This window comes from Castanea sativa, chromosome 3 (genome assembly GCF_040712315.1).
Source record: "Castanea sativa cultivar Marrone di Chiusa Pesio chromosome 3, ASM4071231v1".
Taxonomy (NCBI): Eukaryota; Viridiplantae; Streptophyta; class Magnoliopsida; order Fagales; family Fagaceae; genus Castanea; species Castanea sativa.
The window spans coordinates 18,881,604-18,992,162 of NC_134015.1; the positions used below are offsets into that span (position 1 = coordinate 18,881,604).

The following is a 110,559-nucleotide window of genomic DNA, read 5'->3' on the forward strand; positions in this document are numbered from 1 at the left end:
GGGTATAAACAGTGGCTTATATTTATTTGATAACTACTTTTTCCCTCCCAAAAGTTAGTTTCCAAGAAACACAAGAAATCCTGTGGGTAGAACCCAATAAACTTGGTTGTATCTTAGGGACAAGTTTGTATAAACCCTTTAGCAACTTGCGTATGGGGACAAATATTGTTGAAGGATAACATTTAATTGTGCCTCCAAGTCAATCACTAATTTCTATTTACTTGATGTGTTCATTTTGTTCTTTCATTATTACTCCTTGATTTGAAAAATCCCCAATAGGAAGTACGTATTAGCTTGAAGTAAACAAAGCAGAGGGTAAAAATGGAGTTGCCACTTAGTTTAGGTTCGAGAACCAAATTAGGCCTCTTGGGCCACTTACTTACATGCATAGGTTTGCATACCAAATTATGTGTCCGGAGCTTGGGTATAGCTTGGGAAAGTGCTAGGCAACTAAGACCGCCCGGCTTGTGGACCGGCCTCCATTATGTGTTGCTAGACTATATTTAATTAAAGAGTTTTTTAAAAGAGCCATAATCCTTAATCTAAACATGCATCATGCACTTAAATAAAATAACACACACAACATGTTAAAGATCACATCGCAACATATAAGGAAACAAATTAAACAGATTATATTAAACATGGAAAGTTGACAACTAAGGATGGGTTTGGATTGTGCGCATTTCAGCCCCCCTTTTTTTTTTTGCTAGATGCGCACCTGTCACTGTTCATTGGCCATGAACAATGATTTTAGGCCAATAAACAGTAATTTTAGGCGTGAACAGTGTTTTTTACATATTAAAAAATTATTTTGCTACAGTGTTTTTCAATTTCAGTTTTCAGCTGTATCCAAACGGACCCTAAATAAAACACACAAGGAAAAAAAATCAAATAAAACAAACATGGCAAGATTGACCAAAAAAATATGGAAAGCAAATAAACATGATTAATTAACCTAAAACAAAGTCAAATAGAATCATACGGCAACTATCGGCATGTGAAAAATGATTAATTAAAAGAAACAGGAAATTCTGCCCAAATCTGGGTTCGAAGGGTGTATGCATACTTAACCATGCATATGCATGTTCGAAAACATGCATGCATATACTCGAGTATGCGTATGCATAGTTCTCGTGGGAGATTTTAATGAATTAATATCGAATGTGGAAAAATGGTCAGTAAGCCCATTTTACATAATAGACATTAAGATATTATTTGAATGAAATTTATATTTTGGGTTTTTAGTGGACCAAAATTCCCTTGATGTGTTTTTGTATTTTTCTCTTCAAATAATAATAATAAGAATTTTCACTGATTTTTGGATGATCTTGTCACAAATGTTTAGTTTGGGTTGGGTATGAACTAAAACTAAGATTCAAAAGTGGGTTGTGAATAATTTGGTGATGGGACTTTGAGCTTGAAGGAGGTTGTAGTGATTCTAAGACCTTGTTTGGATAGTCCAAAAACTGAGTCATAGTGGCAAAATGGTAAAAAAATCAAATTTGTGGAACTCATTCTCTTGACTTGTCACTATCAAGTAACAGTGTCATACCACTTTTTTTTATCTTTTCCTTTTCCTTTTTCTTTCTTTCTTTCTTCTAATACTGAGTTCCACCGGCTTCCTTTTTTTTTTTTTTTTTCTTTCTTTCTTTCTTCCTTATACCCACTCCACCACCAACAATATTTTTTTCTTCTTCTTCTTCATTCTTTCTTTTTCTTTCTTTCTTCTTCTACTGAGTTCCATTGGCTTCCTCTTTCTTTTTTCTTTCTTTTTTTTTTTTTTTTTTGCTTTTTCTCTACTTCTTCTTTCTTTCTTCTTCATACCCACTCCACCACCAACAACAACATTTTTTTCTTCTTCTTCTTCATTCTTTCTTTTTCTTTCTTTCTTCATCAGACCCACTCCACCACCAACGGGTTTTTTTATTCTCCTCTTCTTCCTAGTTTTGTCTTTCTTTCTTTTCTTCTTTTTCTTTCTTTCTTTCTTCTTCAAACCCACTCACCATGTTCATCCACGCATAAATATATACCCAGAAACAGAAACTCACTCCTCATTTTTCGTGATTTTGGTCTTCGATATATGGATTCTTCGGTTTGGATTTGGGTTTTCTGTATTTGTGGGTTTGGGTTGGCAATTTTGGATCACCGATCTGAAGATTTTATGTTGGTGTGTTTGGGTTTTCTGTGTTTGTAGTTGTGGTTTGAAGCTTGGGTTGTGATGGAGGTGGGTTTGTGTGGTTGGTGGTGGTATTGATGATTGAAAATTTTTTCTTTTTGTGGGTGTAGCTGATGGTTGGATTTTCTTTTGGTTGAGATTTTATTTTATTTTTTTGTTTTGAGGTCGTTGGTGGTGTTGACAGTGGTGGGTTCTGAGTTTGCCATTGATGGTGGTGATGGACTTAGGAGAATATGAAAGAGGGGAAAAATTGACGCTGGTAGCATCCATAAGAGCTACTGCATCAGTTCTTCTAAAAGATTCCGTTTATTTTACAAAAAAAAAAAAACCTACTTTTTTCTATTTTACACCATTATTTTTACAAAATACTCACATCAGTTTATCTATTATACACTATATTTTATATAAATAACATTTTTTTGAGTTGAAGAGAGAGAGAGAGTAAGTGGAAGAGAGAATGTAAGGGAACAAAAATAATACTAAAATAATGTATAGAAGAGCTACAGTAACCGTGCATCTATGCACGGTTACTATAGCACTTGTGCATTTATGCACAATTTTACATTCACTGATGTGGGTTTTTTTTTTGTCAAAATGTGTAAAATAAACTACTTTTTGTATTTTACAAGAGCTAATGTGGTTGCTCTAACCCCTGTGTAGTGTCAGTGGGGTAAGTTCCACCATTTTGGCAAAAAGTGAACTTAAAAGTTGAGATATGTGATTGAGTTTTGTAACCAAACAACAATTTTGGAATTTTTAAGTAATAGTGGAGTTTGGGTTATGAGTGATGAGATTTGAGTTAGAGTTATGAGTTATGAGTATTGAGTTATGAAAACTCAGTCATGTCTAAATCAAATGGGCCCTAAATCTCTTGTTTAATTTGAGTGTTAGCAATTGAGATGTTTGGTTTTGTTTGGATGGCAAGAGAATAAAATTATATTCCTTTTTCATTTTTTTGGTTTTTTTTAGCTTCTTGATTTTTTAATGTTTTTTAATTGACTTTACATTACTTGTTTGGCGTGACATGATTTGATCGGTTCATCTAGCATACATAATCTGCTTATATGTTCCTTAATGAAGGCGTGGACAGAAGGTTCCCGTTTCCCAATCAAAAAATTGGTAAGATTAGGGAACTAAATTAAAAAATTTTAAAACTTTAGGGGCAAAATAAATATGAATCCAAACTTTATGGTATGTAATTTACAATTTTATATAATAACAAAAATCTATATACATTTTAGGATCATGGAAGAACTCAATGGGTGGCATGGTGCATGGAGATTGAGTCTCCAAAGGGATTTTTTTTTTTTTTTGACACTGATCAGATTGATAATCCATATACAAGATGTTTTTTTTAATTTTTTTATTGTTAATTAGCAGACTCTTTATATTGGAGAACCTTTGATTGTTCTCAACCCTGAAATTGGTGGGGTAAAACTTGGTAGTAGTGCGTAGATCTGAAAAAGGATCTGTAATCTTCCTGTCACCTTAATGTTTGCAGATTGCAGCATGATAACATTGATAGTCTGTACCAACTACACATTGGTACTCTTCCTCCCCCCTACTAAAGGAGATATTTCATTGTCGTATTGTTTTTATGCTGTTCTCCAGGAATCAACTACACATTGATACTCATGGTCTCTGTTTAACATTATACTAGCATTCCAGATACATAACAATGCCCCACCCCCAGAAAAAAGTACTTTAAGAACTGTAGTCCACCAACATATGAGTTATTGCATTATGAGCCTTTCTTATTGTAATACCTGTGTTCATGATGCCATTTCTTCAATCAAAGAAATAGAGTCTATCTTTGTAACAATAAATTTTGTGGTCCGATCACATATTAAAAGAAAAAGAAGGAAAAAAAAAAATGGTTCTGTGCTGGTGCTTGACTTTTTTTAAGTATTCCATTAATGATCCTATTGTTTAAGAGTTTTTATCTAATGACTTTCATTCAAACGGGCACTTTGGCTTCATCGCCGCTTCCTTTCCTTGTGTTGGATGAAGCAATTTGCAACCAATCTCCATGATGTATGCTGCCATTCTGAGCTAAAGATCAGCACAATTAACAGCTTCAATTCCTTTATTGATAATGAGTTGCATCTCCTCAACTCTTGCTCAACTGTTCCTAATAATGACTTTGAGGATTTCCAAGCGCAAGCCACATATTCTGCCACTTACATATTATGGCTGACAAAGGTAAATCATCTTTTGTATTTTTAATTTTCCATTTTGTTGGCTGGATGCTTAGATTTTCGTTATGTGCATTAGCAAATCCTGGAGTTTTGGTTTGAATTCCAAGAGAAGCTTACAATAGGAAATCTAAAGACTATGCTAAGCAAGGTGTGCCGAGAAAGGTCATTCCTTTGGGATTCTTTAATAGATTAGATGGAAACGCCTGACCAATTTGTGAAGGAATAAACGTTATCTTTAACACTGTCCGATATTTCTCATCTTTTTTTTTCTTTAATATTTTTACCTTTTTTTTTTCTCCACTCTCTTGTTGATTCATGTAGCGATGATATTAACAATGAATATAATTTGGTTTTCAATTTATACTTTAATATGGTATAGACTATGTGAATATGTTATGAACGCTTTCCGTATATTTATTTTGTGTTATAAAAATATATTATAGAATTAATTTTTATCCTAAAATGGTACATTGAAATAAATCGATATCACAATATTTCGTTTGAATAGACAAACTAAAACGATCATTAGAATAGAGTTGATAACTTTGGTTTTCTCATGCTTGACAATGACTAAATTACTAAAAGTAAACTAAAAAATTAAGAGAGGAAAATGAACATAAGAGAGAAAACCGAACAAATAAATAAGGTATACTTAAATGTGAGTTGGGTAGCACAACAATTTATCAAGACCTAGTTTCTCTGCAATTAAAATGGTGGCTATCAAATAGCATATCCAATATATGCGGTTGAATGGGGTGACGGGATCACAAATGGTGAGATCAACAGCAAGAGGGATGTTGCAGTGGTTCTAGTACGACTCTCTCTCTCTCTCTCAAAACTGACCTAAGTTTCTCTCTCTTCTTTCCATTGGATTTAAATTATTGATTTTGGTATTTTAAGTTTTATGTGTGCTTTTTGTTAGTATATTAATGGGAGAATAATTGATGTATTAATTTGGCACATGGAAAGCTCATAGAGTAAATTGAACAAAATAAAAGCTTTTCAGAGTGTAATGACCACCACCTTAAAGTTCAAGGGAGGTATAAGCATTTTTCCCACAATTTTGTACTCAACCTTTTACACAACATTCAACTTTCGCTAGCAAGCCTTTTTGCAAGTAATTTGTTTGTTAATGAAGCAATCATTGATGACATGCGACTTTGTTGTGTTTAGTAAAATCTATTGTAATTGATTAAGTTGAACAAATATTCTGCTAGAGTCAAAAGTTGTAAGTGTTCGCAAATTTGAGTTAAAACATATTTTGATGTAATTCAATCCTTAGTTTTTAGTGTTTAAATTAGTATTGAAAAACTATATTCAAGACACAAGAAAACTACTCAAGATCATGAAAGCTTTACTGCGTTGACTCCATGTGATCGATCAAGCTTTAATGAAGCTTGATTCATACTTGACATAACTCGACCGATCAAGTTGTGGGGTTTCGGAAACTGAATTTTCAGTTGTAGCCCATGATGACTTGACCCACTTGGGACCTGTGCACTAGGGGCCTATTTGGTTTGAGCAAAAATTAGGTGTATTTTGTATTCATTTTCAGTTTTTTGTATAACCTATCGCAAAAAAAATTGTGTGACTTTGTATTTGTATTCAGTTTTCATTTTTAATATCCCAAAAAATAAGATTTGAATATAAAAACTGAATACAATTTTTTGGTGTATTCATTTTCTTGAAAATGAATATGGTGACATTTTCGTAAAAAAATCAAATCTATGGGTCCCACTATCACTGACTTGTCACATCAAAGAACTCTCTCTCTCTCTCTCTCTCTCTCTCTTTCTATTTGTTGGTGGTTTTCATAAATAAAAAAAAAGTGCAGGGGAAGACAAAGCAGAAAATGGTACCAAAAAAAAAAAAGAAGATGGAAACAAAAATGAGTACAGAAAATGAATACAGCTTCAACACAAACCAAATAGGCCTAAGATTCCCAAGAGTATAAAAAGCTTAATTTTAGAAGTGAGAGGACATATAGATCAGGTTGATGCCAAAAGAAAATTCAAAATCATATTGCTACTAATGTTCCCTTGGATTATTTTTTTATTTTTTATTTTCCTTATCACTGACTTGTCACATCAAAGAACTCTCTCTCTCTCTCTCTCTCTCTCTCTTTGTTGGTGGTTTTCATAAATAAAAAAAAAGTGAAGGGGAAGACAAAGCAGAAAATGGTACCAAAAAAAAAAAAAACAAAGATGGAAACAAAAATGAGTACAGAAAATGAATACAGCTTCAACACAAACCAAACAGGCCCTAAGATTCCCAAGAGTATAAAAAGCTTAATTTTAGAAGTGAGAGGACACATAGATCAGGTTGATGCCAAAAGAAAATTCAAAATCATATTGCTACTAATGTTCCCTCGGATTATTTTTTTATTTTTTTATTTTCCTTAACCACTCAGGAATTCATTTGGATTGAGGAATTCCTATAGATAGCAATCCACCTTCCTTTGGATTGCGGAATTCCATTAGATAGCAATCCATGCTGATAGATCTGCGATGAGAAATGTTTTGTAGCAAAGGAATAATTTACAAATCCAGAAGGTATTATGGTAAGCTACACATGTAACCAGTGAGTCTTGAACTCTTGAATTTACTCTAACAAGGAGAGTAAGTACCATTTGTGCCAGAGCTCATTTGCAAGCTCTTTTTTATGATCTTTACCTCTTTATATTTTTGGTCAAACATTGATAATATCACAAGGAGGCATGGCATTCAATATATGTCACCTGCAAACTATCTTACCTGAAAAATAAAGAAAAAAAATTGTTGGGACATCGGAAGTTCTAAAACCTTCACGTTTTGTTTAAATTGAATAATTCAGAGATTAGTAAAATATATATCAAGCAAGCGATCAGACATGAAAGAATACACCAAATTTTATGCGAAAAAGCCTCTAGTGTAGAGTGAAAAACCATGGGACAAATCCAATTAATTCACTTTAATAAAATAAAGATTACAACACTTAAGATAATGCCTACAACTTTAGTTCTCAACAAATCTGGAAAAATATAAGAATTCTAAATCACTGGGAATAAATATAACGTCACCACAAAAAACCAGAACATGATCAAGTACTTACCTCACTATCATTTATCACTATATAATACAATATGCAAGCTCTACCACCACTATGAAAACCACCATGAAAAGGCGAATGCTGTAGACAGTTTCAAAGGTGTCACTAAAACCTCCTGTTGTCCTTATTATGGTGCTAAATAAATTGTCAGTTATTTGCACAACTATTTCCCTCTTAAGCAAATGCGGTTACCCATATGGACCATAGTTTTGAGCTCAACCTGCAATAATAAACAAGTCGAAGGAATAAGAGGATAAAACAGATGGCATAAGAAAATTTTGTCATGATTTGCAGGTAAGATTATGTTGTAGTACTAAACATACACTCTAGTGTAACTTCTAGGATCACTACCTCCAAAAAAAATAGCTCAGAGTCTGTTGGCTACAAAGTGTATCGCATTACCCATTTTCTTCTATAGATTTTGTAATAGAAAAAAATGAAAGCCAATTTCCATTTTCACTACATTTCATTCTGTTTTTTCTAGAAAGTATGCAATGCTCCAATTCATAATTAATCTCTTAAGAAAATAATCAAATTAAGATGACAACCCAGTTTTAAGGAACTTTCTTTTCAATAGGTTGAAAATACATAAAGGTAAGCTACAGAGTTTCAGAAGGCTAATTAGACTACAATTTCTGTTTATGCATTGCATTAGATGTAACTAAGCATATTTTCTGACTACGCAAAATTTTCACGTAAGTTTTCAGACTTGTACTATTGCTATGGTTTGGCCTTTATTGCAAATTGCAATTAGTCTGTGTCTAATACTAAAAATTTAAATTGCAAGCATATCTTGAATTTTAGTTTTACAGATTTGCAGAAAAGTAAAGGCAATGACAGATAAACTGTTGTGGTGCATTTTAAAATGGAAATTCAATAACTAATTTAGAGATGAAAGCAAATAAAATAGAGTACATTAATTTGTTTAATGTTCTGTAATTAAGTATATCCTCAAGGAAACAAACTAAACTGTCGAGAAAACTCCCAGAGTGAGACACGATAGAAGTAAAAAAATAAAAGAAAAGAAAAAAACAAAGAAGTCACAAAAAACCAATAAGAAATTGATTCAATACCAAGACTGATTGTTAATCCAACTAATGAACCCAAGACATTTGACATCTTCATATCTAATGGTGATCATTCTATGCACTCCCCCATGCCATGAAACACTTATGCCTCTGAGACAATGAAAAGGCACAATTTACTGACTTAGGAACTTGATAAATAACCCTATAACATTAAGACTAGATGATTAGCAATTATAGGTTCAATCTATGAAGGCTTCTCTCTTTCTTCTTAAAATGAATTATCACTTGTTGATTGAAAACAGGTTTCAAGAATACAAAATTATGGATGTAAGGCTGAGTAAAGGTGTTAGTAAAAAATTAACTAGTTTTCTTTTTCATATGTCACTAACCCAGATGGACTACTAAAGCAAACTAGATTAAAGGTTATTTATATTTAAAAAAGAAAACTAGATTACAGGTTAAGCTTGTTTATAGCATCTTTAAAGTTATAACAGAGCATTTTGTACATTAAGACTTTTGCACTATGGTTAGATTGAATGAGGCCAAATGGGAACAGAAAATTTTGCATTATGTTCCAAATGAATGAGACCAAAACATTCCTATGCCCTTGAGGGTTGGAAAAGTTATTGACTATGGGTTAAACAGCGAATGCAACAGCATCAGAAGAAGAGAAAGAAGAATATTAAGTTACCTTCTTCCTTCTGCTTTTTTTTTATTTTTTATTAACATATTATTGACTAATTTGGATGTGTCCATAACATTAAGACTAGATGATTAGCAATTATAGGTTCAAGATATGAGGGCTTCCCTCTTCTTAAAATGAATTATCACTTGTTGATTGAAAACAGGTTTCAAGAATACAAAGTTATGGATGGAAGGCTGAGTAAAGGTGTTATAAACAATTAACCAGTTTGATTTTAACCAACCCAGATGACTAAAGAAAACTAGATTACAGGTTATTTACATTTATAAAATTTATAATTAAAAAAAAAAACTAGATTACAGATTAAGCTTGTTTGTAGCATCTTTGAAGTTATAACAGAACATTTTGTACATTAAGCCTTTTGCAGGACGGTTAGATTGAATGAGGCCAAATGAGAACAGAAAATTTTGCATTATGTTCCAAATGAATGAGACCAAAACATTCCTATGGCCTTCAGAGTTGGAAATTAAAGTTATTGACTATGGGTTAAACAGCATCAGAAGAAGATAAAGAAGAATATGAAGTTACCTTCTTCCTTCTGTTTGTTTTTGCACATATTAGTGACTAATTTGGATGTGTCCATTTTTTCTTGTCATCCCAAATTGGGCAACTTCCTAAACGGAAAATTATAAATAAAAAAAGGGGGGGGTGGACTTCACAGCCCATGCCCATCCCCTCCACTCCTAGTGCTAAAACCCCACTCTTCCCCCTCTTACATGCAGGAAACTCTTGAATCACAAGGACAAGAAAACTACATGGTTTTGTATTCAATCTCTGAAACCTGTACACTAATCCCTCCCTCTCCCTCCCCCCAAACATAAGGCAACCATGAAAATTAGCAAACCAAATTCCAAACCCTAAAACATAAGGATAGAATTTACGTAAGTTGAAAATTGTACAACTATGTCACCTGTCACCTTCCACCATATAACATGGATTACACAGGAAATGTGCCATTATGCATGTTAGGACTTTTAGTGGATGAACAATTAGATAAAAAAATTATTTGTAACTATTGATCTTAAATTTTATCATTTTCAAGTAATTATGTGGGTTGTTTTTTGTATTGGGATGGTGAGGTGAAGTGCCATAAGTGTTGGAATAGAAGTTGGAAGTGGCAGAATTTCACTCCTACCGAAATTGGCAGCGTCAGGCAAAATGTGATGTGAAATCAAATTTTGAAAAAAGTTGGATAGAGAGTTTGCCTCTCTATTCGCCTCCCTCTAGTACAAGCAAAACTGTGAGAACCTGAGACAATTCTGTTATTTTTTCTCTGGTATTCTAGTCCATATCCTCGCAATATAAGATCCCATTTTCTACAAATTTTGCACACCCAATTCCCATCTGTAGAGCTAGATAGTACCAAAAAACCCTAGATCTTTAACCCTCATCAATCTCTCTACCTTCTCCCTCTCAAATTGTCAAATTTCATGAGAGGAGATTAAGACCATTACACTCATTACTACCTTCAGAGTTTTGGTGTTGATTGGAGCTTGGGAATCATTGGAACAGTCTCAAAATTGCCAAGGAGAATTGGAGATTGAAATTGGAGGCTCAATTGCAGATATGGAGGCTAGTGAGAAGAAAGGATTCAAGGAATCGGTTCCTAGTAGGAGTTGGAGGCTCAAGTACATAGTTAGTTAGTTAGTTACTACTTAGCTTGGAGGGTTTTGTAAGTAATATGTACTACTACCATTCTCATTAGTGGATCGTTTGGTGCTGTGATGCCCCGGAGAGGTTTTTCTGCCTTGTTCTCAGGTTTTCCTCTTCATTAACACTTTGGTGTTTTTGTGGGTTATTGATTTTTTTGTTTATCCATGCATACTTATGTTCATTGCCTAATTATGTAAACAATTGGGCTTAATTCTATATTTGGCATAAGATTGACATTAGCAGTATAAATCTTTGCCTAAATTGTTTGAATTAGATTAGTGCAATTCTCAATACACTTGCTGCAATATGAAATGATAAAGCAGTTTTTTTCTGTGGCCTTTTCTCAAATGTGAATTCATGCGTGAAAATATGCTTCATCACAAAATGTATTTCCCAAGTATTAGGATCTGATGTTTGGTTAAAATGAGGCCAAAAGACAGTTAAATATTTAGCTTGAGGTTATTATGGATGGAGAAAATGATAAGGAAAAGCACATAGATGATTGAGAAGAAATATTGAGATAAACCTTTACATTAGAAGAGTATATAATCGAACTAACAAAGCCAATGTATTTGTAGTTTCTTCTTCTTGCCTGATGGTCACCCCCTGTAATTCACCCTTCCATGTAACGAAACACTTCAAACTCTAAGACAAGAAAAGAGCACATGTCAAGAGCTTAAAAGTAAAGATAAAGAAGTATGTACAGATCCTAGATTGCTTTTCATGTGTCACCAAATCAGATTGACTACTAAAGAAAACCAGCATGCCAGATTAAGCTTTTGCGTTGCATCTTTGAAGTCATAGCACAGCTTTCTACAAAAAGCCCCATGATATGATGTTCGGATTGAATAAGGCCCAAAGCACAAGAAAGATCTTTCATGGATGTCTAGACTGAACAAGAGCAAAATATTTGCTCAAGCACAAAATATGCTTTCTCACATTTCAGAATTTGATGTCTGGTTTAAAATGAGGCCAACAAAGTAAATCTTTAGCATGAGGTTTTTATGGACAGACAAGGCAGTAAGAAAAAACTATCTCTGAACAGAAGATTAAGAAGAATATGTAGATATACCTTTAAAAGAGAAGATAAGAAACAACAAACTTCTAAATTTCTCGTCACATATATTATATATATCACAAATTTATATAATATAACAAAGTTACATTGATGGATATTGCACAATTTTGTGATTAACTTGTTTTTGAGAGATAAGCAGGATAATTAATTAATAATTTATTCTAATATGGAAGAAATTACCTGTGACTGGATCAGACTTCTGCAACACTTAATCAATCCAAGAATGAACTTTAGGGATACAGACACACATAAATCTCTACTTGTAGCTGAAATTTGTGAACCACAAAGATCATTGGCCCTCTTCTTCGTCATCAGACAAGCTATTCTTGGTCAAACTCTTCTTCATCATCGCTGAAATGAAGAAAATGGGCAAGATCCACATAAACATTAAACCATAAATGAAATAACCTAATCAAGTTATTGAGAATTTGATAAATACATCAACCTAGGTTGTTAGTACTTATTTCCCAGTGGGAAATTTTGGCAGAAAATAAGAATATTAATTGATTTTTTTTTTTTGGCAGAATAAAAGGAGGAACTGAGAAGCAGCAGAAAAAGTGACCTTGTCGAATAACTTCTTGACCATCTCTCTGCACTTCAATATAATTAATCCTGATGTTTGGGATGTAGGAAATCTTGGGCCAGTCCACTCCTGTCCCTCTTTGGTAACGTTTGCGGAGAATTGAGCTGCTATTCACCTGAAACTCCTGTAATGAAGTTTTAAAAAGGAAGTCCGGCAGCGACTTCAACTTTGGGCACTGGTGAATTACCAACTTTTGAAGACGGGGCATTATAATAATACAATCTTCTTCTTCTTGCCCTTCAACCCCAATCCATTCTTCCCACTTGTGCAAACACATAAACCGGAGAGTTTTCAAATTTGGGAATATTTTTATCATGCCGTCTTTCTTGTTTTCAAATTTTATTCCCAAAAATTCAACACCCACCTTTTTTAATGGAAAATCGTAACCTATCCCTAAATCTTCAAGGAACTGAAGCATTCCCAGAGGAGGTAAACACTCTAAATTTAGGCCACCTCTCAGAGTAAGCCTTTTCAATTTGGCTAGGGACATTATCCAATTATTAGGGAACATTGTGGTGCCACAGTACCAATGAATTGCTAAATTCTCCAAGCCTGGAGGTGGCTCTAAGGCATTCAGAACTGATACATCAGTCTCCATTCTTCCTCCGTAATTCTCTAAGTTATCTCCAAAAAAATTTAGATCCAAATCACGGAGGCCTATCTTCTTCTTGAGCTCTGCATTCTTGGCCTCACATGCATCTACCACGTTCCCCAATCCATATATTTTAAGAGTTCCTTGAAGGTGGTTTAAATTTTTTAATTCTCCGAGTTCACATCTTTGGTTATCATCCTTGCCACCTACATAGAAACCACTTAATTTTGTAAGAGAACTCAATCTCCCAATCCCTCTTGGAAACTCAAACTGATGGGTCCAATAACCTTCTTCTTTCAAAATAAGATGTTTTAAGTTAATCAGTTTACTCATCCCCTGTGGTAATTTCATGAACCCATCTTCACTACCAACTTTAATCTTCAAAATTTGTAGATTGCATAGATTACAGATATTTTCAGGTAATCCGTCACCATGATAATTACGTATTTTGAGATACCTTAAATGTATCAAATTTTCTATTGCATCCGGAATTTCCTTTAACTTACCATATCGACTACCCAAAGTTAATGTCCGTAAACGTCTAAAATGCTGGAACAACCCGGACAATTTATGATCACTATAACCTACAAAGATGAGGGTGCGTAGAGTTTTTGCGCTATAGATGGACTCAGGAATTTGAGCATTATTTGGAATTTCTAAATACAAATGCCGAGCATTTTGAAGAATTGACCCCGACTCTTCGTAACCATTGATTGTGATGCATTCATTTTTTGCCATGAACTGTGCCAAGTCGTGCACTATATCATGCATTTTGAACCTCATAAAATTGCCAGCATATCCATAATCCCCCAAAACTTGGAGGAGAGAGCGAATGAGTAAAATTTCAAAGTAATCTCTTGCCACGATTCTCTCTTCGTTTGCATTCGACTTAATATAACCTTGTGCCATCCACATAGATATCAAATCCTCTTTAGAAAAGAAATAATCTTTTGGAAAGACTGCACAATATGAGAAACATCGTCTCAATGGTGAGGGCAAATCATAATAACTCATTAACAATGGCCCAAAAAGACCTCTTTCAATGTCTTGCAATTCCCACAATCTACTATAAAAAACCATCTCCCATTGTTCCTTCCGACTCTTGAAGCACATGAGACTCCCTAGAGTTCTTGCAGCAAGGGGCAAGCCTTTGCACTTGTCTGATATTTTCCTACCTATGTCTTCTAATTCCTTACATTGCATAGAATCCCTGTCAGAAAAGGCTATTGTACTAAAAATCGTCCAGCAGTCATCGTCAGACAATTGCCCCAAATTGATCCTTGCTGCACTTCCCATAATGTCTGCAACTCTATTTTTGCGTGTAGTGACTAGAATTCTACTTCCTTGGGCAGCATTTTGGAGTGCAAGTCTGAATGGTTCCCACAACATAGAGTCTTCAGTCCATACATCATCGAAGACAAGAAAAAGCTTCCTTCCCCGAATCAATTCACACATTTTATCCATTAGACTCGGCCATTGAGTAATGTTGGAGTCATCACCTTCAAAAGCTTGAATGATTGCTTTGGCAACCATAAACTTATCGAAAGGATTAGAAACACAAACCCACCCTTTTTTCTCAAAATGGGCCAAATTCAACTCACTGTCATTATATGCTAGTTGGGCAAGAGTAGTTTTTCCAACACCACCCATGCCCACTAAAGAGATGACATGGGGACTTCTTTCTTCTTCACTACCCCTGCCCAATAGAATGCTCACTAGATCACCCTTAACCGTATCACGACCTAGAATGTTTGACACATCTACATGGGAATCAGTTGGTGATCTCACAACTTCTTCGTTGCCACTAGTCAGTACAAACTGGTACATATCCCCCTCTCTGTCAATCTCATCTAACTTTAGCATAACTTCTTTTATCTTAAGAGCAATATCACGACGCTGAAAAACAGTAGAAACTGAGGAATTCAAGTTGGGTAGGGACAATACCTTCCTCCTCTTCGCAGTACTAGTTTCAGCTTCTTCTTTTTTCTCAATATCTGCTTTGATCTTGGCAGTGTTCCACTCATCCAACACGTCGCCCATCTCATAGGATACGTCGTTGAGCCTTTCTAACCAAAGCTTCACAGCTTTCTCCTTCACTTGCCTTTCCTCTGCATCGTCGAGCTTTGCCTGGATTGCTTGGAATTTGAGTTTAAGCTTTTCAACTTCTTCCTCGACATTTACAATGGACGTGACCTCTGAAGCAAAAAGTGAACCAAGCCGGTCCTTGAACTCTGAAGCAATGAGTGAACCAAGCTGGTCAATGATGGTAGAAACAAGAGCCCGAGCCATAATTGGAAATGGAACTCTTTTTGATTTTTGATTTTTTTTGATAATCAAGTAAAGGAACTCTTTTTGACTGATAACACAAACACAAAGAGACTACTGATGAAAGAGCAAATTGTTGATTCTAGAGAAGAGACCCAGTAAATAGATGTAGGCTGCTCCAGTACCAAGACCTGGAAGTGCAATCAAATTAATAGCTTTCGAAACGGTCAAATGAGATATTTTTTAGAAACCAATGTTCTTATTCCACGCAGAGATTAAGTCTAGCCGTCTCTGTTGTCTCAGAGGGCCCACCTTCACATACGTTTGCTTCAAAAAAAATATCTCATTTTATCATTTTAAAACTACTTTACCAAATCATATCATGCCATTTTACAATACAATTATTGCAATGGATTCATTCAATCAAACCACTGGGTTCCGTTATAACCCAAGTTCAAACAGAATGAGTCATCATTCTGATGATGAATCCGAGTTTTCAGGGATTCTAGACATTTATGTTCATCATGCTAGAAACTTTCACAACATATGTATCTATGATAACCAAGATGTCTATGCAAAATTTTCTCTTGCTTATAACCCAGATGAGACTCTCTCAACTAGAATCATTGAAGGCGGTGGTAAAAATCCAGATTTCAATGAGAACTTGAGGTTGAAAATCACCAAAGTTGATGCAGTCCAGACATGTGAAATTTGGATGCTCAGCAGGGCCAGAAACTACCTGGAATGACCAACTTCTGGGATATGCTTTGGTCCCAACGCCCATCTCCATCGTTGCTGCCGCCGCCGCCGCCGCCTTCAAACCGAGAGAGAGGAGTGAGTGAGGCGAGAAAGAGAAGATAGAGAAGAGACAGAGAGGAGAGAGAAGGGAGAAGAGATGAGAAAGAGAGAGACTCAGAGTGAGTAATAAAATAGGATATTTAATTTGAGCACGAATTCTAGATTGCCACGGCAATATTTTGCTTTAAATTCAATAGATTGTACCACACTTAGGGTGTTTGGGTGGTATTTTCAAACATTAATTTTTAGTTTTTAAACAATATTTTATGTATTTTTACGCACTTTTTCGATAACACGTATTTTTAAAAATATTTTTAAGTAATAATTTTTAATTTTTATACACAAATACCAAACGGGCCCTTAATCTCCTAATTTTCTTTTTTTATAAAACCTAAACTTTGAATTTGGTTATTAAAATTAATTAAGTGTAGTTGTACTTATTCTTAAATATGTGATAAAAAAATTTTTTTTTAGAAAGAACACTGTAATTTTATTGATGTTAAACCGAATCAGCTTGAATTACAAAAACAATATGTAATAAGATGATTACGAAATTTAATCTCATTTTTAATTTTAAGCTAAACTACAGTGTTAGTCCTAAAGTTTACCCAATTAGTGTTCTTGGTCCTCAAGTTTTGAAAGAGTACACTTAGTCCTTAAATTTTAAAAAAAAAATATATATTATTGACTCTTTTGTTATTATTTTTTTACTTATGTGTCTAAGAGATATTGATGTGACATTTTTTTTAATGACAGGAATATGCCATAACCATGCCACATCAGTTATTAAAAACTGAATTCCCACGTTAGATTTAGTTTTACTAATTCATTTTATTTATAAAAATTAAACACAAATAAGAAATTTTTTTTTTTTTAATTAAAACATCCAAATCTTCAAAAATCGCTAATCTCATCGTCAACTCTAGACTTCTTCCTCACAGCGGCTCCAATCTTGAACTGCACCCAAATTGGGGATTCGGCTTCATCATCTCCCATAGCTACTTCTTGAAAATACTGAAATTCTCACCTCAACCTCCAGCAAAACACATGCATTTGAGCATTTGACTAGCCCCTCCCCTCTGACTTGTTGATCCGAACTCGAGATTCTAATTATGCATATCCACACAAACCTCTCTCCATTGCTGCCTACTACTACTTGTTTCAAATGAAGAAATCTAGAATCAACGATGAGATTGGGGTTTTTTTAAATATGGTTGTCTTAGTTTTTAGTTTATTTTTTTACCTTTTAAATTCTTTTTTTTATCAATTTTTAAATTCTTATTAATGTTTAGTTTTGTAAAACTAAAATGATTAGTAAAGCTAAACCTTATGGGGCAATTTAGCTTTGAAATAACTGATGTGGCACAACTTTGGCATTTGCCATGCCATTAAAAAAATGCTACATCAATATTTTGTTAAACACATAAGCGAAAAAACTAACTCATGTTAATGGAAGGACTAATAGAACTTATTTTTTCAACTTTAGGGACCAATTGTGCTCATTTGAAATTAAGAAGACCAAAAACACTTAATAAGTAAACTTCAAAGACTAATAGTGTAATTTTGCCTTAATTTTACAATCAGTGAACAGTAGAGTGTATAAGAGCATCTCCAACAGCTTTTCAAAATATTTGTACTGTTTGAAAAATGAACAGTTACATTGACTAAACTCTCTATCCTTTCTCTATCTAATTTAAAACTAACTTATGTTAATGGAAGGACTAATAGAACTTATTTTTTCAACTTTAGTGACCAATTGTGCTCATTTGAAATTTAAAGGACCAAAAGCACTTAATAAGTAAACTTCAAGGACTAACAGTGTAGTTTTGCCTTAATTTTACAATTAGTAAACAGTAGAGTGTCTACAAGCATCTCCAATAGTTTTATCAAATATTTGTACTGTTTGGAGAACGAACAATTACAAGACTCTCTGTTGAGGTACAAATTTTTGGGCCCTAATTTCTTTAGCCCACTCCAAAATACCCACACAAGCCCAAGAATTATTTTGAAGCCCACATAAATATCTCCCACATATTACTTGAATATTCTCCATGTTATTGGACTCCCACAAATATTTCCTACATATATAAGCCCCACAAATTACCTTGGACCCTCTCACAAATACTACCTATTATATTCCACATATTATCCAACTTGGGTTTTCACAAAAATGCACATCACCTTGCTAACAACGTTGGGTCACAAAATTATACTTCCTCCACAAAAAAGCCCGAAATCATTTAACTTGTGGGCAAGACACAAAAAGCCCAACAAACCCTTTTTCTAAGCCCGTTGCTACACGGCACCTTACTAAGCCTGTTGCTACACGGCACCCCTATGCCCGTTGTTACACGGCACCCCTAAGCCCATTGCTACACTGCACTTCTAATCTCGTTGCTACACGGCACCTCTAAGCCCGTTGCTACACGGCACCTTACTAAGTCCGTTGCTACACAGCACCCCTAAACACGTTGCTACATGGTACCTCTAAACCCGTTGCTACACGGCACCTCTAAATCCGTTGCTACACGGCACCTCTAAATCCGTTGCTACACGGTGCCTTATAAAGTCCATTGCTACACGGCGTCTTATAAAGCTCGTTGCTACACGGCGTCTTACAAAACCCGTTGTTACACGGCGCCTCTAAGCCCGTTGCTACACGACGCCTTATAAAGCCTGTTGCTACACGGCGCCTTATAAAGCCCATTGCTACACGGCGCCTTATAAAGCTCGTTGCTACACAACGTCTTACAAAACCCGTTGCTATACGGCGCCCCTAAGTCTATTACTACACGGCACCTCTAAGTCCATTGCTGCACGGCACCTTACAAAGTTTGTTGCTACACGGCACCTCTAAGTCCGTTGCTACACGGAACCTTTACTAAGTCTGTTGCTACACAGCAATATCTTTATAAAATCTCAAACTATTTTACGAAACCCAAATACTAATTTGGAAAACTATTTTACTAAGCCCAAATACTAATTTGGCAAACTATTTCATGAAACCCAAATACTAATTTTGGCAAACTATTTTACAAAACCCAAATACTAATTTGGCAAATTATTTTACAAAAGCCCAAATACTAATTTGACACTATTTTACAAAGCCCAAATACTAATTTGGCAAACTATTTTACAAAAACTCAATATTATTTTGGCAACTATTCCTAAAAACCCAATATCATTTTGGCACTATTTCTAAAAGCCCAATATTATTTTGGCAAGTAGTCCTAAAAGCCCAATATCATTTTGGCAAAAGCTTAATATTATTTTGGCAACTATTCACAAAAGCCCAATATTATTTTGGCAACTAATCATAAAAGCCCACTATTATTTGGCAACTATTTCATCTATTTCCTAAAGCCCAAATATTATTTGGCAACTATTTCATCTATTTCCTAAAGCCCAAATATCATTTGGCAACTATTTCATAAAGCCCAATATTATTTTTGTCAACTACTTCAACTATTTCTAAAAGCCCAAATACTATATTTGGCACATACTTACAAAACCTAAATATTATCTTAACAATTATTTCACATATACCAAATCCCTTACTCATGGAAAATATAAGTATTTATCCTCCAAGAAAATACTTCTCTTGCAAAGTTTATAAAAGCCCATAAGTGTCATCCATGGCAAAATTCTTCATTTTGTAGGAACAATCAGGCCCAAAGCAGCCCAAACGTAAGGCCCAGCTAGACCAGCTCAGCCCATGCTCAAGTTCCAGCAGCTCATGCTCACGTGAGCTAATCAGCCAAAACCCAGCACAGGTCAACAGCTGGAGCCCACTGCTATCAGGTTTCAGCTTGTCCCATCGGGTCAGAACAGGTCACATGTCCATCAGGGATTGAACCCTTCCTCCATAAGCTAAAATATCATCATTTATTATGTGACATAAAGCTGAAATAGACTTGACATAAAGCTGAAAAGACTTGACACAAAGCTGAAAAGACTTGACACAAAGCTGAAGCACTTCAGCCAGCCATCTCCTCTTTCTTCTCCAATCCATTCAGTCAAACATCAAAGGCAGCCATTAAAGCTCCTGAAGCAAGCTCAAATCAACTCATTTTTCATGCTAAAAAATATGTATTTTCTGGTTCATGGACCAAGCACATGAACCCCTAATGGGAAAACTTAGGAAAATGTGGTTTGGAGGGCACCAAGGGGATCCCAGCAGAGTTCCCAGCAAAGGCTCCATGGTTGACACTTGGCTTGGGGTGATGCAACCTGCCTTTGGGAGCTCTGAATCTAGTAAGCAGCACAACCAGGGTCATTAGCTCAATGCATGCTCTAACCCTATCAACCAAGACCAATCAGCATTAATGCTAAGTCAGAATCCTAACTAATATTACCCAAAAACAGCAAGAGTCTTCCAAGAAGTCAAGTTTACCATGCTTAGCTAAAATTCTAAGAACGAATCCCTAAGGATTTTCTAAAGATTTGGGAAGGTTTAGCAAAAGTTATTTGCCAATTGCCTCCTAAATCTCAACTATAAATAGAACCCTCCATTAATGCCTCAAGGGGGGGAAAACAAGAACATACCAAGAAAGATACATCACAAGGAAAAACTCTCACAAAAACCCTTCTGTTTCAGCTTCTCCAAGTTCCAGCAAAATTCTAAGTCACAAAACTCTTAGTTTCAAACATGGAATATGAGTTCCCCCACTCCTAATTAAAAAACACCTCTCATACCTCTACTTAAAAACATACAGCTCCTTCCCAACAGAAAGTTCCAGCAGCCCACTATACACTCTCACGCACTGCCCATGCTACTCACAAATGGCTCTCTCTACTCATCATATATATTATACCAAAGAGCATGCTTTGGCACCATAATGATCTTGCTGCACTAGTTGGGATCTCTTTCTCTCCCTTGATCTCTTTCTCTTCCTTCATCTCACACTAAGCCTTCCTCATTATTCGCTATCATGGAACCCATGATATTTACTTATTCATTTATTATTGATGGTAATGATGTAACTGTTACCATAAAATTTTTCTCTCATATTGTCGTATTAGAAGGTTCTTCTTCAGAGCTAACGGATGATGAGTCCTAAAATATGGACGTTTCTCTCAATCTGTGAAAAACTTTACTGCTGAGTTATTTTCTACAGAAATATTTTTACGGCTGGGTTACTATTTTCTGCAAAAGCACTTTACCGCTGGGTCATTTTCTGCAGAAACACTTTACTGCTGGGCTATTTCATATAGTATGCTTTTTAACCACACTGACGTGTCTGCTGTAGGGATTATTTATGGGCCATTCTTCTAAGTCCAAACCTAGGCCCAATGCATAAAAATATAATGAATTATTTGGATCTTCGCCAATAGCCTTTGGGCCGTGCATCGAGCCCATCGTCGAGTTTCGGTTAGGGCCCCCGACCCAACATAAATCTCATTTGTCGAAAATTAAACCTTTTCGCCCCCGACACTCTCTATCCTTTTTCTATCTCATTTAAATATTTTTTCTTTATTCTTTCTTTAATCTTTGGGTGGTCTTTTTTTTCAATGGATCTTTTGAAGCACTTGAGATAACAATACAGTGAGTTGTTACTGTTTATTGTAATTTGAAATTTATCAAATTTATGCTATTCTTGTACTAGTTTTTTTTTTTTTAATCTATGTGTTTTGAAATTTATCAAATCTATCTTAGTCTTGAAATTTATAAAATTTATGTGATCTAGAATGAATTTAGGTCATTAACTTTTCTCTTAAAAATTCATTAATTTTACCTTTATTGGGATTTTTTTTAAAGAGAATTTTTATTATTATTCATTAATTTATGGGGAAATTACAGTAAACTCACATGTGGTATGACCCGTTTTCACTTTACCTACTCGTGGTTCAAAACTTAACACTTTGCCCACCTAAATTTCAATCAGTTACCCACCTCACCCTCAGACGTTAGAAAAACACCCTTTTATTAAAAATCAAAACATAACACTGATAAAAAACATGAACCATTGAATCTTTTCCTCACGAGCCCTAGAAACACAAAAAACCCCATTCTGCATCTAATATTGAAATCGTGCTGCAAGTATGAACCTAGACGAGCAACGGGTCGTTTGAGAGACTAAAATCCTGGTAAGAAATCTTGGTTGTTTAGGTTTTTAATTTGGGCTTCTGGTTGTTTTATAGTTTTTTAATTAATCAGTCAATGGTCAATGTTACATGTAACAGAATGAGAATATTGGTTGTGTTTGTTGATGTTTATGAAAAATGTGACCACCTGTTGTTTGGATTTGTGTTTGCTTATGGGCATTTTGTCTACCATGGTCATTGTGTCTCATAGTGGACCCAAGTTTCTGTTGGGTTTAAATTTTAGTGTTTGCATGTGCTTATTAGTAAAACAGAAACAAAAGCAGAGCAAAAAATGTGGTTCCTCTGATGTGTGTGTTGCATCCTAAAAGAAAAACAGAAACATGCAAGTGTTAACTCTTTATGCGTTTGTTGTTTACAATTATTTAATTGTTAATTGTGTACGTGTCAAATAGTAATTTGTTATTGCAGATGGATGATGAGGAAGTGAAATTCAAGGTTCATTATGGGGGTACTTTAATGTGGAACCAAAGTTTAGAATACTTTGGTGGGAAAGTTGAAATAGTGTATAGGAATCTTGATAGGCTTAGTTATTTTGAAATAGAAGGTATAAATGAGAAATTGGGGATTGATGAACCGTATAGGGTTCATTATTTAGGTCTTGGGGGCAACTTGGAGTAGACTTGAGGCTCATGGAGGATGATAGAGATGTGGTGTCCATGTGTAAGCTTAATGAGGGAAGGCCAAGAGACACCACCATACTGTATGTGAAGAGAGGTCATGCTCTACTTGCAATTGAAGTTCCTGATGGTGCAAGGGTTGGTGCAGGGGGTGGTGCAGGGGCTGCTACAGGGGGTGCAGGAGCTGGTGTAGGGGTGGTGCAGGAGCTGTTACAGGGGATGATGCTAGTGTGGGGGTAGATGAGGAATTTGATTGTTTGAATGAAAGTCTGGAAGGAGAAGACTTTGCTAATGATATTTTTGGTGAGTCTTCTCCACCTCACACAGTTCCATCTGAGCCTAACATTATTTCAACCACTGATACACCTCAACCAACCACTGACACACCTCATCCAAACACAGATACACCTGGGCCAAGCAATATTCCTCCTCTAAACATAGATTTAGATGAAGAGTGGGCTAAACTAGCTTTAGAGGATGATATTGCAAGTGTAGATGGTTCTGATGATGAGCAAAGGCCTGGCAACCCAGAATTCAATGAGAGGAATGATATGACAAATGTTAAGTTGGTAAAAAGGATGAAGCTTCTAAACTCTAAGGTTTTTAGGAAGGCTTTGAGGGAGTATGTGATTCAGCATCACATTGATATCAAGTGGAAGTTGAATGAGAAGAAGAAATTTATGTACATTGTAAGAACAATTGTGGATGGAGGTGTTATGCCTCAATGGTGACTGGCGAGTGCACATTTGAGATCAAGACACTTAATCCTGAGTGTACCTGCCCCCTAACATTTCAAAATGGGCAAATTACATCATCCTATATGGCAAATAGGTATTTGGAGAATTTTAGTAAAAATCCTAACTGGGAGGTCTCAGGTGTTAAGCGCCATGTGATGCAGCAAATTTCAGTTGATTTAAATCTTAATCAGGTGTATAAATCAAGGAAGGCAACTAGGGGTTTGATTACTGGGAATGAAGAGGCTCAATATGGCCTACTTAGAGATTATGCATAAATAATAAGAAGGACAAATGTGGGAAGCAATGTGATACTGCACATAGAGATGGAAAATGAGAATGCAAAACCCAAGTTTAAAAGGATGTACATTAGATACAATGCTCAAAAAGTTGGCTTTCTAGGTGGTTGTAGACCCTTTGTTGGGCTGGATGGATGCCACTTGAAGGGTAGGTTTGGTGGACAATTATTGTCTGCCACTACCAAGGATGGAAATGACAATATATTCCTAGTGGCCATGGTTGTGATTGAGCAAGAGAATAAAGACAGCTGGATTTGGTTTTTGGAGCAATTTGTAGATGATATTGGCAGGCCAAAGGAGCTTAATCTGGTATTCATCAGTGATAGGCAAAAGGTATTATCATCTAGCTCATGTTCATAACTTCATTACTTGCTTACTTGAATACTTACTTGCATAGTTGCTTACTTGCTGACATTGAATGCTTACTTGCTTACTTGATTGCAGGGCCTTCTACTTGCAATGGAGACTCTATTCCCAACTATGGAGCACAAGTATTATGTGAAGCACATATACAACAACTTCAAGGCTAACCACAAGGGCATGAAGTTGAAGAGTATATTATGGAGGTGTGCTGGCACAACATCAGTCGGGGAATTTGAAAGGGGGATGGATCATCTTAAGAGTTTGGATGAAGAAGTTTAGAAGTATCTTGCTAATATAGAGCCTGCACAGTGAACCAAATCCCACTTTTCTCCAAGAGCTTTAACATATTGTCTGGTAAACAATTTGAGTGAGAGTTTTAACTCTATGATTGTGAAGGCTAAAGACAAGCCAATCTTATCAATGCCGGAGTGGATCAGAGTTAGGCTTATGAGCAAGCTGTATATAAAGAAGATCGACATAAAAAGTATGGTGGCAAGTTGTGTCCAAGCATACAGGATAAGTTAGAGAAGTTAAAATTAGAGTCTAAGAATTTTTGTGCAATGCCATCTAGGAGGTTTGTGTATGAGGTTGACAATGAGAGGGAAAGGCATGTGGTGGACTTGGTAGGGAGGACATGCAGTTGTAGAGTATGGGACTTGACAAGAATCCCCTACAAGCATAGAGTTACAGCCATTTTTTGTGAATCGTGAGAAATCAGAAGACTACACCCATTCATGCTACTACAAGGATACTTTTCTGGAGACATACAAGACACCCATACCTCCCATGCATGTCCAGTCTGAGTGGATCTCAAGTGGCCAACCCAAGCCTGTTGCACCTACTATCTATAAGCCACCAGGTAGGCTACCCATAAAAAGGAGAAGAGATGCTGATGAGCCAAGGAACTCTTATAAGGTGTCTAGAGCAAACAAGCCAGTAAGGTGTGAAATGTGTCAAAAGGAAGGGCACAATGCAAGGGGATGCAAGGCCAATGTCACTAGTGAGACACCATTGGAGAGGAGGAAGAAATTGCAGAAAGAAAAATCTGTAAGTTTTTACACAATTTTTTTATTAAATGCAAAATGCCAATAACTAACACTGTAAACATGCTCATATTTGGTTGCAGGCAAGTGGAAGGCCTTCTACATGCAAACAGGGATCCCAGACCCCATCTTCATCATAGGCCTAATCCTCATTTCATGCTCAATCTGCTCCCTAAGCCCCATCCTCATCTCAACCCTTAACATCATCTCAACCCCCACCAACACATCAGCCTTACACTATGGCCTTATCCAACCAGGCAGCAGGGTCACAGCTACCAGCTCAAACTCCATGGTCACAATAACCAAGTCAATGGTACTCTTCAGACTTCAAGTACACAGTTAGAGGAGCTCCTTGTTTCTCTTCAAGCCAGCCAGCACCACACACCCCTGCAAAAATGTGGGACACTAGAGCACCATCATCACAGGTACTGTAGTTTTATATTTGATGTTTTATTCATAAAACTGTGATACTGGTAGCTAATATGTGATTTCTTGTACTTTGTAGCCTACAAGACCACCTGCTACCAGAGGAGCTGCTTTGAGAGGAAGGGGTAATGCAGCTAAGACACAGATATGTAAAACAAGAGGTAGAAAGGTCAACTGTGGTGGAAGAGGCAGGGGCAGGGGCAGTAAATGACGACTATGTTAAGACACTTTTGTTGCTATGTATTAGGGTTATGTAGTGTTAGGGTTATATGTAATTTGTAGACAATGGCAATGCAAACAATTGTTGATTATATATGTTGTTCAAACATTGTTGGGATTTATTTGTATTTTTGTAAGTTTTGTAAACAAGGGCAGGTGCAACTGTTTTGGTTGTTGTTGTATAAAATGCCCTATATTTACTGGTGATTCAATGCCACCTTAAATATGTATACAATTTCCCAACTTAATGGTAGGTGTTTAGAATTATTATTTTGATTATTGCAGTTGAACATAAATGAGTTTGTTTATGTGTGTATGTATTAAATATACCAGTCACTTTTGAATACAGCAGGTGTATGTGTTGAATAGCAGGTTTATGTGTGCATTTGTTGTCTTTTCTTGCAAGTTGACAGATAGTTGTTATGCACTTTAAACAATTCACTTTCAACACAATTATCTTCACACAATGCACTTTATGCACAAATCAACACAACTCACAACATCCAACAAAACACCAATAGCTCACAGCTCACAAGTAACCAATTCACTTTAAACAAAAATTCCAACAGCATCTAACATAAATAACACTTTATCTTAAAAAATCTTATATTATTAAATGGCTTCAAACCAACAACATCTACCATTTTACATAATTCTATTACAATACAATTGAGAACCAGCTTATACATTACAACCCACCAGGCAGACTCAATCTCATCATTCCAACATTCTCACTTGAGCCAAAACATGAAAACAACATAACCAAAAAAAAAAAACATGACAGAATTAGTGCAATTCTGCACTATCACTGCTATCTCCTTAGCTTGAATAAAGGAAGCTCGAAACTTTCTCTCCCTTTCAGTGGCTTTTGCTGCCCTGTCTTGAGCAAATTCTGTCATTTGGGTAACTTCTGCTGCTGTTTGGGTAGTTGCTCTTTTCTTTTCATGTGCAAGTTGCAACTTACTCCGTAGTAAATCCAACTTTTATTGCACCAAATAGGCAGCTTCATTCCCACGCATACAAGTGTGATTATCAATCCATTGAAAGAAAGGACACTTGGGACCAACCTGTTCATAAATTGAATTGAACACATCACATTCCAATCTCACTTGAGTCAACTAAATTAAGTAAAAACTATACTTACCTTAGATTAGCTACATTCCAAAAGCCTTCTCCCAACATTATAAACTGTCAGACTTGTTCTCAGCACACAAGTCTCATATATATACATATGTCCACTTGAACCTAAGTAATTTCCACTCGAAGAAGACATTGCTTATCAACTTCATGTGAATCAAATTTCTTGTGAATCAAAGCTACCATCAAAACATGAAACCCTAACCCACATAAAGTAGAAATTTCGTACCTGGTGATGATCTATCTTCAAATATTCAATGCCTCAAGACAAACCAAAGTCAGAACCTCACCCTCACATGAAAGTGTTATGCACCACGATCAGAATCAAAACCCTAGCTCAATACAAGGGTTTTTCGTGTTTCTAGGGCTCGTGATGAAAAGATTCAATGGTTCTTGTTTTTGATCCGTGTTATGTTCTGATTTTTAATAAAAGGGTGTTTTTATAACATCTAATGGTGAGGTGGGTAATAGATGGATAACAGATTGAAGTTCAAGTGGGCAAAGTGTTAAGTTTTAAATCACGGAGAGACAAAGTGAAAACGGGTCATACCACAGGTGGATTTATTGTAATTTTCCAAAAAAAAAAAAACTTTGGATATATTTGAGCTACATACCTTACGAGGGTTTGGTCATCCATGTCAATTGCACAAAATTAGATAAAATGAAAATTATATTCTTATTTGACAAGAGCATTTAGGGCAACAATTTTATCATTGGCTTTTGCTGCTCTAAGCAATGGAATCGAAGTGTCACTTGCATTGTAGGATTAGGCATTGTTGACATTGTTGAAGGTCTTGAGCTTTACTAAGAGGTGAGGCTACAAAACTACCGGGCAAAAAATCCTAGTATGTGCAAATCATTTCCTGATAGATTGACCCAACTATGAGGACATGCTCTACGAGCACTGCAACTCTAATGGGACATGATCATGTTACACCCAGTGTGTGTTTGGATACTGCTTATTTTACTGAAAATTGAAAACTTATTGCTGAAAACAATAAAAAAATAATTTATAGGTTACTGTTCACTGCTGAAAACACTGTAACTTTGCCTTAATGCACTGTTCATGTCCCATGAACAGTGCAAAAGGCACTGGTCAAAAAAAAGAAGAAGGTAAAAATGCAGAAACACAGACGTGTAGACGTGATCCAAATGGACACCTAATATAGTTATTTGTGAATGTATTATTAAATTACTATTTTAAAATATCACATTTTCATTATTCTTAATACATGCGTCAAATTTCATTTTGATTCAATAAATAATCTAATTTTTTGTGTAAAATTTTAAAATATAAAAAAATTGAATTTAAATATTTTTATAAATTAGCTAGTTATTGATATATTATCTTAAACTTTTACAAACATGCAAGTATAAAGAGAAAATGTAATTCATCCCCAAAAAAAGAAAACTGTAATTTAATAATGGATTTATCCAAATACACATCCTTGAAAAATTATGGAGTAGTGTAATAGGCAGAATGCTTTGGTTTGCATATTTTAGCTGCTTGCATTGTATTGTTGAAGTGATATCTTATACTCGGTCTTTTTGAATGTCAATAACACAACATGGCAAGTAGTCTTATTCAAAGTTGTCTATTTCATTATGTTTTAGCCGAAATGGTTGGAAATTTTGTCCCAATCAATCAATTAATACATAATACTGCCACCGCACCAAGATTAATACATAATACTACCACCGCTCCCCCTTGGTGCGGTGGTCACTCTATAAGTATAAATGTTTGTGGGGTGTAGGGGGCAAGGGCCAGGATTCAAGCCTCCAGAAGGGAGTTTCATACACATATACACTTAGATTAGGCTAGATAGAAATTCTATCTTGTATCAAAAAAAAAAATACATAATACTTCCTTTGATCTACCTAAGCCAAAATTCCAGCCCATTCCACCCATTTTGGGCTACCTTGATCTTCCTTTACATAATTCAGTACTCTTTTTAATCTCTCAGTTTTTTTTTTTTTTTTTTTTGAAAAGGGCCACCGGGGGGGGGATTTGCTCATATATGAGTATTACATGTCTTTTTTTCTCAATTGATATTTCAAATTTGGTCCTGATAGGCTAAGATATTTAAATTGATTGATTCATGGTCGCTATTTTTTTGATAAGCTGATTCATGGTCGCTATAATTATTAGTTATAATACTATTTACATATTTACAGTTCATATCATGAAGTTCCTTGTTTATGTAGCAATGATATTAATAATATATATTATTTGATTTTCAATTGACACATTAATATGGAATACACTATGTGATAAACTTTAGGTATATTTATTTTGTGCTATAAAAATATTTTATAAAATTAATGACAATCCTAAAATGATACGTTGAAATAGATCAATATTATAATATTTTGTTCCAATAAATAAACTAAAAAAATCTTTAAAATAGAATTGATAACTTTAATTTTCTCATGATTGACAATGGCTAAATTACTAAAAATAAACTAAAAAATTGCGAGAGGAAAGTGAGCAAATAAATGAGGTATAATTTGATGTAGTTGGGTAGCACAATAATTTTTTAAGACCTAGTTTTGAGTCTTTTTACCATGTAAATAAATTTTTGAAATCAAGAAAGATGTTTCTGTTATTTGAAAGCTTTTTCTAATGGTTTCATTCTATTCGATATCTCAAAATAACAGGCAATGCAATATTAAAAAGAAAAAAGAAGAAGAAGAAGAAGAAGATAATAATATATTCTAGTTAGTTTAATTGATAAAGTCTCTTATATAAAATAAGAGATTTGGATTCTAATCATGCATTAAAGCCTACACAAAAAGCAACCAAGTAGTGTCATGACGGTAATAAAAGACAATCATTATGGATTAGACACCACAAATTTCAAATACTATTATAACTATATATACAAAAATAAAGGTAAGATAAATTTTAAAAGTTGAATATTGTAGCCGCGTATGAGTTGTGAGTAGAAATTATCTTGTAATACAATATGCGTATGTGGTAACGAGCCACAAGTTTTTCGCTGAGGCCAAATATATGTGTAATATCTCATCAAATACAAACTATATAATTATTATTTTGATTAATAGAGCCGCATTCCCATTAGTGTAAGTTGTATGTAGCAATTATTTGAATTTACTAAACATTCATAAATTATATAATGAATGCTCAAAGCCTTATAGCTCAATGATATTGCATGGTGTTTTTAATATAGACATCCAAAGTTTTTTTTTTTTTAAAAGAGTTTCAACCTATGACGTTCGCTTTTGATTAACAAAACTTAAATACAGTACCCTAAATACTATTCATTAAGTTCTCCTTTTAAATTTCAGCTATATACCTAATTTAATAACTCAGGCAAATGATGTTAAAATACCATTTCTTTCTTTTTCTTTTCCTATACCGCAAGACAACCCCATGGCTCCAAATCTCTGTCTTTAGGACTTGATCTTTTCCTTTTGCTAAAGAATAACTTTAGAGAGTTGTGTATCATCATCAAAAGGCCAACAAAAAGCCAACTAAAATTTATATAATAATAATAATAATAATAATAATAATAATAATAATAATAATAATGCTACTACTACAACAAAAAACTCTCATTTTCTCTCTCTCTCGTGACTTCCCTAGAAGTCCAAATCTCCAAAATTAAGAACTAGAACCTACAAAATCTCTTCAAACCCACACACAATCCTTCTCCAAGTAATCTAAATTCCTTTCTATCTTCCAAACTCCCATTTTTTCATATGCATCTTCTCCTTCTTATGTCTTACCTTCTTCTTCTTATGCATCATCCACGGGCCCTTCTTACCCTTTGCCTTTGTCGATTTTCCAGAATCCAAATTGATTCAGATTGAGGGTGTGAAATAGGAAAGATCTGATGTCATGGGGTTCTTCATTCTCTCGTGGATATTGGGGGGGGGGGGGGAAGAGATGTTATTTTAAGTTTAACATGTTTATCTGAGTTATTAAACTAGACAAGTTGTTTAAATTTAAGAGGAGAACTTAAAAATTAGTACGTAAGATAATGTATCTAAGTTTTGCTCTAAATATATACACACATAATTAGAATCTAAGTTTTGCTCTAAATATATATACACACATAATTAGATTGGACTTTGTCAAATTAATTCCATTTATATAGCTCATGCAATCCAAACTAAATGGTTGTAGTTCCAGCTCAATTGTGATCACAGGATGTGTCTTCAAGAATCAAAACAGAACCCCCCCCCCCCCCCCCCACACATAAAAAGAAAAAAAGAAAGAAAGAAAGAAGAAGAAGAAGGAATATATGCTTTTCATTTTAAAATTCAATACCATAAAAAATTTCCCTTCCCCGTAGTTACAGATTAAAGATTATTTTCCCCCTTTCTGAACTGTATTTTTATTTTTATTTTATGTCCACTTAGTGTCCATTTGTCTTTAAATATTTTGTTTAACTTTTAACTATTATGTACAAATTTTTAATACTTTACTTTTTATTTTCAAAGTTCAAATATATTTTAACACATTTTTAATAAAAACAATTACTAAAATGCTAAATAAATTGATCCCAAAAACACTATATTAGTGTTTGATTGTTAATATTGCTACTTAATAAAATGATTAATATAATTTTTTAATGGACAAATTATTTTAATTTTATGAATATATAGGATTATATGACTCATTTCTATAGAGAAAATATAGTGTAATAATTCCGTAAAATTATATTCTCTTGCATGTTTGGACAGGGTTTTTTATTTTATTTTTTGAGGAATTTTTTGACAGGGTTTTTAGGGCCGAGTATTTAGGATAGCCCAAACAAAGGTCAGAGACTCCGTGTCCCAGTCTAGTCCTAGGACATCTGATCCGACCCAGTCTCCAAAATCCAAACCATGCCCCACCCCACCACATGATTGCTTATCTTTAACCAAAATCCCCCAAAAATAAAATAAAGATAATAATAATGGAATCTTTATTATCTTCAACACATATACTGGAATCCCATAGAGAATCTGTGTTGGATAACACAGTTGGAGTTTCAAGGTGTCTCAACTCTCAAACCCAGTAGTACAGTGAACAATCCTTAATTCATAAAGTGGTTTCATCTTGGACATAACCATATTTCAGGTATTTGATTTTCTCTCCTCTTTAGTTTTTTCTTCAAAATGTTAATTAGTCCTTGAGCTTTGCTGAACCACACCAAGAACACACACACAAAAAAACACACACACACACACACACACACAATAAGAGTTGTCAATGACAAAAATTTCCACTGATTTCTGGCCTCAGACCCTCCCATTCATCATCCCACTGAAACCCACCTCACATTCACATCAAAGCAGTGTTTTTGTGAGTTGTGGAGTCCCTAACCACAATGACAACAGTAACAGCTCCAGAAACCCACCAAAGGTCTGGGTTTCTGCTAAAACAAGGCCAACCCATTTGCAAAATGTTGATTTCAAAGAGTCCCATTTGATGAAAGTACTTAATAGGTCCTGCAAAGCAGGCAAGTACAAAGAGTCACTCTACTTTCTTGAGTGCTTGGTTAACAAGGGTTACAAACCTGATGTTATACTTTGTACAAAGCTCATTAAAGGCTTCTTCAATTATAGAAATATCCCAAAAGCCATAAGGGTTATGCAAATCTTGGAAGAACATGGTGAACCAGATGTTTTTTCTTATAATGCATTGATTAGTGGGTTTTGTAAGGCTAATCAGATTGTATCTGCAAACAAAGTGCTCGATAGAATGAAACGTAGGGGATTTTTGCCTGATGTTGTTACCTATAATATAATGATCGGGAGTCTTTGTAGTAGGGGAAAGCTTGACTCAGCTTTGAAGGTTTTGGATCAGTTAATGAAAGATAAATGTGAGCCAACTGTGATTACTTACACAATTCTGATTGAGGCAACCATCCTTGAAGGTGGGATTGATGAAGCTATGAAGCTTTTGGATGAGATGCTATTGAGAGGGCTTCGACCTGACATGTATACTTACAATGCAGTCATTAGGGGGATGTGCAAGGAAGGTATGGTGGATCGTGCTTTTGAGTTTGTTCGGAGTCTAAAATCCAAGGGTTGTGAGCCTGACGTGGTCTCATACAATATTTTGTTAAGGGTACTTTTGAATCTCGGGAAATGGGATGAGGGAGAGAAACTACTTGCTGAGATGTATTCAAGAGGTTGTGAGCCGAATGTTGTTACTTACAGCATACTAATTAGCTCACTTTGTCGTGATGGGAAAGTTGAGGACGCTGTAAATGTGTTGAAGGTCATGAAGGAAAAGGGGTTAAGACCAGATGCTTATAGTTATGATCCGTTGGTGTCTGCATTCTGCAAAGAAGGGAGATTGGATTTGGCTATTGAATTCTTGGACCTCATGATCACCGATGGTTGCTTGCCGGATATTGTGAACTACAACACAATCTTGGCCACTTTATGTAAGAATGGAAATGCTGACCTGGCTTTGGAAATCTTCGAGAAGCTAGGGGAAGTAGGTTGTCCTCCCGATGTGAGTTCTTACAACACAATGTTCAGTGCACTGTGGAATTGTGGGGACAGAGCTAGGGCTCTGGGAATGATATCAGGGATGGTGAACAAAGGGATTGATCCTGACGAGATCACTTACAATTCACTTATATCGTGTTTGTGCAGAGATGGGATGGTAGATGAAGCAATTGGGTTGTTGGTGGATATGGAAAGCAGTGGCTTCAAGCCGACAGTTATCAGTTATAACATTGCTATTCTTGGATTGTGTAAAGCTCATAGAACTGGTGATGCCATTGAAGTGCTTGCAGCAATGGTTGACAAGGGATGCCAGCCAAATGAAACTACTTACATTATGTTGGTTGAAGGGATTGGTTTTGCGGGATGGCAAGTTGAAGCTGTGGGTTTAGCTAATTCCCTTATCAGTTTGAATGCTATATCTGAAGATTCATTGAAACGGTTGAACAAGACCTTTCCCATGTTTGATGTTTACAAAGAGCTCACTTTGTCTGACATTAAGAATTAGCTTCCGCTGATCTACTTTGCATATGGTCCAATCTCATTGATAGGGTATTGTGAATGAGATCTTATTCTGTCATGATCTTTCCTTGGTTATTTTCTTTATTATATTATTTTGTCAATGGGTTATACTGATAGCAAAAATACTGAATGTTAAACTCATTCACATGAGAAGTCATCCTGACAAATTCAGTTCTAACTGGCCAGTTGACATAATGAGAAATGGAGTTAAAGGTGAAGTAGACTTGCAGACGAAGAAAATTGGAGAAGGATATTATCAAGTTAAGCAGAAAGACTTTTTGACTTAAAAAAGTTTTGCATATTTGACAGGCAAATCACCACATACGTTCAATTTTGGCGGCACGACTGATAGACAGCTTTACAAGATGACACGGGAGAAGAACGATGATGTATATCGTATTTTAATGTGTTACAATTTCTATTTATGTACTTTTTGCGAATCTTATGAAGTACTTGGCATTGTCTTCTTAATCTGTAATCAAATATTCCAGAGCTGATTGCATGAAGTATTTCATTCACGGGTGCTGATTAAACGTTGTTCAATCTTTTCCTTTCTAAACTACCAACCGAGCACATGGATTAAAAAACTTAAGTGATGCTGCCGACAATTTTAGTTTATGTTAATGAGAAGCCAAACTGAGATGATCTAGACCCTGGGTACAGCCCCCACTTCTTTTTTATTATTTGGCTCAATTATTTGATAGAATTGTTGAAGTTTTGCTTATTTTCGTACCATCTCATATCTTGAAGGGTGACAGATTATTTGTTCATAGAACTTGGTAACAATCTGGGGTGACAGGTTAAAGAACATTTCTTGCTTGTTATATGAAGTGCACCATTTCAGGTTCAGCAAAGTAAAATTTTTCCTTTAAAAGTTTGCAAACATCAAACCTAACAGAAGTGCAGCTTCAATCCTCTTAAATTTGATTAGTGTATAAGTGAGACTGGTTTTAAATCCGTAATTCCAATGCAGATTGCAGTTGCCATAACCTTTTTCCTCTTGAAGCATGAAACTTCACATTGTTAATCTTTAAGCAAGGAAGAAAAAAAATTACTTCAAAGTCTCATCTCTTGATAGAAAAGGAGCTGGTGATGTAGCACGAGTTTCTGAAACTAAGAGCATTAGCATAAAGTGAACTAACAGCCAAATGCTAAATTTTTAGCATTTGACATACCTAACGCTAAAATCCTTGCTTCATGAGATGTGCCAAGTGCTATAAGAAATGACATGGTGCTATAGTATAATTCTAAAATTGGCATTTGGCATTGTACGGGTCCAAAATGCTATAAAAAAAAAAAATAAAAAAAAAAAAGTTTTTTATTCTCTCCCTGAGTTTTCTTCTTCCTTCTCTCCCATTCTTTCTTCTTTTCACACCTACTCTCTTTCTTCTTCCTTCTCTTCTCAGGCTTCTCAGATCCACTCTCTCTTTTTCTTTATTCTGCCTCTCTTCTCGCATATCAAACCTCGCCATGAGGATTTGCTTTTCTTTTCTTTTCTTTTTTTAATTTTAATTTGATGGTTTTGGATTTGAAATTTGTTGGAAGATTCTGGCGATGGTGGCTGTGAGTTTGTGGCATTGGTGGCTATGGGTCTGTGCCGGTAGTGGTTGTGGGTTTGTGGTGCTGGTGGTGGGTTTTTGTGGGTATGGGTTTGTGCCGGTGGTGGCTGTTGGTTTCATAATGGGTTTGTGCTGGTAGTGTTATGGTTGCGGCAGTGATTGTTGTTGGTGGCCGCATCCCACTGGTTGTGTACTTGTGTTATGAATTGGGGAGTTAGTATGTTATTTTAATGTGTTGTAAATATTGTTTTCATGTATAGAATTGAAGAATAAAAATGTGATGGGAAATTTCCTCAAAAAAAAAAAACAAAGTGATGAGAATATTGTAAAATGATGTGCTAAATAATAAAGCAGACTTTTTGATGTATTAAAATGACATTTTTTTTGCACTGATGCTCTAAAATAGACCTTTTTAACCGGCGTAAGTTGCATGTCAATAACAACTGTTAACGACTTGTTAGAACTACTTGAAGTTTGTTCACGATTTTTCCCCCTGGACTGTATCATGATTTAAAAATAAATAAAAATTTGAAAGACAGATTTCATGATATCCACCTGCGTCAAATCATGTGACAACCCAATGACCAAATCCTTTCATCAACCAATTTAATGTTCTTTAGACTGAGAATAGCATGATCTGCACAAAGGGGTCTCCTCGTGTGCTCCCTTGAACTTGTGCATCTCTCGGTTTTTTATGATGAGAGCAGATCTGTAACTGGCTTGTAAAATGGGGATTATAATTGTATGTTGAACAATTTCTGATCCTATAACTAAAATGACATATTGCAACACATTGACACATGGCCATTGCACAAATTATCATAGATTAACCTGGGCAGCGCGTGTGCACATCAAGAAGAAAGAATAAATAATTCATTACAAAAAGGAAGATTGCTGTCTGTATAAAAGTTCTCAATCTCTAAATCTACAAGGGCAAAGTTGCACCTAGAAGGTGTACTAATTACCTTACAATAAATGCACTCAATGACAACCAGCAAACCAAAAATCTGTGTCCTAGGCGTCTGAAGTATACACTCCTCTCCTGCAGTATGGAAGCCCTAGCAGATTCCAAGTGATAACATGCTTATGGATCCCCAGATGTCTCTCTGGACTCTGGTATCAGCAAATTCATACAAAAATGCTACCTGAGTGGCAGTAAGCAACTTGAGTTAATAGAATGCTTGACAAATTAGCTCCCAAAACTATCAGCAAGAAATATAGTTGCAGAAATAAGATAAAGAACTTGCAGTAGGATCCATAATTACAGATGATTTATGGTATACTGATATAACAAAGATATGCAAAATTGTTTCAACAAAATGGTCTCTCTCTCTCTCCAATACATTGACCTACTACCTAGTACCTAATACATAATCAACACAAAGCCTTCACTGACAGTTTTGAGAAAAATGGGCTGGCAGGTATCAGGTTGATCCTTTCAAGGCTCAGTCAAATCTCTGGTTTGGGTGAAATTTACCTTTTAAACCCAACCCAACTGAGACCCACACCCTCTCCTGCTATTTCTCTTTCTCCTCCCCTTCATTTTTTCCCTCTCTCTCATTTCTCTCAGACCCATAAGTTTTTTGTTTCTTGATTTTTTGCTTTCAGAAGTCCCAATCCTTTTGTGAAAGATGACATGACTTTAATAGTGTTGTTGCTGCCTTAGAAAAAAAAATGAGACACAAATATGTTTATTTTCTTCTCTCTCACACGCACATATTTGAGTTGCCATCAATGGCTTGAGCCAAAGCTGTCTCCTCCACTCTTCCCTCGGGCCTTGGCTTGGTGAGGCCAAGAATCTTCAGCAACATGATTAGATCATTTGGGTTGTTTATCTTTCTTTTCTTATCTTTTTTTGTTTAACCCGGGTAACTGGCATTATCGGGCCAAGTGAAAGCTTGACACCAAACCTGATTTGACTCAACCCATGAGCTCCTCCAGATAAAATAGATAAGTGGAAATACAAGAAAATATAAGATACAAAACGAAGATATACATTTAAGGATAGGGGTTGCTCCTAGAAACCAAAAAATTCACCCTCATAAGTTTTAACAGAACTATTTGCTTAATTTAGTTGTGTTGTCATTTTATAAACACTACTTTATTGCATGACAGGTCAATGACTATATGTAGGAAAAGGCAAAGCTGACCACTAAAATCAACAATCGAAGGGGCTGAAACTAGTACAATATACAAGAAAACGTGCTTTTCAGAAATTTTATCCAAGAGTGAAATGCTAGTATAAAATAGCAATACATTTCAAAATAATAAATAGATAATCTGATACCAGTTGATGAAAGATAGACTCACCCAACTGAAACAGCTTGATGCAAAATGCAATTGAGGTTATTCTAGTGTAACATTATCTATTGTAGCTTGATGTATTCTATGCTTCTTGTAGTGAAGATGATATTTTTCCCAGATAAGTAATTTTTTTCCTTCGAAATATAGCAAATATCTCACCAAATAAATGGAAGTAGCACTAGTGTAGAGAAAATATACAAGAGATACACAAAAGAAACGTGAAGATGACCAAGATTCTGATCTTAGCTATAGTATTCTATGTAGGTGACAGAAGGAAATAATAAATTTTCGGCTACCTCATGCATACTTGTTAAATGCACAGTTACATATGCCCAACCTCTTGTACATACCACGAAATGCCACAAAAAAATACAATTTAACCACAGATATGATTAAGCAATTCAAATTATTTCCATATATTGACATAAAAAAGCAACAATCAGGATTGAAGTTTACGATAGCCACAACCAACCAGGAAAAGATGGAAGTGACCATATCTGAAGATTTAGTAATTGTTAGGTTTAAAGAATTTTTAAAAAGCAAAGAGGATAAGAAGAGGAATCACCTTGTGAGAATTTATATTCTGTACAATTTTAAGCATGAAAGTGGTTGTCGGGATTCCAAGAAATGTTGAATAAGGTCAAGTTTTCACATGAACTCGCTATTCTAGCATGGCCCCCTCTCTCAAAACGCCCCATTCTATCAACTTCTTATGCAACTCATTAGCCTCTTTGGTCATACCAGCAGCAGTCACACCTTTAATGATCATAGAATAAATCGTCACATCTGGCTTGCATCTACTTGAAATCATCATTTCTAGAACTTGTATTGCAATATCCACCTTCTTATTTTTACATAATCCTTGGATCATGAATCTATAAGCTTTATTTCCAACCTTGTGATCTCTCTTACCCATCTCCTTCAATAGTTCAACAGCTTCCTCCAATTGATCCACCCGGCAAAAGCCCCAAATCAGACAACGATGGGTAATGTCATCAGGAGTTATCCCTTTTTCTATCATTTGACCATACAATCTCATTGCTTTCTCCATCAAACCCTTCTTAGCCAACCCATCAATCACAGTATTATAAGTGATCAAACAAGGAGAACAACCGGTACCACTTAAAATGTGAAGCACTTGGAGGGCCTCATCCACCATTCCCTCTTTACAAAGGGCACCTAGGAGAGTGTTATATGTTACAATGTCAGGTGAACAGTTCTGGGAAACCATTAGATTATAAAAGTTGATGGCACGATCCAAAAGCCCATCTTTGCACAAACCATTAATCAAGATGTTGTAAGTAACCACTGTAGGAGTGTGGGAAGTTTCTTTCATAACCGACACAATCTCATCTACTTCATCCCAATACCTACGATTACAAAGAGAATTCAGAAGAGTGTTGTAAGTTATAGCATTGGGTTCCATACCATGAGATAAAAGATTATATATAACCGATGCTACATCTTCATATTTTCCCCGTTTACAATTAAAATTGACCAGACCATTGTAGGTTACGATATCAGGATAACAGCCCTCAATCGCCATATCTTCCAATACTTCAAGAGCCCGCAAAGTTCCACAATGCTTGCAGACAAGCTCAATGAGAACTGTGTAGGTAATCAGAAAAGGAGGGCATCCCTTTCTCAATTGGTCCTTCCAAAATCCAATTGCCATATCAAAATTCCTACTATCAAACATACACCGGATTATTGTGTTATATGTAATCACGTCCGGAGGGCAACCACTCAAGCTCATCTCATCTAAGAGATCAATGGCAGATCTTGACAGTCCTCTCCTGCAGAGACCACCAACCATCATGTTGTATGTGATGATATCTGGAACCCCACCGGACATGACCATGACTTTAAGGATTTTGGAAGCTTTATCTAACCGATCCAATTTGATAAGGCCTCGGATTAAGTTTGTGCAAGAACGGAAGTCTGGAATTTGGTTTCGTCGTGCCATAAGATCAACCAACCTCGATGCATCCACCAACCTCCCTTGGCTACAGAAATTCTGAAGAATGCCATTGTTCGTTTCCTCATCATTTTCAACTAAAGGTCCATCTGAATACAACAATGAAGAACTTGAAGTCTTCTTCATTAGCTGTCTGAAATTTCTTTCAACACCCATATCATAATTTTCAGAGCGACGTTCATCTTGGTCAATCTCATTGTCTTTACCAATGCAAACACTTCTCTGCAAACCTCTACATTGTAAAAGATGTGCATTTCTTCCAGAACCAATACCTCCCTTCCGTTGTAAACAAAATTGAGTTTTGTGATTACACTTACTTGAACAATTTAAACGGAACACAGGAGATTTTATTACTGAGCACTGGCAAAGGCTAGAACTGTGACCCTCTTGTTTGGAGCACCCATGTAGACCATGCAAACAACGAACTTGGGCCAAATAACTCTGTTGGATAATAGTGTACCCCATCTTTCTCTTCCGACTTATAAGAACAATAACTAATGTGCTATGAATATCTATATAACATATATTGTAACCCAATGCTTCCTTTTCAGACCAACCCAATTGAACCAAGACTCATACAAGTTTCTCACTTAATGGGACAATCCCTTGGTTTATTATTTTCAATAAACCCGAAATACGCACAAGTATATTCCTCAGGTTTAACTACTCTTCTGCTTGAGAATGAGAACCACAACTGTGCAAGTTCAAACTTAATATCAGAACCAGGAAAAATTCACTAAACAATTTTTTTTTAAATGGGAAACGGCAATACACACACACACAGTATGCCTTGACTATAAGTTGCAGATAACTACAAAAGGGAAACCAAGAAAAGTATTAAGGGCCAAAGCAATCTCTCAGCTCCTGAAATCCAATATAACAAAAAACCCATTTCATCAAATTAAAGTCAGAATCCAACCCACTTTAAATTAAACTCACAGGACACAAAAGCCAATAGGGAAGAGACAGACAGAGTGTAAATGAAATAAAGCTTTATCACCAACATTTATCATTTGGATACAAAAAATAAATACTTTCACTCCTAAATCCAAGCATACTTCAAAACCCAGTTCCAAAATGTCAAGTAAGAAGCATTTCCACCACAAACATAAGTGATAAACGATAAAAATCAGGACTTTGAGACCCCACAGCCATAACTACCAATAGAAAAACTTGAAGAAGAGAAACCCAGTTCAAGAAATTCATATCAAACACACTCCCCCACTACCAATAAAAAATAATATCACTCATAAAGATTACATATATAATTTTTTAAACGAAATGCAAAACAGAGTGAAAATAAGAGACCCAAATGAAATGAGAATTTGAGATATTGAAGGTTAAAGGAAACGTACTATGGTGTTTGGTTTGGACTGAGTGGCGAAGTAGCAGTAGGCTGGAAGAAGAGAAACAGTGAGGGCTGCAACTCATTTCATATTTGGTGAGGATGATGAAGTTGAAATGAGAACTGTGAAGGGACGTTAAGTACTAGGGTTGCCGCTTTTCACAAGTACAGAGCTATCAATATAAATTGCTATCTTGCTCCCTCAAGATAAGGACAATTACATCTAAGTTCCCTCCAACGAGTACCTATCTATTTTAAGTCCCCATATATATTGTCTATTTTGCAAATCGGATTTTATTTTCAATATCTAATAATTAGAGATCGCCACATGATTTAAAAAATTCGAAATAATGTGGCACTATGTAGGTTTTAGATTTGTAAAATTTAATTCGTATCATTAAATATCCGAAACATATTTGAAATGCTAGGGGTTGTTTGGTAGAGTAGTTTGAGATGAAATTTTTGTAATTTTTAAAAATACGTGTAAGTGAAAAAGTGTGTAATGTTGTTTAAAAAGTGAAAATGTGAGTTTGAGAGTGTATACCAAACAGGCCCTGTTGGGGACGTTTTGTGACAAATGCCAAAAATGCAATATTAGCTTAAATCTTCCATTGAGTTCTTTAGAACTGTTTATTTATGGAGAATCAAGCCTAAAATTCCAATATTCAGTAAATAAAAACTAATGGCACTTTAACAAGAGAGAAATCAAAATGTTAATAACAAAAATGCTGAAAAATACATAGAAGTCTGAAATGTCAATCCACAGTCAACGAGGAGAGAAAATTGAGAGAAATTGTGAGGAAGAGAGAGAAGGTTCCTTTGTACTCATATTTTTATCCCTAAACTTTAGAATTGTGAGAATATTGTCTGCTTGAATGTATTTTTACTTTAAAGTTTCAACTTTGGGGGGGGGGGATGTGGTTCGTTCATTTGTTAGCTGAAGATAGAGTTTTATATAGAGTTTGAGGTATTGCTTATGACTGGTTTTTGACTAGTGGAAGAGGCTCTTATCCCCCATGATACTAATTTGGTGTTTTGGATTGGGTTGCTTTTGTTTAAGTAAGAGTTTAGCATACTTTTAGCATGATTTTGGAAATAAAATGGTTGATTCCATTAGCTATTATTTCCTTGTAATTATAAGCTTTTAACACTTGCATTTAGTGGCTACAATAGGCTAGTTAATTAGTTAAGGGCCGGTTATGTTTTTTGGGTGGAAAAGAAAATATGGTAGCAAAATTAGGTTTAGGTAGAAACTTAGGTCCATAATCAACCAGAGCATAAAAACTCTTTTGGGGTAAAAATTTCGAGTACATGACCCTCTTCATGAGCCTGAAGTGCTATTAGTGTCTCTTACCCACTTGGTAGCATACATGAGCTGGGCTCATGCAAAAGGTCCTAAAAAACCAACTTATCCCTTCCAAACCACACTTCCTCAATTTCCCCCATAAATCAAATAAGCTTGGGCCATGCTTAAAAAGAAATATAATACATGAATTGAGGTCACAAGGAAGTCGAGCTTGGTTGAATCGGACTTGTACATAATGTGCCGCGAAAATGGGTATCAACATTGAGCACGCACATTAAGAGAGTACTCACGTCAATGGCTGTATGATAGAAAAAAATGTAAAATTTTTACATTTTACATAAAAATGATCCATGTCACTAAATGCATAATTTTATTTGAAATTTTGCTATAATATTTATGTAAATTTACACTGATATTATTTAGTTTTTATTATTTCTTTATGTATTTTGAAAATGAAGGAAGAGAATGAATGGTGATGGTTGTGTAAGGAAAGAGAAAAGATTTTAAAAATAAAAAAATTGATATTTTTAATTAAATGTAATGTAAAATATAAAGAGTAGGTTCTTATGCTAAATAGACATAAATTTTTGCACAAATTTATGTGAATACTCTGAAAATAAATTTTTTTTTTGTGATGTCATATATTACTATTAGATGCAATTACCCCTTAATATCCCATAATATGTGAGAGAGAAGTTAAAAAATGTGAAAAGGCAAAAAGGTAAAGATGATTGTTTTAATTTTCAATCTCAGCCATTTAAAATCTATTGCTAGATTGTTACACTGAATTTCAATCATCAAACGCCATCTCTCCCTCCCCACTATTTATCAACCTAACAATATATATTTAGGGCAAAACTTAGATACAGTACCTTAAGTACAGTACCTAAGGTTCCCCTCTTAAATATTTGACATTTGTCCATTTTAACAGCCCAGTAAAATAGAAATAACGCCGCTATCTTTCTGTTAACTTTTCTTTTTTCTCCCTGGCAAACATTATTCCGCATAAATTTAAGAAGTAGAAAATTTTAATTTCAGCCACTAACTCTTTAAAGAAGAAAACTAGATGGTTTAGTAGATCTCTATGACTTCTCCTAATCTCAGAAGAAGAAATCCAGATTTAGTGAAACTAAAAGCTACAATCTTTCAACATTTTTTTTCCTCCGTTTTCTAGGGAACCAAACAAAGCTTTGAACCAGATTTTGATTTGCAAATAAATCAAAGCTTGAGACAAAAGAAAATCAAATGGAAATCGTAAATTCAGAAAATAACTCAGAAGATCTTAAATTTCATCCACTCAATCTTTGAAAAAGAAAGCCAAATGGCTCCAGTAGATCTCTCTAACTTCTCCCATTAAATCACATAAGAAGAAATCTAGATACAATGAAACTAAAAACTACAATCCTTGAACTGTTTTTCTTTTTACCTTTGTTTTCTTGGGAACCAAACAAAGTTTTGAACCAGAGGTTGCACCAAAGCGTGAACGAGTGTTCTTGGAGAGGGTAAAAAAAGAAAAACAATAAGAAGGAGAGTTTAGAGAGAGAGACGTGTGGGATTTGGAGAAGTTGGAGATATTTTAATTAAAGAAAAAGACCTCTTTGTTCTCACGATCCAAAAGAAGAAAAAAAAAAAAAATAAAACATAAAGAGATGGGATTTTGATAACGCCGTTTACTGGGCTGTTAAAATGGACAAATGTCAAATATTTAAGAAGGGAACTTTAGGAACAGTACTTAAGGTACTGTATCTAAGTTTTGCCCCTATATTTATATTTGCAATGATGATTTTCTATTGATTTATTAAAGTATGGGATTAATAGAATTGGGTTGAGACACTACACTTATTAAAAATTCAAATTAAGTCAAATTTGTATTCAATTAAAAGTTTTAAATATCTAATTTCCAAATGAAACAAGTTTGAGAATAAATTTTGTAGGATGAGCCAATATATAAGTGTCAACTTGTTGATCGATAACAATTAAGAAAATATCACAACATGCATATTAATTCGATCAATATATTAATTATTGATTAATTATTTCCTATACATCACAAATTTTTATTTCTACAAATGGAATTTGTAATTCAACAATTTAAAAATTTTATATTTGCACACACACACACACATATTTTGTCAATTACTCATTTTGAGAAAATATTAATTTTAAACCAATGTAAGTGTTAATTTGTTTACCCTAGAGTCTATTTATTTGGCTTACAAGATACAATTTTTAAAATATCATTATTTTTCTTGATACAACTTATTCAAATCTCCAATTCAAAAAAAAAAAAAAACCTCATCCAAATCTATGAGCTATACTTTTCAAAATATGCCTACTAGGCCAAAAAAATTTAAAAGATTATAAGAAATAAAATTTTTTCATGATAAAATTAGGTACTATGCCTTAGATACAGATACAGTAAATTAGATTTTCTTAATTAAATTTAAATATTTAGTTTTATTGACTTCTTCTAAAAAAAAAAAGTAGTTGTATTGACTATTTTTATTTTGAGGTGAGCAATATCCTTTCTAAATACAATTAAATCCAAAATATTCAAGTATTTGAATTTAATTAAAAATACCCAATGTATCCCATCTAGGGAGTGTATTTAAGTTTTATTCTTAATTTTGAGATTACCTTTTTGGGTTTTATAAGTTTTGCATTTCATTTGGGTTTGCGCGTATTTGTTTTTTCAAGAAAGTAAAATGTAGGAGGGTAGTTGGGTAAATACACCCATGCATTCTCCTGAAAACACCACAAACAATCATCCTATATAAGTCCCTCCACACTTGTTTTCACTTCTCTCTCTCAGATTTCTTCTTTCAATAAAAAAAAAAAACACTTCAAAACCAATAAAAATCAGTCTTTTTTTCCATACCCATATGCTTTAACACACACAAAGAAAAACCAAAAAAAAAAAAAATCAAAGTTTTGGAAATCCAATCATACCCAACATACTACTGATCATCCTCTATCTATAGTACTACTCTATTCACAATCTTCTGGGGGTTCAAGATGCAAGGATTTCCAGAGAGAGGTGGGCCTGGGCCGGGACCCGGGCCCAATGATTTGGCCCATCTTCAGGCCACCATGCACACCATTGAACTCGCCTGCGCTTCCATTCAGGTCCTCCCCCCATTAATCCATCTCTTTGTTGCTTTGCTTCAATTCCATTCTGCCAAACAAGGGTTAATTCTTTGTGGGTTTCTCTGTTTCTTGGAAAAATGTTAAGTGTGTAACTGTGTTATGTGTTTGTTGTTATTGTTATTATTTTGTTTTGTTTTTTTGTTAAACAGTAATTTTTACAACAATTTCACAACAAATTCATTTTAAGTGGCAAAGTTGCTATCGGTGGGTAAAAAGTGATATTCATGGTAGGCCCATTTTAGAACCGGTAACAAATTACCCACAGGGATTTGTTATGAAAATGTTGTGCACGTAGCATTTCTTTTATAAATGTGAATCATTTTCATTTCATTTCTTTTAGTGATGCAAAGGCATGTACACGGTACACAATCACTAACTCATATTAGTTACCTTGTTTATATAGATGCATATCAATCCAGCAGCAGCCGAGGCAACGATATTGTCGCTATGCCAGTCTCCTCAGCCATATAAGGCATGCCAATTTATTCTTGGTAAGTTAATGTCATGGATGTTTCGATATATGCTCAACAAAATGTTTATTTTCCTATCAAGTGGTTATGTAAATTAGTGTTGGTGGGAGTGTTATGAGGACTTAATAACAAATGCATTATAAATTAGTTATGTAAATTAGTGTTGGTTGGGGCGTGAGGCGCACTTAACAACAAATGCCTCGTGGAGCTTAGGTGCACACACGGCCTGATTGAAGTAGTGTGCAATACTTTTTTAATTTTATTTGAAATTTGGTAAATTAGAAAAAAAGATTATTAATGGACAATATTGCAATCAAATGATAAACTAATCATATAAAAATTAAACATGGTATCTAATATATAATTCTCTTATCCTCTGGAAAATATGCATGACTATGATATTTAATAGTCATGATTAGAATAAGTGTGTGATTGGCATCGACTTATTTAGTTTTTTGCTGAAAGTGAGCTAAAGTATACTTGTACTTTGAAAATGTAAGGTTTTAAAAAGCTATACATCTGCAAAAAAAGGCTAAAAGCTACAAGCAAAAGCTCTACACAAACAGAAGCTAAGTACATCATGGAATTAAAATATACCCAAAAGGAAAAATATAAAAAAGCACTACAATGGTAAGTGGTATTTTATATGCCTAAAATAGGCAATGCAATGCAATCCTAAAGTATGTAATTATTATCCACATTAAGCATAAGACCTTCATCATTGTCATTGCAAGATTTGTAACCCTCATCTATTTAATCTAAATTAATAGCTGGAGCTCCTAAAGAGTATGTTGTGACTAGGACTTCAACTTTTTGCACCCATCGTGATCTCCCCCTTGATTTCATGTTGAGTCTTTCTTCTTCAACTCCAGCAGCTCTAGCAACATTACCCTATGTCAAGTAATCATCATCAAACACAAAATCCATCTTCAGCGTGTTCATTGGGTTCTTCTTCTTCCCCTTCTTCTATTGTCATTGTCAGCCACTCATTGCTGTCATCTACATGTTTCAAAGAAATAAGACAGTGTGGTCCCTTTTATTTTATTTTTTTTCTCTATTCTTTTGGAATTTGTATTGTGTGATATTCATTTATTGTCCCAGTCAACCGCTCATTGCCATTATATACAATCTTGGCACCCCTAAAAATAAGAGGTGGGCCCTTAAAAATGTGCTGGGCCAATGCACCCAGTCCCTACCCCAAAGGCCCAATGTACTCCATATTTTTATTTTTTATGTTTATGAATTATGAGTTCAATTTATAAACGTATAACACATGGAATTATGGAAATGTTTTTTCATTTGCTTAAATTTTCAATTGTTTATCAATGTTTGATTCAGACTTAAAATGATAAATTGAAAATTATGCTTAAAGAAATTGCCAATTATATGTATAATAGATTGATATTGCTTGAAGGAATAAGGGGCATTTAAAAAAAAAAAAAAGAATTAAGAGTGGGTGCTGTTGTATGTGTCGTTGTAGTGGGAGACCGTGGAGCATCTTTTGTTAGATTGTAATGTTGAGTTCAAGCTGTGTTTGTTTTTCGCACCTTTGGACTTCTGTGGGTGCTGCCTGGAATGGTCAATGGTCTTTTTTTTTGGATGGTGGAATTGGTTAGGCAAGCATTATTCACATATTTGGAATATGGTTCTGTTATGTTTGATGTGGACACTATGGTGGGAATGTAACTGTTGTACATTTAGATTGTTGCGTGATTGGTCCTGGGTGTGGGGTTTTACTAATTGTAATTCCATTCCTGAGTTTTTAGAATCATTGTCCTCCTGTAAATGACATCTCATAATTCTCTCGACTCCTTTGTGTATATTTCCATGTACATGAAGTAACCTCGTTCAATAAAATGATTATTACCTATATAAAAAAAATTGGTAATAGACTTTTTTTTTATGTTCACTATAATTTAGGAAGATGATAGATACTTTTTTTATATGGTATTTTATGATTTTTTTACTTACTCTTTTATTATAAAATTAAGATTTTATCGTACTTCCCTTTTTCTCTTCAATAAATTTATTCATAAAAAAAAATTTGGAACACAGATTTTTTGACCAATAATGAAATATTTCATTGACCAAAAAAGATTTGGAATACACACACCTTCCCTTTATGGATCTCACTCAAAAATCCTGCCTAGGGTGGTGTTAGATCATTGCCTATTATTGATTGAAGCACGATGGATGCAAAGGGGTAGAAGTGCATTCAAATTTGAAAACATGTTGATTATGTTTTGTATTTTAACTGTCAAGTTCTCTATTCTGATTAATGTACCCCATCTGATTTCTTTGGGAGCTCTAGGGGAGTTCACCAAGGTGATCCTCTCTCCCCGTTTTTGTTTGATATTTTTATGGAGACTTTGAGTCGTATGTGGATGTGGCTGCCACAGCGGGTTAGTTCTCGGGCTTCTCAGTTGGTAATTCGGTTGGTTCTTTATTGATGGTGTCTCATCTCTTGTTTGTGGATGACACTCTTATCTTTTGTGATGTGGATCCTAGGCAAATTGCAGTTTTGCGTGGGATCCTCTCCAAGTCTGAGGAGGTGTCAGGGTTAAAAATTAATTTGGGGAAGTCGGAATTAGTACCAATTGGGGATGTGCATAATATGCAGGATTTAGTGGGCATGTTGGGTTGTAGGCAATCTTCACTTCCTCTGAAATATTTGGGTCTTCCCTTGGGTGCCACTTTTAAAGAGAGGACAGTATGAAATCCTATTTTGGAGGAGGTGGAGCACAGATTAGCTGGATGGAAGAGATTGTATCTATCCAAGGGGGGTAAGCTAACTCTTATAAAAAGTACTCTCTCTAGTTTGCCTACGTATCTCCTCTCTCTTCTCCCTATTCCAGCGAAGGTGGCTAATCGCATGGAGAAATAACAAAGAGATTTTCTTTGGAGTGGTATTAGTGACGATCCAAAAAGACCTCTAGTGAAATAGTCTAAGCTTTGTAAGCCAGTGCAGTATGGCGGGTTAGGTATTCGGTGTTTGAGAAGGTTTAATTTTGCGTTGTTAGGCAAATGGTTGTGGAGATATGGAACGGAGAGGGGTGCCCTTTGGAGGATATAGAGGTGAAATATGGGAATGAATGGGGTGGTTGGTGCATGAAACTTGTGACAAGGGTAGGGTGTATGGTGTTAGTCTGTGGAAATTTATTAGAAGCAATTGGTTGAACTTTTCTAAATTCCTTTGATATGATGTGGGAGATGGTACTTGTGTGAAGTTTTGGGAGGATGTGTGGTGTGAGGATTGTTTTCTTAAGGAGGCTTTTCCAAAATTTTATTGCATTAGTTAGGCACAAGATTTTGCCATTGCGGAGGTCATGTAGTTCTCTAAGAGGTGACTACTTTGGGATATACAGTATTGTTTTCCCGTGCACGATTGGGAATTAGAATCCTTGACTTTGTTTATGGATTTGGACTATTCCATGAATGTGCGGGGTATTGGATCTGACAAAGTTTGTTGGAAGCTAGCTATGAGTAGAGGCTTTGAGATGCGAGGTTATTATCATTTTCTTTACCCTACTTTTGTCATATCTTTTCCTTAGAAAATGGTGTGGCTATCGAAGGTTCCTCCTAGAGTAGCTTTCTTTTCTTGGTTTGTCTCTTTACGTAAGATTCTTACTATATATAATCTTCGAAATAGGCATATTCTAGTTCTTGATTGGTGCTATATGTGTAAGAGTCGTGGGGAATCGGTAGATCATCTTCTTCATCATTGCCTTATAGCTTATGAGTTGTGGACTATGATCTTGTGTTTGTTTGGTATTTATTGGACTATGCCGCATAGGGTTATTGAGCTATTAGCTTCATGGCAAGGAAAGTTTAGTTGGCATTGAAATATAGCTATTTGGAGGTTTGTACCGCACTGTTTGATGTGGTGTATTTGGAGAGAACGAAATGCTAGATGCTTTAAAGGCTGTGAACGGTCTATTCTCTAGCTTAAGGCTTTTTTCTTTTAAACTCTCCTTGAATGGAGTTTAGTGTTGCCAACATATTCATGTTATTCCTTCCTGGCTTTTTTCCTTTTTAATAAAAGTTTTTTTGTTATCTATCCAAAAAAAAAAAAAAAAATTTGAAAACATGTGGTTGAGAGAGAGGAGGGTTTTGTGGATAAAGTTCATTAGTGGTGGAATGGGTATTTATTCTCTAGGACCCTTGGTTATGTATTAGCTTGAAAATTAAATGCATTGAAAGAAAATTTGAAGCAATGTAACAAACAGGAGTTTGGGGATATTGATTTTAAGAAAAAGAGCTTGTTGATCAACCCTTTCATTTGGCTTTCCCAAGGTTGTATGGTATTGCCTTTGATAAGGGGGTTTCTGTAGAAGCTTCTTTGTCTAGGCAGGGGGCGGAGGAGAGAAGAATTTGGGATGTTCGTTTTATTAGAGAATTTGAGGATTGGGAGATGGATGAAGGGCTGCATTTCCTTCGTTTATTGGGAGCTAATACTCCTCCAATGGATGTTGGAGACCGGATGAGATGGAAGTTAAAGCCTAATGGGGAATTTGACGTCCGGTCATTCTATAACAAATTAAGGGATTCTCCCTCAATTGTCTTTCCTTGGAAAGCTATATGGAGAGCAAAGACCCCTAGATGAGTTTCTTTCTTTGTTTGGTGTGCAGCTTGGAATAAGATCCTAATGGGTGATAACTTGAGATTGAGGAGATTGGATTTTGTGGATTGGTGCATTATGTGCCGTCACTGTGGAGAGATGGTAGACCACTTACTGCTTTATTGTGAGTTGGCTTATTGGTTATGGAGCTTTGCCTTTAGAACTTTTGGATTGTCTTGGGTTAATCCTAGATCGATTCCTGATGCGCTTTTTGGCTGGTGGAATTGGTTGGGGAAGCACTCGTCTTAGATTTGGAATTTAGTTCCGTTCGGCATCCTATGGTGTGTTTGGAAGGAGCGGAATCGGCAAACTTTTGAGGATTTGGATAGCACTGGTGATCAGTTGCTTGCTTCTTTTAGTGATACTCTTTTTGATTGGTTTGGGGCTTAGAGACTCACGACTAGTGACTCTCTCCCTTCTTTTCTTAGCTCACTTTCTCTTTTGTAATCCTCTTGTTTTTTCATGGTTTGTTCTATGTTCTTCATGCATAGAGTAGCCTTTCGTATATATATTATTCTTACTTATCAAAAAAAAAAAAAAAGAGCTTGTTGAGTGAGCCTGAGGTTGATTGAATGAGAAAAAAAGAACAAGATAAACCCTAGGCAATCACACTGAGGAAGGAGAATACAATCATGCCTAGGAAGGAAAAGGCAATCATTCACTCAAACTTATTAATAAAAAAATAAAATATAAAAGGTTAGTAGAAACCTTTATATAAGTTGTTCCTAGTCCACTCATCAAAAGAAAAAAGTATAAGTTGTTCCTAGTCTGTCTCTAACAAAGACAAGGATTCCCAAACAAAAAGGAAAGAGAAGTACTAAACTAAGTACCAAAAGAGTGAAAAGAACAGAAAAGGATTCCAAAATTTGAAATAAGACGGATGGTCCTCTGGTACAGCCCATTCTAGAACATTTGGAAATTACCACATTACCTTGTCTTAAGTAAAACTTAATTAAAACTCAACTAACAGCAATGTAGCCAAGAAAAAGAACAAAATAAGAATGTATTTAGCTTAGACCAGCTAAGAAATGCCCCAAGAGACTCTCCATCATCCGAAAAATCTCACATTAATGCTTGAGCGCTAGAACCAGCCTTTCCTTGTGTCTTAGAAGTCTTCATAGGGGGCTACCTTTGATGTTTCTCATCAAGAGAAATCAGTAGGGTATGTACACCTGCTAAGAGCAAGGGTTTTGAGGTAAGCAATTACTATTAGGCTTTGTTGGGTGTATGTACTCAATCCTTCCCTCCCTTGGAGAAGTATTTGGAAGCAAAAGGTTCCTTCCAGAGTTGCAATTTTTGTTTGGACTACAGCTTTATGAATGATCTTGACTATTGATAATTTACGTAAGAAGAAGGTGTTGATTCTAGATTGGTGTTATATGTGCAAAAGTAAGGGAGAATCGGTAGACCATCTTTTACTATATTGTCCTATTGTTTATGAGTTGTGGTCTATGGTGTTCACCTTGTTTGGTATCCACTGGGCGATGCCAAAGATTGTAGTTGAGCTCCTTGCTTGTTGTTAAGGAAATTTTGGTCACCATCGTAATGGTGTTATTTGGATGGCTGTCCCCATTATTTGATGTGGTGCATTTGGCGGGAGAGAAACAATCGGTGTTTTGAAGATTCTAAAAGGACTATAGCTGATTTAAAACTTTTCTTCTTTAAAACTCTATCGGATTGGATGTCTATCATAGGAAGTCATTCTATTTCTTCAGTCTATGATTTGATGGATGCTTGTAATTTATGTATTTGATTATGTTGGTCCCTAGCAGTATACTTCCTGTACACTCAGGTGACTCATTATTAAGTTCTTAAATAAAATTTCCTTTACTTTGAAAAAAAGAGAAAAGAAAAAAGAGAAATCAATAGGGTATGCTTCAATGGTTTGATTCTTATAATATGCAAAACCTTTGTTTGCCGCGCAACTTGCTTTAATAACAGTTTTTTTGACAAATTAGGTTATAGTGCCCATCTTTCCTGCTGATAGTTGTTTTGTCTATCCAGAGAATTCTCAGGTGCCTGATGCTAGGTTTCAAGCTGCTGCAGCAATTCGTGATGCAGCTATCAGGGAATGGGGTTTCCTCACAGCTGATGACAGGAGAAGCTTGCTTAGGTTGACTTACATGCTGTTATTTTTATTATCCTTGTAGCATTTCTCATCACTACCGATAACATTATTTCTTTCTAACAGACCTTAGTCATTCTTCTAGTGATGGCTATGTTAATTAGTTTTGTTGCAACATCGAACTTCCTTTATCATCCACTAAATAAGTATATTTTGCTTGCAGTTTTTGTCTCTCCTTTGTTATGCAACATGCTAGTTCAAAGGAGGGCTTTGTCCTGGCAAAGGTTTCTTCTGTGGCTGCTCAATTGATGAAAAGGGGCTGGTAAGTTGTGCATGATCTAATATGTAACCTACTAACAGAGCCTGTAAAACAAGTGTATGGCCTTCCTTTTCTTTTTGTTCTACTTTTTGCTAGGAGGCATATGAATGCAGTCCTTGTTGGCAGCAGGTCCATCTTATCTTATGATATTGCCACCTTATGTTACATGGATGTTGACCATTTCCCTAACCCTAAATATGTGACATGAGTTTCCATTCTTCATGTAATGCTCTATTATTTATTTTGTGTTTGATGAAAATGGTCTGATCCAGGCCTAGTTTCTGCTTTCTATGTGGATCACAAGCAAATTTGTGAGACCTATTGCCATCTGGATTGAGTTTGATGAAAATGCTTTGTACTGGTACTTAAATTATTCAAGTGCATAAATGCAAATTTTACCAGCCTTTGTTGCATTTTTGTATTTCATTATACCTGGGAGTAACATTGAATTTACAATTGCTTTGATTTCCTGCTTAGTGTCTTATGAGAACAAAATGTTGCTTTTAAATTCACCGTATATATATATTTTTTGTATTTTGTGTAGGCTTGATACTACAACTGTGGAGAAGGAGGCTTTTTTTAACCAGGTATAAATAATTAAATATACATAAATACGTGCATATGTGTGTGTGCGTGTTGTGATACACTATGAATGGATAGGTTGTGCAAGAGATTGATAAAACACACCAAGAATTTTCCTTGTCTTATTTTGGATTGATTCCAAGAGACCTTGAAGAATGCACCTTAAGCAATGGTAAAAAGAGCACTTCTTGAAACTATGAAAATGGACCAAAATATAAAATTTTTAAACAACAATTTCTCCTGTTTATAGAATGAAGAGTACATGATATGTAGTGGGAGGATATAGACATCCTGCCTAGTAGAACATTCTGGGTTATTTTGAACCCAGAATGTACTAAGATTAGAAGGATCCAATATAGTATTTATTGTCTTTATTGGGTTAGAAGCAAAATTTGTCTAAATCCAATGCTCATTTGTAGAGGTCTGTTACTACCTTGGACCTGCACTCGCTGCTTTCTTGTCCATATTTCACATGACAACTCGCAAACATGAATGTGCCACTTTTGTAGCCAATTTCCAAAGCTATTAAACCTTATGAATTTGGTTCTAGGGAGGTAAAAGTATCATGCCAAAATCTATTTGTCCTTGTGTCAAGAATCGTGATCTAGAAGATAATCTCACATTTCCAAGTGTTACACAGATTGACTTCATAGTTGTTCTAGTCTGGAACTCATCAAAATCAGATTCAAAAGCAAAATTAATTTCTTTTTTTTTGATAAATAACGTAAGAATATTATTAATAATAATAAAGAAAATGCCAAGACGAGTACATTGGGGATGTACTATGGGTACAAAAATCAAGAAACAAAAGAACAACGGTCAAGAAAAATAAAAAAGGAAGAACAAGAAAAATGAGAAAAAACCACACTCCATTCAAAGAGTGTGTGTAAGAAAAAAGACTTAATCTCCAGCAAAGATCGTTCACAGCCCTCAAAACTTCTAGCATTCCTTTCTCGCCAAATGCACCAAATCAAGCAGTGAGGTACTAATCTCCAAACATCAATGTGACGATGTCGCGCAAACTTTCCTTGCCAAGCCTCAAACACCTCAATAACAGTACAAGGCATAACCCACTGAATGCCAAACAAACAGAAAACCAAAGACCACAACTCCCAAGCTATGGTGCAAAATAAATTTCAGTAGATGAATGTTATCTCTTCTGTTGACCAAGCCATCTCTCTATTTTCTCAGGTTCTCCATGTTGAGCAAAAAAAAATTATCTGTTTATTACTCTTTTCCTTTACAAGAATAATGCATTTTATTTTAACTAAACATAAAAAAATGACCACACAAGCGCAGCATCTAGCCTTGAAGTTTTGACACATAGGTTGGGTAATTTACCTTCAATGTTTTTCTTGTCACGTCTAACACTTTGACAGCTACAGGTAAACCAGGCTGTTCTTGGCATTCATGGTCTAGATGTGCAGTTCACTGGAGTTAATTTTCTGGAATCTTTGGTATATTTCACTTTCATAGATTATCACGTTTTATAATACTAACTTTTGACAGGTTTTTGCTTCAGCTTTTATCATTTTACAAGATTTAAGACTAAGCATATCTTTCTCTTCAGGTATCTGAATTTTCTCCCTCTACTTCAAGTGCCATGGGCCTTCCGAGGGAGTTTCATGAGCAATGCTGGCGGTCATTAGAGATTGACTATTTGAAGGTTCTTTCAGTTTCTGTTTTGTGTCCTTTTTAAAAATATTTTTAAAAAAAAGCATTTTTCCTACTATACGGTATTTTTCCTTCCAGAATGAGCTGTTGTTATCACATGGACTGCTTTAATAGGTCTCTTTTTTTTCCCCCTTTCTGACATTCATTGTCATTGTTTTGATACTATTTAATGATAGATGTTCTACTGTTGGGCTCGAGATGCTGCTTTAAGTGTCACTAATAGGATAGTGGAATCCAAATCTGAAGTACCTGAGGTTAAAGTTTGTAATGCTGCATTGCGTCTCATGCTTCAGATCCTGAACTGGGATTTCCATTTAAATAACAATAGCACGAAAACCAGTATAAATGTTTTCTCTGCTGGAGCTAGGCTTGATATTGATTCATCTAAGCGATCTGAGTGTACCTTAGTGCAGGTAATGATCTGTGTGTGTGTGTGTGTGTGTGTGTGTGTGTGTAAGATTGATCTGAAACTAAATGTGCTGATTGAAAGCATTTATAATTGATAGATAAGTTCCTTAACATTTATTTACAAAAAAAAGAAGAAGGTTTTATTTTGTTGTTGTTTTTGTTTTCCAACAAAACATCTTACTTATCAAAAAAGGAAAAAGAAAAAACAGAAGGGGTTTATACTTGGATCAAAAAGCCAATCTTAACAATTTAATAATATAGTCTACATCAATGCCATGTTGTCCATTATTTTCATTTTATGTTCTGTACAAACCTCTTGCTAGATCACATAATAATTTAAAACTCCTTATGTTATTAGTCATTTACATTTTTTGGGTTTCTCTTTTTATGCTGCTTGTAGCCTGGTCCTGCTTGGCGTGATGTTTTGATTTCAAGTGGCCATATTGGGTGGCTTGTGAACTTATATGCGGCACTTAGGCAAAAATTTTCACGTGAAGGTTACTGGCTTGACTGCCCTATTGCAGTCTCTGCTCGAAAGCTAATTGTGCAATTCTGCTCATTAACAGGAACTATTTTTCTTTCTGGTACAAGTGTTCCTGCCTATCCACATGTCCTTTTTTTTACTTACAACTAAGAGCTTGTAGTTGATGCAGATCTAATGCCCTTGTATAAATAATGTTTTTATGCTTTCATCTGTCATTTGTTGAATAATCTCTGTATAAATGTTCTCTAGAATTTTATAAATACTAATAGGTGTCTCTTACTGTCATATGTATGAATTTATAGTTAAATTACAGTAATTTTAAATGAATTCTAGTTTAACGAACTCATTTATAATTGTTATGATATTTCCCTTTCAGCTTTCCTTCTTAATATGAGCAACTTTGTTACCAAGAAATTAAAACTGTCTTTCTTTGGATTTATTTATTTATTTATAAATATATAATTGTTTACTAACTACCAAATATATTCTTGATAAACTACATAAGCTTCATATCTGATGTGAGATGATCAAAATAAAACTTTTTATTATTGTTATTTTTTTTAATGGAAAAAGATAAACTTTATTTTGCTAAGCTAAAAAAGTCTCAAAGTATGAATTTCCCTCATGAGGTGTCATGTTGTTACTTTAGTAGTTAAATCACCTCACCGGTGATGTGTCAGGATTCGAAGGGTTTACTCCTAGTAAAAATATAGGTTAAATTTAAAGTTTTAAAGAGAAATATAGTGTGTTAATTATGACAGGAATGTTGACATCTGTAAAATGTAGAATTTCTATAGAGATTGAGTGCAATTTTTGAACAAGATTAAAGCCTTTAAAGATGACTCATTAAGATCGAAAGACATCTTTGGGGACTTAGGGATTTGAAAGGGTAGGGTGCCAGATGAGGTTTGGAAGTTGGGTGCCAAGGAAGCTTTTACCTATAAAAAAAAAAAGCAAAGGAAGGGAGTTCATGTTTATCTCAAGATGATGGTGTAGAAGGAACTCAAATTTGACTTGGTAATCTGCTTTCTAATAGAGAGACTTGTTAGCAAAAATTGAAGGTGCTCTAGCTCGTAGTGGATGGTAACAACATGAAATTTCCATTAGTTTAGGTCCCTTAGGAGTTATCATGAAGGAGCATATTTTATCAGGGATTTAAAACTTCATGGTGCTCTGTTTTTTTTTGAAGGAGAGATAAGTGAAGAAAGAGATAATTTGGTTTAGTGAACATCTTTATGTAGAGATGTTTGATTGGCGACCTAGAGTGGATGGTTTTTTAATTTATTGTAGTAGAGGGTAGGAGGTGTTCATAGAGGCCCTTAAGATAAAGGTTGTGATTAGGGCTGTTGGAGGATAAGGTCCTATATCTGTTTACTATGGTTTTGTACCAAACTTGTTAAGGATGATGAAGGAAGATACAATTTGTGTGTGTCTTATTTTTTAGGAGTTCTGTATTTACCTTTCATTTAAAAAGTGTGTGAATGCTTCTTTTGCTATTCTTGTGCCAAAGGAAGTGGGAAATTAGCGTTCTTGACTTAAAAAGATTTTTGGCTTATTAGTTTGGTACGTTGATGCAGGACAAACTAATCCAACTACATAAGAAACCCAATCCAATAAGATATGCTGTCCGCAACATAGGTACTGCATATGAACTTTTGGCTAAGAATTGGCTAACCATTTGAAGAGGTGTTAGGTAAATTGGCATTGAATTCTTATAGTGTCTTTGTTGAGGGATTGAAAGATTGCACTCTATTGTGTAGCCAATGAGTGTTCTTTACTAGTAAGATCCAATTAAAAACACTTGGAGTGATTTAGAAACTGGATGTAAAAAAGGCCAACAACAAAGAAAATTGGGACACTGTAATTTGTGTTAGAGTGGTTTGGTTTTGTGGATAAATGGAACAAACGGATATAGACTTGCAATGCAACAGTCAGATTCTCCATTCTGGTCATTGTAGTTCTTCTTTTTAGCTTCTTCAAAGTTCTAGAGGTTTGCTGCTAACAGATGCAGTTTCTTCTCCTCTTCATTTTTGCCAAGGAAGTACTTTTTTTTTTTTTTGGATAGGTGATCAAAGTTTTATAGAAAAAAGAGTGTATCATGTCCGTGATGGTGAACACTCTGTACTTAAAACAATTACATGTAACTCAAGAAGAGAAATTGACAGAAAGTAGAAAATCAGAAATAGAAATACATTGTGTGACACCCCAAATTCCAGACCATTGAAATAGAGTCCCAACAAGCATAGACTTCAACAAAGCTACAGGTCTATCCGTATCTTCAAAAATACGGGTATTACGTTCCCACCAGATTAACCACAGTAGACAACCTTGAACCATATTCCAAATGGTTGATAAATGTTCTCCAAACCAATTCCTCCATCCATAAAGAAGAAAGGTAATTGTCTTAGGCATCACCCATTGGATTCTAAACATCAAAAAGACTTCACACCATAGAGCATGAGCATACTTACAATGGAGTAGAAGATGATTCACAGATTCCTTAGCACAACAACTCAAGCAACACTGATTAACCAGGGACTGACCTCTTTTAACAGGATTATCAATGCTAAGAATACTATCCCGAGCTGCTGTCCATAAAAAGAAAGACACCCTTTTAGGTACCTTTATACCCCAAATGAAGCCAAGGAGGTACTTAAAAGGATAACATGAGCAGTTGAGGGTGGGCATCTTCTCGGTTTTCAGTATTGCGTGGGGATAGAGAAATGATGGATATCTCCTACCAGTTCTTAATGATACCATTTTCTGCACTTGATTCTGACCAATGTATCTGGGCAAGTAGAATAAGACACAGCAGCAATCAATCCAGTAAATAAGCCCCCACAATTCTTTGGTGGACAAGTAACAGCCAATAAAACCCCAAAACAGCCTTCAAAATACTCAGTCCAATATACGATCAATTTTGATTAAAATACCTAAAAATTTGTGCAAAATACCAGGGAAATAAGATCATCTCCAAAACAATACGACTTTCAGAAGTCTCTCCATCCAGAAAACCCTAAAATTCCTTAAAAAGTAGCCAAAGATCATGCTAATAGCAACAAAGGTTTCATTTAAAGCAGTGATGAGGTTCTTCTTCTGTTCATGGTGAAGCCTAAGCTTTGAGGGCATCCGGCAGCAACAGAAGGATGAAAGAAATGTGGAAACTGTTGGATCTTCACTATAGAATTTCTCTTCACTCTCAAACACTGAGGTGGCTTTCTCTCAACACAATATAGTCAGCTCTCACGCAAGGCAATACCCATAGCAGTCTTTTCTTCCAAAGAAACCCTACAATTTGGTCAGTGTAACGCACATTTGTCAATATGCCACACCTGTTTACTAAGACCATCAGAAATTATTGATGCACGCATTCCATTATGCGAAAAAGAATTCCCCCATGGCACACCCAGAATATTAGGCCAGAAGTTGCAGTGGAGAAGAACCGAATTTTCCAAAGTATTCACTAAAGAACAAATTCAAACTAATCGGGTCACATTAAACATGGTTGCAACTTGCAATGCCACCTCCATGCAAGCCTTAGCTATTAAGACAATGTTGGCCATCCTTCTGAGTTCTACCCCTGGCACAAAGATCACTGCCCAACCACTACTGAACGGTACCTTGGCTCTCCCAACTGAGCAAATGCAGCATTTGGTTGAGGAGCCTTGAGATGAGGGAAAAGAGAGAGAAGTGGTGGCACCTAATATAGATGCTAGGTCAGACAGGAAGTTGTGTTTCCAGTGGCAGATGGGTAAGGTGTAAGAACCTGCCCAGGTGAGGGGAGCTGGTGGAAGTGGTTTCTAATACTCTGTAGGCTGAGGAACAGAAGGAATAATTGGCAGGAATTGAGTAATAGAACCATTGACAGCGGTGAACTTCTGGGGATAAATTTAAGCTGGTTTTTAGATCGTTTTATGGTTGGAAGACTGCTTTTGGAAGAATCCCTACTTTTTTAGATTTTCCAGATCTTATATATTTTCAGGTTGTAACTTCTAGGTGGCTATTTTGTCTCTTCCTGTGCATTCACGTTGTGTGATGGTCAATCATATAGGCTGAGCGGCTGAGGAAAACTTTCAGTTTAAAATTAAAAAATTTGCCAAATTTTCTGGATTCTTTGATATGAATATTCAACACTTAATTGACTAATTATCTGATCTTGGCAAGTGAAGTTTATGTTTCAGTAACAAAAAATCTATTTTGCTTCTGTCTTTCATCAGATAGGAACCCTTGATTAGGAAAAACATATGTTTTAGTGAGTATGCTGTTCATTGATGTAGATAATGGGCAAATGCATGAACATCATTTGCTACAGCTGCTTTCTGGGATAATTGAATGGATTGATCCACCTGAAGCTGTTGCAAAAGCAATTGGATGTGGAAAAAGTGAAAGGTCAGATATCCTATTTTTATCCATATATATGCACACATTTGTAACTTTCCAACGAACTCTCATATTCGTTCTGGTTTTGATCAGTGAAATGCTTGATGGTTGCCGTGCATTGTTGTCTATTGCAAATGTAACAACTCCCTTTGCGTTTGACCAGCTCTTAATGTCCATAAGGTTAGTCACAGAGTATTCTATTATTGCAGTTCTTAGTTCTTTACTTATCAATTTTTTATTTATATTTTTTTGTAAGTAATAAAATTTGGTGATGAAGAGGAAATACTTTATGTACACAGGGAGTATAAATGAGGAATCACTTATCATTCTTGTAGGGGCTATTCATATGATGGAGTATACATCTTTGAAGATGTATTATCTTGTCTTATCTGAACTTTTTGCTTTGATGTTCAGGCCTTTTGGCACTCTTACCCTATTATCCACCTTGATGTGTGAGGTTGTTAAAGTCCTTATGTCTACTTACCCTGAAGAGGAGACATGGAGCTGGGAGGCACGTGATATCTTGTTAGATACCTGGACTGCTCTTCTTGTGGTATGTATTTAATGCACTATAATAAGCATCTATAACTATTGCACTTTTAGCATATTTTATCTTGTTATCATATGTGTGCAACAAGGACATTGTTTTCATATTTAATAGTTAGTCAATTGCTACCTGTTTTGAAAGATGATGAGAGTGTTCTATGCCATGGTAGTTTCATTGATGATTCTAGCTTACTAGCATTATTACTGATGAAAGCATTTTATATTTATGATATATCACATGACTGTTGTGATGCGTTTAGTTTGTAAGCTGTTTGACATTGCCTTAGAACTAAGAATTCTTTGTGATTTGTCTTCAGCCATTGGATAGTACCGGTGGGAATGCAATGCTTCCTCCTGAAGGGATAAATGCCGCTGGCAATCTCTTTGCCTTGATTGTAGAGTCTGAGCTAAAAGGTAGTTCTGATGCTTTTTTGTTTTGCAATCAATTTCTTTGGGCATTTTATCTGGTCATGAATATGAATGTTATATGTGATATAGCAGCTGCTTCTTCAGCCTTGACGGATGATGTTGATGGTGACTACCTTCAATCTTCAATCTCTGGTATGGGAAAAAGATAAATCTTCTGTATTCTTGGGTTTTGTTAGTTCTCATTATTGATTCAGTTGTTAATGACAGTACCAGGTTTCAGTCAGTGTTGAATGATGAGGACACATTATTTAAGTACTTATTTTTGTTTAAGAATCATCTTTATCCTTCATTTTTGGCTTTAGTTCACTTTACAAACTAGTATATGGTCCTTGCAGCCATGGATGAAAGATTAAGTTCTTATGCTCTTATTGCGAGAGCAGCAATTCATGTCGCAATTCCTTTGCTCACGAGGCTGTTTTCTGAACGCTTTGCACGGCTTAATCAGGTGGTTTTTATCTTCATATTTGAGGGATTTCTTTGTTGTGAACAAATATTTACTGCTCATCATAACGATTTAAATAGTAAGGGTTATTATTTCCTGCAAAGATCATGTTTTCTGACAGATTATGATTTACATTAGTTGTACCCTATCTAAGCTTGCATTATGTGATAATTATTATATTTTGTATAGAAAACAGGCCTTAAATAGTAGCCAAATATAGGAAATTGAACCGAGGTTCATATTGTCACTTCTGTTGTGGATTGCGGTATCATATGAAAAATTTGACTTTTGTTCTTGAAAAGTTTTTATTACCTAATTTTCTGATATGACATCGAGCCGCTTAGGCAAAAAGTTCTTTATTTGTACATTTTATTCTCTTCCAATGTAGTTTATGTCACTCTTTAAAATGCCCATTCATAGTGCTAATAGATTGGAGAATCTCCAAAGAGATTTAGTACGGGGATGTTAGGAAATTCCATTTAACAGATTGGGAGACTGTTTGTTCTCCTTTGAAGGAGGGAGGATTGGGGATTTGTATGTTGAGAAATTTCAATCAAGCCTTGTTAGGGAAATGGTTGTGGAGGTTTGGGGTTGAAAAATTTATATTTGGAGGCATAATTTATACGTACTAAATGTGGAGAATCATGGGGTGCGGAGGTTAGGGGTTCACATGGGGCAAGTCTTTGGAAATCTATTCGAGGAGGTTCGATTAGTCAGGGGACAGTTTGCCAGTTCCATTTTGGTATGATTTTTGGTGTAGCTTGTCTTAAAGATGTATTTTCGTATTTATTTCTAATTGCAGATAAGAACACATAATAGCTTCTTATCTGAGTGATGGGCGAAGTTGGAACTCTCAGTTTAGCTGGTCAATCCAAGATTGGGAATTGGAATTTGTGGATTCCTTATTTGATTTATTGTATTTTAATCTTGTTAAATTACCGATTGTCCCAAAAGTTTAAGCTATTAGGAAATGATGAATTTAATTATTTAACTATAATTTTAATACTTTTTTTTTTTGATAAGTAAGAATGATATATATACGAAAGACTACTCTATGCAAGAAAAACATAGAGCAAACCCAGATAATACAAGAAGAAGAAGAAGAAGAAGAAAACAGAGAGAAACAAAAGAGAAAACCAAACAACAAAGAAATTACAAGAGAAAAAGGGAGCAAAGAAAAGAAGGGAGGGAATCACTAGACGTGAGTCCTCACACCCGAGATCAATCAAAAAGAGTTCCACTAAAAGAAGCAAGCAACTGATCACTGGAGCTATCTAAATCCTCAAAAGTCCTCCGATTCCGTTCCTTCCAAATACACCATAGGATGCACAACGGGACTAAGTTCCAGATTTGAGACGAATGCTTCCCCCCCATCCAATTCCACCATCCAAAAAGCAAGTTTGAGATTGATCTAGGAATAACCCAAGACAAACCAAAAGTTATAAAAACAAAGCTCCATAACCGATAAGCCATCTCACAATGAAGAAGTAAGTGGTCTACCGTCTCTCTACAATGACGGCACATAATGCACCAATCCACAAAATCCAATATCCTCAATCTCAAATCATCTCTCGTTAGGATCTTATTCCAAGCTACACACCAAACAAAAAAAAAACTCGCCTAGGGGCCTTTACTCTCCAAATAGCTTTCCAAGGAAAGACAGTTGAGGGAGAATCCCTTAATTTGTTATAATACGACCGGATGTCAAAAACCCCATGAGGTTTCAATTTCTATCTCATCCGGTCTCCAACATCCATAGGAGGGGTAATGACACCCAGTATACGAAGAAACTGCAGCCCTTCATACATCTCCCAATCATTAAAAAATCTACTAAAACGAACATTCCAAGATCTTCTCTCCTCCGCCCCCTACCTAGGCAAAGAAGCTTCAACAGAAACCTCCTTATTAATGGCAATACCATTCAACCTTGGAAATACCAATTGAAAAGGTTGATCCCCATACCACCCATCCTGCCAAAACCTCACTCTAATTCCCCAACCCAACAACAAACTGACAATTTTTGCTGAAATCCTTCCATCCCATGCGAATACTTCTCCACAAACCACACCCATGAACTCCCCTACCCAGCTTTGAGGTCCATCCCCCCCATTCTTCCCCATATTTAGAAGCTACCACCCTCCTCCTTAACCGATCCTCTTCCTTCCCAAACTGCCACAACCATTTCCCCAATAATGCCTTATTAAAGGCTATGAAGCATGGGTGCGTTTTGGGATTCGGATGCGGGTGCTGGACTCGGCAATTTTTGAAAAAGTAGGGTGCGGGTGCGGCGATTAAAAAATTATTAAAAATATTTTTATTTATATTTTTAATATATTGCTAAACACACTTTTTTCACATTATATAAATATATACCAAATTTAAGAGCAATAGTAAATAATAACTAGAATACAGAGAATGGGAGAGAGCCTAGCTGAAGAGTGAAGGCAGAGAGTGGGGGAGAGGCACAAGAAAAATGAAGAGGGAGAGGACTGGGTCTTGGTTTTTTTCCAAACGGTGCGTTTGCACCTTTTTTTTTTTTTTTGGCCAAGTTAAACAGTTATGCACCTGTTTTTTTTTTTTTGAATTTCGGCCGGTATCGGTTTGCGCCGATACGAACCGATTCGGGCCGAATTGGCGTGAATTGGCCCGATTTTGCGCGCGTTGGCCCGAATCGGCGCGATGATTTTTTTTAATGCCCGACGCGGCATGGACGCGCAGGCAGCGACGTCGCTTGCGCATCCCCGCGTCGGACGCGGATGCGGCGGCCCAAACGCCGCACTCGTGCTTCCTAGATTAAAGGTAGTGAGTTTCCTTATCCCCAAGCCACCTTTGGCTATAGGCGCATAAACCTTATCCCATCCTACCAAATGAATCTTGCTATCACCCCATAGGACACCCTTTGCAACTTTTTCAATTTTATTAGCCACATGAGTAGGAATTGTGAATAACGATAGAAAGTAAGTCGGGAGATTAGATAGCGTACTCTTGAGTAACATTAATCGACCCCCCTTAGACAGGTACAACTTCTTCCACACAGCTAATTTTCGCTCAATTTTTTCCAAAATTAGATTCCAAATTGAAGGGGAATTATGAGAAGCCCCCAACGGCATGTAAATATACAACATAGGCAAAGTTCCAATTCTGCAGCCCAAAATATCAGCTAGAGCATGCGCATCAACAACCTCCCCTATTGGAACCAGTTCACTCTTATGCACATTGACCTTCAAACCTGTTGCCGGCTGAAAACTAAGTAACAACAACCGAATATGAAGAATTTGCTCCACATCTGCATCACAAAAAAAGATAGTATTGTCTGCAAATAATAGATGTGAAACACGTTCCCCTCCAGCCCTCCTACCCTTAAGATTAAAACCACGGATCAAGCCAGCTCGCTCCACTCTTCTCAACATCCTACTAAACACCTCCATCATGATCATAAATAGCATAGGAGATAGTGGATCTCCTTGTCTTAAACCCCTTGAACTACCAAAGAAATCAGCTGGAGACTCATTAATCAAAACAGAAAATTGAATTGTGGATATGCAAGTACGGATCCACTTACACCACTTTTTTTTTTGATAGGTAATAAGAATATTATTAAAACAAACTGAAAACAAATGAGAGCCAATACAAGGTGTTCTTGATGGTGCACACAAGGAGAAGCAACAAACAAACAAATAATAACAAAGAACAAGAAAAAACTTAAAGTGTAAAACTAAGAGAAGAAATAAACTCGACAATAGTGGAGCAATCCGAGAAGCCCCAACACCTAGACCAATCAAATAAAGTCTTTTGGCATAGAGCTTGTAATTGAACCAAGGATTTCTCGGTATCCTCAAAAGAGCACCGATTTCTTTCCTTTCAAACAATCCACATCAAACAACTAGGAACCATATTCCATATGTCTGAATTAAATTTTCCCAGCCAAAAACTCCAATAATACATTAAGCTTTCCACATTGCCTAGCATGACCCATTGTGTCCCAAAGATCTAAAACATATAAACCCACAGAGAATGAGCAATCAGACAATGGAGGAGAAGATGATCCACAGTTTCCTCATTCCGATGGCACATACAACACCTATTCGCCAAAATGCGCCCCTTAAGCTTAAGATTATCCAATGTAAGGATCTGCTCATGAACCGCTATCCACACAAATAATGCCACCCTCCTAGGGATCTTAGCTTTCCAAACACCCTTCCACGGAAAGTTGGAGGTAGCTGCACCCCTAATGATATTGTAATAGGACCAGGTATCAAACTTGCCATTCCCTTTGAGACACCAATGAGAAGAGTCACTCCTGCCACCCCTAGGGATCCAGGATTGAATGAACTCAAGGAAAGAGAAGGCAGCCCCTAATTCCCCTTCATGAAAATCCCTATGAAATCTCAAATTCCATATTCTATCGTTACCACCCTCCTGGTAGCATAAAACATCAGAAATGCAAGCTTCCTTGTCATTAGAACACACATACAACTGAGGATAGAGCATTTTAAGCGAGTTATCTCCAACCCACTTATCATGCCAAAAGAGAATACGAGTGCCATCCTCCACCACTAGGGCCACATGGTTGGAGAAACTCTCCCACCCATCATGAATACCACGCCACGGACCACATCCGTGGGCCCTTCTTCATATTTTAGTAGTCCACCCCCCTTGACCCTCACCATATTTAGATGCAATAACCCTCCAAAGGTGAGTGCCTTCCCGCCCAAACCTCCATAACCATTTCCCTAACAAGGTTTTATTAAAATGCACTAACTTCCTGATCCCCAAACCACCCAAATCTATGGGTAAACACACCTTCTCCCAAGCCACCAATGGATATTTAATACACTCCTCTGAAGATCCCCATAAAAACTTCCTTTGAATACACTCCAATTTATCAGCCACAGCAACAGGAATGACAAATAATGATAGATAGTACGTAGGAAGGCTAGAAAGAGTGCTCTTCACCAGGGTAAGTCTACCCCCCTTTGATAAGTAAAGATGCTTCCAACCTGAGAGTTTCTTACACCACTTCACTCCAAAGCCCATCATATTCAGCAAATACAGCAAAGCCTCCCAATTCACATGATCGTAAGCTTTCTCCATATCAAGCTTACAAATGACTCCAGGAACCTAACGCTTCCCTCGGCTATCCAGACACTCATTCGCAATAAGAACCGAGTCAATGATTTGTCTCCCACCCACAAAGCTATTCTGATTCTCAAAAATCAACTGATCTCAAACCACTCTCAAGCGATTTGCCAAGACCTTAGCCAAGATTTTATACACTCCCCACCAAACTAATAGGTCGAAAATCTCTAATATTAGAAGCATAATTCTTTTTGGGAATTAATGCAATGAAGGTAGCATTAAGGGATTTTTTGAACTTGCAATGTTGGAAAAACTCTTCAAAAACCGCTAAGACATCTTTCTCCACTACCCTCCAACAATGATGATAGAATGCCATAGTAAACCCTTCCGGACTTGGAGCTTTGTCCCATTCCAAGTCACTTACAACTTGAAGAATCTCCTCTCTCTCAAACTTCCTTTCAAGCCAAGCCCTCTCCATATTCTCAATATGATCAAATTCCAAACCCTCCACAAAAGGCTTCCACTCCTCAGTCTCCTTGTACAAATTTTTATAAAATTGTACAACTTGATTAGTTACCTCGGAGACCTCCTCAAAAACCACCCCATCCACCTCCAAGGTCCTTAGATGATTAAACCTTCTATGGGAGTTAGCTAATTTGTGAAAAAACTTGGTGTTATTATCCACTTCCTTGATACATAACATCCTAGAATTTTGTCTCCAGGAAATTTCTTCCAAGGAAAGAAGATGCTCCACCTGGGACCTCAACTCAGCCCTATGACATTTCTCCCCATCGGAGAGACCAAAATCCCCTTCCTTAGCGTCTAATGTTATCAACTCCTCCAGTAATTGCTTCTTTTGACTCACCCTTAATAAGTAGGACCTAACATTTGGGATTTTTAACATTTTAAATGGGAGGTAGAGTGAAGAAAATGATCGAACTCAAGATCTCTTACTCTGATACCATAGTAATCACTAATACCATGTTAGATTATCGATTGTTGCAACAACTTAGGTTGTTAGGAAATGGTAAATTGAATCATGTAACCATAATTCTAACAAATCTCCCTTCAAGACAACTTGGGAAGGTCAAATATCTTGGAGACCTTAAAAGGCAGGAAAATTCAAAGTCGCTCAAACTACAATGCATTGAGGGGTCCTACTGGGATTATTTTTCCTTGGAGAACTATATGGAGTGTAAAGGTGCCTGAAAGGTGTTTTATTTGCATGGACAGCAGCAACGTTGGGAAAAATTTTAATGGTGGGTTCGGAAGAAATATTTGATTATTAATTGGTATTGTATGCACAAGAACAGTGGGGGAGGAATCAATTGAGCACCTTATTCTTCACTACGGGTGGTGAGGGATATTTGATCATTCTTGTTGTTTTCTATGTGGGATATCATGGGTTATGTTAAAAATGGTGATTCAGTTGTTAGGTTGTTGGAAAGGGAGCTTTCATTGTCTTAGATATTCGCAAATTTCGACTACTGTTCCTTGTGTGTATTGTGGAAAATTTGGCGTGAGAGAAATAGCAGAACATTCAATTTTAAATGCCCAAACCATGTCATAAAGCAGTCCATGTTAAGAATGTATGACTGGTCAATTAATCTGGGCAATCTTCCCTAATGTACTCTTTTAGAATTTCTAAACAATTTATACTTGAGGGTGTAATTTCTTACCGAGTGGTTTGATACATATTTCATGTACATTTATTGTCCTCTCTGAATGAAATTGATTTACTTATAAAAAAATTTGTAGACTTTTTGCTCATCTCTCAAGCTATCCACTTCATTTGTAGGGCAGGGGCATTATTGATCCAACAGAAACTTTGGAAGAAGTTTATTCACTTTTACTGATTGCTGGGCATGTACTTGCTGATGAAGGGGAGGGAGAAACACCCCTGGTAACTGGTTAATCTCTGCTTATTTCTAAACTTTTCTGTTGCCAATAGTCCAATATGGAATTTTCTGATTACTTTGTCCATTCACAAGTTTTTCTGTTAGCGCATGCAGTTTATTTTGCATATATTACAAGAAAGTACTGCTTTATTAGTCAGATGTAATATGATTTATTGTGCTGAAAAATGCTGGTTGCTCTATAGATAAATAGTTTGTGAACTACCATTAACAGATAACTAGCCGAAATCCTGTGTGATGTGCAGTGCATTTTGATAGATTTTGTAAGAAATTATTTATGTCCCATTGATTTCATGAATATTAGTCACAATTAATCTATGAGGTTTTCTACTAAAATTAAATTTAAATTAAATACATTGGAGGAAAATTCCTCTAATTCATGCAACCAAGAAATGTCACCCGATCACATAGTTCACATTGTCACTTACAAACCTGTTGGTTCCTAGGTATCTTTCTTGTATGATTTATGATTTATATATCAATTAGCCATAAAAACTTCTAGAATTTCATGATACAACAACAGAAAAAATAATGTCGTAGTGATGCAATAATATCACAATTTAATCTCCAAATTTTAATTGAACTAAAAGCAGCCAAAAACAATTACCAAGTATATGCATCATAAGGAAAACCAAAAATATTAATTGGCACATAATATGAAAAAAAAAAGCCTAAATACATTACAATGCTACATAAGTAAAAATGTATACATAAAATCTAAACAAAATATTTAAGACGTAATATTTTGAAAATTAATATACCTCTCACAAAGAAAACCAAAGATATTGTGAGAAAAATTATGAAAGTTTAATTTTTAAGTCTAATGGAAATGGGGATTTATATTGGACAAATGTGGAGGCAAATAATATTTACCTAATTCATTGAATCTGACAGTTAGTCTTGTGCAGAAAATTGAAAAGTTTTCTTAATTCCTACATTTCTCATGACTTTTTAGATCCAATCATATCTATTCAAAGCAATAAGTTATAAATGTATACAAATATTTGCCTTTTCCCATAAAAAAAAATACATTGAAATAAATGCATTTGCCATTACTTAATAGTTTGACATAAATGCTAAATATAGATAAGGTGGAAGCCTAAATGAAAAGAATGTCATACAATGTGCCACTTGGCAGAACCTCATGCTTTCCCACCTGAGGTCTCTGCTTTTATATATATATATATATATATATATATATATATATATATTGATTTGTGGTCAATTGCTGTAATTTCATGCATTAAAGCCCCTCACCTGATATTGTTGATTTTAAATCTGAATTGTTGATGGAATTTTATGTCTAATATGTTATAGCTGCACTTTTTGGGAAATTATCTACTCTGTAAAGGCAGAAGTTCTGTTTTAGCATAATTGTTTCATTATGTTTTGGTTTTATTTTTTTTTATGTACTGCCTTTTTTCAAATATCAGCATGTCGGTTTGTCTTAGGTGCAATTCAAGCATACTTTTTGTTATGGGCCATGTGGCATTTTTGTATCTAAAATCAGTTGATTTGTGATAACAAATTCTAATTTATTGCTTATGCTACATTATATTCAGGTTCCATATGCTATTCAAACCTACTTTACTGACAACATGGGAGCAGATGAACATCCTGTCATTGTACTTTCTAGGCAAGTATTTTGTTTTCTTTCTATGACTGCACTAGTGGACTTGTTTATTCTGACTAGCTGTAAAGTTCAATATAGCTTGCAACTTCTCGTTGTTCTTGATATCACACAATCAGAAGATAAAAATAACTTAAAAATAAAAGAGAAAACAAAATAATTAGCTTGCTTGCCTAATCCTGATTCATATAGAAGATTTACAAGTTACATTTGTTCATGAATAAGAAGAGAGATAAGAAAAGGGGGAGCTGTTTTCTATATCCAATATTCACCTCACCCTAATCCATTCCACATATAGAAGATCTAAAAAAAAATCACAAAGATTATTCTGATATTGACAGCTGGAGGGGACACCTGACCTTCTAACCATTCTTTCGGAGGAAAAAAATTCCATTTGAACCAGAGTACATTGGAGGAAAGAGGCATTATATAGAAATCTCTTGGCATGTTTTAATTGTCAAGATGGATGTGGGTGCATTTGAATTTTTTACATGTTTTTGAAATTTGGCCATCAAAAGGTCCTTTGGATATGTATTATAACGTGATTACCAGTAAGCTTTCATTGCAAACCTATTATTATATAATTTATATTACTCACATTGTGCTACTTCATAGTGTTTTCACCATGCCTCCTAGCACACCATTATTAGAAATCACTAGTTGAAAATTAAGGCTGCGTTTGTTTCGGCAGTAAATAGTTTCCGGAAAAAATTTTACACCACTGGGCGTGTTTGGTTGTCTTGGAAAATTCAGTCAAACGGAAAATGATTTCCGTTGACTGTAAATCATGCCCCAAAACCCTGTAAAACCATTTCCGTTCTTATTTTCACTTCAAATGATTTCCGGGCTCACAGACTTGCAAAGAGAGAGAGAGAGAGAGAGAGAGAGAGAGAGAGAGATCGCGCCAAGCACCGGCGAGTCGCACCCCACCACTGGCTCCAACCCCAGATCGCACCGGTCTCGTCACACCCCAGCACCGGCGAGATCACGCCTTCGCCATCGCCGATCTGATTCGCGCCTTCGCCTTCGTCGATCACGCCTTTGCCTTCGCCGATCGCGCCTTCACCGATCGCGCCTTCGCCGCGCCGCGCCGCGCCGGCGCGATCTCCCCTTCGCCATCTTCAGTCGCCTCTCTCTCTCTCTCTCTCTGTCTTTGTTCTTCTCTGACCGATTTGGCTTTTGTTGATTTGAATGGAGAAAATTTTATGAGTTTTTTTTTTTTTTTTGGAGTTTTGTTGTTCTATATCATGAAATAATATTTGTTTGGAAGCTGAGAAAATGTGAGAAAATGTGAGCAACAAATACAAAATGCATTTTCTATAATATTTTCAAGATGACAACCAAACACCTGAAAATATTTTCCAAAGTATTTTTTAAAATGCCACCAAACATCTAAAAATATTTTCCTTTCCCGAAAATATTTTCCTTTCCTGAAAACATTTTCTGGAATTACTTTACTGTTGAAACAAACGCACCCTAAGAAATTTATGATTTTCCTAAATACTAGGCTTGTTATTGTCTCTTCTCCTTTTCAAACATGCAGTAATTATTTTGTGTTGCCTTACCATTTAATGCAGCTCAATTATAGGGTTTGCTGAGCAGAGTTTAGATCCAAAAATGAGAGCATCTGTTTTCAGTCCTCGACTCTTGGAGGTAGCTTATTAATTTCATGTCCTTTTTGCCTCATACTACATTGTTCCATCTACATTTCACATTTTCACTTTACCCCTATTAGCAATTCATCAATTGTGGATATCAAATCCAATCTAGTTGCTCACTTTACAACTATAGTTTGCAAAGAATACATAGCCATAGAACTTAACTAATAAAATGTGATATTTTGTTGAGAAGTTTAATACATAAACATGTATAGCATCCTTACTTAACGTGAAAAATGTCAACTCTTGCTTTACTTGAGCTGGCACAAATGCGTTTGTGTGGTTGACATAACTTTTGTTTTGTCTAAGCACTTCCTATGACAGAAAATGCACTTTGTGTTTCAAGAACTGAATCAAATTTGGTCAAATACCAATGATTTCTAAGTCCTTTTATTACCTATTAAATGGTTGATTACTTCTTCTGTACAAAGTGATTTTATACTGGAATAATAGGCTGTTTTGAGTGTGGTCCTCTTTGAACATTTGCTAGTTGTTTCTGGCCATTCTCTTGGTTCAAGTAATTGTATTAATGCTTTGTGTAGGCTGTTATATGGTTCTTTGCAAGATGGTCCCGTACATATCTTATGAACCCTGAAGAAGTAAGAGAGACTCACAGTCAGGATCATCAACTCCAGTCTCAACAGTTGAGAAAAGGTTTACATAGTTTTTTCAGGGAGCATAATCAAGGAAAACTTGTGCTTGACATTATTGTTCGTGTATCCGTCACAACGCTATTGTCCTATCCTGGGGAGAAGGATTTGCAGGTATAACTTACAGAGTCACATTTACTTCGACATTATTTGATTTTCTACAATTGTCAAACATTTTCTTTATTCTCCTGATCCTCAAGTGTATTCTGATTTACATATTCTTACACAATGCTTATTTTGGTCCTGGTCTCTCTTTTTCTTTTTTCATTTTTTAATTAAAAAATGATTTTTTAGTGGTTTATATTCATATTATATGTAAAGTTTTCTTAGTTTGTTTTCAAATCACTTTGGCAGTAACACACTATTTATAAATGTGTTTACAATTTTTTAAATGCCAAATTTTCAACGTAATTCTTATCAGAGTGAGTTTTGTTTGTTGAAATGTAATTTTGCAGACACCTGTATTAGTTCTTAAACTTAGCTTCATTTACTGTAGAGTTTAAAATTATTAATGCATTACAAAATCCACAAAAGAACAAATAAAACTGGATCATTCATCATGTCCCTGAGTAAATAGGAAAAAATATCTATAGGTAAAGATTTTGTAGAATATAACTTCATCTAATTGCGTCCTTTAATATTTGACATAACTTCTGGAAAATATTTTATCAATCTTGAGTTATTGTGTTAATGTATTATATATTACATACCTGGTTGATGAGTTATACATGGAGTTTAGTGGTAATGGCATCCTTTGTGGTGCTCCCATGTCTGTGGCTTGAACTTCACCTTCTCCCTCCCCCACTATCTAAAAAAAATCCTATTTGATGAGTTATACATGTTCCCTTGTTTCTGATATTGGAATATGTCTTGACTCTATCTTACATCATGATTTTAAATGATTAAAATGGTGGACTTAAAAATGAAAAATCAATTTCAGGTCTTTAATTTTTCTGCCTGAAAAATATATCTGTTGTCATACTTTTTTTTTTGTATTTTTTTGACAGGCACTTACATGTTATCAGCTTCTTCATGCACTTGTTCGGGAAAAACATATTTGTGTTCACCTTGTTTCCTTGGTAAGTCGAATATCTGCCTGTATGTTTATATATATACTTACAGCCTGTGTCATTACATCCAGTTGACAGCCTTCCTGAGATCTGTCAAACAAGTAAACCCTGAACAATCACAACAACAAAGCCTTAGAAACCACACATGGCAAGGAAAAAAAAATTACCTGTAATTGATTCTAATAATTATTTAGTTATATTGAGCATTTGAGTGAACTTTTGCATGCTTGTTATGAAACCGCATGTAGATACAGAAACCACTGCTTAATTTGTGGAATCTTTTTCCGATATGTGCGTGTGAGTGACAAACCTATAACTGTTTATCGTTTGGGAAGCAAACACTGAAGTTGCAGTCTCTTTTTTAATTTTCCTGATACTCATGTTGGTTATATCATATGCAGTTTTTCTTATGGTGCTGTCCTGGCCTAGGTATGTTAGGTAAAATCTTCAAGGTTCTTGTGCTATCCGTGATTCACTGTGTGCTATGGGCCATACTACTTCCTCTTTATGGTTTGCTCCTCATGCACATTCATATGAAAAAGTTGGATGCTGTTCAGGGCTTGTTTTGTAACCTTGGACTCTGGGTTTGGGGTCATAAATTTTTAATATTGGGATTATTTTCGTTGTCCCTTGACTGAAACCTTTGAACTACATTCCACTATTTATGAAATGTGGGAGTCAAGATTCCTACCCCCATAGATGGAATGCTGGTGTTTTTTGCTACTCATCTTGACTCAGTAAGACTATGAATTCTTAACATTTACAAGGCAGATAAAAATTGTGTGGATACTTTTAAAAAATAACCAATTTGCAACAGTGGTTTATCAACTTTCAGGTGCATCTGCGACATACTAGTCAAATTTGAAAATCTTGTCAATTAAGGATTTTAAATTTAAATTGGATGAATTGATCAAACATCAACCATATTGTTAACATTATGCTGGCTTCATGAGAATCTAAACTCAAGGAATGGTTTTTTGAAAAAAATTGATAAAAAATTTGAATTTGGTGCAAGGGGAAAAGTTTCAAGGAGGAGATTTGGGGGGCTCTTGGTCCCCATCACATCTCTATGCCTAGTCTGTGCTTCTTTTAGAAGTCTCGTTGATCATCTTGAAGCAAAAATCTTGACAAACTTAGTCAATGTAAAATATAAAAGATTTGAGTTTGGCTGGCTTATTATTCCCATCTAAGTAAGCATCATATGTATCTTGTTATACATACACGTTGTAATTCCTATGCATTTTGGAACGACATGGATTTCTATTCATGGAAAATCAACCCTCAGTGATTGGAGCTCTCTTTGAATCAGCTTGCCCTTAATGTAATACCTTGTTTTATAATAAGGAGAACAAAAATTACAAATATATTTGTTTCATTTTTCAGTATGTAAAAAATCAATGAGTTATTTTGTTTTAAGTTCCTGATATATTCTGCAGGATTCATGGCGCAACCTAGCAAATGCTTTTGCTAATGAAAAGAGTTTGTTCTTGTTGGATCTTGCTCATCAGGTAAGAACCTCATATGTTTTGACCCAGTGAGTTACTTATTCTTCAATTTGTGTAACCACAATTCTTTCCCTGTTGAAGCGTTCACTTGCACAAACACTTGTTCATTCAGCTTCTGGCTTGATAAATTCAGAGGCATCAACCCAGTGAGTTCCATTATAAGTTTCCTTCCGCTTATGTATTATTCATCTGCAGAGTTTATGTGATTATGTACAGCCTAATTTTTGTGTATTAATCATAAAGGTATGTACGGGATCTCATGGGTCATATGGCAACATATCTAGGGGAATTATCTAGCAAGAATGACTTAAAAAGTGTTGCTCAACAACCAGATATTATACTGTTGGTAAGGACAGGAAACTTTTTTAATGCTTATATTGTTTTCGTTTGTGAAGAACAATAATTGTTTTTATAACATCACAGCCATCCTGTAGGTCAGTTGCGTGTTGGAACGGCTTCGTGGAGTTGCAACTGCCTCAGAACCTCGAACACAGAAGGCAATATATGAGTTGGGTTTCTCTGTAATGAACCCTATTCTGGTTCTTCTTGAAGTTTACAAACATGAGGTATAGATTGTATTCTCTTTTCTCTGTGTTTTCCTTATGAAAAGTCAACTTTTCAGCATGCTTATAATCTTTCTCAAACTAATATTTCCTTAACACTTATCATGAAATATATTGTGCTGCTATCTACACAGTTTACAGGAATGTAAATGCATTTTACAATGAATATTTGTGATAGGGGAAGTACAAATTTTTTAATTTAGTTGTATTTAACTTTGAAAGTCAATTATATTTATTTTAGGTCTTATTAGTTAATTAGGTTATTTTTATTTTTATTTCGGTTAAGGTTATTTTTGTAATTTAATAATTGGGTTTTCCAAAGTCATTTAGAATTAGGTCTCCCTAAGTCATAAGAATTAAAATTATTTTTTTCCCTAATTGTCTATATAAACAAAATATTGTACTTCTATGGAGATAGTTTACAGTTTGCTTGATTAATGATAATTAAAATTTCTTTCGGAAATTTTCCAATGATTTGGTGTTGACTCGTGCTGATTACTAGGTTTTTTTTCCAATTTTTTTTTTTTTTTGATAGGTAAGAATGATATATATACGAAAGGCTACTCTATGCAGGAAAAGCACTGAGCAAACCAGAAAATTACAAGAATGAAAAAAGAAAACAGGAAAAATACAAAAAAAGAAAACCAAACAGTAGAATAATTAAAAAAGAAAAAGAGAACTAAGAAAAGAGGGGAGAGAATCACTAGTCGTGAGTTCCCAAGCCCGAGACCAATCAAATAGAGTTCCACTAAACGAAGCATGTGTCTGCTCACTAGACTTATCTAAATCCTCAAAAGTCCGTCGATTCCGTTCCTTCCAAAGACACCATAGTATGCACAACAAAACTAAATTCCAGATTTGAGATGAATGCTTCCCCAACTAATTCCACCAGCCAAAAAGCAAATCTGGAATCGATCTAGGTATGACCCATGCCACTCCAAAGGTTATAAAAACAAAGCTCCATAACTGATAAGCTATCTTACAATGAAGAAGTAAGTGATCCACCGTCTCCCCACAATGTCGACACATAATACATCAGTCCACAAAATTCAAGCCCCTCAATCTCAGATTATCACCTGTTAGGATCTTATTCCAAGCTACACACCAAACAAAGAAAGAAACACGTCTAGGGACTTTAACTCTCCATATCCCTTTCCAAGGAAAGACAATTAAGGGTGAGTCCTGCAATTTGTTATGATACAACCGGATGTCAAAATCCCCATTAGGCTTCAATTTCCATCTCAACCGATCTCCAACATCCATTGACGGGGTATTGGCTCCCAAGATACGAAGAAAACGCAGCCCTTCCTCCATCTCCCAATCATTAAATTCCTGAATGAAATGAACATCCCAAATTCTTCTATCCTCCGCCCCTTCCCTTGACAAAGAAGCTTCAATAGAAGCCTCCTTGTCAATAGCAATGCCATACAGCCTCGGGAAAGCAACTTGGAAATGTTGATCTCCATACCACCCATCCTGCCAAAATCTCACTCTATTCCCCAACCCAACAACAAATTGAGTATTTTTGCTAAAGTCCTCCTAGCCCATACGAATACCTCTCCACAAACCACACCCATGCACTCCCCTACCTAACTTGGAGGTCCATCCCCCTCATTCTTCCCCAAATTTTGAAGCTACCACCCTCCTCCATAACCTATTCTCCTCTTTCCCAAACCGCCACAACCATTTTCCCAATAATGCTTTATTGAAAGTAGTAAGTTTCCTTATCCCTAATCCACCATTGGCTATGGGCGCACAAACTTTATCCCATCCCACCAGGTGAGTCTTGTTATCACCCCATAGAAAATTCCTTTGCAATTTGTCAATTCTATTAGCCACATAAGTAGGAATGGTGAATAGCGATAGAAAGTAGGTGGGAATACTAGATACCGTACTCTTAAGTAACGTCAATCTACCCCCCTTAGACAAATACAACTTCTTCCACCCAGCCAACTTCCGCTCAATTTTTTCCAAGATAGGATTCCAAATTGAAGGAGAGTTATGTGAAGCCCCCAATGCCATGCCAAGATAAGACATGGGTAGATTTCCAACTCTGCAGCCCAAAATTTCAGCCAATGCCTGCACATCATCAACCTCCCCTATTGGAACCATTTCACTCTTCTACACATTAACCTTCAAACCTGTCACAACCTGAAAACAAAGTAACAACAACCGAATATGCAAAATTTGCGCCATTGCTACATCACAAAAAAGAATAGTGTCATCTGCAAGTAATAAATGTGAAACACATTCCCCACCACCCTTTCTACCCTCAACCTTAAAACCATGGATTAAGCTAGCTTCTTCCACTCTTCTCAACATCCTACTGAACACCTCCATCATTATCAAAAACAGCATAGGGAATAGTGGATCTCCTTGTCTTAAGCCCCTTGAGCTACCAAAAAAATCAGCTGGAGACCCATTAATCAAGACCGAGAACTGAACTGTGGAGATACAAGTACGAATCCACTTACACCATTTCACCCCAAAGCCCATCCTATTCAACAAATCCAGAAGGGCCTCCCAATTTACATGATCATATGCTTTCTCAACATCAAGTTTACATATGACCCCAGGAACCCGACTCTTCACTCGACTATCAGCACATTCATTCGCAATAAGAACTGAATCCTAGGTTATTTTTATTGTTTTTGTTCTTCAAATTTCCATGTTGTATCAAGTTTTGGTTTTGTCCAGTGTCAATTTGGTATGTATAAAAAATCATGAATATTTGGATCGCTCATGTATGTGTTGTTTGCATTTGTACCTACCTGCTGCATTTTTCTTAAACATGGTGCCACCAACTGGACTCTACTTTCTCACAGATTTTGGTTTACTGCCTTATATTTTCTACTTGCAAGTTTTCAATTTTTAGCACTCAAAATTGGGTTTCATGAACCACATCCACTTTTTTTTGTTAAGGTTTAATCTGTAATCACTGTATGCTTCTGAAATTTATGGGTTCACCCATCTATTCTGACCTATAATTGTTGCTTAGTCTGCAGTTGTTTATCTGCTACTTAAATTAGTTGTTGCCTGGGTAAATGGACAAATTAGTTATCTAGAAGCACACGAAACGGCAATAGTTGTTGACTTCTGCATGCGTTTGCTTCAGCTCTACTCATCCCACAATATAGGCAAGGTAAATCTTTGCCCTCCCTGTTTTCCTTCTCTTATGAGGACTGATTATGCTAGTCAAAGAAAAAATGTTTATCAGTGATGTGCGTGTGTCATAATGTAACCCATCTATTTAGGTTGTTCTAATTAGAACAATCTTTCTACACAGGATAATATTTTCGTCATTTTATCCCATGTTTGTTTGTATGAATATGGCTGTGGATGATGATGGCAAAATTTTTTAGAAGATGGATGACAAACCTGATTTTATGCAAATGAAAGCCTATAGATATCTAGAATAGACTCGTGGGAAAGCGGGAGGGTAAACGCATTACAAATTAATATTTTAGGATATATCCCTCTGAAAGGCAGTGTATGGGAAATATAATAGAAAAGCATGATGACCAGGTTTCAGTCCCAGATTCTGCCTGAAAAATTACCTCCAACATTGGAGGTTAATTGGTTGGTTTGTTTTTTTGATAATTATATTGGTTATTGAACTAGCAGTCAGTCTGTGAAGGTTATGAAGGATTTTAAAAAATATTAAAATAAAGCACGCATGGTGTTAATCTTGAAAGCTCCATCTGATCAGGAAAATAACACAGTAATGCAGAGAATAAAAATTAGAATGCTTACAAAAGTAAGCTGTCCTTACAAGCAATTCCTTCCAATTGCCTTTCTTTTAAAGATCCAATGAACCCTATCTTTCATTCTACTATGACATCAAGAAGGGATTTAGTCCTTTTAAGAACAATGAAATCTCAGAAACTGGTAGCAAAGATGAAAATGAAAAACTTGATACCAACTGTGCAGAACTGTGCGTCTTGGGTAAGGATTCATGCAATAGTGATGTATGATGTCCAATAGAATTTGCACTTTCATGTTACTGGGATAAATAACAGCCAAATAATCGATTTTAATACCTCTTCTGCTTCTGAATTTCCCAAAGGCGAAGGGAATGTGTTGCAACATTAACATTTGGGATCAAAGTCATCTTAAAAATTGTTTGTGACTTTATTGTTCACTGTTCTTTTCCAAATTTTTAATATGTTAAGAAAGTATTAAACTGGAAAACGTTGTAGCTTGTTACTGTTATACTTGAATGTTTAATTATGTTCTGGAATTCATTGCTTTACCATTGTGGGTTGGAAATTATTTCTCTACTATTGTAAGTGTTTTTATTGTTTTTGCCTACAGTGAATGAATTAGTACATAATCATTATTATTGCCATGTCTTTCTTACTTTTCTCTTAATGTAAATGGTTCATTTTATATTATTGTGTTAATATGATGTTGGGTTTACACTACTGATGTATTATTTTCTTTTGAATTTTTTTCTTCCCTGTTTTTCTAGATATCGGTAAGTCTTTCGAGCAGCTTACTTAGTGAGGCAAAGACCGAGAAGTATAAAGACTTGCGTGCTCTTCTTCAACTCCTTTCAAGCCTCTGTTCAAAAGATATGGTATATGTTTTTTAGTTTTTATTTTCAATTTTGAAAATGGGATCGTTTACTTCTAGGTTTTAGATGAACCTTATATATCCGTGATGAATATTGCAGGTTGATTTTTCATCAGATTCTATTGAGACACAGGGCACAAATATATCTCAGGTAATTCCATTTTGCAGTTACTCTATAGAAATTCCATGGATAGCAAGCATTTAATGAGTTTCCCATCAAAAGAGGCAAACAAACAAACAAAAATTCCTAATTTATCGGTGTTTCAGGTTGTATATTTTGGTCTTCACATAGTTACCCCTCTGATATCATTGGATCTGCTGAAATACCCCAAGCTTTGTCATGATGTAAGAATTACTATTCATCATCAAAGAAAAAGCCCTTGCTTCATTTTTGGGGAAGCTGATATATTGTACATTTTTGTGCAGTACTTTGCTCTTCTATCACATCTCTTAGAGGTTTATCCTGAAACAGTTGCACAACTAAACAGCGAAGCCTTTGCACATGTTCTTGGCACTCTTGATTTTGGTCTCCACCACCAGGTAAACAGAAGTAGCTTTGATATGCACACACACAAACACATAAAAGAATCTGATGTCAATTGGAGCATCATACCTAGTATTGCTCTGCATATCTTTTTTTTTGATAAGTAAGAATGATATATATACGAAGGTTACTCTATGCCTGAAAAACACAGAGCAACCCAGAAATACAAGAAAAAGAAAACAAAGAGAAACAAGAGAGAAAACCAAACAACAGAGAAATTACAAAAAGAGAAGGGAACAAAGAAAAGAAGGGAGGGAATCACTAGACGTGAGTCCCCACGCCCGAGACCAATCAAATAGAGTTCCACAAAAAGAAGCAAGCAACTGATCCCTAGAGCTATCCAAATCCTCAAAAGTCCTCCGGTTCCGCTCCTTCCAAATACACCAAAGGATGCACAACGGGACTAAATTCCAGATCTGAGACGAATGCTTCCCCAACCAATTCCACCAACCAAAAAGCAAGTCTGGAACCGAACTAGGCATAACCCAAGCCAATGCCATAAAACGTAAATGCATCATATTTTTATTGACTAATGTAGCCTAATGGGTGTAGAGCATCAGATAGAAAGGGGGCGGTTTCGTTTGTCCTGAGGGGGGCAGGGGGCTTCTGGGTGGCCCAGCCTGCGTGGGTGTTGTCTGAATTACCCATTGCATATGATTTGACGTTTTCTTACACAATTTTTTGCCCAGCCTTCTTTAAAAATGTAATTCATATTTGTTGTACTTTGTGGTTGACTTTTGTATCTGTTAATTTTATAGGATGCAGAAATAATCGATATGTGTTTAAGATCTCTGAAAGCTCTTGCTTCCTACCACTACAAAGAGACAGCTAGTGGTAAAACAGGCTTGGGCTTACATGCTGCTGGACATAAGGATTCAGGTGGAAATTTGCAGGAAGGCATTTTGAGCCAGTTTCTTCGTTCATTACTGCAGTTACTCCTTTTTGAGGATTACAGGTGAAAGGTTCACTTTATCTATATTAAGGTTTTGTAATTGATGATGGTATATTCTTATGTCTACACACATCCATGTGCATATGTTTGCCTGCATGCACAGGACAATCCTACTGACACTAAACATGCTTCTTTTCTCCTCTCTACCAAAAATGATAAAATAAAATAAAATAATAAAATAAAAAAGAACAAAAATGCTAGTGAGGGACTTTCTGTGCTCCATAGTCCATACAACAGAAGGAGATATCCTTTTCTCCAATCTCAGTTGCAATCTCTTTTGAGAAATTATATTAAAACACAGACTTATACGTGCATCCACTGTAGAAAGATGGGTTAGCCTTTTTGCTTTACTTTTCATCACATTCTTACATGTATCTTGTGATTCAGTCCTGATCTGGTCGGCAGTGCAGCAGATGCTCTCCTTCCTTTGATCCTTTGCGAACAAGGCCTATATCAGGTATTCTCCTTGATTTCTTTGTGTGATGCTACTATTCTTTTAAATCCTCGATGTGGTTTTATGAGTTTTATAGGTCCAAATTGTATTACTTTTTAAGAATTCATTATTTTTATACCCAATTGAATCAACTTATCCCCAATTCAGGTGGAAATTTTAGTCTCTGGGTTTCTATGCTAATATTTTTCTTTGGAGCTATCTGGTACTCCCGGAAATTTTCCTGTTGGGATCCAACTTTATAGTTCCCTATATACAATTATATGTTTGCTTAAACTTGCAGATATTGTATTGATTGGAGGTGAAGTTGTTTAAGCCATATCACTTCTGCCTCACTGCAATCAAAATCAATTAATTTCTCAAAATCTGTTAAAATGAATTTTCTTTGTGAATGTTGATAAGATGATTTAGGTCCTCCCCCTTCTCTTTAGTTCCTTCTTTGTCAAAGGAATGTTCTCTTAGGGGTTGACATCAAGTTTTCTGTTTAACAGAGATTAGGCAATGAGTTGATTGAAAGGCAGGCAAATCCCACTCTCAGATCAAGGCTGGTAAATGCATTGCAGTCTCTCATAAGTGCAAATCAGCTCTCTTCTACCCTTGATCGTATAAATTACCAGAGATTCAGGAAAAATCTTAATAACTTCCTAATTGAAGTTCGTGGATTTTTGCGAACCATGTGAGACAATTGTAGTGTGAAATATGGAAAAAAAAATTTTGCCCCGTTCTTGCTGTTGTTGGAATAGATATTATTTTTCCAATCAAAGGAATACCCATTTCTCATGAGCGTTCGTGTCTTGTAATTCATGAATATTCCATTTCATTGTATTAATTACTAGTTAATTGTAAATTGTTGATAATAGAGGAGTTCCTATTTCTAACTGAATTTGTTAGACCATGTGGGAGAAATGTGGCGGACTGAAATTGGTTATATGACTTTATATTTTTCTGGCCATTGGTTCTATTTTTTTTGTTATGAATTTCTCAGCCATGAATTCATTGTACGTAGCTGAATCCAACTCTTTTGAGCATTATATTATATTTTTATCAGTTTAAAATCACAGAAGTGTAATTCTATTTTTTGTCCACTTGAGCTAAATTCTCTTTATGCGGCCATATATTTTCTTATGCTGCCCATATTTTCCTTCTTGATGCTTTTGAAATTGCAATAATCAAAATTCAAGATGTTAGCTAAATCATACATAGTGCAACAGGGTACATTTTCACCACAAATGCTCTGCTTTGTAATGGTTCCAAGTATGTCCCTAGTCTGAATCAACCCAACACTCAAAAGAAATAGCCAACAGTTTGTGTGAATCAAAGCATGCACAACACATGAATAATAATTACTGTCAGCCCTTAATTACCTTAACGAAAAAGTACAATGACACCAAGTTCTCCCTTACACAACCCTCACTTGGGAAATACCCTAGTCAAAACTAGTCACAAAGGCTTACAAAGCACACACAATACACAAAATATGTTGTTTTTCCTCTCACAGTTTTTCCCAAAATATATGTTCTTGATATCCTAAAAAACTGAGTAGCATGCAAGAAATAGCTTTTAGTGGCAGTTGGGTAATTGTTCTATCGACTTGTTAGGATACGGACACATGTCCGCATCCTAATTCTATATCCTAATGTGTGTCCACTGTTTATTTTCTTGGAACCTTTCTGTGTTGCCATCACATCAACAACGTCGTTTGTAATTGCTTAGTAATAGCTCTACCATGTTACTTGTTTAATGCATGTGCGCTGTCTGTGCAAATGGTCTAGCCCTACATAAGTCACGCTAACACAACTGATGGCCTGAGCACATGCCCAGCAACTTAACCCCTTGCACAATGAGTGTTGTGGCTATTGTGAAGGCGGCCTCCCAAATTCGGTGACAGTCTTACTACATCATCATAACCCATATCTAGCCCAATCAAGCTTTACCAAGCAAAGTCACAACCAAAACTCTTTTTTTCCCCCACATAAATCAATACGCTTTATGCCCAAGCAGCCCAACCCCTGCCTTGCACTTACTGCACATAAACAAACCCATAACACTCTTATAGATTGCAACTTTCTAAAGCCCCATAAACATCTAGGAAGGATGCAAGGTAGAAATGCGTCTAATCAAGAACTCGTTAGGATTAAGATGCAAACATGCGTGCAAGTTTAGGATTAAGTTCAAGAGATTGTTTCACCTAGGATAAATGAGTTCTCACTTGTAAACACTAGGAGTGTGTTTGGCACAAGCTTTTTGCTTTTAGCACTAACTTTTTGCTTTTATGTATAGTTTTTTAAAACTTTACTTTTTCCCCTTTTTTCTCAATTTTTCAAGGTACAAGTATACTTTAGCACGCTTTTAGCAAAAAGTTTTTAGCAACTGTCATTGACATCTAAGCATTACATCTTACTATCTTAGCCCATTCTCTTCTGATTCATTTTCTTCCTTCAAAATTTTATAAATTTGAATCATTGTGGGAAATTGTTGGGAATGTTTTAAATTCAACAAGCTAGCTTAAAATGACGAGCACAACATTTTCACAATAAATTTTATGTGGCAAGCTATTAATGATAGGTAAAAAAGTAATGTTAGTGGTAGGTCTAGATAATAACCAATAAAAGCTTTCCACTAGGCTTTATTGTGAAAGTGTTTTACCCATAGCACTACTACTATCCTTCTTCTACGTCTAAACTGCTTCTTACCATTACGGTAAAGTAACCTCACAATTACACCGCTTTTTAGTTGCTGAGAAATTATTCACTCTTAAAAAATAAATCCTCCTTACTCTGACAAGGGGTGTGGGCCCTTGTTTAGGACTCAGGACCCATGGGAGGGCCCATACCCCAGTGAAAGGAGAAAGACTCTTAGTAGAAGTTAATAATTTGTTGGTATGGTCAATTTATTTCTTTAAAAAATTTCATTTTTGATATTATATAAATAAATGTCCAAATGAATCTCTCAAATTATAGATAAAATAAAATAAAATAAAGTAAAAAAATGCCCTTCTATTTCTAATCAAATTTCTTTTATAATTTTGGCTTTTAAATGAGTTTGAAAGCTTCAGACTGTGAGTGCACCCAACCAAAACTTGTTATTGAATCCTGAGAAATGGTCATCGGAGCCAAATTTCTTCAAGGGCCAAATCAAATCCTAATGGGGTGAAATCATTGTCTCATCATAGTGGAACGAAATAACTTCTTAGGAGAACATGTTGATTTACACGCCTCAGACACTCAATCATCGATAAGTGTGCTATCCTCTCTTAAACTCTATTTATTGGTTTGTCTCTTTGATTTAGTCTATCATTTCCAAGACACCAAACAGTTACTCACGGCTCTTTCAAATTGATATAGTTCCTTTCTCTTTAATACAAAATATAGTTTCTATTAATCATGAGAAAACTAAAATATAGAAATTCCTATGATATATACAAAGAAAAGCTTAAAAATGGCAATCAAATGCAAAGCACATCAACTCTAAAAAGCTCAAGAGGTTTTTTGTGCATTCATATATAAATTGTCCTATTATTTCTTCATCTATCGGCCTTTATATCTTCCTTTCTTGCTTTGCGTGTGTATATATATTGTTAACACACACACACACATATATATATTGTTAATAACAAAAGATATTGAGACAGTAGGCATGAGTCTGGTGTGAACCAAAAAATATGGAAGTGTTGAACATCAACAGATTTGATTTATGGACATAGTAAACGAACAAAAACAAAACTGAAAGATACCATTTTACATTAATAATCACAAAAACAAAAATTTACAAAGCGTTCTTGTGCATGCTATGCTAATTCATGATCGTGAGTTACCTACATAACCCAACTAGTACCAACATGATCTACACAGCAAAATGGAACCTAAAGGGAGCAGTAGTAGCATCTCAACTAGCATTGCATCTGTATGTAGAGCACTGGATGGGGAGAGATTCAATTCAAACCCAAGTGCCTTTCAAAAGGGCACTAGTAGAAGCAGTCTCTCCAAAAGTCCTGACCAAATCAGAACAAGATGCATCACTTTCTCCTTCTGTCTTGAGCTCCAAACCCAACTCCTCTTCTATGTCATCTGAAGCTGATATGAGCAAGAATTCACATCCTTCGTAGTTCAAGAAGTCCGGTGGATCAGCTGGGCAGTACCGTAGTTGTCCAAACTGTCCATGGAGGTGTGCAGGAAACACAGCCTTGCGCTTGTTTTGTAGCCCCCTGAACTGGGATGTGCCATGCTGATCCGGGTTCTTTATTTGTATCAGGAATGAGCCTTCCGGTTCAATGTTAAGCAACTCTTGTGGCTCATTCTTCTCATCTTGGGGTGGAAGTTCAAGCTTGTAAATCAAATGGGTGTGTGTTTTCTTTCCAGGCTTGTGCCTTAATATGCGGTAAATGCCTTCTCCCAATGCTCTTGCAGGAGAGGTTTGGCGGTGCCCTTTAGTTTTAGTATCATATTCCTCTGCAATGCAACATATTGAATTGTGTGAATAACATTGTAAATACAATTAGAATATAGTTAAAATTAATTCACCATTTGGTAAATGGTATACATCAGAACATGTGATCTTGAGTTTAAACCAGGTCTCCACTCTACTTCTTTTTAGGATTAGATGAAAGTTCCATTTAGGATTACCTCCTTTTAGAGTAGTCTTCACATCTTCTATATTGGTAGTAACCATCTCGACAAAAGCCCAATATGGTCGACTTTTCTTGCTTGGATCCGGAAGGCTTTTTCTTCCCATGACAATAAATCGCAATAAGGGTTGCTTCTCAATGTTCACTTCCTACAATTATAATAAAAAAATAAAAATAAAGCAATCAATGCCAACTAGTTACCAGCTAGTTATAACTGAAATAAACATTATGAAGTATAATTTAGCCATATTTGTTGCATGATTATTTCCAATTTCAACCAAGCAAAGCAAATTGTTGACGTTTCCACTTTTGTACTACTGAACATTATGACTTTTAAAATTAGTATATGTAAAGACTAAAAATTAAAAACAAAAATACCAACTAAGTTTACTTACCGTCTGAAAAAGTATAGTATGCTCGTAGCATCGTGACAAAGCAACTACTTCTCAATTAGAAGAAATGTGAAACTTCAATTAGACAAAGCACTAAGATGCATACTTAACTTCTATAAGCAATCATAAACTAATTAAGAAAGTATTACACTGCCCACCTGCGAACACACATGCATATAGCAAGCAGTTTGTGGTAACACTTAAACTAATTATGGTACCTAATGAACCTCTGCCTTAATCCAAGATGTATTATGGAATTTATCGATAATTCTCTTTCTCTGGGTTGTAAGAAGAAATTTGCTAATTATTATTAGCAATTTCTAATTTAGGAGAGTAATGTTAAGAGATATTGCAAATTTTACTACATCTTCACAAACTCATAGTGCAAATTTTACTACATCTTCACAAACTCATAGTGTCAAATTTTAAATCCAACACAAAAAAGAAATTAATAAATTGCTTTATTATAGTGCTAATATGACACCAATCAGTCACATTCATTGTCATGTAAGTTTGTTTGTTTGCTTCGTAAAGTTTTTTAGTAAAATTGGTACCTTCAAGTATTTTCCAATTCACAATGATGGATTACAAAGTTTTCCATTATTTATTTTTTTTGGGGGTCAAAATCAAATTTTTGGTAAGAATCAGATATTAATCCCTATATGTCTGGCATTAGTCTAGTTCCTTTGTTTCTAAATTAAGAAAGTACTATTGCTAGAAGGTAGGGATGGCAATGGGGCAGGTTGGGGCCGAAGGATGGGATCTTCGCCCCTGCCCTATATAGATTTTTCTTGCCTCATCCCTGTCTCGCCCCGCATGACGGGGACAATTTCTTGCCCCTCCCCGCCCCTTAAGGCCCCGCGAAGACCCGCTCTACACCGTAAAACTTTATTTCTTGTTAATTTTCCCTATAACTATTACCATTTTTTCAAATAAAATGACCTGTTTCAATATTAAAAATATACTTGAAATTATAAATAAATTTATCCTATCAAATCAAACTAATTTTTAGCAAAAACTAAATAATATTATCTAAATGTTTAACAAGACAATGTCACAACAAAAATCTCATAGTATGACACAAAAATCTCATATTATGTTAATGATGGAAAGTAAGTTGAGAAAGACATATGAATCATGAATGAAAAGAAAAAAAAAAAAAAAAAAGTTAAAATTGGTATCTTATTTCCAACTTTACTTGAGAGAAAAGAGAGGTAGAACCACGTTAGATAGAATAAAATAAGTTGGTGAATTGGAAAATCACCATATGTTTACTGCTAATACAAAACTACGAAAATCACTATATCTATCTTATACAAAACTACGTTCTTAAATCACCATATGATTTTCTGGACAGTGATATTATTCCTAAACACTCTTCTATAGGTTTACCGCTAATATCCCTACTAGCCACTGCTCAAGTTGAGATAATTTGAAAGATGTTATTACACATTCCTTATTGTTATTCCATATTCACACTTTAGAAAATTAAAATTGTGAAATGGTAAAATAATTTCACAATTTTAATTGGAAAAAAAAAAAAACACAATTTCATTTCAGTAGATGGCAGTGTGTACTGAGAGTTTGCTATTGTGTGATAATCATTACCAAATTTCATATTCCCAGAAAGCCAGTAACTTGGGATAACATGTAATGTTGCTCCCCAAGTTTCATGCACACACATCACATGCATCCCCAAGTCTACCAATGAACAAACTGTGTCTCACCTGGCTTCCATGTCCACCTTCAATTCCACTCTTGTCAGAGCCACTTTCACTCCCTTTAGATCCCTTCTTGGCTCCTTCCTTTCCTGAATCAGAGTCTTGCTTCTCTTCCACTGTCCGCTCACCGGACTCTGGCCGCAGCACAATATACAAACGTTGCACATCGTCTGCGCTGTGAGCTTCTTCTTTGTCAACTTTTGGCCTATAGAAGAAAAAAATTTCACCTCTTTCCTACAATTTGCCAAAGCCAAAGTTTTGTCATTACAATTTGTAAACCAACTTCAAAACGTTGTGTAATAAGACAAGCAATCAAATTTGATTACTGTGTCACTTTAAAACATCTACTTTTGTAACAAATATTACACCATTTTTTTAGTAACAATTAACAAATATTGCACACTTTTTTTAAGATAGACAAGCGAGTTTTTTATCATTAGATTAAAACACTAATTGATTTTTAGTATAGGCAGAAATTGAACCCAAATTCATTATAGAAATTTTATAAGTTGAACTAACAATCCACAAAATTACACACTTTAGCAAAAGCAAATGCTACTCGGGATTACATTTATAAGTCTAACACAGTATATAAGTTAACAAAAAGAAATAGAAATTTCAAAGAAGACAACAAAATCTCGTCACATTTTCACACGATTCACATGTTAAATTGTTAATCATCATAGATTAAAATAAATAATAAAGATTATACAGAAACACAACTCGCCACAACTCAAAACAAAATGGTGTAAAAATATTTTGAAATTTTATTGTGTCCTCTGTTCCCATATAATTGTAGAGATTGAGAGAGACTCATCCAGTAAAACCTGAATTTCAACTTGAGGTTCAGTCTTGGTCTTGACCTCTTGACCCTGTCCCATTGTCAGATTGTGATAAGAATGTGTTGTGTTGTTTGCTTTGTCTGGGAATTGGGAAGACAGTGACTTTGCTCTCAACTTTGCTTTATTTTGATCTGAGATTGATTTTCTTCAAGTGGAAAGTACATACAGACACGTAACAAACCGATAAACCTCCCCCACTAGACACGTTTTTCATGCAAGATCCACGTGGTGACACCAAGGAGAATAAATCAATATAGATCGTTTCTATGTGGAGGTAGTGGGTACGTACTCTACTCATAATGGATTTAAAAAAAAAAAAAAAAAAAAATTAAAAGACCAATGTTTAGGAAAAAATTATTTTAATAATTTGTTCAAATGGTAAATTTTGATCGACCAACATCATTTTTACACTTGGTGTTGATTTTTTATTTTTATTATTATTATTTTTTTGAATTGGAAACCAGTGAATTCATTCAAAATAAGCCCGCAAAAACTGGTTTACATCCGAAGAAATCTCAGAATTTATAATGGGTGGAGTTTCCTCCATACATGTTACAAAATCATCAACAAATTGCGCATGCTTGGCTAACCCATGTGCTGCCTTATTTCCATCCTTCGAGTGTGGCAAATTTCAAACTGGCACAGCATCTGCATGTGGGGTATGGTACCTGCAATAATATTGACAATAGCTGGGGAGGCCTCTGATTCCCCCTGTATGGCTGAACATTTCAACAAGCTGTCGCTTTCAAAATTTACCTTCTGGATGACGATATCTTTAGCAAAAATGGCAGCAGCCTCCACAGCCTACACTTCACTTTGATTATATTTCCAATCTCCTTTCTACAGAAATTATTGAGCATTTGTAAAGTTTTGTTTTCATTTTACCACAATTACACGATGCTCTAGTAATTTATAATTTGATAATCTCTAAAAGCTAGCTATTAGGGAATTTTTTTTTTTACAATATATAAATTCTACTCTAACTTAATTTAAGTGTATATGTGTATGAAGGTTCTTTCTGAAAACTTTAATTCCGGCTCTTATCTTCTCACACTCCACGAGCACAAGTGACCACACATCAAGAAAATGCGGTGGTGCTATTAGGGAAATTGATAGCAGACAAAATAATCAATAAAAGCAAGACCACAACAATCTTAACCAAAGCCTTTGTAAACCATTTATGGAGTACGTGCAAAAGACATGGCAAGCACCACGTTCCTATTCAAAATTACAGCAGAAGCAGACAGGAAAAATATTATTCTAGAGCAAGTCCCTTGGCCAGTAGGTGGCCAGTGGCTACAAGTTTGTCCTCAAAAGAATCCATCCTAGGTCCAAATTTTGGGTCCAAGTTTACAACCCACTTTTAAGTCTTTGGGCAATGCAATTGAGAATATGATGGGAAAATATTTAGAAATTGATTCCACAAGTGAAACCAGCATATGCTACAAATTCTTAAGAATCTTTTACCCAAAAAAAAAAATCATAAGAATCAAAGTGGAACCGGACATAATTTAATAGACCCACTCATGTGTGGGTTCTACTATCTAGTTCAACATCCCCTCCCTTAACTATATATCCAAAATTTATTTTATAAATGTGACAAGCTCAGCTCAGACATACCCAAACTCACAATTCTGATAGTGGCCTGAGCAATTTCTACTTTGCACCCAAAGGCACCGTAAGAAAAATGATCTTGTGATTCAGTCTTGCAAAACATCTATCTCATAATATGTGTGTATTCTACACACGAGTTTTATATTTTACGAGAGACATGTTTTATGAAGAGTAATGTTATAGACACAATAATTTCACAATATTTTGCACAATAATTAAGTTAACAAAATTTCACTAGTTTTTATTTTAACTCACTTCATTGTTTTTTAGTTGTCACTGTTGTTTAGACTTTCTCGTGTCATGAGGCCTTAGGGTTATTTTGGTTTGTACTATTTCTTTATTATGGTGTTGATATAGCAACAATCAATCATATTCATGGTCACGTAAGTTTGTTCGGTTTGTAAATTTTTTTTTATAGTAAAATTGGTACCTTTAGCAATTCCCAATTTACAATGATGGACAACAAAGTTAATTTTCCATTCATTATTTTTTGGGGTTGGAATCAAATTTTGGGTGGGAATCAGATATGATCACTATATATCAGGCATTATCCCAGTTTCTTTGTCTCTATATTAAAAAATTCCTATTGCTAAAAGTAGAAGGCCTTAATCTATCTTATACAAAGCTAAATTCTTAGATCATCATATGTAAGGACACAATTCGAGCCTGAATCCATAGTCAGAAGGGGATGGGCCTAAAAGACCTTTTTACAATAAAATTTGTAGAAAGTGAGCTTGAAATCTAGGTTCTAATGATGTTTAGATAACAAAAATGATGGGCTTTGATCACAATGGTACACACAAGGAACTGTTTATATGAATATGAAAGAAATCTTCTCCTCGGACACAAGCCGAGGATGACTTATATTACTTCTTCCCAAGATAGATTACAATTATGGATAGTGAGGTCTACAGTGTTTTTTCTCTCAATTTCCCGATCCTCTTTGCTGAAGGTCCCTTCTTTCCTTCTTTTATAACCAGTCACCGATCTTAATTGTTTGTCTCTTGCCTTTCAAGCAACTCTGATTTATTTTGGCATTGAACCTTTTTATTTTATTTTTTATTATAAATTTCTTTCATGCACGTGCAATTATTGGTTGGATTAGTGTAGATGATACTGCCATTGGGTTTTGTAGTTGATGGATTACCTCGTGAATTAGATTTATTGTTTGGAATTTTAGTTCTTTAGTCCAGACAATATGTCCTTTCAGCCACATCTCTATATCCTCTCTAAGGTAAAAAGCCTACATATATTGAGTCTCCTCTTGTGGATTGTGTTGGGGCTTTTTATTTATATTTTTTTAATATCAGTTTAATTTATTTCGTAAAAGGTAGTTATTTGGATAATCAAGAAATAATAATCACCCATAATGTTTGTTATGTTGCAGTTTCTTAAATATTTGGATGCAATCAAATTCGAGCAATTTCAAGTTATTAGGAAGCAAGTAAGTACCTTTGGATATTGGATATCAAATATTTAATGATTGTGCATTTTATATATTGGTTGTATAAGATTCCTTATTCAATTTATTCAATGAGTATTATTTAAATTTGCATAAAAATTTGCAATTTGAATGATTGCTATGAAAGATATCTTTTTAGTGGTAGGTTTTGGTTTAGAAATTTGTTGATGTCCAAAATATTACAAGTATTGAAATCCAAAACTAATGAGCCCTTAAGGATAGAAAGTCCCAATTCATAAACCAAGACCCATTTAAATTAGGTAAAAGGAAGCCCAAACTCATGAATGGGTAAGCCTTGGGCCTTAGAGAAGGGAGAAAAAAGCAAAGGAAGCTTAGCCCAGCCTTTGTAAGGAGAGTTTTCTGGAAGCCCGGAAAAGGACTGAACCAGGATACCTTGGAACTACCAGAACCGCAGGATCCTCGGGATATGTAGCAGCAGGCCAGCTGGGATTGAGACAGCTCAAGGGAGCATGCCCATGAACATGAAGAATAAGAATGGATATGTCCCATCAGCCGCCCAATGATGCAGAAAAAGGCAAATGACTTGGGAACCAGCACTTCATGAAAAGAAGTCTGGTACCTCGGGGAACGCAGGGAGATGTACCATGAAGGAAGGTGGCTGGAGATCTTTCAACCTGATGAGAAAGGAATCTGCACATTTAGAGAAAAAGACAAAAAGTGAAGCAGCCAAAAAGTGGGTCTGAAAAGTAGTGTTTAGAAGCTTTGGGAAAAGAAGCATTGAAGGTCAGCCCCTAGGACCCCTCAAAAGAGGAAGGTCAGCTGGAGACTTTTTGGAGGGAAACCTCAAAAGAAGAATATAGTGAGAAAATGAGGAAATGACCAGCCACCAATGTTGCTGACACAACATTGGTTCTGGTACCTAGAGTAGTAAATGGAGGGAATCTGTGGTGCACCAGAAACCCTAGGAAGATGCTATAAAAGGGGGTGAAGTCATCAGCAAAAACCATTGAGCAATAGTGAATCAGAGAGAAAAGATCCTTTAAAAAACTCATTTAGAATTCAAAAAAGGAGAAAAGAGGGAAAACACCGTCTGGGATCCTAAGACAGGCACTAGAGGATACATTTGGATTCAAAGGGATTCAAACCTCACAAGTCTTAAAAGCCTAAAAGAGCTATCTAAGTCTATGATTTTTGAACTTATTTGAACCTTGTAACATATCCCAGTGCAAAAGGAACATAATGTATTAGAAACTCAAGAAATAATTAAGTATTATTTATTATTCTGAGGACCCCTAATGTTTTTTATTCACTTTTCCTTTACTTACATCATTCTTTACTATTCCTTATTATGCAATACGTATATATTTTGTATGTATTAGTGTGTATGTATTGTAGGATCCATGTTTTGTGCATAACTTGGTTCGTAATCAGCCTAATTTAGCTGCGGTGGTCCACTAAACAACAAGTATAGGGCCTAGGATCCTTTTTTCTACTTGGGCTTGACTATTGTCCAAAAAAACAAACCCACAAGATTATAAAATCAAAATTAACACTTTTTATAATGAGTTGTTGTGTAATGATAGTATATCTGATAGAGGTATTTTGTATTTTATATAGAGATGAAGAACTTTAGAGATAAGGTTTGCATTAGCTCTCAACTCAAGCTGCCACACATCCTTTTTTGCTCAAAAATTACACTGGATCATTGATTAATAGTTTATAATACTTGATTAGTTGCTGACAAATTGAATATAGAGAAAAGGAAATTTTTTATATTTGTAACTTATTAGGGGCTTTTTTTTTTTTTCTTGATATCAAGTTTCATTGCTATTAAGGTATTGTTGTATTGATTCTCAATCTCTGTACTCTGTTGTTGTTGCTTTAGGTTTTAAAGAAAACATCCAATGCTTCCTAAATTCCACAATCCAAGTGATTCTTGTTTCCGTTTTACTTACATTGATTTTTTTTTTTTTTGGTTCTCTTTGAATATTTTTCAATATTTGTGGCATTATCAGTCTATGTATCCTTTGGTTGATGGCTTTTACAACAACTTGTTAGGTATTGAAACATTGTAGAGATTAACATTACTGTTTGGGGTTTATTCTTAGGGGTTAACATTCTCTGTACTCTATTGTTGGGTATTGATATTAGTCCACTTCCTTTATCCCTTTTTTGCCTTGTTTCCCCACAAACCCCAAAATTCAATGAAATCCTATGCTTAAAAATTACCTTGGATAGTTAATCTTCAAGCTCTTTGGTGGATTCTAATCTGTGAATGGTTCTGTGGTGATAGAAACTTTTTTTTTTTTGTTGAGAAACAAGGTGATAGAAACTTAATTAGAATGTGATAGAGAGTGTTTATTACTTTTTTTCAATCTATTCTGCATGGTGTGTATTTGTTCATTTCATCACGCACATCAATTTCTATGACTTTGAAGTTTAATCTTATATTAATATTTGATATGGTTTAAGGGTGAGATTAAAGCTACAAGTTTAAAAGAAATATATTAATATGTTTGTTCTCTTTTTTTTTTTTTCAATAGTTTAGCATGGGCAGATTTTGCAATTGGTGGTTGAGGATGTGGGAAATGTGTTCTCCCTTAAGATTTATGAACGGGGTAAATATTTCATGAAATCAATTTTTATGGGCAAGAATGTTGCAAAATGGCTAATGCATAATATAGAAAACTCTGTGATTGGGGTTAATTCCAAGTATTTTGTCACGATTAGAGAAGGAGATACTGCTTACACAGTGTAATAGGGTTCCAATTCATTTGGTCAGTTTCTATCAATGACAGAACTCAAGGTAGGTGGGCTTAGGAGACCTATCATTATTTTAGGGGTTAAGGCACAACAAGGTTGGAGGGCTTTTGGGATTGAATTATGAAAGATTGTTAGAACTTGCCCAATATGCGTTGGGTGGTCCGACATTCATCGCTCACAGTCATAAGCAGTTTTATGACATGTGTTCTTCTCGGACATTTGTAGAAATGGTGAAAGGTTCTGTGTTGACAATGGATATGAAGCAAGTACAGCAGCCCATAATCAGAGATAAGGAGAAGCCTCGAAGAGTGGAGAATAGGGATGAAGTTTCGACAACCAAACCTTGTACACATGTGGTGGTTTTTGAAAACAAAATTGGAGATTTAGTCATGATGGCAATGGGTGGCGTGGAGAGGAGGGATATGTGCATTAAAGGGGAGAGTAATTTTAAGGTGAGAATCCCGCAAGAAAATAAACTTAGATATCCTCTAAGGTTTACAAATTCAAAAGTTTTTTATGCTGGCAAGGAGTGTGATTTTAGGAATCCGAGTTGGCTAAGAAAAGGTTTGATTGTGGAAGTTAAGGAGGAAGGTAGAAGGCAGGTATTCTGGGATCACAATAAAGGGGGCATGAAATTTGTTAAATGGGAAGCATGGGGGACTTAGGCTTATACATCAAATACCATAGGGTTGGGCCATGTCCCATTAGAAGCCTAGAAGCTTGTAATGGGCTATTCTAATGCTATCTTGGTAGTAACTTTTCAAGCCCAAGTGTGTTTAAGACTGGGAATTGCTCTAAAGGGTATCAGACTAGACTCGGCCCAAGCCCATTAAGCCCAAAGGCTGTTGAGTTGTGTGAGAATTTGCCTCCCTCAAGCCCGAGCATAAAAATAGGTGGAGTTATCCCTTCGATACAAGTCTCAAGCTCTGTTTTTCCTTCTTGGTTTATCATGATCCAAGCGATGATCACTATGGGCATGAACTCAACTGTATCAGCCCCGTTGGTTCCCACAGATGGTGGTAGTTACAGTGAGGCGAGCTCGAGAATGTTTACCCAGTCTTCTTTCGAGTTAATATTACTAGTGGCAACGTCACATACACCCATCGACCCGATCTTGTCAGCTGTGGTGGCTGCTGCAGCAACGCCAGTGAATCCCTCTGATGATTTTAGCTTCAGTTAGTCGAGCTTGAGCCAGTTTTTAAACTTTGCCCAATCTTCTTTTAAGCCTATTTTACCGGTGGAGGCGTCACATACACCCACCAACCCGATCTTGTCAGCTGTGGTGGCTGATGTAGCTCCAGTTGCGACAGATTTTGGGGGTGAGGAAAAGGTGGGTAAGGAAGTTTCTGTTGCTGATTCACCAGAGTTTTTTTTTCCTTTGAGGGGGGTTCAAAAATGTTATCCCACTATTAGGGAATTGGTTGGTGATTTGGATAAATAGTGGGGTAATTCTAAAGATAGGATGTTACAACTTAGAGATGGTAGGCAGATAGTGATTCTACTGGCGTTGTATCGGTCTTTAGAGAGTGAGTCGGATTGCTTAGTCATAGAGGGAGAGGCTAGTATAGGTAATAATCCTTTTGCCGCGAAAGGGGAAATTGTAAGTTAGGCAGATGAGCGTGATGGGGTGGTTGATGATTTATCTGTTGTTAATGGATCAAAGGATGAGCTATGGGAATTTGATGAAAGGACGATGACTTGGGAGAGAGGTGGTGAGCCTCTAGTTGTGGTACGTTTGGCCATAAAAATTCCATTGGAAATTGATTATAATTCTGGGAAGAAACTTGGGTGCAAGGAGATTAGTGATAGCAATCAGTTATCACAATGGGTAACTAAAAGGATTAAGGCTATTAGGAATTAGGCATGTTGTTAGCCTTAGAGGCCAATATATATATATAAGCAGCAGCATGAAGTAAGTAGTCAAAAGAAGCTGGTTGCATCGGGTGGAAGGGTCAACGGGAATCGAAGAACTTAATGAGCTCTTTGAATGTTGATTATGGGTTAGTTAAGTTAAGGAGTTCAAGTAGTGAGTGGGCTATTGTGGTGCATCAATGAATTTGAAGATTATTTCTTGGAATGTTAGGGGGTTGAATGAGCGGGATAAAAGGCTTCAGGTTTGAAATCTAATTAGAAATTGGAGACCTGATATTGTTTGTCTTTTAGAAACTAATATGGTATCGATAACCAGAGCTGTGATTCGTAGTTTGTGGGGTGGCCCACACGTTGATTGGTCGTATTTAGGGTCTTGTGGAGCTCCTAGAGGGGTACTATTGGTATGGGACACACAGGTTATGGATAAAGTGAAGGAAGCTGTGGGAAGCTTCTTGGTGTCTTGTAAATTTAAAAGTGTGGTTGACCAATTTGTTTGGCCTTTTATTAGAGTTTACGGTCCCAACTTAGTGAGAGACAGAAGGCTTTTATGGGAGGAATAGTTTGGATTGAGCAGTTGGTGGAATGTCTCATGGTGTGTGGGAGGTGACTTTAATATGGTAAGATTCCCTTCTAAACGTGCTGGTTCTACTATTTTTACAGTTGCTATGCGTGAGTTCTCTGATTTTATTTCTAAGCAAGGTTTGATTGATCCCCCCTTGGAAGGAGGAACTTTTACCTGGTCTAACTCTCGGGAAGTTGAGTCAAAGGCAAGGCTGGAAAAATTCTTGTTCTTTGCAGATTGGGAGGCTAAATTTCCTACTTTTTGCCAGAAAAGAATGTCTACGCTTCTATTATATCACATTCTGATTGTCCTTGAGGGTGGATCCTTTTATCATAGGGGCAAGAGGCCGTTTAGGTTTGAGAACACATGGCTAAAGGATAAGGGCTTTGTGGAAAGGGTGCGATCTTGGTGGGGATCCTATCATCTTCAAGGTGCTCTAAGTTATTTAATGGCAAATAAATTGAAGTTGTTGAAGAATGATTTGAAATAATGGAATGTGGAGGTTTTTGGAAATGTAGAAGAAGGAGAAAAATAATTATGGAAGGATCTGGGTGACTTAGAGACTGTTGAGGAAAGTCGTGGTCTAACGAATGAGGGGAAGGTGGATTTGGAAAGAATCCGAGGTGAGTTTGAAAAAGCTTCTCTTTTGGAAGAAATTTGTTGGAAGCAAAAGTCTAGAGTTCTTTGTATTAGAGAAGGAGATAGGAATACTAAATTCTTCCATCGTATCACCAATTCTCACATGTGATTTAACTCCATAAATAGGCTTATGGTGAATGGAGTGCTGTCTTCAGATCCCGAGGACATAGCAAAGTGTATTTCTCACTTCTATAGGCAGCTCTATTCTGAAGTTGTGGTTAATACACCTGTCCTTGATGACATGGAATGCTCTAGAATTTATGAGGAATATGCTCTTTGGTTAGATAGGCCATTTGACGAGAAAGAGGTGTATGGGGTGATTAAAAGTTTTAATGGTGATAAGGCTCCAGGCCCGGATGGTTTTTCCATGGCTTTTTTCTAGTCTTGTTGGAGTCTTTTAAAAGAAGAGGTTATGAAAGTTATTCAGAATTTTCATACTCAAGATATGTTTGAGAAGAGTCTTAATACTACATTTCTGACCCTTATTCCTAAAAAGGTAGATGCCATGTTGATCAAGGATTTCCGACCAATCCATTTAGTTGGAGGGATGTATAAGATTATTTCGAAGATGTTGGCTAATCGGTTCCGAAGGGTGGCACATGAGCTTATTTCAAATTCTCAAAAGGCATTTGTGAAAGGTAGACAAATTTTGGATTCCATGTTAATTGCTTCTGAATGTATTGGCAGTAGATTGAAAACATGCATTCTAGGGGTGTTGTGTAAGTTAGATGTGGAGAAGGTGTATGATCATGTGAATTGAGGCTTTTTAATGTATATGTTGCAGTGTTGTGGGTTTATAGAAAAGTGGAGAAAATGGATTATGTGTTGCATTTCTACTGTTAAATTTTCCATTTTGATATATGGGAGTCCTTCGAATTTTTTTGGAAACTGTAGGGGGATTAGGCAAAGGGATTCTTTATCTCCGTTGCTCTTTAATGTTGTTATGAAGGCTTTGAGCCATATGTTGTATATGGCTACTACTGTTGTCTAATTTTCAAACTTCTCTATAGGTTCTACACCTAGTAATTCGGTAATAGTGTCCCATCTTTTATTTGCAGATGACACTTTTATTTTTTGTGATGTTGACCCTAATTAGTTGGTTACTTTGAGGGAGATTCTGATTAGATTTGAGGAGGTCTAAGGGTTAAGAATTAACTTGGGGAAATCAGAGTTGATACCAATTGAGGAGGTACATAATTTGGATGAGTTGGTAGGACTATTGGGTTGTTGGCATTCTTCCCTTTCGCTGAAATATTTGGGTCTTATGTTGGGAGTTAAATTCAAGGAGTTGTCAATCTGGAATCCTATTTTAGAGAAGGTGGAACAAAGACTAGCAAGTTGGTAGAGACTTTATTTATCTAAGGGAGGTAGGGTAACTCTTATTAAAATTACTCTTTCCTCATTACTTACTTATTTCCTTTCCATGCTTCCTAGACCCGGGAAGGTTGCTAATCACATGGAGAAATTACAGAAAGATTTTCTTTGGAGTGGTGTTAGTGGTGATTTTAAATTACACTTGGTGAATTGGGCTAAGGTCTGTAAGCCAATGCAGGTTGGAGGGCTAGGTATAAGAAGGTTGAGAAGCTTTAACTCTGCCTTGTTGGACAAGTGGTTGTGGAGATATGGTTTAGAGACAGATACATTATGGATGAGAGTCATAAAGGCAAAATATGGGAATGTTTGGGGTGGTTGGTGCACAAAAAAGGTGACTAGTCCATATGGGGTTAGCCTCTAAAGGTTTATTAGAAGTGGTTGGTTAAACTTCTCTAAACAATTACGATATGATGTGGGTGATGGTATTAGAGTGAAGTTTTGGAAGCACGTGTGGTGTGGGGATTGTTCCCTCAAAGAGGCTTTTCCAGAACTTTACGGTTTTAGTAGGGCAAGGGATTCCTTAGTAGTGAAGGTTATGGGTTGGTCTGGTGGGCAGCTACATAGGAATTTTCATTTTTGTCGTTCACCACAAGATTGGGAGGAAGACTCTTTTGATCGGTTTATGTACATTGTGTACTCCATGAAAGTACAAGGGGTTGGCCATGATAAGGTTTGTTGGAAGCCAACAAGGGATAAAGGTTTTGAGGTTAAAGGTTTCTATATTTCTTTCTACTTTACAACTCTTTTCTTCCCTTGGTTCTTGGTGTGGCAATCGAAGGTTCCTCCAAGGGTGGCTTTCTTTTCATGGTTAGCTTCTTTAGGTAAGATTCTTACAACTAATAACCTTCGCAAAAGGTGTATTATTGTCCTTGATTGGTGCTACATGTGTAAGAAGTGTGGGGAGTCGGTGGATCATTTTTTGCTTCATTGCCCCATAAACTTTGAGCTGTGGTCTTTGGTGTTTTGTTTGTTTGGACTTCATTGGGTTATGTCACATAAGGTAATTGAGTTGTTTAAGTCTTGGCAAGGTAAATTCAAGCGACATCGCAATATAGAGTTTTGAGACGTGTGCCACATTGCTTGATGTTGTGTATTTGGAGTGAAAGAAATTATAGATGTTTTGAGAGTTGTGAGCGGTCCTTGCTAGAGATTAACACACTCTCCTTGCCTAGAGTGTGGCTCTATCGCATTTTTCTTGTTTTTCCCTTCTTATTTTACTTGATCATTGTAATTTTGGTTTTTGATTTTTGCCCCCACAGTACATCCCCAATGTTCTCGGGTTGGCTATTTTTTTTTCGTGATAAAATTTTTCGTTACCTATCAAAAAAAAAGTTCAAAAGATATATGTTCTATATTCTTTAGGCCCTATTTCATTTTTATAAGTTCATTTTTCATAATGCAGTGTAATATTACATGCTTTTTACTTTAAGTACTTATATATTTTTGTTCAATTTACCTGACATTTATTTATATTTTATTCATAATCTTATTCCTATTGCTTATCTTTTCTCTAGAATCTAAAATGACTTTTACTTTTGCAGACCAACAAAAAGATTAGTAAAAACAAAGAGAATTGAGTCTACTCCTCTAGACAAAGCTCAAATATTCCATTTATCGACACCACTCAAGCATCAATGATAGCATCTTTAGATTCAATTAAGCTTAGAGGTCTTGTATTTGCTCACTATTATATGTTATAGGAAGTGTAGATTCTTGGCTATCTTTGAAACATTGATCTCTCATGCACATCAAGCTACCATCCTATATAAATTATTAATGCTCATTCTAAATGATATAGAGAAATTAATTAAAATTAAAAAATGATGCAAGAGAATCATTATATTATTTATTATTAATATTCTCTAATAATAATTTACACGTGCCTTGCACGTACTTCAAAACTAGTAATCAACAAAAACAAGATCTTAACCAATAAACCGAAGCCTTGGGCAAACCATTTATGGAGTACATGCAAAAGACATGGCAGACATACGTTCCTATTCAAAATTACAGCACAAGCACACAGGAAAAAAAAATTCTAGAGTAAGCCCCTTGGCCAGTAGGTGGCCCACCACTTACTCCTCGAAGAAACCATCCTTGGTCTTAATTTAGGGTCTAAGTTTACAACCCACTTTTAAAAAGAAAAGTCTTTGGACATTGCAATTGAGAATATGATGGGAAAATATTTGAACATTGATTCCACAAGTGAAACCAACATATGCCACAAATTCTTAAGAATCAAGGTGGAACCGGACATAATTTAATAGAGCCACGTGTGGATTCTATCTCGATCAACATCCCCTCCCTAACCTATGGATCCAAAATTTCATTTTATAAACATGGCAAACTCAAACATACCTAAACTCAGATCTTGTGAGAAAAATATTCATGTGAGACAATTTTATAAGACATCTATCTCATAATGTGTGTGCTTGCCATACTTGGGTTTTATATGTTGTGAAAGAGATATTTTATGAGGAGTAATTGTTATTAAAATTCTGATCAGGATCCTACGATCTTACGATTTTACAATTTCACCTGCCCAAGGATCTTTACGATTGTTCAGGATCGGTAAGATCGTACGATTCTAACGATTCCAAATGATATTGGTTTTTTGTAATCTTCTAAAACTTAATAGAAGACTTAGTTGGACCCAAATGAAAAATAACATCTTAATAGACCAAGTTTTGCTATTTTAATGTAGAAAGATAGAGTGTCAGTTGAACCCAAAAATAAGATCCTAATAAAGTGTCAAATTTTAAGATTTTTAGCCTCTTTAAATGATGCTTACAAATGGATGTAGTGATGTATGGTAATTACATCAAATGAATGCAAATTTTGATTTTTTATGAATGAATGTATAATTTATGTGATTATTTAACATACCAATGTGTATTTTTTTTTTCTAAGATAATGTAGGATCTTACAATCCACGATCCGATCCTATAATCCATGATCCCACCTAACTTTTACGATTCTACATAAGATTTTGATTTTGACAACCTCTGTAATACTATAGACATAATTTTACACTAATTAAGTTGCAAAATTTACTGTTTCTTATTTTAACTCACTTCATTGTTTTTTACTTGTCACTGATGTTTAAACTTTCTCGTCTCATGAGACCTCATGAGATGAGATAGCTTCTCCACTCAAACCAGCTTGCTTCAATCAAACTTCTCAACAATCAAACCAGCTTGCTTAGTCAACCATAATATGCCAAACTCAACAGGGCCCAGATTAAAAAACATTTAAATATATCTGAATCTCTCCCACGAACCCTGTGCCCATCATCCACCCACTCCTAAGCCCATACCAAGCCCAAGTTGTTACTTTTTCTTTTTATTTTTTGAGAATGAGGATAGTAATACTAGGACCATAACTTTTGCCACTACAAACCCCTAAGCCCATCATCAACCCACTCCTAAGCCCATACTAGGCCCAAGTTGTCTCTCTTTTTTTTGTGGAGAATAAGGACAGTAATGTTAGAACTACAACTTTTACCAAACCTTGCTCACATGCCAAGTCGATTTAAATTCCCTCAAAATAATAGCTCTCTCCCAACAATTACTTTCCCCGCCAAATTAATGTCAGTCCCTACTCAAACTCAAAACTAGTAAGTAACCGAATTCATCTTCCAACTAACACAGCCCCCAAAGCCTAGACTACACAATTATTTGATCCATCAAGAGTAAGCTTCTCAATGTATTGGTGGTGTTTATACACAATAGAAGCATTCTCAGTGTTTGTTGATTATGCACTACTAGTGGCTTATGCCTTGAAATTGTAGACTTTGTACCCACCAGTCAATGTGTCCAAGCCTATGGCAATTGGCAACACAAGGTGAAAAAGTACTGGGAGAGGTGACACTTCAGTATCGAAGTGGCACCCATTACACAAGACATCGATTCTAAGTCAAGGATATCCGCCTGCTTTAACATGCTCCTTGAACACTCATGGTCAATTGGTCATAAATCCATAAAAATAAGACACAGGTTTGGTTCCCCGCAGGAATTACATTATAACAATCCCTGGAGACAAGCAAGGAACCAAGATACTAGGTTGTGATGTGCCAATCATGAAAATCCAATACGAAGAGAATGATTTAAGTAACATTGTTTGGTTTTGACTTTTTGAGTTTGATCCCGGACTCATTGTCTGGTTCTCCAAAAAAAAAAAAAAACTTTTTGAATTGGAGCCAATCCATACTATGATCCTAAAATTTCCATATTACCCATTTTTTATTCATCCTTGGGCCTTAGTTATAAGCCCACGGATGGAGAAGTCCTTTAAATTGGATTAAAAGCAATCACTTTATCATCTAAGGCACCAAAAGCAATCACTTTAAATTTCATGGACGAAAATTACATATGAGCTAAACTTGAGCAACCAAGAGTGTAATGATTTTTTCCCCTTTTATAGATTTGATAGGATAAATTGGATTTGAAACCTATGACGTCCACTACATTATTATTGCTTTTTAACATTAGGCGAAGACACAAATGGGTTTCCATATTATATTAAATTACAATTTTTATGTCTTAATATAGTATTAGGTTTTTTTTATTATTTTAAAAAACTATATAGACACACTAGTTATTTATATCTAAGTACAAATCTACATATATATATACACAATTACAAACACACACATATATGAACTCATTATAGTGCACATAACTTCATAAAATTATTTTTTTTATCAGATGTTTGCTAATTCACACCCTGAATGAACATTGAAAAATGGGAATATACTCTCTTACACTCATTTTACATCCACAGTTTTACACAATAACCACAATTGATTGGTTGATATATAAATTTTAAAAGTAAAAAAAAGGAATTATCCACATTTAAAACATAAAAGTCAATGCATAAAAAAAAATAGAAGTGAAAGAATCATTACCCATGAAAAAACACTAATTACATTCATATGTATAAATAAATATTTATTTTTACAAATGTACAATAAGTTTAACTAAATGTTTATGTTTAAAAATGAACAATAATTTCAACAAACATTAACAAATAATTAAGTGTTTTTTTTTTTGAGAAACAACAAATAATTAAGTGTTAGTTGGTGTGATGTTATCAACAAAAGTTTAAATTCTTTAGAATTTGTCACAAAAAAAACATTTGTTGAAAATATTGAAGTCTCGGTATTAAATGATTGGCTTTCATCAAGAAAATCAATCAAATAGGGTAAGGAGTTGAACCAAACATTTTACTCATAAATAAGTTCGTAATCCAATTGCACATTGACGCCAAGTCACCAACAAATTCTTGATATTTAAGGAGGTATGCATCAATATAAATTGTGATAGGCATTATTTCAAGCTCACACAATATAATTATCTATATTAATATACATATAACGCGAATGCAACCTAAATAAACCTTATCCTAATTCTTCTATAATATATATAAAGATATGAGAACAGTTGCTTGACTAGATTGTTTTCATACACATGCTAGTATTCATAAGTCCAATGCTGTCAAACCAATAGCAAACACCTAAATTAGCTTTCATCTTTAAAGCTAGACAACTACAATGCTTACGGTTGAACTACTCAAGGTAATTCTTGTAAGTAGAATTTAGTTTTTTACGAGTGTAAGGATTTTATCCACAAGAGTTTAATTTCTTTAAAAAAATTTCTAAAAAAACATTTGATAAAATATTGAAGTTTAAGAGTTAAATGATTGGCTTCCATCAATAAAATCAATTAAATAGAGTAAGGAGTCAAACCAAACATAACACTCATAAATAAGTTCGTAATCCAATTGCACATTGATGCCAAGTCACCAACAAATTCTTGATATTTAAGGAGGTATGCTTCAATATAAATTGTTATATGTATTATTTCTGTATGTACACAATTGCACCTGGACCCAAAAACAATCACGGGCTCAAGCCCAATGAGCCTTAAACAATAAAATTTGTAGAGTGTGAGCTTGAAACCTAGGTTAGAAGTACTTGGGAGCTTGGTAACAGGCTTTTATAAGTAAATACAGGTAAATAACGAATGATAATTGCAAATGGATCTCCTCGGACTTGAGCCGAGGACTACTTCTTTATTATTTCTCTTTCTTCCTTAGAGATTACAATTCTTAATTTCTTTCTTAGTTACCGATCCCCTTTCTCTCTGGCCTCCATCCCCCTTAAATACTTCCTTTCGTCACACTTTTCGGACCGTGACTAGAAGTTTCAGCCCTACTGTTCAGGGGTCACTTCCCCATTAATGCGGCCAGGGAGGTAGGTGCAGAGCCTTTAATGCGGAGGTGGCAGCCTTTGCCCTTGATATTTTCTTTAACACTGGTGCATCTAGAAGGTTCAGGGTGTCCCCCTTTAACCATTAGTCTTTCCAGAGTTGTGCCTTGACCTTCATAATGAAATCTTGAGTTCTCTTGGATCGGTCCGAGGAGGGACTCGCCCTCGGTTGTATCCTCGGAACCTCGGCATATGGGCCGATTCGTAGAGTTTAATTCTGGAGCAGGTCGGCCCTTCATGCTACAGTCCAAAGGCCCATATGCCCATTTGGGTCCTTTTACTCCCCACAATTTCATGCTCAGATAATAAGGTAGCAAACTGGTCGTATAACACTTTTATAATATTTAATAAAACATCAATCAATAAATCATTTTTTTTATTTCATGCCTAATGGAATGAAATAGTACATAGAGAATTGCAAAATAAGAAATAACAAACAAAGGAGTTATTGGACCAATCATGTTATGACCTCAGTAAAGTATTAGTCACATCTACTTTATACCTCAAAAAGACTAAATTTTTTTGAACATAATTTGTTGAAACATTCGAACATAATTTTTTTTTTTTTGAGAATAAATTCAAACATAAGTTGAACATCATTTGTTGAAACATTTTAAATTTAAATACTATATGGGTGCTTTATTGTTTAGAAGATCTATAACTATTTTCATGTTTTAGTAATAAATATTATTAACTTCTTACAGTCTTACTACTTTATGTCTAAAAAGATATTTATGTTTATAAAAATGTGTCAAAATTCAACAAATTTTAAAAAATAATTAAGCATAAGTTGATACATTTATAATTTAATGTCAACTATGTAAGTTTAAATTCTTTGGAATTTAAGTTGGATAGCATTTGATGAAATATTCAATTTTAGATATTAAATAATTGTTTTCTTATTTAGAAAAGCAAATAGGTGAGGTGAGGAGTCCAACCAAACATCATACTCATAAATAAGTTTCCTATCCAATTGCGCATAGATACCAAATACTACCAAACTTTCAAAATTTAAGAAAATATACTTTAGTATAAATGGTGATGAATATTATTAATATACTGATCGCACACATACCTTTCCTTTTTTTTTCTTTTTCTTTTGTGTGGAAAAGTTAGGCACATGTATATAGAAAATAATAAATCACATGCGTTAGAAATAATAATCAGCCTGTATACTTGATCATGCTTACCAACCATGGAATAAAAATCTTTTAGTGGACCATGAACTAGGGTCCACAATACCACAAATGAATGTGTTTCCATGTCCACAAAAACAGTGTTTCACATGGATAAAATAATTTAGGTACATGTTACATCGATCCCAAGTCCAAAATAATTAAAAAAATTTCAAAGTTCCAAGCACTGTTTAGCTACAAATGGTGAATCTTCTCAAAAAAAAAAAAAAAAATATCGAAACTGATAATGAAACATCAATATAGGAATCTTCAGCTATGCTTCCCACTTTTTGTCTTGTGCTTTTCCTCTTCCACTTGTAAACACTATGTGCCAATTCAAGCCACAAGTCATTTACATCTAAGCATTACATCTTAGCCCATTCTCTTATGATTCCTTTTCTTCCTTCAAAATCTTATAAATTTGAATCATTGTGGGGGATTGTTGGGAATGTTTTAAATTCAACAAGCTAGCTTAAAATGAGGAGCACAATATTTTTACAATAATTTCACAATAAATTCTTTGCGGCAAACTATTAATGATAGGTAAAAAAGTAATATTAGGAGTACATTTAGATGAAAACTAATAACAACTTGCCACTAGGTTTTGTTGTGAAAGTATTTTACCTATAGCACTACTCTTATCCTTTTTCTACATCTAAATTACTTCTTATCATTACAGTAAAGCAGCCTCACAATTACACTCTTAATGAATGAATCCTTCTTGCTCTCACAAGAAGTGCAGCCCTTGCCTAGGACCCATGGTAAGGCCCATACTCCAATGAGAGGAGGAAGGACTCCTTGGTAGGAGACAATCATTTGTTGGCATGGTTAATTTATTTCTTTAAAAAGTTTCATTTTTGATAATTATATAAACAAATGTCCTAATGAATCTCTCAAATTACGAATAAAATAAAATAAAATAAAATAAAGTAAAATAAAAAATGCCAATGTATTTAATTCTAATCAAATCTCTTTTATAGTTTGGGCTTTCAGATGAGTTTGAAAGCTTTAGACTGTGAGTGCGCACAACCAAAACTCGTTATTGAATCCTGAGTAATGGTCATAAGAGAACACTTCTTAGGAGAACATGTTGATTTACATGCCTCAGACACTTAATCATCGATAAGTATGCTATTCTCTATTAAACAGTATTATTGGTTTGTCTCTTTGATTTAGCCTCTCATTTCCAAGACACACCAAACAGTTACTAACAGCTCTTTCAATTTGGTATAGTTCCTTCCTTTTTAATACAAAATATAGTTCCTATTTGTTAGAGATATATTAGCGTATTAGCATAGGCCCAAGCCTAATTCTATTTTGTGTACAAGTCAAGTCTCTTACTTATATTAGAAGTGTATTAGTTTAGGGTTTAGTTTACTATATATACCCATGTTATGGTTCATTGTAACAAAGATTTTGTACTACACTCTTATATAATACAGATGTAGCTCTTAAAGTTTTCCTTTGTGGACGTAGGCCGTAAGGCTGAACCACGTGACCTAGTGTTCTTGTGTTCCTATTTTATGCTTCCCTCTTCCGCATCTATTCAAGCATATTCAATATGGAATATATCATAACTAATATTTAACATGGTATTAGAGCCACCTTCTTGTGGCCATGGTTTTCTGTCCTTGGGGTGTGTTTAAGAACAATCTTTGTCTTCCTTAATGTTTCTTCGCTACGTTCATCTTCTTTGGCTTCCCACTACTGTCGTCAAAACTCTCCGGTATAGTCATGCCACTGTTAGAAGTCGCATCAACACAACAAGACCATTGTCTTCCTCAAACCACTGTCACAGAGCCAAAATTCATTTAAGGGATCTTCTCACTCTTATCAATCTCAAGGTTTGATCAAGCTTCCATCTTGAGTTTGAGAGGAGGTGTTAGAGATATATTAGCCTATTAGCATAGGCCCAAGCCTAATTCTACTTTGTGTGTAAGTCAAGTCTCTTACTTGTATTAGAAATCTATTAGTTTAGGGTTTAGTCTATTATATATACTCATGTTATGGTTCATTGTAACACAGGTTTTGTACTACACTCTTATATAATAAAGATGTAGCCCTTAAGGGTTTCCTTTGTGAACGTCGGCCATAAGGCTGAACCACGTAACCTAGTGTTCTTGTGTTCCTATTTTATGCTTCCCTCTTCCGCATTTATTCAAGCATATTCAACATGGAATATATCATAACTAATATTTAACACTATTAATCATGAAAAACTTTAATACAGAAATTTCTATGATATATACAAAGAAAAGCTTTAAAGTGACAATCAAATACAAAGCACATCAACTTTAAAATGTTTCAAGATTTTTTTTATGCATGCATTCATATATAAATTGTCTTGTTATTTCTTTCATTATCATTATTTTCAGTGAGCCTTTACAGCTTTATATATTGGAATGGCACTTTATATCCTCCTTTCTTGCTTTGTGTGTATATGTATATATTGCTTTTCGCATGAATGTTTTTTTTTTTTTGTTAATAACAAAAGATATTAAGATAGAAAGCATGTATTTGGTGTCCGCTATTTATAATCTCAATTTA

The 110,559-nt window shown here is 35.4% G+C and overlaps 5 protein-coding genes across 21 annotated transcripts; 2 read left to right on the top strand and 3 right to left on the bottom strand.

The window, feature by feature from the left end:
- Positions 1-6,627: 6,627 nt before the first annotated feature.
- Positions 6,628-16,208, bottom strand: LOC142629981 (putative disease resistance protein RGA4). 4 transcript variants are annotated; one of them, XM_075804037.1, is made up of 5 exons: positions 12,486-16,208; positions 12,104-12,274; positions 11,372-11,490; positions 7,465-7,681; positions 6,628-7,127 (listed from the first exon to the last, which is right to left on the bottom strand). In XM_075804037.1, the coding sequence occupies exons 1-2, from the start codon at positions 15,385-15,387 to the stop codon at positions 12,213-12,215; spliced, it is 2,964 nt and encodes a 987-aa protein (XP_075660152.1). In that variant the 5' UTR covers positions 15,388-16,208; the 3' UTR covers positions 6,628-7,127; positions 7,465-7,681; positions 11,372-11,490; positions 12,104-12,212. The 4 variants fall into 4 exon arrangements, with proteins under 4 accessions (XP_075660152.1, XP_075660154.1, XP_075660153.1 ...); XM_075804039.1 differs by lacking the exon at positions 6,628-7,127 and adding an exon at positions 8,535-8,639 and having other exon boundaries at positions 7,285-7,681; positions 11,378-11,490; XM_075804038.1 differs by lacking the exon at positions 6,628-7,127 and having other exon boundaries at positions 7,285-7,681; positions 11,378-11,490.
- Positions 16,209-31,978: 15,770 nt separating this feature from the next.
- LOC142626984 (uncharacterized) lies at positions 31,979-34,600 on the top strand. Its single transcript, XM_075800755.1, has 2 exons — positions 31,979-34,124; positions 34,281-34,600. The coding sequence occupies exon 1, from the start codon at positions 32,326-32,328 to the stop codon at positions 34,078-34,080; it is 1,755 nt and encodes a 584-aa protein (XP_075656870.1). The 5' UTR covers positions 31,979-32,325; the 3' UTR covers positions 34,081-34,124; positions 34,281-34,600.
- Positions 34,601-36,442: 1,842 nt separating this feature from the next.
- On the bottom strand, positions 36,443-41,406 carry LOC142629962 (uncharacterized). The gene is made up of 3 exons (XM_075804025.1): positions 41,291-41,406; positions 38,523-40,629; positions 36,443-36,798 (listed from the first exon to the last, which is right to left on the bottom strand). Exon 2 carries the CDS (start codon positions 40,398-40,400, stop codon positions 38,619-38,621), a length of 1,782 nt encoding a protein of 593 aa, XP_075660140.1. The 5' UTR covers positions 40,401-40,629; positions 41,291-41,406; the 3' UTR covers positions 36,443-36,798; positions 38,523-38,618.
- A 3,990-nt stretch (positions 41,407-45,396) lies between these two features.
- LOC142628052 (uncharacterized) lies at positions 45,397-83,695 on the top strand. Of its 14 annotated transcripts, none has more exons than XR_012842978.1 (32): positions 45,397-45,712; positions 46,137-46,224; positions 52,826-52,934; positions 53,110-53,208; positions 53,750-53,792; positions 55,167-55,244; positions 55,358-55,453; positions 55,638-55,874; positions 56,270-56,453; positions 60,631-60,742; positions 60,827-60,913; positions 61,148-61,286; positions 61,597-61,693; positions 61,778-61,840; positions 62,044-62,153; positions 69,028-69,132; positions 70,708-70,781; positions 72,353-72,428; positions 72,976-73,197; positions 74,091-74,162; positions 75,590-75,661; positions 75,740-75,804; positions 75,902-76,004; positions 76,082-76,224; positions 79,220-79,363; positions 80,693-80,800; positions 80,897-80,947; positions 81,064-81,141; positions 81,223-81,336; positions 82,099-82,295; positions 82,680-82,749; positions 83,235-83,626. XR_012842978.1 is itself a non-coding variant. In XM_075801999.1 (32 exons), exons 1-32 carry the CDS (start codon positions 45,602-45,604, stop codon positions 83,421-83,423), a joined length of 3,525 nt encoding a protein of 1,174 aa, XP_075658114.1. In that variant the 5' UTR covers positions 45,397-45,601; the 3' UTR covers positions 83,424-83,695. The 14 variants fall into 14 exon arrangements, 6 of the variants coding, with proteins under 6 accessions (XP_075658114.1, XP_075658115.1, XP_075658116.1 ...); XM_075801999.1 differs by having other exon boundaries at positions 76,093-76,224; positions 83,235-83,695; XM_075802000.1 differs by having other exon boundaries at positions 61,781-61,840; positions 76,093-76,224; positions 83,235-83,695.
- A 2,730-nt stretch (positions 83,696-86,425) lies between these two features.
- Positions 86,426-90,468, bottom strand: LOC142627649 (uncharacterized). The gene is made up of 4 exons (XM_075801528.1): positions 90,308-90,468; positions 89,487-89,714; positions 87,366-87,516; positions 86,426-87,191 (listed from the first exon to the last, which is right to left on the bottom strand). Exons 1-4 carry the CDS (start codon positions 90,359-90,361, stop codon positions 86,680-86,682), a joined length of 945 nt encoding a protein of 314 aa, XP_075657643.1. The 5' UTR covers positions 90,362-90,468; the 3' UTR covers positions 86,426-86,679.
- Between the last annotated feature and the right edge of the window lie 20,091 nt (positions 90,469-110,559).

Bases quoted from the DNA above. Each gene is read 5' to 3' on its own strand.
- LOC142629962 (XM_075804025.1), bottom strand. From the start codon at position 40,400: ATGGGGTACACTATTATCCAACAGAGTTATTTGGCCCAAGTTCGTTGT.
- LOC142627649 (XM_075801528.1), bottom strand. From the start codon at position 90,361: ATGGGACAGGGTCAAGAGGTCAAGACCAAGACTGAACCTCAAGTTGAA. The intron at 89,715-90,307 runs GTTTTACTGGAT...GGCAAATTGTAG, and splicing joins AACCTCAAGTTGAAATTCAG to GAAAGAGGTGAAATTTTTTT. The intron at 87,517-89,486 runs GTGAGACACAGT...TTATAATTGTAG, and splicing joins AAGGTGGACATGGAAGCCAG to GAAGTGAACATTGAGAAGCA.
- LOC142629981 (XM_075804037.1), bottom strand. From the start codon at position 15,387: ATGGCTCGGGCTCTTGTTTCTACCATCATTGACCAGCTTGGTTCACTC. The intron at 12,275-12,485 runs GTCACTTTTTCT...TCTTCATTTCAG, and splicing joins TCAAGAAGTTATTCGACAAG to CGATGATGAAGAAGAGTTTG.
- LOC142626984 (XM_075800755.1), top strand. From the start codon at position 32,326: ATGACAAAAATTTCCACTGATTTCTGGCCTCAGACCCTCCCATTCATC.
- LOC142628052 (XM_075801999.1), top strand. From the start codon at position 45,602: ATGCAAGGATTTCCAGAGAGAGGTGGGCCTGGGCCGGGACCCGGGCCC. The intron at 60,743-60,826 runs GTCAGATATCCT...GGTTTTGATCAG, and splicing joins GGATGTGGAAAAAGTGAAAG to TGAAATGCTTGATGGTTGCC. The intron at 75,805-75,901 runs GTGAGTTCCATT...TTAATCATAAAG, and splicing joins AATTCAGAGGCATCAACCCA to GTATGTACGGGATCTCATGG.